The sequence below is a fragment of the Chenopodium album genome, chromosome 11, assembly GCF_948465745.1.
Source record: "Chenopodium album chromosome 11, dcCheAlbu1.1, whole genome shotgun sequence".
Lineage (NCBI taxonomy): Eukaryota > Viridiplantae > Streptophyta > Magnoliopsida > Caryophyllales > Amaranthaceae > Chenopodium > Chenopodium album.
Genome location: NC_137844.1, coordinates 8,238,281 through 8,381,397, shown reverse-complemented (window position 1 = coordinate 8,381,397; position 143,117 = coordinate 8,238,281). Strand labels below are relative to the sequence as shown.

General features: G+C 35.2%; 13 protein-coding genes and 4 pseudogenes across 18 annotated transcripts; 8 read left to right on the top strand and 9 right to left on the bottom strand.

The window, feature by feature from the left end:
* Positions 1-1,850: 1,850 nt before the first annotated feature.
* On the bottom strand, positions 1,851-3,129 carry LOC145568462 (basic endochitinase-like). The gene is made up of 2 exons (XM_081627882.1): positions 2,673-3,129; positions 1,851-2,338 (listed from the first exon to the last, which is right to left on the bottom strand). Exons 1-2 carry the CDS (start codon positions 3,106-3,108, stop codon positions 1,851-1,853), a joined length of 924 nt encoding a protein of 307 aa, XP_081484008.1. The 5' UTR covers positions 3,109-3,129.
* A 3,770-nt stretch (positions 3,130-6,899) lies between these two features.
* LOC145568460 (GPN-loop GTPase 3-like) lies at positions 6,900-10,212 on the top strand. Its single transcript, XM_081627881.1, has 2 exons — positions 6,900-7,009; positions 9,112-10,212. The coding sequence occupies exon 2, from the start codon at positions 9,133-9,135 to the stop codon at positions 9,940-9,942; it is 810 nt and encodes a 269-aa protein (XP_081484007.1). The 5' UTR covers positions 6,900-7,009; positions 9,112-9,132; the 3' UTR covers positions 9,943-10,212.
* A 348-nt stretch (positions 10,213-10,560) lies between these two features.
* Positions 10,561-17,189, bottom strand: LOC145566216 (dynamin-related protein 4C pseudogene; annotated as a pseudogene).
* On the top strand, positions 15,032-23,693 carry LOC145567329 (putative RNA methyltransferase At5g51130). 3 transcript variants are annotated; one of them, XM_081626591.1, is made up of 10 exons: positions 15,032-15,127; positions 16,358-16,444; positions 18,843-18,988; positions 19,945-20,059; positions 20,143-20,190; positions 21,298-21,562; positions 21,964-22,051; positions 22,166-22,231; positions 23,225-23,293; positions 23,422-23,693. In XM_081626591.1, exons 3-10 carry the CDS (start codon positions 18,851-18,853, stop codon positions 23,509-23,511), a joined length of 879 nt encoding a protein of 292 aa, XP_081482717.1. In that variant the 5' UTR covers positions 15,032-15,127; positions 16,358-16,444; positions 18,843-18,850; the 3' UTR covers positions 23,512-23,693. The 3 variants fall into 3 exon arrangements, with proteins under 3 accessions (XP_081482717.1, XP_081482715.1, XP_081482716.1); XM_081626589.1 differs by having other exon boundaries at positions 18,837-18,988; XM_081626590.1 differs by lacking the exon at positions 15,032-15,127 and adding an exon at positions 15,788-15,875 and having other exon boundaries at positions 18,837-18,988.
* A 101-nt stretch (positions 23,694-23,794) lies between these two features.
* Positions 23,795-24,958, bottom strand: LOC145567328 (basic endochitinase-like). Its single transcript, XM_081626588.1, has 2 exons — positions 24,504-24,958; positions 23,795-24,276 (listed from the first exon to the last, which is right to left on the bottom strand). The coding sequence occupies exons 1-2, from the start codon at positions 24,928-24,930 to the stop codon at positions 23,795-23,797; spliced, it is 909 nt and encodes a 302-aa protein (XP_081482714.1). The 5' UTR covers positions 24,931-24,958.
* Positions 24,959-27,064: 2,106 nt separating this feature from the next.
* On the bottom strand, positions 27,065-29,122 carry LOC145566215 (basic endochitinase pseudogene; annotated as a pseudogene).
* On the bottom strand, positions 28,868-34,942 carry LOC145568459 (protein NEN1-like). Its single transcript, XM_081627880.1, has 6 exons — positions 34,445-34,942; positions 34,203-34,360; positions 33,125-33,171; positions 32,429-32,492; positions 29,852-30,618; positions 28,868-29,434 (listed from the first exon to the last, which is right to left on the bottom strand). The coding sequence occupies exons 1-6, from the start codon at positions 34,716-34,718 to the stop codon at positions 29,197-29,199; spliced, it is 1,548 nt and encodes a 515-aa protein (XP_081484006.1). The 5' UTR covers positions 34,719-34,942; the 3' UTR covers positions 28,868-29,196.
* Positions 34,943-39,845: 4,903 nt separating this feature from the next.
* Positions 39,846-41,505, bottom strand: LOC145566214 (pentatricopeptide repeat-containing protein At2g20540-like; annotated as a pseudogene).
* Positions 41,506-43,419: 1,914 nt separating this feature from the next.
* Positions 43,420-44,463, top strand: LOC145568458 (18.3 kDa class I heat shock protein-like). The gene has a single exon (XM_081627879.1). It carries the CDS (start codon positions 43,512-43,514, stop codon positions 44,022-44,024), a length of 513 nt encoding a protein of 170 aa, XP_081484005.1. The 5' UTR covers positions 43,420-43,511; the 3' UTR covers positions 44,025-44,463.
* A 16,897-nt stretch (positions 44,464-61,360) lies between these two features.
* Positions 61,361-63,989, top strand: LOC145566213 (uncharacterized; annotated as a pseudogene).
* A 4,017-nt stretch (positions 63,990-68,006) lies between these two features.
* Positions 68,007-76,055, top strand: LOC145567327 (uncharacterized). Of its 2 annotated transcripts, XM_081626587.1 has the most exons (4): positions 68,037-68,058; positions 68,152-70,733; positions 71,350-73,317; positions 75,425-76,055. In XM_081626587.1, exon 2 carries the CDS (start codon positions 68,339-68,341, stop codon positions 70,379-70,381), a length of 2,043 nt encoding a protein of 680 aa, XP_081482713.1. In that variant the 5' UTR covers positions 68,037-68,058; positions 68,152-68,338; the 3' UTR covers positions 70,382-70,733; positions 71,350-73,317; positions 75,425-76,055. The 2 variants fall into 2 exon arrangements, with proteins under 2 accessions (XP_081482712.1, XP_081482713.1); XM_081626586.1 differs by having other exon boundaries at positions 68,007-70,733.
* Positions 71,444-72,631, top strand: LOC145566212 (putative pentatricopeptide repeat-containing protein At1g74400). Its single transcript, XM_081625702.1, has one exon. It carries the CDS (start codon positions 71,444-71,446, stop codon positions 72,629-72,631), a length of 1,188 nt encoding a protein of 395 aa, XP_081481828.1.
* A 766-nt stretch (positions 76,056-76,821) lies between the features above and the next one.
* LOC145567326 (NEP1-interacting protein-like 2) lies at positions 76,822-79,820 on the top strand. The gene is made up of 5 exons (XM_081626585.1): positions 76,822-77,226; positions 78,244-78,419; positions 78,868-78,951; positions 79,180-79,338; positions 79,479-79,820. Exons 1-5 carry the CDS (start codon positions 77,112-77,114, stop codon positions 79,623-79,625), a joined length of 681 nt encoding a protein of 226 aa, XP_081482711.1. The 5' UTR covers positions 76,822-77,111; the 3' UTR covers positions 79,626-79,820.
* Positions 79,821-80,084: 264 nt separating this feature from the next.
* Positions 80,085-86,086, bottom strand: LOC145567325 (ribulose-phosphate 3-epimerase, chloroplastic-like). 2 transcript variants are annotated; one of them, XM_081626582.1, is made up of 10 exons: positions 85,800-86,086; positions 84,563-84,674; positions 84,243-84,383; positions 84,050-84,163; positions 82,682-82,760; positions 82,293-82,402; positions 82,154-82,210; positions 81,322-81,391; positions 81,127-81,236; positions 80,085-80,319 (listed from the first exon to the last, which is right to left on the bottom strand). In XM_081626582.1, the coding sequence occupies exons 1-9, from the start codon at positions 85,919-85,921 to the stop codon at positions 81,187-81,189; spliced, it is 855 nt and encodes a 284-aa protein (XP_081482708.1). In that variant the 5' UTR covers positions 85,922-86,086; the 3' UTR covers positions 80,085-80,319; positions 81,127-81,186. The 2 variants fall into 2 exon arrangements, with proteins under 2 accessions (XP_081482708.1, XP_081482709.1); XM_081626583.1 differs by having other exon boundaries at positions 80,085-80,305.
* A 3,571-nt stretch (positions 86,087-89,657) lies between these two features.
* LOC145568457 (uncharacterized) lies at positions 89,658-103,935 on the top strand. The gene is made up of 11 exons (XM_081627878.1): positions 89,658-89,997; positions 94,683-95,315; positions 96,471-96,499; positions 96,743-96,812; positions 97,238-97,295; positions 99,646-99,738; positions 102,196-102,310; positions 102,385-102,432; positions 103,181-103,226; positions 103,322-103,392; positions 103,496-103,935. Exons 2-11 carry the CDS (start codon positions 94,683-94,685, stop codon positions 103,530-103,532), a joined length of 1,200 nt encoding a protein of 399 aa, XP_081484004.1. The 5' UTR covers positions 89,658-89,997; the 3' UTR covers positions 103,533-103,935.
* Positions 103,936-104,867: 932 nt separating this feature from the next.
* On the bottom strand, positions 104,868-111,281 carry LOC145568456 (uncharacterized). Of its 2 annotated transcripts, none has more exons than XM_081627877.1 (5): positions 110,912-111,281; positions 109,222-109,371; positions 109,015-109,124; positions 105,221-105,363; positions 104,868-105,135 (listed from the first exon to the last, which is right to left on the bottom strand). In XM_081627877.1, exons 2-5 carry the CDS (start codon positions 109,367-109,369, stop codon positions 105,093-105,095), a joined length of 444 nt encoding a protein of 147 aa, XP_081484003.1. In that variant the 5' UTR covers positions 109,370-109,371; positions 110,912-111,281; the 3' UTR covers positions 104,868-105,092. The 2 variants fall into 2 exon arrangements, with proteins under 2 accessions (XP_081484003.1, XP_081484002.1); XM_081627876.1 differs by having other exon boundaries at positions 110,907-111,275.
* A 2,031-nt stretch (positions 111,282-113,312) lies between these two features.
* Positions 113,313-134,451, bottom strand: LOC145567324 (uncharacterized). Its single transcript, XM_081626581.1, has 20 exons — positions 134,154-134,451; positions 133,986-134,055; positions 129,839-129,881; positions 126,408-126,485; positions 126,245-126,326; positions 126,077-126,159; positions 125,509-125,566; positions 123,589-123,699; positions 123,171-123,228; positions 122,921-123,017; positions 121,271-121,306; positions 120,822-120,958; positions 118,267-118,337; positions 118,111-118,164; positions 117,538-117,680; positions 116,386-116,526; positions 115,249-115,479; positions 115,068-115,127; positions 114,559-114,819; positions 113,313-114,011 (listed from the first exon to the last, which is right to left on the bottom strand). Exons 1-20 carry the CDS (start codon positions 134,356-134,358, stop codon positions 113,868-113,870), a joined length of 2,163 nt encoding a protein of 720 aa, XP_081482707.1. The 5' UTR covers positions 134,359-134,451; the 3' UTR covers positions 113,313-113,867.
* Between the last annotated feature and the right edge of the window lie 8,666 nt (positions 134,452-143,117).

The window sequence follows — 143,117 nt, the reverse complement described above, 5'->3', positions numbered from 1 at the left end:
CATCTACTAGTATATCTTTATTTTTATACACGTAAAAATTATAAAAACGTTATATTAATAAAATGTATAAATAGATTAATTTAAAAAGATCACTAATGAGCTACTTCGTATAACTTTGTAGTTTGTACTAATACATACGAATAACGATGATACGAATATTTATCTATGAGATATTGAGATGGTTAGATACCACGTGTTAATAATGTGTAGTACATATGATCGATTGAACTGATCAATATGACCTTGTTAATTCATTAGTGTTTTCTTTCATTATACAAATCAAAGCACTTTGTAATATCTTCATAATTTCATGAAAATATATAATGATAAACGAGTCATAATTATCAGTCTTGTTGACTAAACTTGAAACAGAACATAATATGTATTTATAAAATAAATGAGAATTTGTTTATAATATGTTGCCTAAATATGAAATGATTCGCGACTTGCCGACTTTATTTAAAACTTGTGAACGCAAAAGGTTAGCAAGTACTATCAAATTTCAAACCAAAGCCATTTAACTGCCCGAATCCAAACAACTCGATAAACAATTTATTTTTTGAAACCGAAAACCGACCCGAACCGTAATTTAGTAAACTTGAAATGGAACCGATATGAATAACGTTAAAGTGGTTAAACCATCGAAGAACCGAACCAATTATAAATTGAACCGAAAAAGAACCGAACCAGTAAAAAACCGAACCGAAAAAGATCCGAACCAGTTATAAACCGAACCAAAAAAGAACCGAACTGTTTCTAACCCGAAACCGTTTCCAACCCGAAACTGTTTGAACCGGGATAAAAACCGTTTACACCGCACCGTTAACAAACCGCAACCCGCCTGCACCGAACCGTTTACTACCCGGACTGTTTACAACCCGAACCGAATTAAAACCTCTTAAGAATAAACCGAAACCGAATCGAACCGATAACTATTTAAACCGAACCAAAACCGACCCGCGAGACAATTAAACCGATTCCAAACCGACCCGATTAACTACCGAACCGATTTCAAACCGAACCGAAACCGAACTGTCAAACCGTTTTGACAGTGCTAATAATTATGCAACTTAAAACATATGGTGTGCTTTTCTGACCCATGTATTGACTTTTTTTTTTTCACAAGACCCATGTTATTGAGTTTGAATCATTGGAATGAAGTGAAATTTTGTCCTATAGCCAGAGACCAAATTTCTTGTATTTAATAAGAGTTACGAAGTAGGAAGTACAACACCTCACGTAAATGGTAAGTTTATGTGTATCTCACATAGACAACCAATTCTATTAGTTGAAATAGTTGGCCCACTTATTAACCTCCAAAATTTTCAACTAAAATCTCAATTTGTATTTGATAGAAGGACATTTGAGATTTGAGATACATTACATCATACGATTAATACATTGTACATTCTTACAAACCAAAAAACTTCATTAGCACCTTAATTACTACAATCTAACATAAACATAAACTAATCAGGCACAGACTTCAATAGCTTCACTATTGCATAAACTAAATAAGACACTTAATTACGAGTACAACAATGTATAAGCTAATTCTAATTAGGCATGGCATTACATAACACATACTTCAACAGGTTCATTATTAACCACGTACTTAATCAAACATTTAATTACGAGTACACAAACTTAAGCAAGTTCATTATTAAGCTATTGACCATAAACTAAATAAGACACTTAATTATGAGTACAACAATGCATAAACAAATCTAATTAGGCATAGCATTACACAAGACATACTTCAACAGGTTAATTATTAACCGCGTACTTAATCAGACACCTAATTACGAGTACACAAACTTAAGCAGGTTCATTATTGACCACGTACGTAATTAGACACTATTTTTGATGCGTTGACTATACCCAGTTCTCACATCATGAGCTCTATCCCATAGCATAACTCCTCCATATTTGTCACCAAATCCCTTAACAAAAGGAAGCACTTGGTTTATAAGTGTTTGTGAAGGAACAAACCCACTTCCAGCAGCGCTCTTTGTTGCTGCAGCAGGCAACCCAACAAAGAACTTCTTAGCAGGGATATTTGAGGTCCATTTTCTCCATGAATTCTTGAACTTCTCAGGGTTACTAACATCGAACTCACAAATAGGGTTGTTGTAAAACTGAATCCAAACGTAGTCGAAAAGCCCGGTGTGTAGGGCACCGTTGAGCTTTTGGTCTGGGAAAGGGCATTGTGGTGCAGCACTTAGGTATACGTTCTTCCCTGATTGTTGCCCATGCTCGGTGAGTCTCCGTGCTAGCGCTTGGTAGTGTGGCGTACCTGACTCGATGTCGAAATCTATGCCATCTAGCACGGCATTGCCTGGTGAGAACATACAAGATCATATCAAATAGGGAAAGGAAGAAAAGAAGATGAGAATAATAGAATTTCAAAACATTGTTATAAAAACTGTTCTTTACACAACTTAATGCTAATTTTTTTTTTTTTTTTCCAATTTAATCTAGTGGAATGTGATTAGATCTAGTCTGATCTGTTACATTAAATATAAATAGAATACTTACTAAAACATAAAATTTTGTGTCAGCCAAAGTGTTACAATAATAATACTCCATATTAAAAACGCAGGGACAAAATTTTAATGCAAATTATTACAATCAGAGTAAATTACATAACACGCTTATGTAGTAGTGCATACCTAGCGGCCGAAATTTGGATTGGCCTCCAAGAAAATGATCCCACAAGTAATCGGCAACACCTCTAGCTTCCTCGGACGATGATAGAGAGTAACTCTTAGTACTAGTAGCACCACCAATGGAGAGCATGACCTTAATCCCCATACGTTGGCAATTTCGGATGCCAACGCTCACTCTTTGGCACCCACCATCTCTAGGGGTGCAGTGGCCAGCCAAGTCAATTTCGGGTTTTTGGTCATTCCCAAATTTGTGAAGAAATGCTATGTTAACATACTTATATAACGTACTTCTACATGTATCTGTTAATGTTCCCTCATTCACATTTTGGCCCCAATAAACAGCAATTCCCCTAGCATTGGCTTTTAAGGCCAAGGAAACTAAAAGAGTTGTGATTATAACTAGCAAGAAAAGAGGAGATGACCCAATTTTAACACCCATTATTTTTTGAGGTTTGGCTACTATTACGTGTTATTGAGTTATTCTAAGGCCATCAAGTGCAAGCCTTATTTATAGAGTAAGAAACTACAATTACTAGTACAACTTTAGGTCTTGATTTATTATGCTTGTTATAAAGTCCGACAACTTAGAAGTTGACTCAATAGTACTATTGTGCTAGTAGTACACTAGCAATAATAGGCAAGGACAACAACTTGATCAACTTGCAATCTTGCATCTTGCATGCATTATTTCATAGTTTAGTTTCACTTTCTAAGAAGTGTTCCCTCAATTTCAAGGTAGTTTGGTTGCATGTTTTATGTTTAGTTATAATTTTTTGACAATTGAAAATAACGCAGAGTTTCACTTTCTCAAAAGTGAGCAATATTTTTTTTTTTTTTTTTTGAATGGAAATTATATATATATATATATATATATATATATATATATATATATATATATATATATATAGAGAGAGAGAGAGAGAGAGAGAGAGAGAGAGAGAGAGAGAGAGAGAGAGAGAGAGAGAGAGGGGGGGGGGGGGCTGTTTATCGTAAGATAAAATTCCTATGCAAATTCTTTTTTTCTTTACTTTTTTTTTTAATTAAGGGAAGTTAGATACTAAGCAAATTCCCTCATTTTGTGAGAAGTAGAATTTCTCATGATTTTGACTCAAATCTTTATTTTGTAGGAATTTGTAGTTCTCGTGGATTTAGATGTCAACCAAATTTAATAACATCTTATCAGTAACGCTTGTCAATGTTTATCTGAGCTGATAGTAAAAAAAAGGCAAAATTACACTCATTGTCACCAACTTAAGAGTATGTTGCAAAAATTGACAGGAACTTGTGTCACTTGTTAAATTGACACCAACTTGTCTAAAAAAGAATAAAATTGACATTAAAAACACTAAACATTCAATAATAGTCTACATATGACATTTATATAGTATTATCTTTCCAACATATACATTGAGAACTTTTTGAAGCAAATGATTGTTGAGAAGGAATTTTATATCTGTATAAGGTTGAAAGTTACGTAAAATTAGTTGTTCAATGTCATTTATGTCAATTTTGTAATTTTTGTAGCAAATTGGTGTCAATTCAACAAGTGATATAACTTGGTGTCAATAATTGCAAAATTTCATAAAGTTGGTGTCAATTATTGTAATTTTGCCTTAAAAAAAATTACAAAAGAGCAATAATTTACACCCCAATGTTTAAGGTATAGAGTGTCGTGGGGGTTGGACAAAAGTTGAGGATGCGAGGTTTTTGGTGCTATTCTTTAAATGAGTTTCTGTCATATGGTAAGAGTTGTTATGTACATGTATGTCAATAAAGTGCTATAATAAATTGCCTTTTCCAAACTATATAATGCTTGATGGCTCTACATATAGCTTCCTCCCTTACCTTTTCCATGTAAATAGTAGAAACTTTTATAGAGACTAAGGGTCTGTTCTGATTGACTGAACTGAACTGAACTGAATTTATCAGAGCTGAACTGAACTGAATATTTTATGAAAGAAGGAAATTAAGATAAGAATTGAATTGAACTGAACTGAACTGAACTTATTGGGGCTGAACTGAACTAAACTTATTGGAGCTGAACTGAAACGAAAATAAGCTGAAGATAACGAGCCTTAAAATGCATTCTTTGAACTTTCATTGAGCTTATATTATTAGGTATATTATATCTATGCTTGCAATATTGTCAAGACACGTCTTTAAAAAAAAAACACTATGGTGAAAACAGGTAAAAAAGTAATTTTAATTTTTCAAATTAACTCGGGCATAGTTGATTTAATCATTATTTTAAATTTCAAAGGGCATTTTTTTTTTTAAAAAAAAAAATACAAGTACGTACATAAAAATTCCAATTTGCACTAGAGTTCGGACTTGTTCTCTTCAACTTATTTTAGATACTTATTACTTATTCCTTAATAAATTCAAATTAGATCACACTAGATTAGAAAGATACAGATCAGACCACTAACTTTTAATTATCATAAACTTATCGTTAATTGCATATTAAAAAAATTACATATTTGAAAAATTCATAATGAGACGAATCTAACAAGATTTATTTTGTTAATTTTCTTTATAGATTAGTATTAAAATGCAGTCGAAGTTTAGTCAAATTGTTAAATCAGATGAGATCAAACCAGATAATAAAAATTCAGATCAGACTAAATTAAAGAATAAAAAAAAATCAGATCAGATCTACTGGTTTCAGGAAAAGAGAACAAGTCCTTAAGGCCCTGTTCTTTTGAGCTTCTGGGCAGAGCAGAGCAGATTTCAAGATAGCAAAGCAGATTTCAACATTATTATTAATACTATTATTAATGTTATTATTATTATTATTATTACTATTACTATTATTAATGTTATTATTATTAATACTATTATTATTATTATTATTATTATCTCAAAAACAAAAGTCATACAATCTACAATAAATTAGTGGGAAGCCGAGATACAATGTGGGCCCCCACTCCTCTATCTACAATTAAGTCATACTATTATTAATGTTATTATTATTAATGTTGTTGTTATTACTATTACTATTACTATTACTATTACTATTACTAAGTGCATATACCATTGATTTAGGGCGTGTTCGGCACTAGCTTTTGGGTAGCTTTTAGGTAGCTTTTAGTGGTTTGACTTATTCAAACCACTACATAGAAAAAATTATGAGTGTTTGGGAATGTAGTGGTGGGGGTAGAGTTTAGTGGTTGAAGTAGCTTTTGTGAAAAGTTAACATTATTAACTTTTGTGAAAAGCTAGGTAGCTGTTGAATTTTCTTCTATTTTTTTTAGAATTTTACAGTTCACAGCTAGTTTACCAAACACTCATACTAAATTATTTATTTTCACAGCTAACAGCTAGTTGACAGCTAACAGCTTCATATACAGCTAACAGCCACCAGCACAGCTAACAGCTACCTCTACAGCTATATTTTGCCGAACACGCCCTTAGGTGGGTGAAAACATAAATATATGTATACCATATTTAACATATGTTAATAGTAGAAAGATAAAAGACAACGGTTTACTTATATTTATTTCACAAAAATTTTAAAATAAAATGATTTAATGAGTAATAATGATTTTACTTATAAATTTTTCTTAATTATATATTTTATACCTTAAATATAATAATGATATACAAAGTACTACTTGAAAATAACCTTTTTTTTTTTAATTAATTCTTAAATTGTATGGAAAGATTTGAAAAATAATTCAACTCAATGAACTAACAATCAATACCCACATACATATAATGTTTCTACACATTGTGATTCTAATATCAAATGTTTATAAAAGAAATTGTTATTAATTGTTATTTGTTTTTTTGAAAGAATTGTTATAATTATTAGAAATTATTAATTAATAATATTATTAAATATTAATTCTTAATAGTTTGAATTATTAAATATTAATAATGATAACTATTATTATTAATTATTATTATGATTAATAAATATTAATTATCATTAATATTAATAATTATTAAAATTATTTTATTAATAATTATTCAAAATAATAAATTATTATCATCAATACAATATTAATTATTATTATTGAATATTAATTATTATTATTGTTATTATTAATTATTATTTGAAAATAGAGTAGAGCAGAGCAGAGCAGTGCAGTGCAGAGTAGAGCAGATTTCTTTTGAGCAAAGTAGAACAAAGCAGATTTGATTTAAACAGAGCAGGGCTCAGCAGAGCAGCTCTAAAGAACGGGGCCTAATTCCCTCCCACACGCTTAACTCCGTTTCTGTACTTCTCAAAAACACAATAACCTCCCGTCAAAATAAAAAACACAAAAACCTACGCACGAACTCCCTGCTCTAAGACTCGTCGGAAAAAGAGCCGACGACCACCCATCCACTGCCAGGTATTCCTCCTCCCTCCCTCTCTCCTCTCTCCTCTCTCCTCTCTTCTCTCTTCTCTGTTTTCGTTTTTAGGGTTCCAAACAATTGCTGCTGCGACTTACAGTGCCGCCTTTTTCTTCCTCTTTTCCCCTTTTTGATGAATTGTGATGCTAGATTATATACCAAACCCTAACTTACATGCTTTTCATTCATTCATTTTTTCTGATTTTTAATTCTTTGAATTATACCATGTCAATTTATTGAAATTATGCTTGAAATTTAGTTTTCAATCATCTTGGGTATACCTGTATATTTCAATTTATAAAAGTTTTTATTTCATGAAAATTTGTAGTAGTATAATTCTTGAATATTTAAAGTTTGTAATATCAGTTTTTAGTTCATTAAAACATACTTACAAGTATTAAAATTCTATTTTTCATGCTTAATAATAATGCAACCTAATATTTTAAATTTCCCGATTTATTGAAGTTAGTAGTATGTAAGGTATTGAAGATGTATATGGGGGTTAAGATGCTACCTTTGAAATGAATGATTTCTGTGATGAGTTTTATATCTCAGAATCTTTAGAACCTAATTCATTTATTGAATACAAGTATATAAGACCCTAATTTTGATTCTTGATGTATAGAGGAAATACTTTCAAAGTAAAATTAACTTGAGAATCTTACTTTAAACTAATTTTAGCTTATATGGCCTCTTTGCATTTTTTGGGTAGATGCCGGAGCCCGGAGGAGGAAACTAATTCTCCATTTTCTTTTTTATTATTTATGGTTTAGCTTAGGAGTATTGGAAAGGGTAGAAAATAATTCATTGAGCTAGACTTAAGCACTTGACCCAAGGTAGCCCATGGACACCTCTTAGTAGGTTCTTTCACTAGAACTCAAGAACTATACTCGTATGTTTTTTTGAACTATAAGCATGGTTTACATTTTAGACTGTTTTACATGCTGCCCAAAGTTAATAAAAAGGGGTCTTTTCTGATATTAAAACATCTCTATTTCATGAAAACAAACTTTAATCTATGTATGTGAGTATACTATCGTGCATTGGAATGTTTTGTATTTGATTATTACAACCCAAATTTTAATAGTTTTTAGAGATGCTCAACCATTTTGCTCGTGCCTCACTTCAGGATTTCCAAGGGATATAAATTGCATACTCTATTGTGTTTTAACTCTTACAAGTGCACTTCCACAAATTTAACACAATTTTCAAAGCCCTTCATTTCAATTTAAAAATTTATCAATGAACTTACCGGTTGATATTTCATCTAAATGAAATTTAAACTGGTAACCCAGCCGCCCTAACTCATCTTAAGTCATTTAAAAAACCTTGAATCTACATTGATTTGTTTAGGTCCTTTAGGAATGTGCATATTTTAGTTATGAGGTCCTTTAGGATGCATGCCATTTATACCTATAAGAATTTGATTAAATTTTTTTTCTTGTCAGTCTATCAAGCTGCATTTTTTAATTAGTAATTATTTTCAAATTAATGTGGTAAAAGATTCATATCTTGAAGAGAGTGTTCCCCTTTTTAGGCATTCCTTTCAGGATAGGGCATGTAGCTCACAATGGAGTGTTTGATTTGCTTTCAAAAATCTCGAATTTTCTCACTCCATGTCTTATCTGGATTTTAGATATTGTCTTGCTTCTTCTGGTCAAATGTGAGCTTAGTTTAATTAGTAGCATTTGTTAGTTTTCCCCCTTCCTATTTGTGCTGTGTCAATTTAACTGCTTGTTTGAATTTCAGGCCTCAATCTTTTTGTGCATTAAGTAGTTTTGGTGGAATTTGATTGTTCCTGAAGTGGTGTCTCATCAGATATCTTCTTCATGCTTTTTGTTGTCAATTATTGGACTACATTACTTTTAACTTCCACTTTCTTTTGTTCAAGATAAAAGATCTTCCTTTCTACATTCAGCTCTATCTCCTTTATGTTAAAATCACGGATTTCCCCAATCCCCCTTATTTTAATGGAAATTGCATGTTTACTGTGTATGTCCTTTGTTTCTTATCTTACTCTTTTCCCATTCATGCTCATGATTCTATTTTTTGAAAAATTGGAATGCTATAGAGGTTTGATTAATTAGCTCATTGGTGACAGGAAAACCTTGAGAAAGTTGTGATGGGGTACGCACAGTTAGTCATTGGTCCTGCAGGAAGTGGAAAGTCAACTTACTGCTCTAGCTTGTATCGACACTGTGAAACCATGCGTCGGACAATAAATATCATAAACCTTGATCCTGCTGCTGAAAATTTTGACTATCCTGTTGCTGTGGATATCAGGGAACTTATTAATTTGGAGGATGTTATGGAAGAATTAGGGTTGGGTCCTAATGGGGGTTTGATTTACTGCATGGAGGAACTTGAAGATAATCTTGATGACTGGCTTACTGAAAAGCTAGATGATTTCTTGGATGATGATTATTTGGTATTTGATTGCCCTGGGCAAATTGAACTCTTCTCTCATGTTCCAGTTCTTAAAAACTTTGTGGAGCACTTGCAGCGAATGAGCTTCAATGTTTGTGTAGTTTATTTGCTAGACTCACAGTTTATGACAGATGTTACCAAATTTATCAGTGGCTGCTTGTCATCTCTGTCTGCAATGATCCAGCTTGAATTGCCCCACGTTAATATCATGTCAAAAATGGACCTCGTGAAGAACAAGAAAGACCTTGACGATTTCTTGAGCCCCGAGCCACAGATGTTACTGTCACAATTAAATCGTCGCATGGCGCCACAGTTTGAGAAGTTGAACAAAGCCTTGATTGATCTGGTGGATGAATACAGCATGGTGAGTTTCATCCCTCTTGACTTGAGGAAAGAGAACAGCATTCAATATGTTTTGTCGCAGATTGACATGAGCATTCAGTATGGAGAAGATGCAGATGTGAAGGTTAAAGATTTCGATATTGATGCGGATGATGATGAATAGCTGCAGCTCGCTCTGACCACCCGATTAGCACAACAAAATTAGCGTAGTTTCAAAACCTTGCCTATTGTAAACCGCCTTCCTCATCCTTTCTATTTTTTGTTTTTATGGATCTCTTGGTGAGTGCCTGAGTGGCGAGTAACGTAAAAGTCATGTTTATTGGAACTATTGAGACTTTGAACTTTTGAAGTACAAATTGTTTGTTAATGCTAATTTAGTTGCAAAACATAATACAATACTTTTATATATATGTGAAGATTCCTTCTTTTCAAAGTAGTGCTAATTGGAGTACGAAGTATAAGGTACTCGAGTTGGTGGGAAAACACACCTTGTGACTTTAAGGTCATAAGTTTGAGCCCCACTAACTTCTTTTTTTTTTTTTTTTTTTTTTTTTTTTGGGACTGGAATATGAAAACAACAAGTTTTGTGTATGACCAACTAACACACGAGTAAACCTTGACCAACCGAGTAACCTCTAATTTAGTAACCTTTATCTGACTAAGTAACCTTTTTCTGACCGAGTAATACCTTAACTAGTCTAATGCCCAAATGTTCTGCTAAGTTGCTGACAATAAGTCAATAAGCCTATGGCAGGAAGTCTTCATAAAATACAACCTAAATTCATCCTGTCACAACAATTCTGTCCATGATCTTCGAAACTACATTTTTCGACTCCTTCAGAAGTTTTATGCTCTTATTGAGCCTCTGTCTCTTTCCCGCCACAGCCGGAGACTCTTCCAGCATCCTTTCAACGCCTCCTCCATAAGGCCCCATCACTTCGTTCACAACCTCACCCTCCAATTTATTGTTCACTAAATTCTGAATACTAAATAGCAAATGGAGAGCTATGGAATCCCCCAATATGACATCATTCGCACCTTCATGTCAAATGCTTGCTCAGTTAGGTGCTTATGCTTTTTTAAATGCGCCAAATCAACCTTACCAAGTCCTTCGAATTCCATGCTGGTTCCCTTTTCACCTGTGTTCACCTGTATAGATTTGCCTTCCACAATATTATTCATAAACTTATCCTGATGTGACATCAGCCGATTCCAGACAGATAGGTATTGTGTATCACAAGTATAGTCAGCACATGTCTCCATCTGCACAATCTCCTTAACACGAACAATTAACTGATCTTTCTTTCTAGAAATCAGATTAACTGCAGCTCTTCTGCAGGAGCTCTGAAGAGTGATGGGTAATCGTCAGAATGCTGCATTATTATGGAGAGCACTGCACCTTCTACATATCCCCAAAACTTGATCATGAATTTTGTGATATTTCCTTCACTTCCCTCTGCAATAAAGTGATAAAAGCTAAGTGAGGAAGGAAATTGGGTAGTCCAATTCCCTTAGCTTCCTCAAGAACTTGAATTTCAACCGTTAGGAAAATTCCTAATGTAGTTTCATCTTTCTTTTTTGAATGCATAAGCTCTGAAAACCCGCGTAATATCTCCGCTAAACGAGCTTTGCAATGCATATTCATATCATCAGGGTACTCATCGTACTCTCCTCTAATAAGGATCTTCCTTATGGATTCCTTTTCTGATCCCATAATCTACATGAATGCTGTCATAGCCCAACGCCACTGAGGATAGATTCTGAGGCATGTTGTTCAGTTCAGCAACATTAGCATTCAACTTGGCATTAATCTGCTGCACAATGTTGGGCAAGCATTTTGAGATAATGCTAGCCTGAATGTGAACCAACCTCTGAGCCAACTCCGGGATCCCCACAATCGATTTATCAATCCTTGACAGCAAAGGGTGGGACTCAAACAGTCTTGCCTCTTCTAATCGTGCTTCCACGTATGCTTCTTGCCTAATCCTGTTCCTAACACACACATAACCTAGCCCAATTATGACACCATCATTGATTACCTTCTCTAATAAACCTTCTGGAGCTTTATCAGGCTTTGTAACAACAACAAGAGCCCTGTGCCCAGTTTTATCAACACTCTGTGACATCATAATTGACTCACAAGTTGAAAAATCCACTGCTGCAGATAGAACTTTAAAATGATACTCTCTTCAGGGGTAATATACTCCATTATAATATTCCTGATTTGTTCATATAAGATTTCTGGCTGGTCTTGGACCAGCACTCGGGTGATCCCAGGGAGATCAACGTCAAGTCAGGAACTCCTTTTTTCCTGACTACAAGTGTTATTGAAGTATTAGATATTCCTTTGGCTTTTCCTGCAAGTTCTTGAGTAGCCGAATTTATTGCTTCAGAAACATGAGCTTCATCTGTCTGCAAGACTTTACCCAAGTACTCAAGGGAGAGTTGTGGGGTGGGATCAGACTGTTGCTGAAGGCGCATGATGAGTGGGACTCTGGTGCAGATACCTTGACCTCTAGGTAGGTTGATTCCTGCCAAGGATTTTAGGACACTAGATTTTCCTGCTGATTGGTCACCTACAACGACGATTGTGGGTAGTTGGATGCCTTCCTTCATGACTTTGAGAGTTCACAGCTTGTCGACTGAGTTGAGGAGAGGGCGAATTCGATCATTGTATGAGGAGATGAGTGGTGGTGGGACTGGGATATCATGCTCATCAGCATGACTGGTATCAGTAGATACAGGGGATTTGTTGATGTCTTTGTTTTGGTGGGCTTTCTAGTTGATCTCGGCTTATATTGTTGTACCATATTTTGGAAAATTGTCGCAAGGATTGAAATATGTTTGTAGTTAGTGTTGTGGAGGAGATGATGAGGATTATAGCCAGAAATAATTGGAAGTATTAGTTTGGTATTTAAAGTGAATAAAAGTGACTTAAAAGTAATGAAACTGAATGGATGGAAGTTGAAGTGATTCATGCAAGGTTAAACCTTTTTAGTTGATCATAATAGTAATGTCAATGAACTGCCTAGTGAAGTTACTACGAGGTTTAAGGAATCAAATTACTCCCGTTAATGTATCTACCCCTGTTATATGTTGTGATTAAACCATCGTCTCAATTAATGTTATTGGTTATCAATTGAAACCTTTGGCATTTTGTGAAAACGAAAAAAGCTTCGATCATTATTTTCTCAAATTCAACTAACAAATCAGTGCCTTTGAGTTTATTTCGATTATCCTCCGCGCTAAATAAGTGATTGTCTTCACGAGGACATTGTCAGTATGGCTATGTCACGTTTAAAGGGGTCAAAAAATTGCAATCAGAACAAAAAAAAAAAGAATCAACTTGAATTTTAGACTTTTATGAACATAATAATTTAACATACGTAAGTTCACCAAATCCAATTGATACCTCCATTGCCCACGTTCAATTTTTTATCTCCTGTTTTTTTTTTTTTTAAGAAATCTCTTGTTCTCTGTTATTGGGCTGGACCGTAATCTTGTTATGAACTTTTAATGAAATGGATTGGGCCCTTACTACTTTTGAATAAAAACTTACGGAGTAAGATACTTGAAAATTATAGCTACGAAGGTTTATGAAATTATAATCATAGCAAAATGGAATATATATTTCTGAGCATGTATTTTGTTAGGATGACCTTATCATGAATACCTTAACTAGTAATCTATTTTTCATACTTGTGCACTGTAATACTGTTAAAAACTTTGTGGTGTCAACATGTAGCTAATTGTGAACAGAATGTATTGAGGTTAAGTTGCTGACAATAAGTAAGTCAATAAGTCTGTCAAAAAAAAAGTAAGTCAATAAGTCAATACAGCATGGTGAGTTTCATCCCTCTTGATTTGAGGAAGGAGAACAACATTCAATACGTGTTGTTGCAGATTGACATGAGCATCAGTATGGAGAAGATGCAGATGTGAAGGTTAAAGATTTCGATATCGATGCAGATGATTATGAATAGCTGCAGCTCTCTCTGACCATCCGATTAGCACAACAAAATTAGTATAATTTCAAAACTTGGCCTATTGTAAACCACCTTCCTCAATCCTCATCCTTTCTATTTTTTGTTCTTATGGATCTCTTGGTGAATGGTGAGTAAGAGTAACGTAAAAGTCATGTTTATTGGAACTATTGAGACTTTGAACTTTTGAAGTACATTGTTTGAAAATGCTAATTTATTTGCAAAACATAATACAATACTTTTACATACAAATTTTAAGCTACAGGCGGTGGTATCATTCTTGGTACATACACGCGGAAAGAACATGTAGCTAATTTGTAAAGAACGTATAACTATTTTGTAAAGAACATATATCTGTTTTGTAAAGAACAACTAAATGTTATTATTTTTTATTTATCTAAAGAACATCTGTAATATTAATCAAGAACATCTTGTCAAAAAAATATTAATAAAGAACATGATAATATTATGTAATAAACATTATTTATATATACCCACCATAATTTAAAGACAAATTCAAAGAACATTTCGCAATAAGCAACGAACATAATATTACAAATAAAAGTACATTACACTAAAATAAAAGAACATGAAAATATGTTTTTTCACTCTTTTTTGGTAAAAATATGTTCCTTTTACTTTATGTATGTGTTCATTACAATTTAATATGTACTATGTTCTTTTCACTATAGATGTATGTTCTTTACATTTGTATAATATGTTCTTTCCGCGAGAAAAGTATGTACAATGCATGGTACAGACTCTTGTAGGAACCACACACTGTTTGAAGATTCCTTCTTTTCAAAATAGTCTTGGAATTAGGTTAATGTATCCAGTTAATCAGTTATAAACTCCCTGTTCGACTCTTATTCAAATAAACTGTCCCATGAATGTCATCTGTAGAGTAATGCCCAGGGAGGAGTGAGGAGCAGAACAATGATCTATTTAGAATGAAGATTTCTATTAAGTAAATAATGCATAAATATTCGTTTTTTTATTTTTTTTTATTTTTTTTAAATTGCAATGTTTGAGATGTAAAGCTTGTGTATATAATTATAAAACTTCATATTGGGATGGACTTTAACAAGGTTAAAAGTTATCAAAATATCTAACTTATGCCCCCTTTATAATTTAACAAAGATATGCTAATTCTTACGAAGTAATTTAGGGTTCGTTAAGCATCGCTGTGGTTTTCTATTTTTTGATTTTTTGGATTTCAAACTCATACGATATATATCATATAATAATTTCCCTTGTGTGAAACCTTGTGTGAGTTTATAATTTCCCTCGCAGACGCTGAACTCTCAACCTCACTAGTCACTACCTTTTCTCGCCGGTAAATCGCCGCCGATCACCCACGCCCAGGTATCTCTCCCCTCTTTTCTCTCATTTCGTATTTAGGGTTCGAATTACCAAACTAAAATTACAGAAATTGCTGTTGCTGCCCCTTCTCCTCCTTTCCTTTTCGATGAATTACATAATCTATAATCAATTACAAAACCCTAATTTACTTTCTTTCTATTCTGTTTTTCTGATTCCAAGAATTTCAATTTTACTACTATATGTTTTGAATTTAGTTTTTAATATCTTATTTTTCAAATTTAATCCTCTTTTTAAAGGAGCTATATGAGTATACCTGTGTATTTCTGTTTATGCAAGGTTTGGATTGACTCATGTTATATGATTCAATGCTATTATTATGCAAGATATCAATTATTCAAGAATTAGGCAGTATAGTATTATAGAGTCTTCTGGGTTTACTAATGTGATAAGCTGACAACAGGTTACCTCCCAGAATATAATTAGTTGAGATTATTATTGAATTGATTAGAATTTTGAGCAATATGAAATGTAATACAATGTCCGTATTGCATCATATCATATACTAATATAAGTATGAGTTTATGATCTTACTTATATATAACAAGGTGGAATGGAGGTTGCTGATAATCTAATTTATTTGTGTTTGCATTGTTCCTCCTTATGGATTATACCTGTGATGACCCATTTAATAATGTCGAGCAGAAGAGGATTGCGGGGAGAGTGTAAATGAGAATGGAATGGACTGAGGACGACTTAACTTTCTTAAACTACCGTGTTTAATCATCAATTGGTATTCTATACTCAATGACTTTCTTTTAGTGTAGTGTATCACTTAGAAAGTCCTTAGAAAACATTTAGCTTTGAATTTTAACAAGTACCTTTTCGGGTTGTGCTATTTTCAAATAAGGTTTTATCGAATTTTCTACTTGAAAATATATTTTATTATTTATATTGCTCTCCTCAATCAGGACATTACATTTTTAATTTGGCTTTTGAATTTCTTCTATCTTTAGAAGTGATATTGTTCATGTATCAATGTATGTACCCAAGTTGAATTTATTGTCATTTTTTCTTAATTTTAAGAGTTTAGCGTATTGTGTGAATTAAATATTTAGCTTTGTTTAGTTTGTATGGTTTAGTAAGTTTTAATTAAGACTATGTGGTGCCACTATTTAGTTTGGCATATCACCAGTCTTTTGTCATTTTTTTTTGTTTTGTTTATGTTTATGTTTTTTTTTTTTTTTTTTTTTTTTTTTTTTTTTTTTTTTGTAGATACATTGCTCATCTGGTTTCCTTGGTTGCTGTTATTAAGCTGGATTAGAGACGAATACAGTTGGAGCTGCAATTTATCTGTTTCAGGTATACACACTATCATATTCTGGAAACTATTTTATTTTTATGGTCTCATTTTTTTTGGCCTGTGTTTATATGAGGTGGGTTTTGAATTCTATTTTAAGAATTTCCATTGGATTGAATTATAATTTCAATGCTAGAGCTGTGCTATGTGATAGATGATGATCTAGAAACAAATATAGTGGCAGAGTAGTAGGAAGAACGATAATGACATGAATTCGAATAAGCCTTGATGCTGTAATTGACCATTGTTTCACTATGAAAGAAAAAAAGAAAATCCTCTAAGGAACAGGTTATTGACATGTAATATTTAGTTCTTAGATCCAAAGTAAATGATTAAGCCCCTTGCAAAAAATTATTCTTAAGGCTGACATATGGACTCTCTTGTTTGGTATGGTAGAATATGAAGGGTGAAAGATTTGGAGAGAAAAGCAAGAGAGTTAGGTTGGTAAATTTAAGGTGCAGCTGGGGAGTTTTGCCAAATACGGAGTAGTTAAAAGTGTAATGAATCAAATTAACAAACTACAACACTTTTTGATGCCTAAACAGACGTCTCTTCTTAATATTGTCATTAGTTATTAGGTTTATTAGTGTGTATATTTCTATAATCCTTTAATCAATCAATAAAAGCCTTGATCCCATAAGTGGGGTCGATTACATGAACCAATATTGATTACTTCCCATAGTCATACACAAAAATCTTCCTCCGCCACCCCTTACGATCAAATACCTTATTCTCTTGCAATTCCATTTTTGCTCACAAATTCCTATAATATTTCTATAATCCTTCAAGTCACTAATTACTTCTTGGGGGTGATAAAGGAGCTAAGGGAACCAATTTTTGTAACAATAAAGGGGCTCTGAGACTAGGCTTGATTGCATGTGGGCAGAATTAACTAAATTACTATAAGAAGCTTTTCACAAGGCACTTTTTGTAATATTTTTAGCGTATTGGCAATTGCAATGATCATTCACTCATGAATCGTATCTTAATTTGCAAGAAGTTGCCCATTTGTATGAGATAGGTAATTTTAGAGCATGCTATTGCTTGGAGAGAAAATATAAAGATAAGATTTATGCAAAGCTAGAATAAACGAAAAGGGCCATGTTGAAGCAATTTAAAAAAGGTGGATATCACTTGATTTAACACACTTAAAATGGGGTTAAGACTTAAGAGATTGTTAGGAGTATAATTAATTGGGTGATAAGCTTTAAATAAGGGTAATAGTACAACTTAACCCAAAAAGCTTTCCAATTATAGTGTATTGCAAGTATTGTGACAAATCTATTTGGGGAAGTGTTGCAAGTATTTAAACGGAGGAAGTACGTGTATAATCTTCTTTTCAACTATTTCTTTTTCATCATGATATTTGTCTTAATCTGCTGACTTTAACAACTTTACTCCTTTTAGGTGTTCTTTGTTTTTGCATAACCCATGTCCAGATGTGTGTTGACTCAATGACGTGTACATTATTATAGAGAATCAACCATTGGCTTCGGCATTTCCTTAACACCCAGTATAAATCAGCCCAAAACAAATTAGCCCTTGGTAATGTAGCCTTAATTTCAAGCATTAAGAGTTAGACCTGTAATATAAACATAGAAACACCCAAGGGGAGCAAAATTGAGATATATACCAAATCGTACATTTGATGATTAAAAGTCGGGAGAAAGTACAACAATAACATGTATGAATTGCATATTTTAATGTGTCATCTGTGCACTACCACAAATCTAACATTATTTGTCAAAATCCTTTCTTTGAAATTCAATGATTTATCAGCAATCTTACCGGTTACTATTCTGTCCAAGTAAATTCAAATTGAAATGGTGATAAGCTTTTGGTAGGAAAATATAGTGATAAGTGATGAGTCCAACAAGCATAAAAGAAGTATCATCTGACAGTAACAGACCAATAGACCATCTATTATTGATGTAGTTTATTGAATAATTATTTGCAAAAACTAATGTATATAGTAATTATATGCTAAACCAAAATTATAAGTCTAACGGAAGCGATAAACGTTCTGTAAATTAATGTTTTTATTTTTTACTAACAAAAATTGATTTCAATATATGTTCAATTAAAAAACCAAGCAATTTTTCTTTTGTGCTAATATGAGTAATCATTTGCCATTTAAACTACATCTCTTAGCTGGATGCTCCTAACGCAATTGATTTCTGTTTCCTAAACACTTGTAGAATCATCAACTAAAAGTTTAAAACACAATGAGTTTTTATTCTAAATTTTAAAATTACTGCTACTACGTGCTAGTTTTAGGTGAGCCTGAGTACACAATACATGTCTTTTATTAATTAATTGTCATAAACCTGCGTCATAAACTCAATTTTTTTTTTATCTCTCCCTCCAAAACCCTAACTAATTTGCTTTTTGAAGCTGAAGAAAATTAAATGGCAGGTTCAATGCCTAAAACAGAGACTGAAAGACCAGTTGCTGTTAATAATGGTAATAATGGTGTTGTAAAGAACAAGAAGAAGAACAAAGAGGTTGCTCCCTTCGGAAATTACAGGAATTACTATGGCTATCGTGTAAGATCTCTTTCTGATTTTTTTTTTTTTTCTTTTCTTCTTTTTTCAAAGTTTAGGGATTTTCTAGAAATGTTTAGATGTGTAAAGATTGTAAACTTATGCCCAAATGCTATTTTAATTTTAATTTCAATTTCATTGATAATTATTAATTTAAACTCTTTTTCTGTGATAAATTTATTTCATGGTAGTTCACTGTTTCTTCCTAATGAAGTTTGTTAAATTTGGCCGATTGTAGCAACATTAGGTTAGAAAATATCTGGGATTTTGATTTATGCCACTAGAAGTTAGTTTTTGCTAATGAAACTCTAGTGATGTTTATTGTATGAAAATTTTATCTGCATGGAAATTTTACTGTGATTAATGATCAATAATTTTGTAGAAGGTACAATTTTACCTTTTATGATTAAAGTAATGCTGACTTCTCCCTGATTATGCTTCCTCGCGTCATGGTAATTGAGTAGAGTTAAATTGTATGCTTCAAATTCAAGAGTGTCGAGTAATTTCACACTGAGATTCTAGCATATTTGTATGAAGATATTGATATAGTTGTAATTGTATGGTAAATCATTGGAAGAGAGGGGGAGGGGATGAACTCCGAGCTTTCAGAAGAAACATCTTTTTTAAAAATTTTCTGAATCTTTTCACAATGTATGCTATTGAAAATGTTTGTTTCTGTTTTGTTTCCTAGTTATTACCAAAGGGATGTATTGAGTTAATTTCTAAGTAAGGCCTTTACTGATGTTTATATGTCCTAGTTTAAGGAAGTTTCATTCTTATGCCTTTATTGAGTCAGGATGTGAAATTTTAATGTTATACAACTTATGTATTTTGGGGTGGTTGTATGTACATTGTTTGGTTTTGTTTATCTTTCTTGAAAATGTCTAATTGGCTCGCTGGATTGATAGTTGAATTTCCATGTCCTGAGATCCTGCAATTAAGTTTAAGTGATAAATCAGGTTGGTCATGACGTTGAGGAGGATCCACGGTTCAAAGTACTGAAGAAGGAGTGGTTTGAAGGCAAAGATTGTCTTGACATTGGTTGCAACAGCGGATTGATAACTATTAATATTGGTAAGGATCAATGCATTTTGGCTTTCAATTTAGCATGCAAATTTTCACTTCTGATCTATTTTCAATTCAATTGTGTTTTGCAGCAAAGAAGTTTGACTGTAGGACTATTCTTGGCATTGACATTGATAATAGTATGTCTCTAAAACTCCAAACTGGCTTTAGCAAGGTAATATTTTACTCATTGATGATACATGATGTAATTTGTAATTTGGCGGTCTTCCTGTTCCTGGTGACCAAAGCTATCAATAAGTCATCAATATCTTGTGGTAATGATTTGTGCCTTGACCTTTTTGCTAGTAGCCCCTTAGTTTGGACAAACTTTTGCATGTGCCCGCAAACTTCTGCTTAGTTCGTAATTGCTTCAAATTTTTTTCTCTCTAATTGATACTTTTATTGACCTATTGACTTTTAGCACATATTGTTTGGCTGCAATGATGTCAGGTGCAATGGTTCTTTAGCAAGGGTACTTTGTGTTCTCTTCACTTGGTCACTGACTATAATGTCACCATAGCTGGGGTATCTGCGGGAGTGAATTGGCTTTGATTGAGGACAAAGCTCTTCTGTATATTGTTGTAAAATGTTATTTGGATTCTTTGCTAACCTCAAAGAGTCATAGGAGTTTCATAGCTACATCAAACCAAGCCATTTTCCTATGAAATGACAAAGAAATTGCTTTTTACAATGTTTTCTGTTGCAAATGTTGACGAACTTAGTATCTTAAGACACGATGTTTCGCTAAGCTGATCCATGTTCAATCAGCCTGACTTGTGCATTCAGCCCCTTTAAGAAGGAATTGCTTTAGGCACAATGTTTCACTAAAGTTGAGAGGCTTTTGGTGTTGTCTTTTAGAAGAGTTTTTGTTATTTTATAAGAGGTTGTAATTATCTTTTCAAATATTACTAGCTGTGTATTTTAGCTTCTTCCTTAACTTTCTATGTATATTATTGTTTAGATAGAGATTTAAATGCATCTTTGCTTTTATATATCATAAATTTTAACATGGCTTAATGATCTATATTACAATCATTTTCTGTTAAAGCATGTTTTTTTTACTTCCATTTGGGGGTTGTAGAGTTATTCTTTTTGCAGGACTCCTATTTAGTTAATTATTGTACTAGTTATCATACTCTCATTTGGAAATTGGATGGTGATGCTCTTGTAAGATTCCTACTGAGTTAACTTTTATCTGTCAATATTCTTCTTCCCTGCATTAAACTTATAATTCCTATGCTTTGTAGATCGAATCAAAGATGCTTGGTGGCGCCTTCGGAAGATGGTAAGAGAAGAGAAAACTGGAAATGGATGTGTTGGGTCCTCCAAGACAAGGGTTAAGGGTGTGAATGAATCGGAATGTGCTGAAACTTGTTCCACAAGTGCAAAGGATGATGAGACTGATATTCTCTCGTTGGACAGAAATCTTCTTGACATTGTATCTTTTCGATGTGAAAATTTTGTCCTTAGTTGGGTCTCACTTCCCCTTGAAAACTATGATACCATTCTGTGGTAAGATTTATCTCTGTATATATTCACAGTATACACTTGGATAAACCTATTATCAAGTATGACTATGAGGACTTACCTGAAATTTGGATAATTTAAGCAAAAGAATCACATATGCTTCTTCAATTTACTCGCGTCCTTTAAAAAGGATACAACTATATAGGATAATTGTGACATGCTACGATGTCCCCTTTTTTGCTCTTTTTTTTTTTTTTTTTTTGGGGGGGGGGGGGGGGGGGATGAAAATTGATGTGACTAAAATGAGATGAGTATCACAATTGCAATGAAAAGTAATTGAATCGAGGATATTGACTATATCAGCACTGAATTTTTATTCTTGCTTCCATTACCTGTTATAGTAACTTGTTTTTTCGTTGATGGATTCCCTTATGTGTAATATGCAGTTTGAGTGTGACAAAATGGGTTCATTTGAACTGGGGTGATGAAGGATTAATATCGTTATTTGCAAAGTTTTGGAGACTCCTCCATCCGGTATGTGTATTTGTTCATTGTATTTTTTGTCTTATGAAAATAAAAGCCCATTCATTTTAGGCAGCTATGCTATTCTCTCATAGATAGTGTTGAATGGATCTTTGTTATGAGCAGGGTGGCATTCTTGTCTTGGAGCCTCAGCCATGGGAATCATATTACAAGAATCGTCTTACAACTGAGGTGGTTATTTGTTTATACTTCTCATCCATTTTATAACAGTTAATGGTATTTTAAAAGTAAACTGTTCTTAAATCACGAAGGGCTAAATTCACACTTGAATCTTATAGACATGTCAATTCAACACAGGCATATTTGTTGAGAGTTATACGACACTTAGCTAATTCATATATTTGTACATCATATTTTTACTGGATATGACTCTTTAATTATGTATGTACAAAAAAATGACTTGGCATTGACAGCATACAAATTGAACAATCACTTATCCATATCAGGATTAATTTTTGTACCGGAAAAATACTATTTAGCTTATAATCCAACATGATGTCAGTGTGGCAAGGATGGAACCCAGTTTGGCGGGTGGTGGTGGGGGGAATCAGGGTAAAAATCATATCCGTCATGAGTGATGGGGTGGGGGTGGTACCTGTCCCATCACCCTTCCTCCCGCCCCAAGTCTATTCGCCCCATACCTACATCGGTGCATCCATATGTAATATTAAGAGTGTGTGTGTTTTTTTTGGTTATATATTATAGTAAGTAGTATTTGGTTTTTAGAGGTGGATTTGGGGCAGGGGTTAGGTTGGTGTGGACATCCAGGCGGGGGTGGGGTGGGGATGATTTTAGATTTGTACCTGTCAAGGTGGGGATGGGTATGGATTTTGGACCCGCGGGGATGGGGATGGGAAGACCAACTGCCAAAGTCTGCCCCGCCTGCACCATTGACATCATTCCAACACATTGTTTTTTCATAATTTTATTTAGTTTTTGGTAAATATTACGATTATCTCATGCACATATGAAACTTGTATTTTACAAAATCAACATTCAAGGGTCTATAAGAAGACCTCCTTCTAAAGTAGTGTTGAGTTCTTTCCACATGTAAATTTATGCTTAACTAGTCCCGCTTGTTTGATATTGTGCTTGGCTATGTCCTATAGCAACGTATTACGTACCATGAATACACATATTAAATTAAATGCTTTTCTGTTGCAGATCACGCAGATGAATTACAATAATATAGTATATAAACCCGATTTCTTCCAGGAGATGCTTCTTGATAAGGTCTCTAGCCATTTCTCAATCCATTGTGTAGTTGACTTTAAGTATTGCTCATTTTTTAAAGCTGCTCAGTTCCATAGCTTTCATTAATGGTCTAATTTCTGTTTTATTTTTTCATACATGGTTGACAGATTGGATTCAGAACCGTTGAACAAGCAACGACGAGTGTATCAGGTGCAACATTGGGTTTTGATAGACCTGTTTTAGTTTTTCGTAAATAAGTACTGAAGGCAAATATATCTGTTTGCAAAATTTTGAGGTTTATATGATTCATATTAATGTATCAAAAACAGTAGCTACTATAACTCAAATGTTTTATTCTTTTAACCAAGTAATCGGTGCTGCTTGAGGTACTTGGTATTTTTGCCACTGATAAATACTAGTATTATCTTATACAGTTATACTTCGTATACCTTCAATAGAAACTTCGATAGAGTACATGATGACCAAAGTAGGAAAACAGGAAACTTTTTGTATTGAATTAGCTACCTTGGTATGATAAACTTAGACACTAGCTTTGATGTGAGAACTATACCCAGTTTTCGCATCATTGGCCCTATCCCACAGCATCACTCCTCCATACTTGCCACCAGATCCCTTAACAAACGGGAGGACTCGGTTTATAAGTGTTTGTGTTTGAACAAAGCCATTGTTAGCAGCATCATTTGAAGCAGGTAACCCAACAAAGAACATCTTAGCTGGGATTTTTGAGGTCCATGTTTTCCAAGAATTCTTGAAGTTCTCAGGATTACCAACATCATATTCACAAGAAGGATTGTTGTAAAACTGTATCCAAACGTAGTCGAAAAGACCGGTATTTAGGGCGCCACTGAGCTCTTGATCAGGGAAAGGACACTGTGGTGCAGCACTTAGGTATACTTTCTTCCCTGATTGATGGCCGTGCTCGGCGAGTCTCCTTGCAAGCGGAACATAATGAGGTGTTCCCAACTCGATGTCAAAATCTATGCCATCTAATACCGCATCACCTGGTGAAAAAGAAGTTAAACATTATCTTTCAAGTTTCTTTTAGCCATCTGGACTTGTGTACTCATTTGTAGAAAAATTTAAAGTTTGATTTATATATATTTTTTTTAAAATTGTATCCATTTTGTTATTAATGAAGAAATTTGCATTTTTGGGAACAACTGAGAAACAGCATGTAGAAATTTTAGCATAAATTTTATTTTATTTTTCTTTTCAAAACCATGCATACCTAATGGCCGAGAATTGGATCGGCCTCCAAGGAAATGATCCCACAAGTAATCAGCGACGCGTCTAGCATCATCAGTTGATGAAAGCGAGTAGGTACCAGCACCACCTCCGATGGAGAGCATGACCTTAATCCCCATCTGTTGGCAGTTCCTGATGCCAGTGCTCACTTTACGACACCCGCCATTGGCAGGATCACAATGACCAGCCAAGTTAATTTGGGGTGTTTGGCCATTCCCAAATGTTGAGAGAAATGCTATGTTAACATACTTGTATAAGTCACTTCTACATGTAGCTGTTAATGTACCCTCATCCTCATTTTGACCCCAGTATATGGCAATTCCTCCTGCATTGGCTTTCAAGGGTAAGGAAATGAACAATGAGATGGTTAATGCTAGCAAGAAATAAGGTGAGCAAATTTTGATACCCATAATTTTATTTTCTTTGAACTTTAACAAGAGTTTTTGAGGTATACTAAGGCTTAAAAGTATGAGTCTGCTTTATAGGGGAAGAAAAGTTGAAAGATAGTTCAAGGCCATAGTCAAAAGTCAAGTCAATTAAACAAATATGCTTGACTTCTAAGTCAACTTTGATGACCAGTGATTAGGAAAAACAATACTCGTACTTTTAGTTGGAAACTTTCCCAACTTTAATTCTTGTGCACCTTTAAGAACTAGTACTTCCTTCGTCTCAAATTCACGTGTAGGTTTCTTCTTAACACCGAAATCCTCGTATGAAACCTTATGGCATGTTCACTTCAGTTTAATTTCAGTTTAATTTTGTTCAGTTTAGCCCCAATTAATTCAGTTTAGTTCAGCTTCTAATTTCCTTCTCTCATAAAATATTCATTTTAGCTCTATTTAGTTCAGTACAGCTCCAATCAGTTCAGTTCAGCTCCAATCAGTTCAATTCAGTAACAGTGAACAGACCCTTAGTTTAGGATATATATTTATTGGTGAGCTCTTTATTGTCACTTGTATATATAAAAAATATAGTGGAAGTATGTAAGGAATATGAAAGAACAAATAGACCTTGTTTGATAAAGAGATTTTTGAAAAGTTTTTAACTTATTGAGTATTATTAGACCATCTCCAATGGTGAGACTCAACTTTGAGTATTGAATTACAAAATGAGTTGTGAAGTCTAATTTTCCAATGGTGAGACTTTCTAAAGTATACTAATGTTATTTTCAATTTATGGTCCACCAAATCATATTATAAGTTTAAAAAAAATTAAAATTAAAACTTAAATAAATTACAAAACATATTATAATATAGATAAGGGCCCACACTTTTTGTCAAATGAGACTCAAAGTTGAGTATCTAAACTTAACAACTTTCTATTAGAGTTGTTAAGTTTAGATACTAACTTATTGGTATCATTTGCAAAAAATACTCTCTCTCTCCTAAAGAAACTCCCTCAAGTCTCACCATTGGAGATGGTTAGAGGTTTGAGTCGTTTGACTATAATAAAAAGTTAATTTGGATGTTTGGTAAATAACTAACCAAAAGAGCTTCTTGGACTCAAAAAGCTCTTTTTAAAAAAGCTCATTATAAGAGCTTATTGAAATTAGCTTATTGAATTATTAGTTTTTTTGGGTATTAAATACACTAAAACAGCTAAAAATAAACAGTTATTTGCCTAACACTTTTATACAATAAATTATTTACAACTAAATAGTCAAATCAGCTAATATAACCAGTTAATACAATCAGCTATATTAATCAGCTAATCGCTAATTAGTGCCATAGTCTTCTTTCCAACATTTCTTTTCCCACTCTAGTTCTCAATGAATTGATGTCTGACTTATATTTTGAAGTTAATCATGATTGTACAAATTTAAGACAAAGAACCTAAAAAATAGTCCACTACCTAACTTATTTTCTTGAAAGCGTGGAGACTTTGCGTACGGAGTATAACAGAATGGGCGAATGGCTGTAAATGTGTTGCTTGGTAATTTGACTTCTATTTTGATGTTGATTGTCATACTCCGTAACTCATAATGGGTGTATAACTTACTTCTAAAAAGTGAAAAATTTCAAAACTTTTAAAGTTCATTGACATATCTAATATGGAGGATTTTTAATTTTAGACTTATTATATATTGAGATAATCAAGTAGATGCCAACTAGTGTGATTGATAAAAGTTTCAGAGTTAAAGTTTAGAGGGTGGTATTCAAGACTTGAGATTGAATCTCTTCTATATCACTGTCCTTGCGGTTCTCTTTACACCCAAAGAAATTATTGGGATGATCAATATTGATATTATATGTCAATCAAAACTATTTACCTATTGACTTATTGATATATATACTCACTATTGTGTAATAAGTAAATTTCGAAAACTTAATACAGTATTGGTTTACATCATCATTTCTAATTAAATTTATAAAATTTGTCATTGTGCAGTGTAACATGAACATAACGAAAAAGACTATTATGTATTACAACATAAGCCAATTCGGCAACTTGTTCATACATTTATTTTGATAGAAATAAAACTTGCTTGGATACATTTTATTGACCATACTAAGAAAAGTTGGTATTTAGCAAGCACTAAATTAGCTAGACACTAACACTATCCTTGATGACTTTACTATAGCTGGTTCTCACATCATGAGCTCTATCCCATAGCATAACTCCCCCATATTTGTCACCAAATCCCTTAACAAAGGAAGCACTTGGTTTATAAGTGTTTGTGAAGGAACAAACCCACTTCCGGCGGCGGCTTTCGAGGCAGGCAACCCTACAAAGAACTTCATAGCTGGGATCTTTGATGTCCATGTTCTCCAAGAGTTCTTGAACTTTTCAGGATCACTAGCATCAAACTCACAAGGAGGGTTGTTGTAAAATTGTATCCAAACGTAGTCGAAAAGGCCGGTGTTTAGGGCATCATTGAGCTTTTGGTCAGGGAAAGAGCATTGTGGTGCAGCAGTTAAGTATACTTTCTTCCCTGATTGTTGGCCATGCTCGGTGAGTCTTCGTGCTAGTGCTTGGTAGTGTGGCGTTCCTAATTCGATGTCGAAATCTATGCCATCTAGTACGGCATCACCTAGTAGAAAGAAGTTGAATGTATCATGTTAGTTAAGGGAATTGGAAAAAAGGAGGAAAAACAAAGCATCCCTATATAAGAATTAGGAAAATAGAATACTTGGAAAAAAGTCCAAATGATACAAGTTGTTCATGTACGGAGTATACTATTTTGAATTGTGTTTGTCACACACTAGTCCAAAATATTAAGTTTTATAATTGTACATACAAAATAGTACCATGCTTCAGTTTCTTAATACGCCATTATAATTTTATAATTTTTAGCTAACTTTGATTGAGAAGAAAGGATACAACTAAAAAATCATTCACTTAAATAATATTTTTTTTTTGGTGGTATAATTGTCCTTTACTAAGATCATGTGACTTCTATTTTCAAACGGACACAGTAGATTTGCGGGTCTTGGTCAAATAATTAGATTGGCCTTAAACATGAAAAGAGAACCAGCTCTATGGGTTAGATTATTTTAATGTGATGATTATTAGTACTAAACTAGTAATTGTAGTTACTTGAAGCCACCCATTTCACAAGTAATCAAAAAGTGGCAAGTACCGTAAGATGTTTTAATGCAATGTAATCCATTGAAGAAAGAAAATGTGCACCCTTAACAAAAGTGTGCACTCAAACAAGAAACAACCAATTTTCTCGTACGATATACTGTCATACTACACATGGTATCTGGGGACGAACATTAAACCAGTTTATCGTCACAATTTTATCATACAAACACGAAAAATGGAACCAAGAACAAGTAGCTAGTACAAGGTGCATCACAATGCCATAGATTAGCTATTGCTTTACTCCATTAGACATCTATAAGGTATGATAAACGTGGTTTTAAGGGTTTAAAATTTAATTTAATGTTTATACATAGAGCACTAATCAAAACTTGATAGCTTTGACCAATGATTATGACTTTTTATAAGTTCAAGAAAATTAAAGGAATATAAATTGTAATTGTTAATTCAAACGCCTCTTAAAATAATTGTGTTCAAGTTTTGTTCATAAACTTAATTGAATGACTGGTATCTATCCTTTCATCCTAAGATATATTCTAACGAAAACCTCAAGTGATATGTGCCATGCTTATACTTACATTTAATGTTTGATGTAGCTCGAAATATGCTCCTTCTGATCCAAAATACTAGTCGATTTAGCTAATTGCTTGATTTTGAATTTTTGATCCATTTTGCAATAACAATGTACCATTTGTGAGCTAGGTAATATCTTTGATTTTTCAAAAATGATTTAGTTTTTTGAATCATGGAGTACTTACAGATTGACGTAAGATGCTGAACAAAAGAACAAGATATAATTATAAAAGAATTTTATTAACGGAAACTACCATTGAATAAGTCAAACGACATTTACAATAACAATTGGCCTGAATAGATTTTATGATCTAATCAGATAGGTTAAGCCATTGTTAATAATGTAAAAGTACAGAAATAATTTAGCTACGATAATTAGCAGATGGAACAAACAAATTACAGATACAATAATTTTAACACCTAACTCGTCCAAATTAATCATCAAATTCTACCTTTCTCTGCAAAGTCCACTCCGGTGGTCATCTATATACAGGTCCGAAAAAGGACGTACCCCTTGATTTTGATGGGTTAGGACAAATTTGACATGAACTGCAAAGTCAGTTAGAATGGATAACCAGCTTTTCTGCAACTAATCGGATGCCTGCAGTCTGCTGGAAATCATATTGATTCAAGGAGACAAACGCATCAACAAAAGTTCCAGCAGTGAACAAACAATCGAGTTCTGGAGGATCAAACGTACTGAAAAGAAGCTTTTGCTGAGCACCTGAAGCAGCTTCTCTTTGGAAAATTTCGGTACCATACTTTGCAATATCTTCAGTTACAACAGTAGGTATACTGCAAAAGGTGAAGACCATGCACAGATTTAAAAATCAAAAATTTCTTATTAGCAACCTACATATAGTAAAGGAAAATCCCTTCACTGGAAAATAACTGCTTTAGACCCTCTTTATACGGCATTATTATTACATTAGAGGACTGTAGAAATCTTAATATTTAACTGACCAGACACCAGTGGGTTGGGAAAAAAATGCCAGAAAAGAAATTTTGGTTTTTTTTTTTTTAAAAAAAATTACCTAAATTTACAACATTTCTCTGGAGATATTTTATGTGTTTTGACATAATGAAATTGAGTTATTCTACATCATAATTGCATAGTGACAGAGTGATATACATGAGGATTAGTAATAAAAACTACGATTCAGGAACTAGAGGTATATAATTCAGATAGAAGATTGAGGAGAGCAAACTTACTGGAGTCGTATAGTAGGGAAGTTCCAGTATCCATTCTTTCTGACTACCACGGGCCTCCAATCAGATGTGCTACCAGACTCTGCGAACAAACTCTGTGCATGATTATCACATGCTTCGAGAACTTGACATACGCTTGGAGGGGCATCTACTACAAAGCTCAACCTAGGGCGGCCTGCCTGATCTACAAACCTTGTACTAATTCCTAATCGCACTTTCAGATGGGTACAGTGAAGCTTGAGTAAAACAGTATCATGCAGTATCTGAATCCTACGACTCCCGCGATAGAATGGGACTAGAGATGCACTGATCAAAGGAATGGAAACATCCTCAGGAGTTAAATAAGCAGAACTGCTGCAGCCCTCAAATATAGTTGATAGGCGAGACATCCCTGGGGATTCAGTTATAGGTCTTTTTTCTTCTGCATCATCTTCTTGAATGGCATCATCCATTATTTCCTCAGAAAGCCTTCTCATATCAAAAGGTTCCGCTTCAGGTCTACTGGGCTCAACCACATTGAGTAGCTGCTCCCCCATGGTTTGATTTGAAGGGTTTTCAGGCATTGTATCTGGATTGGGTCTACTGGGCTCAACCACACTGAGTAGCTGCTCCCCCATGGTTTGATTTGAAGGGTTTTCAGGCATTGGATCTGGGTTGGGAGCATAGCTTATTTCCATGGGTGAAGTTCTCCCACCACTACGAGTTCTTCTTGTAGTAGAAGTCGGAGAAACCCAACTGTCTCTTGTAAGAATGTCTGGAAGACTTGACTCCTACACACACAGGAACAAAGAGTTATCCCATGAGGAGAATGCTAACAAGACATTGTTAACCTCAAATACAGTCCAAATTCCAAAATACCCCAGAGACGGTTTTTGCGAAGTAGACTACATTATAAGAAGCTAACATTTCCCTGCATTTCATGATTAATGTCCAAAAGTTTTCGAGCTTGAAGTTGAAAGGTTATCCTCTACCTGCCCTAAATTTGACTGGTATCTTCTCAATTTAAAAATAAATATCATATTGCATAAAAGGTCTTCTCCATCCCTATATATTCTTCACATTATGATATGGAACAAAATGTATAGAATTTTTGGTAGTAAAACGAGAGTAAAGTTAAAGGGTTGCGACAAAGAGAAATGGATGTGATAGTCCAACAGAGAAAGAAAAGATATACTGACATTAAATCTGGGACATCACAAACACAAAATGGGAAGACTATAAAGGACCACAAACTTATTCATATAATATTCTTCAATGATTTACCAAGAAACAATTTACTTGATGTCTCAAATCTCAATCACCATAAGGAAGAGAGTGAAAAATAGACTTCAGAGGAATAAGACATGGCATAGTAGATAATGGAAGACTCTAAAACCTTGTCAATAACTGTTAAGGCAGTTTTCCAACCGGATTAAGGACCAGGAAAATAAATAAGTTCACAGAGGTCGTGAGTTAAATTCCAGAAGACAATTCCCTTCATGACAGAGTAAATGATTCCCCACCCGGCCACCCCAACCCACTCCACATGCGTCCACACACACACACAAAAAGATTACTTTTATTGGTCCTCCTTTCCTACAGTCCTACACTACTTTATTCAATCAAGGGATAAATTAACACCCACTTCTTGACTTTAGGCTGTGTTCTCTTCACATTATTCTTATTACTTATCCTTACTAGATTTAGGCCAAAGCATACCACACCAAAAGTTCAGAGCAGACCAGAGTATAGCCGTTTCTAACCTAGTTAAAGCGATTTCAGTGAGGTACACAACATTTTTCCAGATTTTTTTTCAATTTTTATCAAGTATCACTTCGATGAGATGCCCTGAGCCTCGGGAACAGGGAAATCCATATCGCATTGTTGCACCTTGAGCTTTTATATACATTGGATTGGACCAGGCCATAACGTTTTATATTTTTTGCTTGTTAAAAAATCTTTAATTTCGCATTAATAAAACTATGAAGCTTAAATATTTGGAAGGTACAGATTAACACATACTACCTCCGTTTCTTTTTAGTTGACGCGTATTCCTTTTTAGGAAGTTTTTTTTTAGTTGACACGTTTCCTTTTGGGGTAACTTTTTTACCTTGCATTTACAAGCTACCCCACTTGCTTTTTCATTTTCTCTCACTCTCTCTCCTCTCCTTAATATATGTGCCTAAATCAAACGCGTCAACTAAATAGAAACGGAGGAAGTATATAACAAGATCCCACTTGATTGAGTTGTTTATTATATATTATCATACAAATACAGTCAAAGTTCAGTCAAGTCAGATCATCTTAGACATGGAATATTCACACCAGACCAGATTATAAAAAATTCAGATTTAAACACATACATACCAGGTGAAGAGAACATAGCATTAAGAGGACAAAGTTAATGAGAAACATCTACATACTGCTTGAAGAGCCAAAATGCCAAACCTATGGAGATATAAAGCAGAAGTTAAGAAACTAACTACCCTTCCCTAACAAAGTTGAAATTGCACACTAACAAAGTAAAGCATTAATAGTCAACTACACAGCATACTTAACAAGCTGTTATTTTAATTAATGAAACAAAATAAAATGAATTACCAAAAAGAGAACAGTAGCACAATACTTGAGGACTTCAAGATTCATGCGCACATCATCCAAGCTCCTGAAATCGTTGGAGAACACTTAAATAAATAAGAATTTTAAGCAGGAATCCTAAAAAAGACTAAAAAATTGGAGAAACACATAACTCCTTGAACACAACATTTTTCCTGGTTCACAATCACCAAAAAAAGAAAGAAAAGAGAAAACACAAAAATCAAAAACAAAAGCAGACTATAATTGTCACAAACCCATTTGTATACAAAGCCAAAGCTAATCAGTCATAGCTAGGCTTACTTTCTATATTAAATAAAGAAAAGGAAAAAAAAAAAAGAAAAATGCCAAGATTGATGAGCCCCTAAGTATAAGCCAAAACAGAAGAGATTAAAGGTGTGATGAAGAGTTATATATTATGGGTGTACAGTGAACAGCAAGAACATGTAGATCGATACTAAAACAAAAAAGAACATGAAAGAGAAGAATACAATTATTCGGATATTTATACAGCTAGTGAATCTGAACACCAATTTCCACCCTTTCAATATACTGATCCAACCATCACATAGTATGGCCAACTCCCGCCACCCCCCCCCCCCCCCCCCCCCACCCCACAACCAAAATAAAATAGAATAAGAAAAAACACTATAAGTTGCTGTGTAAACATCGGTGGGTGAAAGTGGGAAATCAGCATTTTACCTATGAGTTTGCTGACCCAGTCCAAAGTAAGTGGCAAGAGTGGCCATCTGAAAAGCAAAAATATCAAGACATTAGTTGTCAATCTCTTGCAATGTCTACCCCATTTAGGCATTAAAAATTCATAATATAATCCACAAAGTGCAAATAATCTCATTTAAAAAAACATTCCTTCTCAAGGCCAAACTTTCAATTGCAAGATTAGCAACCAATCTTAATAGACAAACGAAAAATGTTGTCTTTATTGCCACATAATTCAAACCCATTACTCTGTTGGAAGCTCTGGCTTTTACCTCTTATTTTCTACAATTCAAATTGCTTTTACTATATAGGCCAACATACTTACCAGGATAATGATATGGAGTTTAAAAAAAAAAAAAAATCAACAAGCACATCATTTTGCTATTTTTTATTCAACAAGAAATGCTTCTTTCCATCAAACAAATAACTCAAGTATGGTTTCAAGCCCATTCCAACACATTGTAGTAAACTTATAACTGTTATAAGTGTTAATGGTATACCAAAGTAGTTTTATTATTCCTACCAAAACTAAAGAGAAGAGAAAAAAAAAAAAAAAAAAAAAAAAAAAAAAAAAAAAAAAAACACCCACTTTTGTAAAATGGATGAAAATGAACCTTTTTCATCCATTTTATAAACAAACATGTGGGTTCGTTTGGCATCATTGTGGTTTTTTGTTTTTTGGTTTTTTGGATTTCAAACTCATATGATATATGCCATATAATAAAACAAAAATTAGACAAACTTATAAAATCATGATAAATTTGAAAAGTGACAGCAGAAAAGTGAAAACACCTTTTTCTTGTTTTCTGTTTTTGGTTTTTTATTTTCAAAAAAACAGAAAACTAAAAACAAAAAACAATGTCAAACAAGTTATTTTGCTAAATTCAAACTATAGTAGAAGTAGAACTAATCAACATACAAAGCAACGGAACAAAGAAAATATCTTCAGAGTCTTGAAGGATATCCCATGACCTCGAAATCAAATCTCGTCTACATCATTTATCCTTCCCGGCTCTCTCTACACCAAAAATTACAATTACTTGTCATAGTATAAAATTACCTTCATATTTCCAGCTCGACGACCAAATCTCTCAGTAAGCAAAGCCAAAGAATCAATTATCCCTTTCGGCTCCGGCGGTGACCGCCCAATTTCCGCAAAAGCTTCTCTAATTCGAGGACAATCAAACCTCAATATGTTATGCCCTGCCCAAATCCTCCCTAAAATTCACCAAAACTTCATCAATTAACCAAATCACAAGTCAAAATCATCCAAGAAATAGAGGAGAGAGAAAGAATGTGTACCATTCAGGATGTCGAAGATTTTGTCGGCGATGGCGGAGAAAGGAGGGGCGGAGGAGACGGCGGCGCGTGAAATTCCATTGCAACGCTCCGATTTGGAGGAGATAAGAGAGATATCATTAGGGCAGATAAGAGTGGAGTAGCTTTCGAGCTCAACGAGCTTTTTAGGGCAAACTAAAATAGCCCCAAATTCGAGGATTACGAAGGATTCACCTGGTTTTAATGGAATTGTTGTTTCGACATCGAAGAATGCGATTTCTGAGCGTTCTTCCGCCATTGATGAAGAGGTTCAAGGTTTTTGAGGTTTTAGGGGAAATGTTGAATTGGGGGTTTGAAGAAGAAGGCGCCAAATGATGAGAGATACTAGTAGTTGTTAAAAGAGTTGGAATTCGTTACGTTTATAGGTGGGTTGCTTCTTTGATGAGGTTTGGTGTTTATACAAGAGAAGTCTCAATTTGAGTTTTAGTAGTCTTGGTAACGAAGAATATACCTTTTGAGTTTTGAGGTGGTCGGCCATTTTGGTATTCCGTGTGCTAAAGGTGTCAATTCGGATAGTTTGGTGAAATTGGATCAGTTTGCGTCTATTTTGAATGGATTCATAGGGGACTGAGGTTATGTTCGTATGAATCAAAATATGAAATTGGTCAGTTGGTCAAGACAACTTTTATCATTTTGGGTCGAGTCGTTGTATATAATGGTGTCATTTGGATGATCGGATCGGGTTTGATAAAGTCAGGTCAATTTTAAAATTTGAGTCATGCTAAAATTATTACGTACACATGAGTCCAAATCTGAATCGAATATTTTTCAAGTCAATTTCAGGTCGAGTCGAATCGGGTGTGGTTTTGATACCTCTAGCCTAGAGCTGTCAATTCGGGTATTCAAGTCGGAATCGGATCGAGTTAAATCGGAATCAGGTTATGTCGGGTCAATCTAGCCTCACATCAGGCTTAGATTCAGGCCAGGTTAATTTTGGTTCAGGTTATTTCGGGTCGTTCACCCTTTTGAGTGTAGGTCAGGTTTGATTCGAGTCAAATACAGATCAAGTTCAATTTTAGGTTTGGGTTGTGTTGAGTTGGGTTTGGGCGAGTTAATAGATGGTACATTAGGTTTTAAGTTAGGGTTGGGTTAGATAATTATTTGGTCGGTTAATCTTAAAGTTGGATCATTCTTGGTTTTAGTTCAAGTTCAATTTGAATAATATCGATATGGTCAAGTTGAACTTATATAATTACGCCTTTTATAATTTGATCAAGCATTGTCAAGATTTTATAAAACCTATATGCAAAGTAATAGAGAATAAAATGTATACAAGATGTACAAATTGTACCAATATTTTGTTAAGGATTGAGGGTTTACATAAATGTACTAGTATATAAGTTGAACGAAAGGTATATAAAATTTTATTAAACCTTTCATAACTCAGGTCAATAATAGGTTGTGTTGTGTTATAACCGTTTTTAGGTTCTAATTGGGTCTGGTACTAGTTCGGGTTCGGATTATTGTCGGTCGGATTAAATCGGTTGACGGTTACTATCAGGTCGGGTGCAAGTTCGGGTTCGGGTCATAAAGTATTGGATCAAATCAAGTGCCGGTTAACTTCAGGTTAGATTCAAGTCAGATTACAGGTCACTAGTTTCAATGTTTCACCTATTGTTCAGACACAAGTCAGGTTCAAATCATTGCTGCTTCATGTCGGGTTATCAGATCAGGTTAATTTTTGACAGCTCTACTTTAACCGTATATGAATTTACGGAGTTTCTATTTTCGAGGGTTGTTTAGTTGATAAAGGATATAAAGAAGGAATCTCTAAGAATGGTGCTTTGCCTTTCGTATGATACTCCTTTTGCAATCATCCATCGTGGCAAGTTACCCATGGGATTACCATTTTCGTCACGATACCTTTATGACTTTATGCAATGCAACTATGCAAGTAATACGAATTAGGACTTTAGGAGTATTTATATAATCTACTCTTAAGGTTATGTGATGTCAATTCAACTTATTTAGCAAATATTCGCTAATTGCAGTAATAATTAAATCATATCATATTAGATTAGATTAAAATTGAACCATATATTTGCGTTAGTGATTTCCCCAGTAAAGTGAAATAATGAAGATTTTTTGAAAGTATACATTTATACAACAGAAATTTCGAAATTAAATCCGATCGGATTAGAAAATTCAGATTACATTTTTTTTTTCGGGATTGAAAAGCTGTACGAGCATTATGGTCCTCCTATCTTGTGAATTTTTTTAACAAATAATCATCTATTTTATTGTGGATTTATTTTTTATAACATCGTGTATAGCTTCTCTTTACGAGCAAATTTAATGATTATCCTGTTGAATTATTTAGAGAATTGTAGACTATTTTCATGTTATTTAATTAATTTACTTAGGTTAAGGTGTTATATTATTAATTAAATAAATAAATAGTTAAAGCAAATGACTATAATTAACTGTTGTCTTTGGTTTTAATCGTATGATTTGGCTATATAATGCTTTGTATCATTTGGCACAAATGGCCAAATAATACTAAGTGACGGTTGAGACCAAGTAATACCAAGTGACAGTTGTGGACTTGTGATACTAAATTATATTGCATCATTTGGCTTAAATGGAAATTAAGATTCTTGAGAATGGTTGTCATTATCCACTCATACAAGACATCACAAAGTATCTGACATTTACCAAACGGTGCTAGGAGATTATTTGCTTTGCTATATATATGTTCTAGTAACATATGATGAAAAAAGACAGTAACTTTCTTTTTTATTCTTTTGTATTGCATTCGTTTTTCTTGTATTATCATCATCATAAATTATTAAAAGTTTTGTTTACATTAGACCACAAATAAACTACACACTATTGTGGTTGTCTTCGTTGTATCTCCAAGTAAATTTTGTGATACCCGGTGTATTTAATTAGGGTCGAAATATTACTTTGGGAAAGTGATATCATTCACGCCTCGAAGGTTTTCGATTGTTGTTAATTTCCTTCATCTTTGTGACCCTTGTTTTAGTAAAATCTTCAACAATAAGTCAATGGTCGCCATCAACTTTTTTTTTATTAATATCACTCTTCCACCTCATCTATGCCCAATCACCATGTCCAATTATGCCAGCGTAGTATCTTAATTAAATATTTTTCAAAATACATATCATGACAAGTGATACATTCATATTGTTCATTTGTTTGTCCACCTTTAGCCAAAAGTCATGGTCATGACCTAGTCATTAGATTTTTCTCTTCTAAAGTATTTTTTTTTTTTCAAAACCTTTTCTTTTTCTAGAGGATGTGTCCAATCAATCAATCAATCAATCAATCAAAGCCTTAATCCCAAAAGTGGGGTCGGCTAACATGAACCAAATTTGATTATTCCGTGTAGTCATCAACATAAATCTTTCTCCTCCATCCCTTACGAGTGGGTTTCCCGCCAGTGGGTTTCCCGCTGCCAGTCCCAAGCCTGGATAAAGGAGGAGGGTTACGGTAGGCCAGTGACAGCCAGTATAAAACTTCGTCACATCCCATGACATGAGCCAAACAGATATTCTAGAGGATGTGTCCACATCAGCTAAAATCCCCATAAAAAAGGATAGATATCCTCCTTGATATTCATACTCTTAAATGGACAGCCAATGGGGATGCTCTAATGTTTTATCACTTTTGTACTATTTTCTAGATGAAACATATACAAATAGCTCAAGGAATGCTGATTAATTCGCTCTTTAACAATGTCATTTAAGAGTCTGAAATTAACTATTTACTTCTCTTTCACAAGCGAGAGAGACGTAAATGGTTGGGAAAAAGTCAGTTTCAGTGAGCTACTAGTAACAACTCATTACACCCTTTTCAAACACTCCATTACAAAGCTAAGTTGATGGCAACAAAGCTTGTCAACAATTTTTACATCAAATTTGAAGCAAGCAAAAAAATATCTCTACTTCCTGTATTTCTGAACTCGAACAGATTTGCCATTGGTTACAGCACAGATCACTTATATTATCAACAAACTATGGAAAATACGTAATATCTGTATAAGCTAAGATTCATCAACTATGCACCAAACGAATCAAGCAAAAAGTAGCCTCAAAAGATCTTTACATATAACTACATAAAGATGTCATGAACTTAGTATGTGCTTGCATTATAATATGACAGAAACATAGAGCATATATATCTATTTACACATTCAACTTTCAGGTCCACTTCCTCCAGATAGACACAGATGCAACAAGTTCAGACACTTTGAATACCAGATTTGAAGGAGATGCCTTCAGAACAGACAACTTGGTAAGGTGATAATGCCACGGTAAGCTCACTTCAGGTAGTAGAAAAGCATTTTTTCCATCCGAATTAGGCCTCCAGTGAAGTTTTAAAGGTCACTATTTCACAGATCGACAAAAGAAATGAGCTACAATGATTCCAAAGACATTATCGACTGCATATAAGGGGGCACATTCACAGGCTTCTGCCAGTTGGAAGATACGGAGTCTGTGAATGTAATAGATTCCTGGAAATTGAAATTGGGTCTGCAAATGCCTCTTCCCAATTGACCTTGAAAGATAACTTTGCGTCAAATTCTGCAAAGTAGCAAACAGCAGAAATTAAAAATTGATTATTGATTACCTATAAATAGCAACATTACCATGAACAATGACAAGGTAGACGTGCAAGGAGGATATACTACATCTATACAAATTTCTCAGCTTCTAGACAAATTGGCCATAATACAAATACTTCAATATGGAAATGTCATACACTATAGTGTGAGAAATCATAGGTTTAATCTCAATGGTTGCAACATACATTCTAGGACAGCCAGATTTGAATAAGCAATGTGTTGGCATTAAGGAATGACTATAATATCAAGAAAAGTTATTTCTTACAGGAAAGGTCCCTGTATCTCTATTGGTGCAAGATCAGTGCCATGATGAAGCTTCATTATGTAATAATAATATATTGAATATACGAAAAAAACAATTAGGAAGTTATATTGGATATATCTGATGGCTGATGCAGTTCACCTAAAAAATGATACTGAACTGATGACTGTTAAACATGCAAAATTGCCTAAATCCAAAAAACTTTGTGAAATCTACTATTCATCCAAACAAGTTAATTTTAAGGAAGACAACATCTTAAAAGCAGAAGAAATCCTTACACTGAATTTCTCGAATCAGCATTTTGTACGGGGCAGCAATAGCTGAACTCTGACTTCAGATTTATATTATCCCAATCAATCATAATCAAGTATGCCACTGATGATGCTAGACTGTTCTGCAGATTCTCACTTCTCAAATATTATAAATTTTTTACACAGGCACACAGCTACGTCACCCAATTTGATTGTCAATACAAGAAGGAATAGTACTCCTGGCCTACAGAAAAGCTCCACCATCTATAAGTAAATTAGCTCCTCACTTGTATCATGATCATTGTCATCATATCTGATTTCATTTGAGAGTCTATTTAGCATCTCATATATCGAAGTGGTATGTATATGTATAATATCACCAGCCATGAATTCATGAATTACTTCGTTTATCTGCACCCAACTCCTGCTGTTATCATTTTTTTAAGCCTGTCTCAATCATATTCTTCCATATAGCCACCTCTCCCCATCTTCTGGCCGTGGCATAATTATTTGACATTGAGACAAGATACTCCTCAATTTTCTCCAGGTCAGGTTTCATGATGAGTTTCTGAGCTGCATAGGAAGCAATGTCAGGATTCCTGTGAATCATACATCCACAAAGAAGTGTACCCCAAACTATATCATTGGCCTTCATAGGCATAGTCTCTACAAGCCTTTGTGCTTCTTCCAAGAATCCTGCTCGACTCAAAAGACCAACCAGACAACCATAATGCTCGATGTTGGGGCTAATTGCCCATTTTTCTTCCATTTCTTTGAAATATCGACACCCCTTTTCTACATATCCTCCACGGCTACAGGCCGAAAGAACCCCCAAAAATGTTCTGGCATCAGGCTTTACTTCACCTGAATTTTGCATCCATTCAAAAACCTCTAAAGCTTTCTTAGCAGATCCATGTTTACAATATCCCATGATCATGGTTGTCCATGAAACTATGGTTGTTCTACATGGCATTTCTTTAAAGATCCTACATGCATCTTCTATCACTCCACAATTAGCATACATATGAATGAGGGCATTGTGTAAACGTACACGACTGTCTCGTGTCATCCCATCAAATGCCTTGTTAACATAAGAATGAATCCATTTTCCGGTGCTTAAGTCCCCTAACTCAGCACATACCGACAAAGCTACAGTTAGTGACGCCTGATCCAATTCCAAACCTGCTCTTCTCATCTCTTGAAACAACAATAAAGCATGCCTATACCATCCATTTCGAGCACACCCCGTAAGCATTGTAGTCCAAGAAACAACATTCCTTACTGGCATCCCATTAAAGATTCTGACCGCCCCATCAAAATCCCCACACCTGATATGCCCCGAAAGCAATGAATTCCAAGTTACAGGATTTTTTTCATCAGGCATTTCCTCAAAAACCTTATAAGCATTCACAAGACCAACTTCATCTCCCAACCCCAAGTACAAATTGATCAAATTGGTCCTAACAAAACTATTCGAGTAATACCCATTTGACAAAACTCTCCCATGAATCTGTTCTCCCTCTCTGAACATCAAAGATCGCGCGCAAGCACTTACAAGATTAGAATATGTGTATTCATCAGGCACTAATCCTTCTTCATACAACATTCTACAATATAATTCCACTGATTGTTGTGGTGTTTCACTAAGTGCATAACCTCTAATCATTTGATTACAAACAGTGGTTGATGGGCTAGGCATTTCCTCGAACACCTTGCAAGCATTCCGGAAACACCCATAGGTTGTATAAAGTGAGATCAGCTTAACAATGAGGAAATTTTTATGGGAAAAACCATTGATGAGAATTTGAGTGTGGATTTGGGTTACCTGTTTTATGGAGTTACAGGTTTTAAGGAGAGAGAAAATGTGTTGTTGGTGAGCTCTTAAGTTGATTTTAATGGCGGGAATAGCAATTGCAACAAACATTTTGAATTCACAGTCAATACAGAGTAGCTCTTGGACTCTTAGGCTTTCAAACTTAGATAGTTAGATGTCTCCCTAAAGAGATGTCTCCTGAGAAACTTTCCTAAACTTCTAAAATAGAAATAGACTTGGCAATATTGACTCGTACTAATATTCCGTCATTAATCATTATTATCCAATCTAATTGTCTAAACTATGCAAAACTAGGAATCATAGACGGGTCAAAACTCGACCTAAAATTTTGTCCAAAACACGAGTCAAGTTTTATCCAAACCATATTGACATTGGGAATTCATACTTGTATATTAAAAGGAAAATGATACTCTCTCTGTTCCTTTTTGTTTGTTACAGTATAGGGGGATTTTTTTTTTTTTTTTTTTTTTTTAATATTTGGTTACAAGAAATTATGGGGGTGAAAAGGGTAATGTTATTTTAGTAATTGTAACTTAGTGATAGTAAAAGTGTGATTTGATAATACAACTAAAAATAGATTAGGCAATCTTAAAGGGATGCAAACTTTAAGAGACAATGGGAGTACTAATTACTGATTAATAAGGCAGGCAATGCTATCAAATTTAACTATTGTATTAGGGCCAATTCTCTTCAACTTATTTTCAGTTTAGTTCTTAATTTCCTTCTCTCATAAAATATTCAGTTCAGTTCAATAAATTAGAACAAGCCCTAAGAAGGAAAACACTACTAATTGTTAAACACATAAATGCATTATATACTTACCAGTAATACCTAATTTTTTATTTTTTATTTTTATTTTTTTGTTTTTAATACCTAAGATAATTAATTATGCATAAATGCATAGGGGTGAAAGTTCGATTTGTGGTTTGGATTATAGCCAAAATCGAATCCAATCCGAATTAATTCGGTTTCGGAAATCTCAATCCGAATCCAAACCAAATTAAGGTTCAATCTAATCCAAACCAAACCGAATTAATTCGGTTTTTCAAATTATAATCCAATCCAAACCGAAATTTGTTCTCTTTCTTTTGCAACATTCAAACCCGAAACCCGAACTTCACCCAGAAAATTCCTACTATCACTCAACCTTTTCTTGTTAACTACATTCTTTGTGATAGAGTAAGATATTGAGAAAGGCAAATTGAGAATTAGGGGTTTTTTTTTTAGTTTATATATGAAAGGGGAAAGTGGTTGGATGCTTTGAAAAAGAAAATTGGGCTTAAAGTAATGGGTCGAAATTTGGTTTGTAATTCGGTTTTTGGTTTTTTTAAACCCCAAACTGAATCCAATCTATAATCCATATATTCTAAAATTTTTCCAAACCGATCCAATCCGAATTAAAAAAAAAAAAAAAAAAAAAAAAAAAAAAAAAAAAAAAAAATCTTAGTTTGGTTTTCGGTTCAGTTCGGTTTTAATCCGAATTACTTTCACCCCTATAAATGCATAATATTATATTATTATATAACAAAATTTTTATTATATAGCATTTTACAAATTAAAGGTTGAGTATTTAATCCCTACTATTCCATTTGTCTACTAGAGGTAATTTGGGGAATGGTTCCCCTTGCACTCAAAGTATTTAGCTGAGCTAACTTGGGTTGATTTGTAATATACTAAGAGAAATAGGAGAACTTGTAATTGTTTTATTGTCAAATTCATCATAAAAAAACAATTACCAATTCCAATAAATTGAATTCAAAATACTACATAAAAGTAGAGAATTAACCCTTAATTTTAACCATTAAAGCAAGACCTCATTACGATCTCCAAGACGGTAGATTCTAAACAAATCACTTTAGAACTAAGAACCTTAGTTCTAAACAAATCACATTTACACACTAGTTAGTGATGAATGATGATAAGGTAGGTCCCAAGATGACTAAATAAAGGCACTAAAAGCTAAACTAACCCAGTCTCTCGATTCTTCTATACGTTCTAGTACATCACTACTATATCAAACCATGTTGCTCCTCAACATTATTATGTATTCTCATCTCTGATCTCTCACAAGCATTTCATCAAACACATAGCGAGCAATGTCACTAATCCCCAGAAACACCTCCAACAATCCAACCCCTTTCACCCCATTTTCCCAAAACTTCTGGGATCACTTCTTCTCCCATGATTTCCCTCTCCACCCCTTCACAAACTTCCCACTCTCCCCTTTTCTCTCTCCTCCTCGCACAATCCCATACTCGGAACTCGCCGTTGAAACCTCCGGCGATGTCAGAACCCGGCTGGAATGCAAGGAGATCCCTGAAGCGCACTTGATTGTAGCGGAATTGGCCGGAGTTGAGAAGCACGAGGTGGAAGTTGCGGCGGAAGATGGCGGGTTTGTTAAGATAAGCGCCGTTGATGGGAGGTTCTCGTGGCGGTTGAGGTTGCCGGAGGATGCGAAGGTTGAGTTGATGAGCTTCTCAATTGAGAATGGTGTGTTGACTGTTGTGGTTCCGAAGTTTGTAAGGGAAATGATGTGGGATTGGGAGAGAGGGGATCATGATGGAGGGCGAGATGTTAGGGTCGTTGAAATTACGGGCGAAGATGAATAAATCGGGTACAAGTCAGTTTTGTCACGTCTACGACTATTTAAAGAGTTTAGGGGAGTTACTTACATGTTAGGAGTAAATGTTTAACATGTTGAATGTTTGTACTCTCGTTATGTTGTGTGTAGTGTATAGGCTTGTATTTACAAATGTTATGTGTGTTGACCTCAGTTAAAAGGTGGATTATGTGAGTGTTATGCATAATATGGAGTACTATGTAGTATTTATGATTGTTGTGTACTTGTGTGGTACTAGTTTCAGATTTGCTAAAAGATTATGGAATAAATTTTGTGTTGTTTTCACCCAAAAAAAAAAGAAAAAAAAAAAATTGTGTTGTTTTTAGAGGTTAGCTTGTACCTTACCCAATTTTATTCTCCGGTATGAGTTAGTTCTTTTGTGCAATTGTGCGTAATAATAAAGAGTCGGGAATATATTAGGTGATCAAGGCATTAATTAGACTCTTTTATTGGTAGAGTGAAGAATGTCATGTTAAACTCTTTCCCATCCAAATTTCTCATGAAAATTTCTACCTTATATTTTAATGTAGAGTACATAATAAAGCTTCTCTAAAAAACTATGTAAATAATAAATTGTCCCTAGAAGACAAGTTTTACTAATAGTCTTGTATCGATAAAAAGCATATGAACGTGTTATTTACTCCAAAATAGTAAATGCAAACACAAAAATTTCGGTGGTGGGATAAAATATTAAGCTTAGGGCATGTTTTATTCTGCTTAATTTCAGTTCAGCTCCAATCAGTTCAGTTCAGCTCCTAATTTCCTTATCTTATAAACAATTCATTTCAATTCAGTTCAGTTCCAATCAGTTCAGTTTAGTTCAGCTCCAATCAGTTCAGTGAATCAGAACAGACCCTTAGTGAATCAATCCATGAACTGGCGTATTGATTGTAGTTAAATCAATTGCATTTAGCTTGTTAAAGCATGACTACACCAGTTTGTTAGATATAACTTGCCCAAATCTCTTATTTTCTTTATAAACTACAGACTAACACTTCTAACAAATCTTGTTTACTTTGTCTGAAATAAAAATAACTTGTGTTTCGGGTAAAACAATGGGACCTTCGGCAAGTTCCTTCTGAGGTGGCTGAAGACTGGGCTCGGTCGAAATAATGTTGGGCCGAGGATTTCCTGCACAGTAAACACACATAAACTAGCCTCGGGGGTTGTGCCGAGGAAGTCCCCTCCGATGCCGAAGTCAGTACAATGTGTAGAGAGAAAGTTATGCAAGAGAATTAATTGCTTGAGGCTTGATGTGAATGAATGTAAAATAAGACAATTGAAGGCTTTTATACCTTCGCATATGAGGAGAATTGGGCCTAAAGTCAAGTGGGCTTGCCACATTGACCGGACCTTGACTTGACATGAATTGGAGAGTTGAACCTTTTGACCTTGGGCTTATAATTGAATCATTTATGGACCGGGTCCAATTAGGCTAAATTGGACCCTAAACAACTTGCCCCCCAGACCCGATTTGGAAGTATGACGGATCGGGTTTTAATTAATAAAAAGGAGGGAAGTAAATGATTTAATTAATCCAAAAAATTTGAATTTGATCTGTAATTAGTGAAGTAACGGCAGTTTGGATGATAATGGAGGAAGTTGGAAGGATAATGGGCAGTTAATTTGGAGGGAGTGTGTTTAACAGTTACTTAATGGAGGATTAATGAGAAATTAAAGGCGCGGACTCCCAGAATTCCCTTTTCTGGCAATATACACCGCATTTCGCACTCTCTCTCCTCATTTCTTCACCAAAATCACACTCCAAACTCGCTTAAAACCCTTGATTCCGACTTGGAACTTCGTTGAATCCCCGAAATTAAGACTTTGAAACTGAAATTTGCTGCTCCCAATTTGTAGATCGGCAAATTTTGCTTCGGATTAAGGTAATTTATTCGAATAAATTCGCTTTTTCTTGAATTCCAAAGTACCTTCTTTTCTTTCGATTTTCCGCCATGGTTAGAGGTAAGACCAGACAACCTCGGCAGCCTCGGCATCCGAGGGACCGAGTTAGTAGCTGGAATGGGGAGAATCCTCAGACCACCTAGGAAGGAGGAATAATAGCGGTGCCCCTCTCTTTAGCGCCTCCCCGAGGAACAAAGGAGACGAGCGTTTCTGGACAGGGGGAACCTCCGGCCGCCGCGCCTTGGGAATTGCCCCCTGGGTCTGTTGAGTGGCTGTACGACGAAGCAAATTCGGGTCTGATGACAAATGCCCCTTATTCCTGGTGGGTATGGAATACTGAAGCCTACCACCTCGCTGAACAGATCGAGTTGTACTATGGCATTTTGGAACAGGATGGGTATTGGTGCCGAATGCCTACTGCAGCGGATAAAATCCATCGTCCACCCCTAGGATATGTGGGGGTGTACACTCGGCAATTGCAGTACGGGCTTCGGTTCCCTTTGCATCCCTTCGTTAGGGACGTGCTGATAAAGTACCGCATTTCCTTGTGTCAGTTGACACCTGTCAGCATCCGAAGGGTGATGACGTATTTATGGGTGTGCCAGTTCTACGGCCTTCAGCCGAACTTGCACTGTTTTAAAAGATTGCACAAGCTGGTGCAGAATACCCAGAGTGGGTATGGCCATCATGTCTCTGGCTGGTGGCGAATTGAGAGTCACCCACAGTATTTGACAATGTGGCCGAACGACTCTTCAGACAAGGACTGGCGAGGCCGGTGGATCTGGGTCAGGGCTCCTTCGGATCCCGAACACCCCTACTATTTTGGGCTCCTATATATCTGTCTGAACCTGATCCGAGCATGGAGGACCTCAGTCCCGAGGAGCCTGGTGCCGAGAATCACCCGAGCTACAAACAGCTGAAGCTCTTCGGGAAGAAGGAGAATCCCGGGGGGACGGATCGATTGAAGTTTGTGCCTGAGAATTGGCTGCCTGAATCTTTCTATGCCTTTCAGGAGCCATTACTCGCTACTGTCGGCCTCAGCCGAAAGTACCAAGATGGTATGATCCTCCGGCTGGGGCCGAGGGCTTTAAATTATTGCTTCTGCTTTATGCCTTCGCACTTTCAGCATCTTTTTCAATTATACTGATGTGCTTTAACATTGTTTTCCAGAGTTGTACGAGGGAAACATCAAGATCAACTACGAGCGTTTAGGGATCGACGCTGAAAAGGTCGTGCTGAACAACGCTCCTTCAATAACTGACCCTAAAGATCACCCTTTGCATATGCACTCTAACAAGCTTCAGATTGTTCTTGCTGCGGATTATCTGAAGCAGAAGCCTTGGTGGGATAAGCGGGATCCTCTCATTCGACTTACCCCTGAAGAGGAAGAGGCTGCTAGGACTGCTGCCGAAGTAGCCAGGGTGGTTGAGGCCTTTGAGAGTGGCGAAGGACCCTCTGGAACCACTAAAGCGCAAGAAGCAGAAGTCGCTGAAGACGAGGCTCTGCTAAGAACCTCGGTGAGCTCTTCAAACTTTGACTTGGCGTATTTTTTTTTTTTGCTTACCCTTTTCCTGCCCCCCCCCCCATTTTCTGCAGTTTGAAGAGGAAGGCAGAAAAAGAAGAGAAGGGAAAGCACCCGTCAACCCCGAAAACCTTTCTGAGTCTGAGACTTCGAATTCGGATATGGACGAGCAACCTCTAAGAAAGAGGAGAAGAATGGCGGTGCTGGGCCCTGATCAATTCATGGTCAGGCCGATACCGGGGCTCAGCATAAGGGAGCCCACTGAAGGCAGGATTCCGCCGAGGGCTCCTTCGCCTCCTGTGAACCCTCCCCCCAAACCCCTCCACCACCTCCAGTAACTCAAGATGTGGAGGTGAACTAGAAGACCCCTGATCCGAAGGAGGGGGTAAGGGAGGAAGCACTGAATGCAGGAAGTGCTGCTGCTGCTGAGAAGATTTCCGCTGAATGGTTCGCAGCGGATCTTCAACGAGGGCTAACGCCTTCATTCATCAGTCCGAAGAGGAGGTAGAAGTCGTTAACCTCGGGGAAGGCTAGCTGGGCTCCACTGATGAGATAAGGGATGAAGTTGAACCAACCCATGCTAATGAGGTTCCTTTGTCCTCCCTTCCTTCTTTCGAGACGTTCCAGTCGGGCGACATGGGGTTTTCAGCACCCCGCATCCCCATCCCTGACAGTGCTCGAGCAGTAATCTGGGGACAGCATCGGGAGGAGGCTGCGGCCTACTTCAGAGACTGTTCCCACTTATCTGAAGTGGAACGGGCTAGAGAGTGGTCCCTCAGGGCCACTACTGGAATTGCTGAATCAGGGCCACAGGTCCCAGATCCCGCAAGAGACAACCAGAGGCTCCTGATGCAGGTAACTTGTCTCAGTGTAGAATCTGCTTCAGTTCACTTTCTTTTTTTTAACTTCGGCTGAACTGCGTCATGGATCTGCAGGTTGTGCACAATCATACTCTGACTGTGGATATGATTGACTCTCTCCAGCACAGAGTTGATGTGGCTGAGGCAGAGGCCAAGCTGGCAAAGCTGCAAGCTGAGGAAGCAGATGAGAAGCATGCGGAGGCTGAAAAATACGAGAAGAAAGCCGCAGAAGCCCTCCGCACCTTCTGCGCTGAGATGGAGAACCATGTCATGCCCGCTATACTCGAAGGCGAGAAGCTGCTGAACGAGTATGGGGCGGTTGACATCCCCAGCTTCCGAGCCCGAATTGAGCGCAGAATAAAGGGGGAAGTCCATGCTCGGGTAGCTGGCCGAGAACAAAGGCTGCAGCAGAGGATCAACGTCTTGGAAGAAAAGGCAAGGACCGTTGACTAGGCTATGAGAAATAGAGAAGCTTAGCTCTCCGAGGCTCAAGGTCAGAAGCTTCAGGACCTGAGTGCCCAGCTGAAGGAAAAAGAGACGGAACTTTCCTACGCCAAAACTGCTGTAGAATTTGTTCGGAGTCGGCTGCAGACTCAAAATGATGAAGCTACTAGAGTTCAGCTTCAGCTAGGCGAGGTCCAGGAACAGCTGAGGGTTCAAAAGGAATCCTCCTCTAAGGTTGTCGCTGACTTAGAGCAATCCCAGAAGAACTTAGAGGAGGTTAAGAAGAAGTTAGCTGATGCTGAAGCCCTGCTGAAGGTCCGTGTCTACACCAAGGTCGAGTATGAGAAGGGCTATGAAAATGGCTACAAGGTGGCTAGGGGAGACTGGCCCTTCATGCTGAGCCCAATTTGAACTGGGAGCAGTGTGAGAATTGGGCTGAAAATGCCAATGACCCTCACATGATGTACGCGAGTCAGGCTGAACTGGACCTTGAACTTCGCCTTGATGCATAAGAGCTGGAGGAAGCCATAGAGAAGGAGGCTGAGAACAGAGAGAGAAGCTCAGACGATGGTTAAGCCTGTCTCTTCTGTAGCTGGAGCTGAAGCTACCAAGGACTCCAGCGAAGCTGAGCAGCCTAACCCTTTAGCTGAAGCCTAGGAACTCGGACAGTCGTCTTCAGAATCTAGCGGATCTACATGTACTTAACTTCTGACTTGCTGCTTCTGAAATTTTTTTCCTTTTGTTTTGCTTCAGCTTGCCTTGATGTATAAAAACTTTAATTTTTGCCTTGTACGCATTCGGCAGCTGTAATTTTCCACTTGTGGGCGACTGCCGATGTTTTATTATGTTCTGAACACTTAGTTTGATGTAGCTCGGCTTGGAAGATTCTAGCTGATGGTAATCTGCATTTGTATGCTTATTGCCCCCCCCCCCAGAAATCTGAAGGCTCTGCCTTCGGATTTCTAAGACGACTGCTTGTCCCTTTTGATTTGGGCGAAGCTTTTAATGTTTAAGGAATTTCAAATACTTCGTGCTATTATTCCTGGTTTTCTGTTTATCTGAAAGAATGGATATCTGAGACATAAGGCCAACTTAAGGCAATGTCCCAGACAATAACCCTCTGGGGTACAGGGCTCAGTTAAGGCAAAACCCCAGATTCGTCCATGGACTCATTGCCTCGGATAACAAGTCTTACCAAAGCGTTTACTTTGGCTGAAAGACTGTTTTAGGCGAGTTTGTCAGCAGTCCGAAACCTTGTGCCTTAAAGGCGGAGGCTCAAACGGTGCTGAAGAAAACCCTTAAAAAGTAGATAGAATAAAGAAAATTGAAAGAATAAAAATTTGCAAGTATTTGTAGAAATAGTGGCTCTGAGGCCTTTCATTAATAACTGAAAATGAACTTACAAAGATTGTTTTGCCTCGAAAGGCTTACACTTGATACTTCTTAAGTACATTAGCATTCCAGTGATTTCTCAGATTAGTTCCATCCAACTGGCGAAGTCGATATTTACCTGGCTGAAGCTCATCATAAATTTCATAAGGTCCCTTCCAAGAGGCTGAGAGTTTCCCATAAATTTGGCTTTTCTGAACAGCTGCAGCATTCCGAAGGACGAGGTCTCCAATTTGGAGAGGCCTCACATGAACCCTTCGGTTGTAAAACTTGCTGATTCTTTGCTTGTATGCAGCCATTCTGTCTCTGGCCAAGTCTCTGTCTTCGTCAAGGAAATCGACGAATTCCTTCATAAGTTGCTCATTCTCAGCCTAGAAGTGGTGCACTTCAGGCTTTCAGAACCGATTTCCACTGGAAGGACGGCTTCGGCACCATATACCAGCTCAAAAGGTAAGTGGCCCGTTGCCTCTTTTTTAGTTGTCTGAAGTGACCAGAGAATTCCGAGAAGTTCTTCTAACCACTTTGACTTTTGATCTTCAACCCTCTTCTTCAAAGCATTGAGGATCTGCTTATTTGCAGCTTCGGCTTAACCATTGCTTTATGGATGACACACTGTAGAGTATGCCAATTTAATGCCGAACTGATCACTATACCGCCTCAGCGGAAAGTTGTCGAATCGCCTCCCGTGATCAAAGATAAAAAGCTTCGGAATACCGAAGCGAGTGATTATATTCTGCCAGATGAATTTTATGATAGTTTGCTCCATGATGTTCGAGGCTGCTTCGGCTTCGATCCATTTGCTGAAGTAGTCAATGGCGACTATCAGCCATTTTTTCTGGTGTGGGGCATCCGAGAAAGGACCCAAGATATCCAACCCCCATTGAGCGAACGGAAGCGGATTCAAGATCAGCTGAAGATCCCAGGCTGGTTGGTGGATTCATGGTGGGCCAATAATACCCTGCCCTTAGTGATTTGTGGGCCAAACTTCTTCCCCCGATGTGGTTCCCACAGATGCCGAGATGGATTTCCCGAAGGATATAATCAGCATCTGTTGGTCCCACGCATTTTAGCAGCGGGGCTGAGAAGATTTTTTCAGCAGTTCCCCTCTGAAGACAATGAAGCTTGAGCTGGTCCGCTTCAGCTTGGAGGCCAAAATTCTGTCTTCGGAAATTTCTCCCCGAAGTTTGTAAGCTAGGATGGGATCCATCCAGCTAGATTCATGGTCGACGTTGCACACTTCTGGTGCTTCGTCAACACTTCTTTCTCGGAGCACTTCCACGTATACGGATCGGTTCAGCTCGGTTAAAGTTGAACTAGCAAGTTTGGAGAGTGCGTCGGCTTGAGCATTCTGACCCCTTGGGATCAGTTGAACTTCGAAAGTTCTCAACTTTGCAATAACCATTTTGATCTTGGCGAGATAAGCTATCATTGAGGGCTCTTTGGCCTCATATTCGCCCCTGATCTGATATGTAACAAGCTGAGAGTCTGTCTTGAGGCAGACATGTTCGACTTCCAAAGAGATGCACAGTTCTACGCCAGCAACTGTTGCCTCATACTTGGCTTCGTTGTTCGAAGCTTTGAAAGCAAATTTAGTGCATACTCAAAGGACTTACCTTCGGGAGCGGTTATCACTACCCCCGCCCCTGAACCATTTACGGTGGAGGATCCATCCGTAAAAATGATCCAGATTTTCTTTTCCTCATCTAACGTTTCCTGGTACGAGCATTCAGCCAGGAAGTCCGCTAGGGCTTGAGCCTTGATGGCTGCTCTCGACTGGTAGCTTATGCTGAACTCTGTGAGCTCGAAAGCCCACTTGGCCAGCCTACCAGATTTTTCAACTTTGCCGAGAACTTTCTCCAGCGGCTGATCAGTCAAGACCACTATTTGATGACAATCAAAATAAGGCCTCAGCTTCCGAGCGGCTACCACTACTGCGAATGCAACTTTTTCGAGTAAGGGGTAGCGAGTCTCGGCATCCGTCAGAGTGTGACTGACGAAGTAGATCGACTGCTGAACCTTTTCCTCTTCCTTCAGCAGCACCGCAATTATAGTGGCTGGACTGACTGCCACGTATAAGTACAGAGTTTCTCCCTCAGCTAGACGAGCCAGCGTCGGGAGTTGAGCCAGATGCTCTCGGAGCTGCTTGAAGGCTTCTTTTTGCTCATCTTCCCAGACGAGCTCTTTTGTTTTTGGGAGTTTAAGGGCTTTGAAGAAGGGTAACACTTTATCCGATACTCTAGAAATGAACCTAAACAGGGCTGCCATTCTTCCGGTGAGCCGCTGAACATCCCTCTTTGTTTTCGGCTCGGGAAGATCGATCGCCGCTTGCACCTTTGCGGGATTGGCATCAATCCCTCTTTTGCTGACCATGAAGCCAAGGAATTTTTCCGACTTCACGCCGAAGACACAGTTCTTCGGATTCAGCTTCATCTGGTGCTTTCTTAAGGTGGTGAAGGTTTTGGCCAGGTCCGTAACATGGTCTTTATCTTCTTTGCTCTTGACAATTGAGTCATCAACATAGACTTCCATGGGAAGATCTGATCCACCAGCCTCTGATATGTTGCCCCCGCATTTTTTCAATCCGAAGGGCATCATTTTGTAATTATACACCCTAGCGTTTGTGACGAATGCCGTCTTTGCTCAGTCGTCGGGGTGTATGAAGATCTGATGATACCCCAAGAATGCGTCCATGAAACTAAGCAGAGCATGTCCACTTGTTGAGTCGACCAACTGATCGATCCTCGGCAAAGGATAAAAGTCCTTCGGACAAGCCCTATTTAGGTCCGTGAAGTCAACGCACATTCTCCAGGTGCCATTAGCCTTCTGAACCATCACCACATTTGCCAACCATTCTGGATATTGACAGGGTTCGATGAAGCCTGCATCCAGCAACTTTTTGACTTCGGTTGCGATGTCACGGTTCTTACTTGCAGAGTAATTCCACTTCTTTTGCTTAACTGGCCGACACGTGGGGTCGACATTAAACTTGTGAGAGATGAGGTCTGGGCTTATTCCGGGCATATCAGCTACTGAGAAAGCAAACACGTCTCGGTTATTTCGAAGGAGTTTGATGCGTTCAACGCGGACGTTTGGATCGAGATCTTGTCCGATTGTGACGCATTTTTCAGGGTCTCCTTCGGTCAACTCAATGGTTTCAGTCTGCTGATCTAGCTCCATTACTCTGGGGCCAGATTCTTCATGATCGGGCCTGCTGTCAATATCAACAGGCCTCCCAGACTTCCTCTTCGGCTGGCTCTCTGAGTCTTTCGGCTCAGATGGAGAACCAGCCTTTTCGCCAAAACTCCTTGAGCTGAAACTCTTAGGCTCTTCGGCCTCTTTCCGCTGGGTTCCCTTTCTCTTTCTTTTTCCTCCTCATCCTCGTCGTCGTCATCTTCTGAACGACTGGTGGATGGCTTGAGGTAATTGCACCTTCGGGCCTCCTTTTGGCTGCCCTCAATTCTTTCGGGGTAGCCGGCGTCCGAGACGTAGATTATGATCTGATGATACGTGGAGACTACCCCTTGAATTTCGTGAATCATAGGTCTCCCCATGATCACGTTGTACACTGAAGGGGCGTCGATGACCAAAAATTCAGTCATGACGTTCCTGGCTGCTTCGTCGCGGCCGATGGTGACAGGAAGAGTGATCTTCCCATCAGGGTAAGTCGAAGACCCGTTGAATCCGGATATCGGGTAAGGTACCGGCGTGAGGTGCTTGGTCTTCAGCTTAATTTGGTTGTAGGCTTTTCAGAACAAAATATTTGCTCCGCTACCACCGTCGACGAGAGGTCGCCAGACATTGTGGTTGGCCACAGTGGTGATGATCACCTACGGATCCTCGTGGGGATACGCCACCCCCTGCAGTCGGCGGCTGTGAACATCATGTTCGGCACCGGCGACTCAGGAGGCTGAATATCAGCGTTGTTCACTTGATCAGCGAGTGTCCTAAGGTGACGCTTGCGCTCCCTCCGAGAGCATGTCCCCCCGGAAATGGCCATGATTGGAGGAAATTTCTCTTCCGAAGCTTTGTTGTTCTTCTGGGGGAAGTCAATTTGCTGCCGAGAGTCTCTCTCGGACTTCTCAGCTTCTTTTTTCTCGCGGAGGTGATCCGCGATGTATTTTTTGAGATAGCCTTTTCGGACCATATCCTCGATCTGGTCTTTCAGCTGAATGCACTCCTCGGTGTTGTGTCTCGGTGATTTGTGGAACTCGCACCATTGGTCCTTGTGCTTCTGCTGATACCACTGAGGAAGTGGTCTTGGCTTTCGGTACCTCTACTCCTCCTTCGTCACACTGTAGATCTTAGCGTGGGGGAGGGCGAGAGGGGTATAGGACTTGTATCTGCCCAGGTGAGGCGCAGATTTGTCCTTCTTCGGATCGTTGGCAGAAGATTGTTCCGAGCCTTTCGCCTTTCCTTTCGTCTTTTGGCCTTGGCCTTCGGACGATTGCTGTTTTTGTTTCCCGCCCCCGATTTGAGGATGGGTTTTTGTTTTGTTCCAGTCTTCAGCTCGGATGAACTTATCCGAAGCGTTCAGAGCTTCCTCCAAGGTCTGCGGGGTATGCATGACCATGAAGTCAAGAAACGGTCCAGTTCGAAGGTCGTGCTGTAAAGCGAAAACGGCCAGCCCCTGGTCAAGGCTTGTCACACCTGATGACTCGTTGCTGAAACGAGTCAAGTAGTCTCGGAGACTTTCGGTCTCCCCTTGCTGCAGGCCCATGAGCTCTGCAGTCGTTTTCTCTCGGCGGTTTGCCGTAGAAAACTTACTTTTAAACTTGGTAGACAAATCGTCCCACCCCGTTATCGAACCTTCCTTGGCCCCTTTGGAGATCCACGCTTGTGCGACCCCCTTGAGAGTGGTAGGAAAGTATTTGCACTAGGTCGCTTCTGACCTGGGGTTCAGATGCATGTGCCCCTCGTAAGAGGCAATGTGGTCCTTCGAATCCAAAATACCATCATATGTGATGTGTGACGGAATTTTTACCGTCGGCACATGTTCTTCCAGTATCCATCGCTCGAATGGAGAACTGGTGGGAAGCATTATGGCCTTTCCTTTATTCCTGGCCGAAGGGACCGCGCTCCGCCTTCTCAGAGAGGTAGAAGTGGTTTTTGTCCCTGGCCGGGAAGATTCAGGATGAGTCTCGGCTTGGTCAGGGAAAGAGAGGCGGTTGTGCACACTCGGCTCCCTTACGCCAAGACGGTCATAAACGCTTCGGCGGGCAGTCTCTGGCCGAGAGGCAGAACTGCTGCTTTTGTTGCTTTGGTAGGCTCGGGTGTTGGACTCCTTGAAGTAGTGCGAGTTTCTTTTTCTTTCTCGCTCGGTTCTCCAAGTGTCCTCCCATTCGCTAGCCAGCTCCTTAAAAGAAGAGGGCTTTCCCCCTTTTTGATCGATTCTTCTCCGCTGATTCCTTGTTTGCGGAGGGGATCGGTCGCGCGGGGGTGGCATGACTTGGGTTCTCACGGCATCCATGAGGACCGCGAGGGCTCTCGCTACTTCCTCTGAGTTGGGCCCCGTCAGGGGTGTCCTCAGCCGAGAACGAGAGTGAGAATGAATGCTCAGAGGCTGGCTTCGAGCAATGGATTGAGTCCTAGCATGGGACTGAGGCGGGCTCGTCCTATGCTGAGAGCGGATGGAGGGAGATGGAGACCTCTCCCGAGATGTCCCTCCCGAGCTGGCCTCTCCGGAGGAGTGCTGGCTCGGTGAGGGCGGAGGCGACGGGGATGGTGGGTCCAACGGCCTTTTCCCCGGCGTCATTTGGCCATTCTTGGCTGAAGAAGGGCCACTGTCTGATTTCTTGTTCTTACGATTCTTAGCCATTGCACTAAGATCAGAGTAGAACGATTGAGACTGGCTTAAAGATTTTTGAAAGTCTTCCCCACAGACGGCGCCAAATTATTTCGGGTAAAACAATGGGACCTTCGGTAGGGTCCTTCTGAGGTGGCTGAAGACTGGGCTCGATCTAAGTAATGTTGGGCCGAGGATTTCCTGCACAGTAAACACACGTAAACTAGCCTCGGGGGTTGTGCCGAGGAAGGCCCCTCCGATGCCGAAGTCAGTACAATGTGTAGAGAGAAAGCTATGCAAGAGAATTAATTGCTTGAGGCTTGATGTGAAGGAATGTAAAATAAGACAATTGAAGGCTTTCTGATGCTAAAATGGTATTGTGCTCTCTATCTGTTTTTGTCTTTGTCTGAAAGTTGTATGGATGCATATACTACGTATATATGCATCTGATACTATGGAGGAACATGACATAGCTTTCATGACTTGAAAATGCGTTACTTATTATAATTAATGTTTAGTATATGAATGGTTAAGTGGGATGCTTTTACAAAGTTTTTGACTTGTTGAATTGAGATCATTTTTTTTTAAGGTTGTCCACCCCTTAAAAAAATGATCTCAATTGTAAATATCTCTGCGAAATTAATTTTGTTGTGAGTCATGGTCACTAAATGGGAGCCTATTGCATGCATACAATGATTTGATATATGGACTGAGAAGTGAGAACCATTGAATGGGAGCCTATTGCATGCATACAATGTTTTGACTGGTAAGGTTTCCGCTTGTAATATGGCGAAGGTGAATACTATAAGTAAAGAATCTTACAAGAGGCAGCACTCTTATCATGCAACTTGTGTGGGACAACCTCAGCTCACCCTCTGGATATCAGACCAAGTTTGTACAGCTATGGTAAAGTCTACATTCACATTCTTCATTGTTGATTTGTTGGTTACCCAAAGTATATTAAGGATTATTTATCTTTGGCAATTGTGTATGTCAATTATTAATTTATATATTTTTTATATAAATGGATTTGGATTTGCCACCATTTCCACCACCACTAGCTGCAAATCCACCTGCAGAAGGTCAACCGGCACAAGATCTACCTACAGTGGCGGAGCCAGGAATTTTATGAGGGTAGGGCACCGTATCATCTAAAATCCTTTTATCAACGCCTTTAAATTTTTTTATTAAAAAAAAAAAGAAATCAGACACATTTGTGAAAGAATGTTCATAATTTCAAGACTTAAGATTAATTAGCAATCATATTTGTCAGACCTTTATTATTTAAAAAATACATCAAATATTACCCCTATTCAAGGCTTTAAACAACAACCTCGTATTTTTTTTAGATATTTTATAATAGTTTTAGAATCAGATAAATTTTTCGTATTAAATAAGATGATCTAAAATACTAATTATAAGAATTTATAACTAATAATTCAAGTATACTCCTACATGTAAAAAGAAATGTTAAAATTAAACTTGACTAGTTTTCAAGTTTGAAAGCATATAGGTGCTGGAAATGCCCTTTTTCAAAAGTGGTTGGTTTGCGGAGGAAAGGGAAGAATTTGATAATATATTTGGGCATTGTTGCTAGAAAAAGATATTGTAAAATAGTTAAATACTATCAGGGCTAAAAAAAGGCATTTAATGCACTTGAGGAAATCCGACAAAAGCGTAAAGAGAATTTAAGGAGGAAAAAATATAAAAAGTCCAAGTCATATACTTTTTTTCTGACAAGGAAGAGGAAGAAGGGGAGGGGATGGAAAGAAGAGGAAGCAACAACAGGTAGATGAGAAACAACAGAAGTAAGGGAGCAGCTCAAGAGAAGCAAGAAGAAAAAATGGTGGAGATTAGAAAAGGATAAGAAAAATATGAAAGGTTCATGTTAGGATATATTTATGTAAAGTACACATCTCTTGGTATATATTTGTGTATATCTTTTGGTTAGGAGTTTTAGGTTAATTAGGTTAAGTTGTACACCTATATATATTGGTGTTTAATGATAAAGTCGTTTAAGCCGTTTTCTCCTAATTGTTTTTATTGAACTTTGACATGGTATTAAGAGCAAGTTAGATCTTGGGTTGATTACAAACAATTCCACCCTAGTGGTGGGATAGAAAATCAAACCCATCAGTGGGATTTATGAACCAACCCATTAGTGGGATTTATGAACCTTTAGCCAATTTTTTTTTCGATTTGGTGTGTGATTTCTTGACGTGTTCTTGAATTCGTTGTGTGGAGGGATTTTTTTAAAATATATTTTCCCTTTCAATCGTGGTTGCGTGTCGAGGGTTAGGGTTTGCCTCTCGAATTTTTGCAGTGTGTGTGTTGTGGCTTGTTGTTGTTGGGTGGAGCCACTACGTGTGTAGTGGTGTTGGGGGATGGTTCATCCTTGTGGTGTAGCACCCCTATGGTGTGTCTGATTGTAGTTTAGCAATCAAAGTGAGGTGTCATTTATTGCTTTTGAGTGTGGTAGTGTAACACTAGGTTTTGTGTGTGGTGCGCTGTAATGTGTGATGTGGTGAGCATGTGATGTGATGTGATGTGAGGTGTGTCGGTCGCTGCAATGTGTGTGTGCGTGGTCTGTTTTGTGCGCTTGTGTAATACTTTGTATTTTTATTATATTTATATATATATATATTAATTATTTTATTTATTAAAATGATTTATTTCATTTTAAATAAATATTATTTATTTAAATAAATTGTAAGTGTGTATAAATTAAATGGATCATGAATTGAGGCAACAAAAGTATTTTTAATTGGATCAATCCTATTTAAATGAGTGGACCAACTTATTGGGAATTTAGGAGCCAAATAAGTTAGCTCAAGTGAGAATTTAAAAGGGAGTAGGAATTAGTAATGACAAAGTTGTAAATATGAATTTTATTTTTAAAAGGGGAGTATAAATACCTTGAAACCTCAAGATTTTTCCACACAAGTTTCATACTCCCTCTGTCCCAGTTTACTTACAACATTTTGACTGGATACGTTTGTCGATGCACATGTTTGACCGTTGATATCTTTTATTAAATATTTACCTAAGTTATAAAAAGTTTATATTGGAAACTATACATTAAAATAGACCCAACAACATCTTACATAATTACATTGACTTTCATATAATAGCTAAAAAAGATGGTCAAAGTAAGATGTGTGAATAGTGCAAAATGTCAAACCGTTGCGAGTAATTTGGGACGGAGGGAGTAATTGTCAGGTTTCACAAAAAGTTCAAAGGTTTTCTCTTTATTTTCTCTCTCCTTTTTCTCCTTATTTTTTTTTTCTTTTTCTTCTTCTTTTTCCCCTAAAATCCCACGCACTCTCCTCCTTCTTCCTCCTCGCGCACGGCCAGCACCACCGGTGCCACCACCACCACCACCGGCGGCAGCAGCAGCGTCGGCAGCCCAGCCGGCCGGCACCCCCGTTTCTCCTCTTTTTGGTTTGTGTATTTTAACTTCTTTTTTAATTCTATTGATTTATTGTTTTAAAAGCATGATTTTTCTTATGTATTTGTATTAATTTTGGGATTTTGATGTTGCTAATTTATTAATATAAATTTTATATTTTTATTTTAGAGCTTGTTTGGTTACCACAAATTCCTATGGGCAATGAAAATTCCAATGAATTTCAATTTTCGGGTTGTTTGGTTGCCTTGTAATTTGTAAAATGTAGGCAATGACATTTCCTTGGGAAATCATAATAGTTGTACGTACAGGAAGTTTCTCACCTTGTACCCCCTTGGTCAATTACACTTCCTACATGAATTTTTAGAATGAATTTACGATTTTAGCCCTGAAATAATGAAAATGGCGCTATTTTTTTTTTTCATTTCCCTCCTCTTTTGTTTATCTCTCCAAACTCCTTTGCTTTTCTAGTTGTGGGCTTTTGGGTGTTGTGCACTTGTGCTATTGTTTCTCATATCTCTCCATCTCTTTTCTTCCATAAGCAACTAGGGAACCAAATTACAGGTATGTAATTTTATCCTCCTCTTCCTTGATTTGTTTATCAATTTGATTTATAAGAACTAGTACATCTACATTTTCATTTTTCCTTACTTATGTAAAGGATTTGATACGAAAGCTTGTATAAATTGGTTTAACAAGGGTTGATTGTTGCTATCATTATTTCTCCTTACATGGTAAATCTTGGTCCATGTTAATTAAAATGGTTGATATGAATTATGGGGTTCTTGAATTGACAGAGAAATTATTCCAATTTGATAACCTAGGTTTTTTAATTACCCCTTTTAATTCATCTTTTAGATTAATTCTTGTAAGAGTAGAATATTTTTGAATTGGAATGGAGAGCCATAGCATGGATAGAGTAAAAGGAATTATGTTTTTTTTACAATTTTCTGTATGTTTTTGCATAATCACGAAGATATTGTTGTTTCTAGTAAAAAAAGTTTAAAAAAGTTTTATGGGTTCAAATTTTGGTTTCTGGAATCTTCTGGATCTTGCTTGTTTAATTATTTCTGGGTTCAATTTTGTTAAATTTCATAAATATTTGGATGGTTGGGGTTTAACGTTCTGATGAGCTTGTAGCATAATTAGTATAATTGATGAACTACATAAATAAAAGGGCTTAAGTTTGTTTTGGGGGTATTAATCATGAGTCCATGATTCATGATTCGACAAATACTTTGGCTCTAATTGTTTGTATTTCACTACGATTAATCACAAATTCACCATGATTTTTTATTTCTAAGAATTTTAAATAGCCAGCTTTAGATATACATGAATTTGGTGTATGCTTGAACTTGGGCCCCTCCAAGGAGTATATACATTCCTTGTTTGCGTAAAAAAATTTGTAAGGATATATATTAAGGCATAGATTTAGGAGTATAAATTTGACTTCTAGAGCATATCTTAAGAGCATAATTTGAAGATATTTGTATAAATTTGACTAATAGAGCATAACTTAAGAGTATATTTCGTTTGTGCTTATTTCATTTTTGTTAATGATTTTACATATTTCCAATCAAATGCATTTGGATTGTTCATTTGGTGGAGCTCTTTGTGTGAATGAATATAGTTTTCAACTTTCTATTTTATTTCATTGTAAATTGTGAAGTAGAATTGGTATACATTTGGTGATATAAGCTTATGAAGATGATTGTTTATAAATATTTGTCAACAATCAGCAACTCCTCTCATTATTTTTTTAATTTTGCTATACATCAGATGTACAATATGCCATTTTATCTTTGTCTTTCATATATATATTTTCTAGGTACGATTAAGTTGAGATATTTAACATAACCTTACTTTGATATATTTTTTTAAAAAAAATTATTCTTATGCAACTAAGACTAATTTTTATTTGTTACTCAGCTAGGCTCGTATGCCTTTAAGTAAACCGAAGAAGATTGCAACATGTATTGTCATATATAGGCAATTGATGATCATGTTAATGAAAATAATGGTTGATCTCGTGTATCTTCTTACTATTTTGAACGTTAAAATTCCAATGCCCGTAACCTACATATTTGATAATTCTATGGAGGAAAGGGTTTATGCTAGGATTTTAAATATTAGACCAATGATCCAAGGGAGTGATGTAGTATGTTTGGATAACCTTAGAATGGATAGAGCCTGCTTTTATAAGTTATGTGAGATACTTAAGAATGTTGGTAAATTGCATGGAAATAGGAATTCAAGTTTGGAAGAAATAGTTGCTTTATTCCTTTTTACACTTTCTCATGATACCAAAAATCGAAGAACTCAATTATACTTTAGAAGAAGTGGGGAGACAATTTCAAGGCACTTCAACTTAGTTTTACAAGCTCTTCTTAGATGTCACCATATTCTATTTAAAAAACCAGAGCCAGTGACTGAAAATTGCCAAGATGACAGGTGGAAATGGTTCAAGGTAAGTTGCAGCTTATAGTAAAAAAAATTTATTTATTTTTTTGTAACAAGTGCATACACATATATATAATCAATTAATAAGTGAAAAATTATTGTAGAATTGTTTAGGTGCTTTGGATGGAACACATATCTATGTCCGTGTTGGAGACAAAGATAAAGTTAGATTCAGAAATAGAAAAGGAGAGATTTCTACTAATGTCCTAGGTGTGTGTACACGAGATATGAAATTTGTGTATGTGTTACCTGGGTGGGAGGGTTTAGCACATGACAATAGAGTTCTTCGCGATGCACTTTCTCGAAAAAATCCATTAAGAGGCCCTCAAGATAATGAGAACATCTTATTTTTCATTAATTAGTAAATTAGATAAAAAGATCTCTTGAAGACTAGATGAATTAAAGACCTTTTATTATTATTATTATTATTTTCTTAGGTAACTACTACTTATGTGATGCTGGATGTATTAATTGTGAAGGATTTTTAACACCATTTAGGGGTCAAATATATCATTTGAGTGTTTGGAAAAGCGGTGCTCAACCACTATGTGCTGAAGAATATTTGAACATGAAGCATTCTCAAGAAAGAAATGTCATAGAAAGATGTTTTGGATTGCAGAAAATGAGGTGGGGCATTCTACGAAACACAACTTGGTATCGTCAAAAAGGTCTTATGTAGGATTATTCTGGGTTGTGCTTTGGTACATAACTTCATTCGAACTTATATGAATGTCGATCCCATTGAGAATTTGATTGAAAATTATATGCAAGAAGATTCTGGTGAAAGTATTGAGGTTATGGAGTCTAACACAGCATGGAATTCTTTTAGACATGAACTAGCAACTGAGATGTATGCTTCTTGGTTGCAATCAAGGGCTGATTAAGTAGTTGTCTTGATTTTAATAATCTATCCTTGTACAACTTGTATTACGAAAGTAACGATTATTTTTGTAAGAATACTATTCTTATTAATTGTACCATGACATGATCATACCAGAGCATGGTCGATTTTATGTACAATTTTATGAATTATATGATGTTTATTATTTTGAATGAGTTTTGCATACTTGATAACTATGAAGTTATGTATGTCATTACTTATTATATACTTAAAGATCACCAAAATTTTGTATGTCCTCTATAATATCTGTGGTGGACAGAGTATTGGTCAAGGGAGCTTCAAGCAAAGTGCTGAAAGCAACTCTACCATAAACTTGTCAAGATGGTCATTACATGAGGACCGTGCACTCGTTAATGCCCTGAATGATCTAGTCGATCTTGGTGGATGGAAAACTGACAACGGCCAATCTAAAAATGGTGCTTATGCTAAGCTTGAAGCTCTTATGAAAGAAAAACTCCCTGGTTGTGACGAAAAAGCTAAGCCTCATATTGAGTCTCGAGTTAAGCTTTTAAGGAAGCAATACGATGCTATTACTGAAATGCTTAGCCCTAGTGCAAGTGGATATGGGTGGAATTATGAGGGAAAGTTTGTCACATGCCCACAAACTGTTTGGGATGAATGGATTAAGGTAATTCCTAGAACTAATGTCCTATATTGTTTGTCTACTATCTTTAAAAAACTTGATGATTGAACATTGTTTTATTATTCTACTTGGCAGAGCCATAAAAATGCTGCACGGTTACGCAACAAACCCCTTTTCCATTTTATGATGACCTAGGAAAGATTTTTGGCAAAGACAGGGCAGTGGGAAATGAAGCTGAAAGTGTGTTTATTGTGCTTGAGGAGATGGAGCAAGAAGAGAGAGGTGAAGAAGAACAAGAAGTCCATTGTAATGAAGAGGAACCTATTCCAACTTCTGAATGTAGTCCTGCTGGACCTCCACCATCAGCAACACGATCTACTACCAAGACAAAGAGAGCAAGGACATAAACGATTGAAGTCTTAAAAGACTTTTCGACGAAGTTTGCAAAAATTAGTGATGTGATGGAAGGTGCAAGTGAACAGATTGGTCGTCTTGCTAGTTGTTTTCAACACGAGTCTAATTCCGCAGAGAGAAGAATGAAAGTGACAAGTGAAATCATGAAAATGGAGGGATTATCTCCAAATGAGGTTCTTACGGTCTCAAAGAAGATTGCTCTTAATCCTCTTGAAGTCGATTTTTTTTTTCAGCCTTCCACATGACTACAAATATGCTTATGTCCAAGGTTTGTTGATTCCTGATTAAAAGGTATTTTTGTAAATATACTATGAAGAAGAGACTAGTACCTAAAAGTTGGATTTTAAAAAATGCCAAGTTTGGATTGGTTCCAACTTGTGATTTAATTACTTCTATTTTGTTTTGAGTTGTGAACTCAAGTTTTATTTTAAAAGTTGGTTTTTATTTAGACTTTCGCTGTGTGACTTTGAAAAATAGCCTTGGCCGTTATCACGGTGGTGGTAATATTTTGGATATTTCCTTAAAAGAGTTTTATTTAGAGTAAAAAGAGTATTTTAAAATAAGGGAATTTCCGGGGTATTACAGCTTGTGTGGTGTGGCAGTGTGCAGAGTGTGTTGCTTTGTTTGTGCAATGTGTTGTTGTGTGCACTAGGGTGTTCTGTTGTGTGATGTGCGTGGGTGTGTGTCTGGTGCGCCTGTCTTGCTTGTTGTTTGGCGCTGCTTGGTGTTATGGTGCTGCTTTGTGTGAGGTGCATTGTTGCGCGCCTGGTTGCTGATGTGTGTGTGTGGTGTAGTGGTGTGAAGTGGAGTGGTGTTGCATGCAGTGCGCTGTTGTGTGAGAGTGGTGTGCTTGGTGTGTCCATTACTACCTTGTTATTTGTTGGTGTTTGCTTTGCTGCCTTGTTGTTGTTGTTGGGAGGTGTTGTGCGGTATTGTGGTTTTATGTGTTGCGTGGTGTAGAGAGATTATGTTGTGTGTGGTGTTGCTAGTGTGGCAGCTAAAGATGGGCAACGGGCCGTGCCGTGCCGCCGCGGGTCGTGTCTGGCCGTGCCGCGGTGGTGGGCATGCCGTGCCAAAATTTGGCACACCCCAGCCCACGTGCCTGGCGGGCCGGGCCGTGCCGAGCCGCGGGCCAACCCGTGTCACTTTTTATTTTTATTTTTTATTTTTATAAATATATATGTATATATATTTATATAAAAAAATTGATTTATTGTGTTATAATAATTAAATAAGTTTATATAAATTAATCGATTTATATAAACTTATTTAATTAAGTTAATATAAATAAACTTAATTAAATAAGTTTATATAAATAAACTTAATTAATTAAGTTTTATATGGGCATGGGCCGTGCCACGGGCCGTGTCGGTGTGCTGACGATCGCGCCCGTGCCGGATTTCAATTTTTTGTTCACGGCACGGCCCACGGCCCACAAGTGGGCCTGGGCCGCCATGTCGGAGTCATGCAGGGCCCGTGCCGCCCGCGTGCCGGCACGGCCCGTGCCCATCTTTAGTGGCAACAGTAGGTGTGGTATAGTGATGTGTGCAAGTGGCTGTGCAACTAGTTGTGCAGTAGCACTCAAGTGAAGTATGTATTTAAGGGGTCTTAATTTGGCCTTTTTGCGCAGTGTGGTTTGGTATATATTTGTATATGTCTTTTGATTTGGAGTTTTAGGTTAATTAACTTAAGTTGTATGCTTATATATATTGGTGTTTAATGGTAAAGTCGTTTAAGCCGTTTTCTCCTAATTGTTTTATTGAAGTTTAACAGTTCATCGGATTTGGGCAAGAATAATGGTCGGAATTCTCAGCCATAGTATAGAGTGTTCATGCTAATTTTGCCTATTTGAAACAAATTGTATTAAAAGTATTCATATATTAACAAATTACATGAAATCACATAGAGAGGATGAGTAGAGAAATGTTGGATGCGGGTATTATACAACCTTTAATGAGTCCCTTTTTCAGCCCCATACTCCTTGTGAAGAAAAAAGACGGGTCTTGGCGCTTTTGCGTTAACTATCGAGCCCTTAACCAGGAATATCCCTGATAAGTTTTCGTACCTATTGATCGACGAACTATTGGACGAATTACACGAAGCCACAATTTTCTTAAAATTGGATCTAAAGGCTGGTTACCACTAGATTCGTGTGAAGGAGTGTGACACTTATAAAACAGTCTTTCGAACACATGAGGGGCATTATGAGTTTCTCGTAATGCCATATGGACTCTCAAGTGCACTGTTATAGACTAGGAATCTCAGTGCAAATTAATTAGTCTTGAGATATGTACGTTTATAAGAAACGTCTTGAAAATCGTGAAAAATAAAATGTGGCAAAGAATAATTACTAGGGAGTAGCATCGAGCTCTCAATGATAGAGTAATAAAGTTATGCTCATTTGTGTTGAGGTATGATTTATGTGATACCAAAGTCTTAATTAATTGTCATCCGAGTAATATGAAAGTATGGATAGAATTATGGGGAGTATGGAAAGAGTTACAAGACGTTAAAGGCTTTTAGGTTATGCCTCTTTTGTAAATCACTCTTTGGATGGCCTAAGGACTGAACCATTTCTTAAGGCTGCTTCATTCTTCGAACAAATAATGATTTGTGATATGGAGGTCATTCCATAGGTGTTGCCTAGTGGGGATAACATAGAATGTGATGTTGAAAGTCCTATTAGTAGGGATTCTCCACTAATGTATGTCGGATGTAATGGTTCCTAAAGATTTGAACAATGAGTCTATTACGAAGTCGTTACCAGCAGGATAATGGTTCATCTCTTTAGATTACATCCTCTAATTTGTAGCGTCTTATGCATGGTGATGTGCTTAGTTTTGCCGAGGTCTCAATTCCTTCGATCCCTCCTTTTCGTGGTTCGATGCACCAAGGGATCCCTCTCAAAAGGTCTTATAACAGATCATGTTTTCAAAAGAGTTGATCAAGACATCGACATTTCCAGTTAGTCCTCCAAAAGGGGCAACTTCTTAGGGGTTTGTAGATAATCTTTAGGGTCCTAAAAACTAAGTTCCACCTTGTCATCAAGGCTCAAGATTTCTTCTTGCTTGAATCAGAGAGTTTATTTTTGCAGGTTGCAGGGTGGATCATTTGGGCTTCAAGCAATGTCCAACTGTGAAGTGTGCAGTGTGCAAGCATTGGTCATTTCCAGGTCTTTAATACTTAATGTAGTTGTCACGTGTGTTTTGTTGTATTGTTGTTTCTGTTATATGTTTTTTTTGTTAAAAAAAAAAAAAACCCAACTACTACCCTCACGCCAAAGTAATATAGTCAAACCTTCTTTGAACTTGCTCCCATGAAATATGTTCTCTGACATTATCATCCCAACACTCATTACTCCCTTATATATGTCTCTAAATCCAGGCGGACCATTATAATAAACGAATGGAGTAAGATCATGTTCACTTCATCTTAAAAAAGTAATAAATACTTGCACCATTTCCTTATTTAGAAATGTTTTACAATATTTAATTCATTTCTCTCACATAGTGGACCCAACATAAATAATATTTTATTAATTTCATATTCTCTCTCGTCCAATTCTTTCAACTACTTTTTCTTTTTACAATTTTTTATTCTTCCCCTTACCCCACTACCTCCATATTTTATTATTTTCTCCAAATTCTCCAACAACTCCGCGCAAAGAGAAATGGAGCAAGTATTTAAAAACAGAGGGAGTATCAGTAAAACTAATTTGAATTCAGTAAATATAAGTTCATTTCAATAAATATAAGTTCAGTTCAGTAAAAATAATTTCAGTTCAGTAAAAACCAGTAATTGTAAAGAAGAAATATGATAGAGAATCATTAAAAATCATTTCAGTTCAGCAAAAGTAATTTCAGTTCAGTAAAAGTAAGTTTAGATTAGTAAAAATAACTCCAGTTCAGAAAAAAATAAGGTGAAGCAAACGGGACCTAAGTTTAATTTAGTAAAAAGTAGAAACTTTAGAGAAGAAATATAGTATAGAATCTTGCAAAAATAATTTCAATTGGTTCAAAATTATTTTAGTTCAATAAAACTAATTTTAGTTCTTTCAAAAAAAAAAGAAAAAAAAATCATTTGAATAAAAAAAATTTAAATTAAGCAAACATAATTTCAATTCAGAAAAAAATAATCTTATAATCCATTCTTTTAGTGTTTAGAATGGGTGAAAATTAATCCCAAAATTATCTGAAAAGGAAAGGAAAACTCTAACCACTTGAGCTATTCCTTATTATCGATAATTTTATATTTCGTATTACTTTCGTATTAGATTAGTTCCTTACCTTGGGTTCTCTTGTTCGAGCAGTCCTAGTTTCTCCGGCGGCATCATCTACCATCTATTTGCAGCAACCCGGTATTTTCTCTCTCCTCCACTCATCCCTTCTTCTCTCTACTTATTCTTCCTGGTTTCGAATCTTAACCCTATTTATTCCTCTAATTTTTTCAGACTAAACATTTAATTTCCTTACTTCAAATCCCCAAATCCTCCCTTCTAAATTTTGTTGAGGTAATTTCTCACTTGCCCACCTTTTTCTTAACAATGTACATAAAAACCCAGATATTTGATTGATCAAAGCTTAGAAATTTAATGCATTAATTGGGTAATTTGAGTGTTTTTTAGTTAATTTGAGCAAATGTTGAGGGTTTATTCACCAAAGAAAACAATTTTTTGTTGTTTAAAGAGATCTTTAGCATGTTTAAGTATGAGCAATTTTTCTTCAACTACTTCATCGAATGATTATATGTCTAAGGTCATTGATAGGATACTTGGTAGTAAAACCCCTGATCAAGCACTGAGCTACTTCAATTCAGTTTCGATGTCGATTGATGTAGCAAAGAATCGCCGAGCTCATTCGGCAATTGTTCATGTTTTAAGCAAGGCTAAATGGTACTTGCAGGCAAGGTGTTTGTTAAAATGCCTCATCCAAGATCTTCTCTTGATTTGCCCACCTTCCCGTGTTTGTTCCATTGTTTTTAAGGACTTGAGTCGGGTTGGTGAGTCTAAATTTGATAAAAATGTGTTTGGAGTGTTAATGATTGCATTATCTGAAATGGGTCTTATAGATCAAGCCATTTGGGTATATTATAAGATTGAAGAATTGCCTTCAATTCAGGCTTGTAATGCACTTTTGAATGGGTTAGTTAAGGCGGGTAGGTTTGATTCGGTTTGGAGAACTTATGACAAGATGATTGAGAAAGGGATGGTTACTACTGTTGTTACGTATGGTACTTTGATTGGTGCTTGTTGTGGTGAAGGGGACATTGAGAAATCACGAGTGTTGTTTGATGAAATGGTTGGGAAAGGGTTCAGACCAACAGTTGTTATCTTTACGACTTTGATTCATGGTTTGTGTAATAAGGATAGGTTGTCAGAAGCGGAAGATTTATTTAGGGTAATGAAAGATACTGATGTAATTCCCAGTTTATACACTTACAATGTTTTGATGGATGGACACTGTAAAATAGGCAACTTGCCACATGCCATGGGACTATATAGGGAATTGCTTAGCCGTAACTTGGTGCCTAATGTTGTTACATTTGGAATTTTAGTTGATGGTTTTTGCAAAAATGGTAGAGTGGAGACTGCAAGAAGCCTCTTCCCTTGTATGATGAAGGCTGGTATTCCTCCTAATGTATTTGTATACAATAGTTTGATGGATGGGCTCTGTAAGGCTGGAAATCTCACCGAAGCTCTGGCTATGTATGGTGAGATGGAAACTTTTTGTATCCCTTCAGATGTTTTTACTTGTAGTATTCTCATAAAGGGTTTATCTGTAGTAGGTAGGGTGAAAGAAGCAGATGATCTACTTTTAAAAATGAAAGATGAAGGAATTCTTGTGAATTCTGTGACATACAACTCTCTTATTGGTGGACACTGCAAACAAGGCAACATGGAGAAAGCTCTGGAACTATGCTCACAGATGATAGAAGAAGGTATAGAACCTAATGCTATCACCTTCTCTACACTCATACATGGATACTGTCAAAAAGGGAATGTGGATGCTGCAAAGGGCATATACTCAGAGATGATAATCAAAGGAATTTTGCCTGATGTTGTGACCTATACAGATTTAATCAATGGGTTTTTCAAAAATGCTGACACAGAGGGTGCTCTTGGCATGTATAAAGAAATGCAGGAGGAAGGGCTCATCCCTAATGGTTTCACAATTAGTTGCCTCATTGATGGGTTGTGCAAAGATGGACGTCTTAATGATGCATCCAAATTTTTTTTAAAGGGTACTATTTCTGTACATTGTGAAGGCACTCAAAATCATTGTGAGAAAAGAACAAGTCCTTTTAATCATGTAGCATATACGGCTCTTATACAAGGTCTGTGTAAAGAAGGAAGAGTGCTTAGAGCTAGTAAATTTTTCTCAGATATGAGAAATCTTGGTTTAAAAGCTGATGTAATTACTTACATGATCATTATTAAGGGCCATGCCCGAGCTCTGCATGTCCAAAATTTATTGATGTTGCAGGCAGATATGTTCAAATTAGGCTTCTTGCCTGACACAATCATATACCCAATCCTACACAAGGCTTACCAAGAAATCGGGGATGTCGAATCAGCTTTGAAGTGCTTTGAGGATATACTTGGCTTAGGTGCTGCATGGTCCAAGCAGATGTTTCCCAAACAGTTGGGAGGCACTTTGTTATTTGTTAATGTTGATTCGTGAAATTGGCAATGTACAAAGAAATACTTGTATACGGAAGTCTGCCAGATTCTCGCTAGGATATATGGTGAAGTACACTTTTTTTAGGCTTCTATCAGCTGAGATTTGCACGTGTATCATGGGAGGGGAAGCCTAAAATACAAGAAGTCCTTTTGTCAATTGATGTTATTTTTGTGTCCATCTTCTACAGATCAGAATAGAAAAGGCCAACTGTTGAAGAAGATGGTGTTCCACCCTTCTTTTTGACCAGGATCTCAGATGTATAACATGTGATTAGATTCCCGACTGTCTTGGGTGAAGTTTCTTACCCTCATGTCATAAGAGACACTGAGACAGGATAACCAAAATTTACTGGGTGAGAAAATAAGTTCCTGTTGTACTCAATACTGTTTGCATTGGCTATTTTTAAGTTCAATTATACATGAATCCCCCCCCCCCAAAAAAAAAAAAAAAACGGAAACAATATTGTTTTTGCTTTGCTAATATGGTATGGTAAATACTACTTATGTTAATTGCTACCAGTAGTTTGAATATTGGTTCAATGTTTTTTTTTTTTTTTAAAAAAAAAAAACAAAAATTGTGTAGATTTCCAAAAATGAAAGAGAATAAGTTGGTGCATTGGTGAACTAGTTTAGCGTCTCTGACTTTCACTGGTGGTGCTTGCCCTGCTTGGTGCTCAAGTTTTCAATCTAAAATCTTGTGAGACTGAATGATTATACTTATTTCTGACTGTATTAGTTTTCTAGTGTTTTTTGGAAAAGTTATGGTCAAGTGTTGCAGAAGTTCCTCTAGTTACATGGAACCATGAAATTTGGCTCTTCATGATCTTGTTGAGGAGTTAATCATCGTATTGCCTTGTATCCTTGCTCTTCAATTTTATTTTTGGAATCTTATGGAGTTATGGCTAGTTTTCTAGTTGTTAATGGATAATTTATTTGATTGCTTATTGTTGTGCATTCATGTTTGAACAGGTCTTTCTTATATTGTCTGTCAAGTAAAGCTGCAAGTTCATAGCATGTGAAAGAATAGCAAGGCCAGAATTTTTGTGCAGTGAGTATGATATATATGAATAGAGTCTCATCAATCCGTAAGGTGGTAAATTCTTCATTCACAAGTAGTCAACCCAGATCTAAGCTCCAAGATTTGCTCAGACCACCTAAAGCAAATCAAACGCTTAAAAAATATCTCGAGACACATTCTGCTACAAGAGCTATAGTATTCTTCAGAGAACTTTGGAGGCAAAATCCATCTGCTGTGGACAGCTACTCATCTTTGTATGTTCTCAAGGCTTGTACTCAAGAGTCCTTAATAGTTGAGGGACGTCAATTGCATGCCACCGTCAAGAAAGTGGGCTTTGAATCTGTGATATTTCTCCAGACATGTTTGATAGAATTGTACTCAAAGATGGGGGATGTTGGTTGTTCTCATCGTATATTTGATGAAGTGTGCTGCAAAAATGCAATCTGCTGGACTTCTTTGATTACTGCGTACATCGATAACATGGCTAGTGAAGCCCTTGCAATATTCAAGCAGATGCTGATAAGCAAATTTGAGCCCGATCAAGTTACACTGACTGTTGCTCTAGCTTCATGTGCAGATCTTGGTGCATTGTCCATAGGGGAGCAGATTCATGCTTATACTTATCGTAAACATGGGCTCAAAATTGATCTCTGCCTCTATAATGCTCTCATTGATATGTATGTCAAGTGTGGACAGATAAGAGCTGCACGCAGATTATTTTGCATCTCTGGGAAAAAAGATGTATTTACATGGACTTCTATGATTGTTGGGCATGCACTACATGGGCAGTCTCTTGAGGCTCTTGGTATGTTTGCACGAATGAAACAAATTAGAAGTTCTGACAAGTGCAGCAAATCATTTGTGCTTCCCAACGATGTTACTTTCTTGGGAGTTCTTATGGCTTGTAGTCATGGTGGGATGGTAATGGAAGGTAAGCAGTATTTCAAAAGCATGATGGAAGACTATGGGCTATGGCCAAGGCTAGCTCATCTTGGCTGCATGGTAGACCTTTTTTGCAGAGCTGGGCTCTTGGAGGAGGCTTATGATTTTATATCGGGAACGCTAGTTCAGCCAAATGCACTGATGTGGAGGATTTTGCTAGGAGCATGTTGTAATCATGGTAATATTGAACTTGGTGCAAAGGTTCGGTTGCAGCTATTGAACTTGGATCCAACACATGTTGGTGATGATGTTACCTTGTCAAACATGTATGCTGGAAGGGGGCTTTGGTAAGAAAAAATGATGGTAAGAGATCGCATAGAGTGTCGCCGGATGCCTGGTTGCAGTTCAGTTGAGGTGGCAAGTGAGGTGAATGAGTTTGTTGCCGGAGACACTCACCATCCCCTGAAAGCTGAGATATATAATGTCCTTGAACACTTGATGGGAATAGTCAGAAGTTCTGATCATATTCCAGATCCATCCGACATCAGTAACTATTGAATAATACAAATCATTTATCATCAAACAATGACACTATGAAAGTATGGGAAAATGGACGAATGTTTAAACTGTTTTCATTTTGCCCTTCTTTGTGTGGATGCTGATATCTTGGCTTAAAGTGACCTCCAGGTCCTCAACAGGGCAACATTATTCTGCTTTCCTCTTGGTAACGGTACAGTGTGGCGTCACATCTTGGATATGAGTCATATGAGTCGTGGTCAAACCATTCTTGCAGTGTTACAATTTTCATTATTCTCAACCACTACTTTAAATTGTCAGAACCTTCTTCCCTGACAACTTGCTTTTTGCTTAATAATAGCTTCGACTGCCAAGTCTGCCATCATGAGCTCTCATGGCAGAACTTGAACAGTTGTTCAAGAAGGCATTAAGTTTTAAAAGGATTAATGCTGGGTGCTACACTGCTACTATGTCCTATGACCTTTCACGGCAAGATCTTGTGTGACTTCATTTAGAAAAAGGTGAAAATTTCTTACTCTCCCTGTCTTGTGAAAGTGTCTTTTTATGTTTTATTTTGATGTCCTCTTTATTTGTCTTATTCGTGTAAATGTGATGGCCTTTTCCTGATCCCATCATACTATTAACATTATTGATCAAATTCCCTCTATTAATTACTTTGTACTAGTTAATACAAATCAATCAATCAAAGCCTTAATCCCAAAAGTGGGGTCGGCTAACATGAACCAAATTTGATTATTCCGTGTAGTCATCAACATAAATCTTTCTCCTCCATCCCTTACGATCCAAAACTTCATCCTCACGTAAATCCATGCACTTCATATCCTTCCTCACTCCTTCCAACCAAGTCATCTTTGGTCTCCCTCTTCCTCGTTTAATCCCTCCATGGTCCCACTCTTCCACTCTTCGCACCGGTGCACCCTCGGGTCTCCGTCTTACATGTCCAAACCAACGCAGACGATTTTCCCTTAATTTATCTACAATGCCCGCCACACCTACTTTCTTGCGAATAACCTCATTTCTGATTCTATCTCTTAAAGTGTTTCCACACATCCACCTTAACATGCGCATTTCCGTAACCTCCATCTTTTTAATATGCTCTTTCTTAGAAGCCCAACATTCTGTACCATAGAGCAACACTGGTCTTATGGCAGTCCTGTAGAATTTTCCCTTGAAATGCTGTTTCTGTAAATTTTCCCACCTTAGCCCAACATTTTGTACTAGTTAATACAAAGGCAACTGTAAATTTTTTTACTTGAAATGCTGTTTCTGCATAAATTTTGTTTCGGTGCTGATTTCACAAGTTATAACGTCTATGGATTGCCATATTGTTTATTCAGTGGGTTCTGTGAGTGTATAGCACTGTGTTCCGTAAGATTATGTTACGGTTGTTTGTAAGGATGTTGCACTCTTAATCGTCTTAAACAGCTGCTCCTAGGAGTGTAGTGGTTAAAGCATACATAAGATAACCAGTCATAAGATAAACAGCTGCCCCTGGCATTAGCTGTCTTGGACTTCTTTCTTTTCACCCAAAAATAACTTATTGGAATTTCTTTTTGGATACTGTTTGAATTTATTGGAACTTATCTGAATTGTAGCCGTGAAATGAAGTTGGGTAGCCTGTATTTGGGCCATGCTTGGCAATTAGCATTACTTTATAAAACTTATTTGTTGTAAGGTGTAAAGAACAAAGCCTTTGAGTTGATTTTTTATTTTCCTTCAAAAATTTTATGATATTAGGAAACTTTCCCATGTCTTTCACTAAAAAAGCTTATGATGGCCGTATCGCCATAGTACAAGGTTTATACTGTAGCCATTTGTAAGGTTTATTCTTTATATTGTTTCACAATTCTAGAGTCTTACACTTATCTAATCATAGTCTGCACAAACTAAGGTGCAAAATGTAATACAAATCAAACCCGGAAAACAATATCCTTCGACTTTCTATCAGTTGTCTAATAGATGTATGTTGATTATGGAACTATTAATTAGGTAAAAAAACTCCCCCCCTCCCCATGTTCAGCTACCAACAGTTGTGCATTACAATTACTATAAGGTCTATAACACAAGGTTGCATAACCTCCATATTTTGTGCATTACTTGAAGTAGGTGGTCCTTGTGAGAGTTATGACACATAATTGGGTTTCAGCTACTTCCATTGCCCTTTTTCTACTTCCAGTTTCTGCCTTCATTCTTGCCTTTTTACCTTTACTTACCAGCTTCTGTCATAATGTGATAACAGAATTTGATATGCATGCAATTGCGAGTAGATTAAGATTCTAGGTGTACTTTACTGCTACTAGGGGGTGTTCTTTTTACTTGAATTTGTCTTATCTGAGTTTATATGAATTTATTGCATTTGTTAACTTGAACTTCTGTGGTCCTAATTATTGGAAACTTACGGAAAATTTTCCGAGGTTATTTATTTTAGGTGAAGAGAACATAGCCTATGACGTAATTGCGTTCACTATATTCCATAAATCAGAAATTTACTGAGAAAATATTGTCAGTTTCTCATTGCTCAGTAGACCAAATTTCCATCCATTACTGTACACAAAGTAGTAGCAATTTCACTATCATCCTCAATCTGTTGTGTTCCTTGTCAAATAGGTCTAGATGATGGAGATCAAAGGTCCTAGGGTGCAACAGTTCCATACAAAGGTAGAATGTGATTACTCTGGCTGTATGAAAAACAGTGCAGGATTCAGCTGGTTGAAAGGAGGGTGCCAAGAGGCGTTAATGGCCAGATCAGCAGGATTTCATGTCTGCCGATTTGGGTAGTGCATGCATCAGTCATCTTTAGTACTGGTTTTGTATTTTTATTCCATAGCCATATATTCCCCTCCCCCTCCTGTGAGACCTTTTTTCGGAGGGAGGAGAGGAGGTTTGCTGGCAGTGGTGATGGATGTTGGAGTATAAAATTAGATTCTTGCAAACTTATGCTAATTATTGAGATGATTAATTCACTATCATTTTGAATGCATTAGATTATATTAACTCTACTGGAGTTCTTTTCATTTTCCTTCTCTCTCTTCCCCCCTTCCCCAAGGTAAAAGGGAAGATCCAACCATGAGCTGCGGTCCAGGTACTAGGTCAATTTGAGTGAACTCAACTTGAAACTTAAGCTCAACTTGAGACCTTGATGAACAACTTGCTGTAAAAACCTCATGAGCATAATTTTAATATATTAGTGTTGTACATATTTTTTTTTTTTTTTTTTTGAACTCCATGTTACTGCTCAAGTTTGAGACAATTTGAATTGAAATTTAAACTGAAAAGAGAGAGCACAATAATATTAGGAGTCGAAAATCAATGACATTAAAGAGCAGCTGTGAGCCTGTGATATCATAAACAAAGTAGGCCACGATGTCCGCCGCTTATTTTGCCTTCTGAAAACGATATTGGTTTACAGGGTCCGTGCAAAATAAATGAGATTCGATTACAAGTCATTTATATTGTTGAAATCGACCCTAAGATCTCGATTAATGAAAATGATTACACAAATTATCTGTCTTGATTAATAATTACACATACTCCCTCCGTCCCCAAATGATAGTCCCTTATGGGCAAAAATCACGGGAATTAAGAAACTTAAATAAAAGTAGTAAAATTACATTGGAAATATAAATTTACATTGGGTATGTAAAATAGTAGAGAGAGAAAGTAATAAAAGTACATTGAAAAACAAAATTTACATTGAAAAGTTAAATTTGCACAAATATTGTTGCAATTGGAGAGAATTTTGATAAAAAAATTGATATTAATGGTACTTGAAAAAAGCAAATGGGACTATCAATTTGGGACTAAAAATATGCCATAAGGGACTATCATTTGGGGACGGAGGGAGTAAAATTAAAGGCGGTGATGTATACGAGATTCAATATCCAATCAAATACCCAAATACGGAATTAAGCAAGCAATTCAATCCAATTTCCTACCGAAAAGACTAAAAACTCGACTTTATTACATCATTCATCACAGTATCAACATAAATTTCGGGGTTGAATGAGTCATGTTCTGTGCGGTACCTTATTTAACAACAGCAACCTAAATTTATCAGCTTTTTAATGCTTCCTAAATTCTGTGGATCTGTAAAAAATAAACAAATAGGGCACCCCTAATTCGTACAAATGATAACTCAGTTATCATTATCTATGAATGTGGGTTCCACCATCACCCCACCTACACCTGTAGCTCTTTCCTCGTTTTTCTCTCTCTTTCAGTCTCAGATTTGAGGGTTTTTCTGGGAATTCTGAATTGGGTCCAACGACTCTTTCACTGACACCTAATCTTAAAAATGGAGGATTTTGGAGATGGGTTTTTTGAATCTACTGATGTTGGAGTTTATGAATATATTCCCAAGTTTATTGGTGGTGCTGTTACTGGTGCTCTCACTGGTGTTTTTGCTCTTGGTATTTATCTTCATTTCTCTCTTTAAAAATTATTTTTTTTCTGAAATTAAAAAAAAAAAAAAGAAAAAAAGATTCAGTCTTTTTGGGATTGTTTTGGATTGAAGTTTTGAGATTTTGATCTTTGTATGTTTTTAGCAGATCTGCTATGTTGATTGTACAAATTGATGTTCTAATGATGGGAGATGTGCTCTTTGATATCACTAAAATGATGTGTTGGTTGTGAATCTTGTGATTGTTGGAAGTCATATGTAGTTTGTAACTGTTGCATTAAGATTCAGTCAAAGATTTTGAGCTTTTATTTTATTTTTAACTGTTGCGCCTACAATGATTATGTTATTATAAAGACTGTTTATCGACAATAATTTATTGTAGTGAGCTAGTACTTGGTTTAATAACATATGGTTGGAAGGATCTTAAGTTGGGTTGATGAAATGATGATTGAACCTAAATTCGTGATTGGGACTTTGAGATATGATTTCTGTCTAAATCTAGTTGTCACATCGCTAAATTAAATTATACTTGTATTATACAATCATAATTCTTTTTGGCAGGGTGATTATTTTGCTTTGATTTCTTCCTTTCTGAGAATTTATGTTTTCCAAGGTCTACTGACCTGTTACCTACTTCTGATTTGCTGTGAAGTAACGATCTTATCGGAACATCTCTGCTGCCTTTGTAGTTGTAAATGTATGCACATGTAGCTCCCAACTTTATTACCTTGTACATTTGGGTGATTAGGCCATTTGGGTTATTGTTTGTTTTGCACTAAATTGTAATGAGTCCATGAAGTCTTCAAATTTTCATGACTTCCTGGAATACTGTGTGTACGTAGGAGTTTTAATGTTTGCTGCCCGTCTTATTTTTTGGTATTTGATTTTTATTTAACATTCTAAATATGTAACTTTCTTTTTCTTTGAGTGAGGGAATGGGCTGGAAAAAGGGTATGCGGATGAGAATATAGACGGCATGATGGCAATATGGTACCATTTTATATCTCTGATGTTTTGTATTCTGCAGCTGGTGCTTTTACAGGAGCCATTACTGGAGCTTTAGCTGGTAGAGCTTCTGATAATGGATTACTCAGAGGTGCAGGGTTGGGTGCTGTGGCAGGTGCTGTTCTTTCTGTAGAGGTTTTGGAGGCCTCTCGTGCTTATTGGTGTTCACAGCAATCTGGATCACTTAGTTCATCCATGGTTAGTATGCTGGGGCTCATCTGTTTCTTATGATATTTTGAAGACCTAACATGTATGCCTAAGATATTAAAAATATAGAAATCAGAAGCTCATACTTATATTTTATAAAGGCTACTGTATGTAAGGTTTTTCTGGACTACCATCAGGTTCTTGAAAATCATGTGTCATCTTTTGATTCCTTTTCTCAAATCTTAATTTCATAATACATTAGGTGAAATATGAATCTGGCCTATGTTTTTCACTTTATGCTGAGTTTGATTAATTCATTGATTCCGTGTGAATGCTGAAAAGACATCTTGTTTTCTAAATTGACTTCTCCTATTCCCAGTTACAAGATAAACAGAGATTTTTCTATGTTTTTATATCTATGTATAAGCTGGTGCACTTATTTTGTTGCTTTTTTTTATTTTATTTTTATTTTTTTTATTTAATTGCTCTTTGTTTTCAGGCTGATTTCATAGAGGAGCTACTCCATGGGAGATTTGTTGAGGAACAATTACCACCTGCGGTGCTTACTGGGTACTATTGGCAGGTAAATCATAGTGTTGTAAACTTATTTGATACATCAGTCTTTTTCTTGTATGTTGACAAAATTACTTAAGCTCATTCGAGATTATACCTAAGTAGCTATAGGATAAGCTAACTTTGCATCTAGCATGTACATCATCGTCCCTACTAATTAAATGTTTAAGAGATATGTTTGGCTTCAATTCGTCTTTTGTATAATTTGAAATTTATGAATTTCGTTGCAAACTTACAGGCAAGCATCGCCAACATTATATATGACGATGTTTATGATATTTATGGTGATGTTGCTGCGAGAGGGTTATCTAAGGATTCACTTAAGGAGTTGCCATGCCATGTGATATTGGATATTAACAGAGGAGCAGACAACATTTGCTGCACCATATGTTTGCAGGTCTATCTTTACTCAGTTTTACTTTAACTTTTCATGCTTTACCCCAATAATAATGAAAGATCCATCACAGTATGCATTATTCAAATACCAATTTTCCAGCAACAGAACAATGCTGATTGTAATTATAAACTTGTGCGTAGGAATTTGAAGTGGGAGATACGGCTAGGAGTTTGCCTCACTGCAGACACACGTTTCACCAAAATTGTGTGGATAAGTGGCTTGTGACACGGAGCTCCTGCCCTGTTTGTAGAAGGGATGTTAGAATTTGCTGTTCTGAATACTTCTAATGTATATATGAATTGTCAACTGTCGGATGATCGACAAACCTTTCTGCTGAGTTATGCGTAATTAGTTTTGTATATATTTAGTGAGCACTGAGTGAACCTAGAGAGCCTCCTTCCTCATCCGGAATGTAACCAAATTTTCTTCAGTATTGAGGAAGGAAGTGCTGGCAATTTGTAAGTTTTGCATTAGTTTACTTCCGGCTTGCTGTTGCTGCTAGTTCAAAATCATTTCTGCCCCTTTTATTGGTCGCCAAGTTTTCATAAATTTCTTATGAGAAAATCTGAATATATGTTCAGCCATCAAATTACAAGTGATTGGGTTGGAAACAATACTGTTCAAAATTGATACAGTTCAGATTGAATTGCTGCTTTTCCCTTTCATAGTTTCGTGTTAATTCTGTAAATAAGAAATGATTTGAAATCAAAAAACAAAAGTTGATGAACAACCGAGCATGCGAGTAATTGGGCTTAAGTTTTCATCTTATTGGTAGATACAATCCAAAATAACATTTGTACAGATGTTTATGAATTGATAATGTACCAAGAAATCTAGTATAAACGAGGCTTATGTAAAACAATACTATGTAACAGAGTTCTAATCTACAAGCACTCTTGCTGAACGTCATCTTCAAGCATTAATACCATGGTTCCAAACAGCTGCTGTATATATATCTGCTCGAGACCTAGAAATATGAAACTAATGAAAGTAATGTGAGAAGTACACTTGATTTTGATACACATTAAATTAACATCAAAACAGCTGGAGCATACGTGTGCTAATGTCTCTAAATCATATGAACCCAAGATGTTACATTTGATAACAACCCATACCGTGCCAGAATAAATGCCTTATATAGACTGTTTAATGAAACTCTCACAGCAGGACTCCATACCACAATCGGTTATGATACACATTAACATCAAAAGAATTAATAACTATGCTAATGTCCAAGTCTTATCAACTCTAGATGTTACATTTGATAACAATCCATAACATGCCAGATGCCACAATAGAAACCTTATAGACTGTTGTATATTTTTACGGAACTTATACAGGGACTCCATACCACGAATGCACATGCATCATACACAGATGGAAAGGGCAATGAGTCTTGGTAATCACTGCCCCACCGCCACCCCCCCCCCCCCCCCCCTCTTTAAAAAAAAAAAAAAAAAAAAAAAAAAAAAAAAAAAAAAAACCCTTCCTATTCTCTCTTTAAACTGGTGCAATCCCCCATTGAAATACTTTGACCAAGCTAGTTGATATCCACATTTCGCATGTCATCTTATTTTTTAAAAAAAATGTAATTGTACAGAGGCTCATTTTTTTCACACGGTTACCTTTTATTTAAAGGTGAAAAGAATGAAAAAGCAAAAGCCTTCCTTTAAAGGAAATTGGTCCATAGAACTAATTCATCAAATTATCCATCATCCAAACTGGATGTATTTGAACTAGCAAAGATCTTATGCTGGATATCTAAAATGAAATGAGAAGGGAACATACAGGAGATATTGTATTAGGAATCCAGGTCTTGATTGTCAACAAAATTTTACATTTGGAACCTCATACTGCAACAGGTTCTGGCCTTTTGCTGGTCTTAATCCCTTTTATAGCTGCACAAGATTCAATTCAAAATGTTAAGATGAAGCGATGCTAATTATAAAAATGAAAAATGTACAAGAGCGGTATATTAGATGCCTTCAGCATAATCTTTAGCTCCAAAGACCGCAGAACCAGCAACTAAAGCATTGGCTCCAGCCTCAATGACCTGCAGAATAAAGCAAAATCATTATGTTTGCCAAATCTAAGAAAATAACACCGGGATTCAATATGCAGATTGTAGTAGTGATTTTAGCAATAAAAAAAATTATACTCAAGGTCTCAAGCAAGAGAAAGTGTTACTGCAAATGAAAGAACAGAGACATGTTGGGGACTTGGGGGGCCTGCCATTGGGTTAGGTCACCTGTGACCTTACATGATGGGCCTTAGTTTGCCATGTGAAAATAAAAAAAACAAGGCGCTAAAAGTACCACTGTAGCTTTTAAAGACAGGCTCGCCTGGACTTGCACCATAATATATTCACATCTTTAACAGTTTCAAAGGTTCTTGAAATTCAATTGTTAAAAGTATAGCAATCTATCTGGCCTCTCATAGTGCCTATAATAACAATAGAAAAAAACAGCTAAAGTAGCTTCACATAACACAGTTGCAAGCATGCCAAGGCTTGTATTTAGTCAAGATGGGATGAAAATTGTAATGCATTTAATTGAAGCAAACTGTTAAAGGATCATCTCAACCAAAAGCTTAAGCTGATGGTTGAAGCCCAAGATTGGTTTATATACTCTATCACAAACAACCAACAACAGAAAATTTGGGTTTAGTTGTCTAAATTTCAGTTTGACAAGGAGCCAATTGAAATGTGCACTGCCCTCTTTTACTTGGCTCCTTAGATGACTTTTTCAATAGGTTTGCATTTATCTACAAACTTTTTAAGAAAATTAAACAAAATAAAATAGATAAATAAAATTACCTTGTATGCATTTGCTGGAGTAACTCCGCCATCAACCTCAATCCACGGGTTCACCCCCTGCCAATTATATGGGGATTTATGACAATTTTTTGACATCAAGCTATTTTTTTAAAGGAAAATGAAGAAACTTCACAAATACCTTCTCTACACACATTCTTCTTAGATCTGAGATTTTCTTCACTTGGCTCTCAATGAAGCTTTGTCCACCAAAACCAGGGTTTACGGACATTATTAAGACCAGATCAACCACTGTTATTAAGAATCATCTTGTAAGTTGTATTGCATAAAGAAAAATCCAAGTACATCCATCTAGTGTCCTGCTGAGGAAACTAAAATAAATTTGCAATCACATTTCAGGACACTGGACAGTTTCCAGGAAAATAAGAACAAGACAGCAAGAAGCTATACATACTCTCCCTGCCTTGTGATATCTCATTGATATAAGTATATAACACACCACTAAAAAGTCAATTCGTAAAGAATCAAGCTTGGACTTCAGTCCATTCCACCAACAGAATACTGACTTACCATCAAGCACGTATTCAATTGTACTTAGCGGGGTTGCAGGGTTTAAAACAACACCAGCTTTAGCGCCCAAACTCTTGATCTGAAGCGTATAAATTTAATTTAGAAACTGAAAGATTGGCTTTAAGGTATGTATTAAGAAAGATAATTGACAAAGAATATAATTTATTACAAGATTGACAATGTAATCTGGAAAATTCTAATTTGAGCACATTCACTCCTAGAATTATGCTCATTGGTGCTGGACCTGCAGATGCAATTGGGGGGGGGGGGGGGGGGGGGAATTGAGTGATAGTGATATACGAGCGAGATAGCCAAGGAAGTATTGTGTAGTGGTTGGAGACAACAGGACGAATAAACTTAGTTTCCCAATAATTTGCCTTGGTGTCACACAAGTTTTCTGTCTTATCCTAATTTTGGTGCAAATTTCTGAGAGCACATCTTGTCCATGGGGTTCATATAAGTAGCTAATACATCCAGTCAAGTATCAAAATTTAACTTCAGAGTTCTATAATCAACTGGATGATTAATTTATTAAAAACCTTCAGTAATTAATTCTGGCAAGCGTAAGATTGTCACAATTAACAGCTGCTTGGCACATTGTAAATTTTAGTCAGATTTTACAGAAGCTAAATCTCAGACCTTCTTCTAAGCCAAGTTCTTGAGAAAGGCTTTCCAAAAAACAAGTAACCCAAATTCCACAATGTCTTAGCTCCAAATCCCTTGAAGGAGAATACTAGAGGATAATACCATTATATAGGAATTTTTTTAAACAGAATTATGAAATCTCAACTGACTGAGGTCAGTGCCTTGATCAATACCCAATACATCTTTTAACCCTCCCAATTCTCAATTCTTCATTGAAGCATTCTTGCATGATTTGTACTTGCTCTTCCTCGTTGAGATTCCATCTAGCAAAACTTACCAGGTGGCTTAAGTGTAGGATTGTTTATTTTTGTTTGTACAGAATAAAACGTAAATTACCACCGATCAGCTTTTCCTTTTTTGGTACAAGCGGCCAAGTGCAACCCAATTGCAATCACATTCAAGGATCATTCTTCATCCAAGAAGAGAAATTAAGGTGCATTCTTCTTGTAGAAACCACATGTTTAAAGCCAGATAAAGCCACACCAACAAATGGGTTATTTTTAATGGGCATGGGAAGAGTGGACAAGTTCACATGGAATAGTGACACTTTAATCTGGGGTTACTCAAACCATCTTATTAAATAAAGATATCTTTAAGTTTTTGCATCTAGTAAGTGCCAAATAAAATTAATATAATAACATTATTTAGAAAATAAATTAATAAATAAAATGAAGAAGCATAAGCCTAGAAAGAAGATGCTTATCCAATATTCCAATAACTTACTTGATTTACTGTCCGATGTAAATGAATGGTGGATGACTGCTCACAGTGAACACTCACTATATCAGCACCAGCTTTGATGAAGTCTGGGACTCGCTGCTCTGGTTCTACAATCATCTACAAACAAATCAACTCCAAGTAAGCATAGTACCCAAAATGAATCATGAAAATGTGGTATGTCTGGAAGAGAAATTACCAGATGCACATCAAGTGGGAGATCTGTCACTGGCCGCAAAGCATCGACCACCAGAGGTCCAATAGTGATATTTGGAACAAAGCGACCATCCATTACATCAACATGGATCCAATCACAACCAGCCAATTCAACTGCTTTTACCTAGAAGTATTATAAGCAAGAAGTCAAGAACACATAACATCGGATACAATTGGCATTCCATAAATAACACTTAGGGAAGGTTCGTAAGAGAATACAATTGGCTAGAATGATAATAGGCAATCAAGCTATAAAGGCTATCTAAGTGCTTCTAGGTAATAAAAAAAGATAGAAATAAGTACCTGCTCACCCAGCTTTGAGAAGTTAGCTGAAAGAATTGATGGAGAAACAATGATGTCAGATTTAGAGAACTTGTCAACTCGAGATGCCTTCACAACAGTTTGAACTTTTCTCCTGTCACAACAAACATGGAAATTAAAAAGATTATAAATGGAATCTGTGTTTCACTATCACAATAATATACTTCACATGCCAAGCTTATACGCCTAATAGGACTATAGTAGTCTGGAGTCTGGACTACTTGAATATTCTAGGACAAACATATCCTCAAAGAAGCCAATACTATTTGTGAAAATAAAATTAAATTGTTGATCATGCACAGGAATATCATAGTTGTGCTTAGTTACACTTGGCAGTTTGTTTATTGTAGCGAAACAATGCAATTTTCTTTGCTTTTTCTTTCAATATGATAGAACTTTGAGGTGATTGAAATCTGCCCTTACACATAAAGAATTTATACAAATTTTACTTCTAACTCTGCATATATCAGGCTAGATAATAGTGCTTTGTTACTTCTATAGATCATCAATAGACACAAAGCAGCATATTAGTCATCAATTTCATCATCAATTCCATTACACCACCAATTTAATCATATATATACAAGGTCCTTTGAGAAGCAAGTCGGCACCAAGTCCTAGGAATTTGCCAAGAACTTAACAAAAGGATCTCCTAAGTTTTAGAAAAAATTCACCTTTGATCTCATTGAACTAACATTCAGTTAATCATACATGCAACATTGCACATTCCCCTTCTTGTTAGACCAAATTATGCAATTACCAGAGCAAATGGTTTTCATCCCCCAAATCCATCAAATCAAGATAACAATCTCCCAGTAAATATTTCCATTAAAAAAAAATTTAAAAAAATTCCCAAGCTCTTGACAAAACCTTTTTTAAGTGTCAATGCTCACACGATCAATTTCAAGTAAATGCAATAAATTCATTTGCTAACTAAACATTGATCTCGGAATTCATGACAAAATCATGCATCGATTAGTGTTATTAACACTTACTTAATGCTTAACGTTTCTTGTATCATAAGCAAACTTTTGAACTAGTCAATACTCAATAGCTACAACGTAAAAATTGGAGCATTTCAAACACCCATCAAACAAAATGGAGATAAATGCAGAATAATGCGCTCCATTTCAAATAAGTTCCTAATTTCTTGAAAAACCCATCAAAATAATAGTTCAAAAGAAAAAAACCCAGATGAAAGAAATCATAAAAATCATACCTAGTGAAGGTAATAGAATTGGGGTTAGAAGAAGAAGGTTGAATCTTGCGGATTTTAATACCCCCACAAAACCCATTGATCTGAGATTGAAGAGTTGATTGGCACAAAGAAGCAGTACTCATTCTGCAATTAATTCTTGGGGCTTTCTTGCTCTTTTCTTGTTCTTCTTAGTTTGAGCAAACAAAGGAGGGAAAATCAATGTAGCAGAGAAATTTGAGGAGAGATAATTGTTGGATTTTTGAGAGAAAGCTTTAAAGAGGGAGTGGCTTATCTAATCTGTAAAATTGAAATGGTTGGTTCTGTATTGCTGATGGGGTGATTGGGAGGGAAGAGGCCCACTCTTGGGGGTTGTTGAAAGGCATTGTTGGTTGATTTTATGTGCAAGACTTGTGGTGTTCATACGCCATCAAAAGGGAAACTTGGGGTGAAGTGGAGCTTGATCAAAGGATCTGTCGGGCTAGATACGGATTGAAAGTCGGGTTTGATTTTGGTCGGGTTTGAAAAGGATTTTTGAATTGTGATCAGGTAGGAGGGTTTAAAACTTTAATTTAGGAAAAGTGGGCTCAAATATTGATTTTGTGTCCTTGACAAATCATAAACACTTAAAATAGTGCGGTTTCTTCTAACACTTATTAAGGTGTGCCCTAACAAAAACGATATCTTGGTTTAATAAAAGTTAGAATAGCTTGTGGTAGCTAACAAAGGAATAACTTTGAATTAAAGTTATAATCGAGTTTCTTTTAAAAAAAAAATAAAAAGGTATAATCAAGTTGAAGTCAAAATAGTTCAAGATTTGTTTTGCTCCTCTTTTCTCCGTCACTTGATTTTTTTTAATATCAAATACTCCTTTCGTATTTTACGATTTGATTTTCGCCTTTGTCAATACAAGATTTTAATTAAGAACTAAATTTAACCCATCAACTTATGAATAGTGTCTAGATTCATGCAATTTAACATAAAAAAGAAAAAAAACAAATATTTTTTTTTAATACATAAGAATTATATTAATCATGGGCAAAAGCCTTGGCAATACAATTCGGATATAAACCTCACATTCTCACAATCAAACCAAAACAAAATGTACACATACCAAACGAACCAAGTATGGGATGCCATATGGTCTTTTGGAAGAGTAGAGAAGCTCATCACTTATGCCTCTAGGGTTAATTTTAGGTTTCAGACTAGAAGTTATTAGCATATTTAACTTTAACAAGTAATACATGTTTGATTCCAATTTAGAGATAAATTGAATCGAAGTAATAACTATTTCAAGCTTGTACAAATCCTATTCCCACGGTATTATGTTCCTCGCCTTCGATGAGTTAAGACCATCCCAGCTAGAGACAACTTACTTCACTTCTACATAAAATCTATAACAATCCATTTAGGCTAAGTTCTTAGTTTCTTACACCATTACCTAACTTCTTTTTAAATAGTGGGTAACTTCTTACTTTAACTATTTTTTCCAAAATAATTTTAAAATATCTATTCAACTTCCTATCCAAATAATAATAATAATAATAATAATAATAAACCTATCTAATTCCCAACGCTGACCCTTACCCAATGTAACTCACGGTTGCACATTGCCAAATTTCATTGGGCCGTCAAGTTCAAAAAATGAATATGATCATTAATTGCAGTTAATTATATGCATACTCAGTGTGGCTTAGTGGTTTGGTTTTAAAAGGTATTTGACAAAAGTTGACGGCCCTTTCAATTCCAATTCCCACTAGATTGATTTGATTTATCAACTTATATTCCTTATTTTCAACCACATTCAATCTTCGTAAATAAGTAACACTAAATAATGTTTTGTATCTACTAGAAATGTCATTTGGGTACTTAAGTTATACGAGTATTTATTCTTTTAATTTAATCCTCTGTAAAAGTGTTACTACCTCCATTTTATATTGGCCTTGTTTGACAATTGGCTGTTGGCTGCTGGCTGTTCCTCTTGGCTTGTTTGACCAGCTGTATGTATTGGCTTTTTATGTTGGCTGTTTGACTATTGGCTGTTAAAAAATATGTTTGGTAAAATTGGTTATTGATTGTTGGCTGTTTAGCGCTAAAATTACCTTTAAGGGCATTGATATGTTTTATTATCTTTCTAACAACAATAATGATTTTTTTTTTTAAACTTTTACTACCAAGTAGTATCACCGCTACTCCCTATTTTTTTTTATAAATAATAAATTCTTTTTTATTTTTTATTTTTTTTTGTTTGTTTTGTAAATAGGATTATTATTTACTACTACTACTAACACTTTTCACTGTTACTTCGTATTTTTTTTCATAATAATTTTTTTTTATTTTGTTGATTATTATTATTATTATTATTATCATTATCATTATTATTATTATTATTATCACATGTAAAACACTGCTTATAAAATTTCAATAATACAATCCAAAATAAATAATAGAACATAGGTACGGAGTAGTAACTTAGAAAAAATAAATCATAAGAATGCATATTAATAATCTAATATTGTCTTCTGACTCGCTTGGCTCGTCTAGTTTCCATCAAGCTAGTAGCAATGTTGTCACGAACAATTGTCATCTCCCTAGTTGATGATTCTTGAACACATTGAGGGACATTAGTTTCATTGGACCAAGTTATTCGATTTACATTCACCAATTCTTGGATTTCTCCATCATTTATCCTCTCCCCTATGTGATTACTTTTGCTTTTCTTTGGGGCCATCTAAACAAGTTAGTAAAAACATTATTACATGGCTATTTCAGCTCATATACTACATAGCATAATGAAAAACCAAAATTGTGATACGAAAGATGTAAATAACAACTACATATAACAAGATAATTAAGTATAGAATAGCAAGTTTTAAAACTCAAACTCTTAAAATTATACTCACAAGGACAGGGCATATGAAAAATGTAAATTGCAAATTCATTCCTAAAAGATATAAATTGCAAATTCAATGTTCTAATACATGTTAGCAACTACTGTACAAATTAATTTTGTATAACTAAATTTTGGGTGAAAAGGGTGATAGTAGTAAATCTAAGCAGCAAACACTAATAAAGACGTCATTTTGCTTCCTCTTCATTATGCTCATGCATTAAGCTAGTTGGGATCTCACTTTTTGATGAGATTTTTTTTTTTATTTTTCAATTTTTTTTTTATAAAAAACAAATCAGAACCCATACATTTACAAATTGAGATCTCAACAAATTTGTTTTAACTAACCAATAAGGCTTCTTATTAAATTCTTCCCCAATTAAAAGATAATTAAAGAGCTTCATGGTAAATTATTCTACCTCAAATTCAAATTAAATGAGCATTTTCTACAGAACTAAAAAACTTAATAACCACAAAAATAAAAATAAAAATAAAAGCAAGTAACCAAGTAATGTAGTCATGCAGATGCCGGAGCTTGATTATGAATTTATACTCCGCCGCTCCCGACGCTCTAGTGAAAGTGATACCTTCACCCAAACTTCTCCCAAATTCTCTCTGTAGTATAGTAGCAGTATAGTGGGTAATTTGGTTTTTGGAGAGAGAAAGGTAATTGAGATGAAAATGATAATAGGTGTCATGAGGGATAAAAATGTAATTGTTATCATTTAAGCCAAAAGCCAACCCAAAAAAGCTACTCTCACTAGCTTTTGGCTTTTGGCGGAAAAGCTGGCTTTTTAGCCAACCAAAAAGCCAATTAACCAAACACAAATTTTGGCTGTTTGACCACTTCCAAAAGCCAAAAGCTATACAAAAAGCCATCAAAAAGCTACTTACCAAACAACCCCATTATCTGCAACGATTTGACATAAAGTAGAGAGAAAAAATGTCTAATCGTTACAGATAATATGAAACGGAGGTAGTAACAAGTTCATAAAGGATTAGTAGTTACCTAATTAACAATTTTGTTTTCATCACCCATTTAGATGAAAACAAAATTTAATGAAAATAGATATTAACCGTCGATATTACTCAGATCTAACGGTTGACATCATATGTGTAAATAATCTTCCTCCTAAATTTTCATTTTCTTTTTTTTTTTAAACTTCGGAGCTTTTCGCTTTTACGCTGCACCCCTCTTTCTCTCTTTCCTCCATTGAAGCATACTCTGAGTTTTCCATTGAAGCGACTTCTGAGCTTTCTTTCCTCCTTGAAGCATACTCTGAGCTCTCCATTGAAGCGGATTCTGAACTTTCTCTCCTCCATTGAAAAAGGGTAAATTTATTTATTTATTTATTTTGTATCATGGAATATTAATTTCACAATCTGGGTTTAGTTTCTCACTATCGCTAGTTCAATTTTCAGTATAATTGATTAGGGTTATTGTTGAACTATTGTTTATAATTACTCAATTTATAAAATACTATAGCAAGCGAATTTGTTGCAAGAATTTTGGTTTGTGCAATTTACGTTGATATTTTTAAAGTAGAAGAATTTAATGTGATTTTTCGAGCCTAATGTGATAATTGAGCCAAGTTTTGTTGCTAATTTGTTGCATTTTTCGAGCGTAATCGAGTCCGTGAGCCAAGCCTTTTTGAGGCTATTGGAGACCGAGCTGAGCTTGGGTTTTGAGTTGAGCTTATAATTACTCGAGCTCGAGGTCGGATTGACCTGCTTTAATCTTATTGAGCTCGAGCCGTTAACACCCCTAATGAGTCCCTCTAAGAAGTTAAACAATTAACTAGGCCTCAATGTCATTGAACCACATCAACCATTCAGTCTAAGAGCCTATTCTCTTCGGCTTATTTTCAGTTTAGTTTAGCTCATCTTTAATCAGTTCAATTCCTAATTTCCTTCTCTCATAAACAATTCATTTCAGTTCACCTCAACTCAACTCAGCTCCAATCAATTTACTTCATTCAGCTCAGCTTAGTTCAATAAATCAGAACAGGCCCTAATATAGTAATTTTGCAGGCTTTTGTTTATAATCCTTTTATGTTAGGATGAAATACTATGGAAATGGGACTTTTCTCCCGGTCACCCTTTTGCCGCAGGGACAGGTCTGTTTGGCAGAGGCAATGTGTCTACTAATTGGACATTTTGTTTATAAGATTAAGAGTGAGAGTTTCGAATTTATTTCATTGTTAGTGTGATGAGTTATGACTCAACATATTGGGTGTAGTGAGTTTTAATATACTCCATAGTTGACTAGATCTAATCATCTAAATGTATTGAGTTTCGACTGTGTGGGTGTTGTTAATTTGGCTCTATCAGTGTATATAGCCTATTTAGGTGTAGTGGGCTTTGGTGGTAATTGAATCTAAGTAACCCAGTTGTTTATTTTATTAACAACCTTTGAATCTCAATCCTCAAATGAGAAAGACTAACTCAAACTCACTTGAATCAGAACCTCTCACAAGCAAGCAAAAGCTTAACTTACAAAATTGTCAATGAACATCTTCCTTGAACATACAATCCTAGCTTTATACGAAGTATTTATTACTGACATTACTTTGCTTCCCACTCTAACAGGGAGAAGGAAACAAATGGCCACTAATATCTCCTAAAGAATAAAGGAAAAATTTACATGAATAATCCAAAATATGAGAGATCTTCTCATACTAATCCCAACTATGAGTTATTATTGTATAATCTAAACTTTAATGTAGGTCTTCTTTTATTACTCCATTTACTTGTTTAACCTACTACCTTCGTTAACAGTTATTTGCAATATTTACCAAAAATAGGTGCTAACTATTATTTGCAACAAAACTATTTTTTTCTTAATATAGTAACTATTTTATGATAAAATGACCAAAATACCCTCATATAAAAATTATTAACACATAACACTACACATAATTACAAATTATTATAACTCTAATCTAACTCAATTATCTAAACTTTTATCCCAAAAAAATCTGATTCATCCCTAATTTCATCTCCCCACCATCTCTCTCCTCCATCTTCATCTTCTTCCTTCTTCATTTCTCATCCCTCATTTCTACTTATTTCGTGAGTGGGTTCAGTAAATCTGGTTTGTGTGTGGGTTTCGTTTGATCTGGTAGGTGGTTATTTCGTGGGTGTTGGTGGTTCGTGGGTGTTGGTGGTTCGTGTGTGGGTATTAGTGGGTTGTGTGTGGGTGTTGGTGGTTCGTGGGTGTTGGTGGCTTTTGTGGGTGGTTCGTGGCTTACTGTTTCGTGGGTTTAGGTGGTTCGCAGGTGGCTGTGTCGTGGGTGGGTTTGGTTTTTGGGTTTTAGATCCGGTGGTTTTTGGGTGGTTTTCGTGGTTCTTAGGTGGATTTCGGTGGTTTATGGGTGGTTTCGGCGATTTATGGGTGGCGTGGGTGGTGGTTCATGGGTTTTGGGTGGCATGGGTGGTGGTGGTTTGGACGGTTTTGGTTTGATTGCAATTGTTTTTTTTTTTTTAATAAATTTGATTAATAATTGATTACATGTCTATAACTTTTATAATCATGTTTAAGAAGTTTTGCCTAAGAGTCCGCGCAGCCCCCATTTGTTGCAAATAACTATTAACGGAGGTAATATTATAACAGGTTATTTAATTTTTTTTAATATAATTTTACTTAATTTTATTTTTATTTTTTTTTTTTGAAAAAATTTGCTAGTTACTCTTAATGCTTTTGCTCTTGCTGTATATCAATATTTTCATTTTCTATTTTTTGTGATGTACTACTTTTAAACATTTTTTTTTCTTGTCAAAAAAAAAAAAAAAAAAACTATTTTTGTTTTGTTTTTTTTACGCAACTTTTTTTTTGTTTATGAAAAACATATTGGTTAGCATATAATGAAATTAAGTTGATTAAGAAAAAATCAATCATGATTTTAATTGACAATCAAAATCATTATGGCACAAAGTTGTTAAAAAAAGTACGAAGTATCTTGTTTCAAAAATATTACATTCACTAGCATCATAAAAACCAACGTAACATGCCAAAAACTTGATCATTTACTTCCGATACATGATTGTCAAAAAAATAAATAAAAATAAAATTCCAATTAATCAATTGCTTCCAGTTTGTAGAACATTGCCACCATCATCAAATAGCACCCCCATGCCTCTTGGGATCTAATACATAAAAAAAAAAAAAGCAAAGGATTAGTTAAAAATAATAACCTTTGATAAACCTTTAATAAACCTTACCTTAACATGATTAATAAAATTAGATGGAATAAGAGTAGTACCTGATGAGTAGTCCTATTAGCTCTACCGCCATTTCTTTCGCCTCTGCCGCCAGCCCAATCCTTCTGCTCCCGCCACCATCAACACTACCACTCTTCCCACCTCCTCAATTTTCTCAATTTTTTATTCCCCACCACAACTTTTAGCAAACTCCTCTAGCCAAAACCAACATAATTGATCAGAGTCAAGTTCAAAGGTCCTGCATTCACCCCCAAAATATTGCAATACCCTATTATCCTTCTTGAATGAACCACCACACCACATTTTCAAAGTCACCACAATGTCCATGTTCTACTCAATTGTCAAACCAAAGTAAACAAAAAAATAAAGCTCAAATATATGGAAATTTAAGTAATTAACGAATCAAAGTAACTCGTAATCAACCAATACAAACCCCTGCAAATTAAAAATTAAGATAAAATCAACCTTAAGCAACTTACAACTCAGTTTCAACAAATAACTAAAAAAAAAAAGAAAAAATTGAAATTCGCAAACTAACCTTTAAAAAGCATAATTGTAGACCATGAAATCGAAAATTTGTTCTTCGTTGTGCGTGAAGAATGAACAAAAATTTGTCAAATGGAAGAACTTTTTCTTTTTTTTTTTTTTTTTTTTTTGGGGTTATTTACATTGTAGGGTGGGGTGGTGGGGCAGGTATAGGTTATTAATTTTTTTAGTTTTTGTTTTTAATTTTCTATTTTTATTTTTTATTTTATATATATATATATATATAAAGTAAATCATTTTTGGAGGGAGTTGAGCACTACATCTTCTATTTACTTGCATAACCTGTCATTAGTCATATTAGAGTAATAAAAGAAGATCTACTCTAAAGTTTAGATTATACTATAATAACTCATAGTTGGGATTAATATGGGAAGACCTCCTATAGTTTGGATTATTCATGTGAAATTAACCAAGAATAAATTACTAAACTAAATTAGTTCAATGACTTGGAACCCATTTTAAGGCCCAATATAAGTAAGCAAAATTTTTATCTAGTTTTTAACACACAGACTGTTATTGTGAAACCAAAAAAATTATGATTGTTTTTCTTCAAACTAGGAAAAATGAAGAATAAGGGTAGGGGACATGTGATGCTAATGGTTAGAGTTTTCAAATACTATATGGAGTATAAGTTAACCTGTCACAGGTAAAATTCCCACTTTTCGTGTGAGTGTGTGATGTAAAACATGCAACTCCCATAAAGCATTAAAAGGATCAGTTGCATACTAAGTACTAACATAGCATTAGCCACTATGTTAGAGAAAAATAGGATTTGGTTTACATCAGGTGGATTGAATTTTGAATTCAATTTATTCATAGTGTAGTGAGCTATGCTTCTTTTGTTAAAATGTAAACAGTAATTGTTAATAAAACTTAAAAACTGTGAGTCGCTGAATACTGGAACATAAGAGCCGAGGATATTAATTGTAATTCAAATTGATATTGAATTATTTTGTTCGACTTTGTACCTTGTTATTGGTCTACTGTGATTGGATTGCTGTAAGCTTCTCAGTTGTAGGCACACCATCAATTTTTCATCCTCTGAATTTTACAATAGTCACCTGAATTAGCTACTGATTGTAGTCATGTGGCCATCAGTTATTTGTGTTATACACCAATTTGCAGTGTTTAACATATAAAAAAAAAACCTAAGGAAAATGTATTGTTTTCTTATGATGCTTTCAAGATTCAAGTAACACTGTGGATGTTCTCTTTAAAAAAAACCTAAGGAAAATTTTTATGGTGTGTAGATGAGTCCTTCAGTTGTTCGAAAATCTCCAGTAAGGCATCGTTCATCCAGGCAATCGGTCTCCCCAGAGAGGGATCATGGTGAACCTCGCAGAAGAAGAAGATCCCCTGCCTTGAGCTCTCCTCGTAGTAGGAGCCCATCTCGTAGAGAAAGATCCCCAGCTCGTCACAGGAGCTCTCATAGGGACAGGGGTGGTTCTCCAGTGAAGGAGAGGCATTCAGGCCGCATTAAGTCACCCAAACCAGTGAAATCAAGCTCTCCTGGGCCTAGATCTCCATCACCTAGGACTAAACGTTTAAGGAGATCTGATGCTGAAAGGGATGCTGGAAAATCTTTAGAGAGGGAACGTGAGAAAAATCTTGGTAAGGGAAATGATAAGTCTAAGCATGAGAGGAATCATAAGGAAAGGGATTCTGAGAAGGAAGTTCCGAAGGATAGAAGAGAGCGGAAATCTGATAAAGATAGAGAAAGGGAAAGAGATAGCGAAAGAGGCAGAGTAAGAGATGGTGCAGATGGTGGATCTTCTAGATCAAGACACCAGCAATCTGAGTCACCATCAGATCATCACCGTCATCGCAGCCGGCACTATTCACGCTCACCTCCACCGGCTTCTCATTCCAGAGCTCGTGATGAGGTGTCTGGTGATATCCAAACCCTGGCTTTGTTCTAGACTTAGGCTCTGTTTTTTTGATGAAAAAAAAATGTTTGTTTTGTAAAGGGTGGAAGATATTATTTCTAAAGGTGGAAAATAGTTTTCCTAAGGATAAATAACAATTTCCTTTTAAAAGGAAGGAAGGCATGTCACGTTTTCCTCCCTACTCCTTACATCCCTTTCCTCTCATCCATCTTCTCCCTTTCACTCCCATTTTCCTTTTCCTCTATAATTTTCCTTGTGGGAAGTAAAGCAAAATTATTTTTACAATTGTGTTTTGCCTTGAAAATTGTTTTCTATGGAAAAATCGTTTTTACGGAAAATGTATATTATCAAAACAAACAGAACCCTAATGCTTGATCATAATTCCTACTTATTTTGTGTTATTTATTATTCACAATCTGTGTAACCTCATATCCTATACTTTCATATGAGATGTCTTTTTGCCTACTCATATTCTGATAGGTTTGGATAGTTGGTGATTCGGGTAAAATTATTGCGTTGTTTAATTTTGGTGTGTATAGAACTATAGATAATAATAGTTGATCTAAAATTGTTGAATTTCGAAAATCCTGTGTTTGAGAAATAATTCTCAAATTGAAATAAATTTTTGTTGTTTCAGTGATGTGCATGTGTCAATGTATCTTTATAATCTCACCTCCTTTTCCCATACCAGTACCATTCAAGATTGTCTCTTTAATGTATCCTTTATAGTAGAACTGAACATTAAATCTGAAGATTACTTCTTATGCTCCTAGAAATGATTAACATATTGGACCAACTCTATGATTCAAACCACTACTTAAGATTCAAGGGCTGCATAAAAGAATTCATTTTGAGAATTAGATTATGTGAGAACTGCTGAATAAGTAAAAGAACACATTTTATAAAGACTACTGAGGTTCTACTATAGATAATGAGTTATGTCTAACTGAAGACGTAACAATGAAAGATTTGTAAAGCTGGTGATTCTTATTCATTAATTTGATTGAAAATACAGTCATTTTTCTTGCCCATTTAGTTCCAATTTTACTGATAGGGTTGCTTATCTAATAGTTTTTCTTTAATTGTGGGAGTTGTTTTATCCGGAATTTGATGCTTTATTTATGTCTAAATTTCTTTTGGTTTCTGTTTCAGGATGAAGAATATAGAGGAGCTGAACACCGGTGAGTATTTCAAAGAAAGATTTCTTTGCTGAAGGTCTTTCCAGTTATTCTTCATCTGAGTTCTGATGTAGATAAAAATTATTTGTTCTTTTTTCCTTTGATGGTATAAATTTATTCATCACCTTGTTGTTGTTAGTTTCTCCGGAGATCTTTGATTTTTTGATGTATTTGCTTATTCTTTTGGTTTTTTTTTTTTATTTTTTTATTTTTTTTTTATTTTTTTTTTTTTTATGGCATGACTAGAGATGATGATGACACTGATGCACTTGCAAAAATGGAAGCTGCTGAACAGGCATTGACAACAAAGGAAAAGGTATACTTAGCTCAGACCTTGATATGTATTACTGTGTCGTTTTAACTGTTCCACCTTCCTATTTGAAGTGTTTTGTTCCACTTATCTGTTTGGTAAACGTTTTTCTATGACCCTTTATCTTATTTTTTGGTTTCCAAACTGTTGTACCTTTCTCCTTCTTTGAGGCCAATCACCACATGGATTAATTGTAATCACTATCCTTGTTTCTCATCACCCTTGAATCTTGTGCCAAAAGCAAATTGAACAACTAAAAATTAAAAAAATGGAGGTAGTATATGCTCTATACTCTTGATGGATTATATTCTCTTAAAACTGGTGCTTTTTCTTATTTGGAACTAGTGTATTGCCATATGTTAGTATTTTGTTGTATGATTGATTGCTTAGTTTTGCTGATTCAGTTTATTATTTTTTTTTGTTATATGCAGCAAAAACCTTCATTTGAGCTATCAGGAAAGCTTGCTGAAGAAACCAATCGAGTAAAAGGTAGCTGTCAACCCCTTAATTTGATGCTTCTTTTCCTCTGGAATTTTGGTAACTCATTACTTGAGGGATTCTTGAAATTCTGGCACTGAATAGACGACAATCGTTAAGCTATGTAGATAGTAAACAGCCATCAGTGACTTAGGCGTTCTGTTTATTTACTGATAGGCAGACATCAATTCAATGGTATAATGATATAGAAGAATGGAAACAAAAACAAGATAATTAGATTGGAAGGAAGTTAATTCTTATCTGAATTAACACTTATCAGGATCCCTGTATTTGACCAACAACACGGGCTGTAGAGTCTTCAATTTATTTGTGGCTTAGAATTCCTAAGCTCCTTTCTTGATAATTTGTACTATCTACGACTAAGATTAAAGGAAAATGGAAGAAAGCTTATAAATAGTAGATTGGTGGAGAATGAAGTGGGAGTTCAACTCAGAAATATGTGACTGCGAGTGAAGATTTAAACAGTAGCTGCCTAGCTGGTAGGTTACCTTTTGTTTTCCTTCTTCCAGGGGGATGAGGAGTTAGAGGTGCTGTTGAGTTATGTTAGTAGGGGACAAGAGTGCTGTTTGAGATGTCGTGGTGGCAACTGCTAAGTGGAAGCTAGTTGCCGAACTATGGCTTTTTGGTCTTCTCTGTCCCAACTCCTGTCTCAATCATCTTTCATTGAAGATAAAATTTTGAGTCAAATTATCTGAATATTAACATAACTTGTTTGTGTGTTTATTGGAAGCTTTGATTGGTGAGAGAGATGTTTATAGCCTAATCCACCATTAACCATCCAACAGCTATACATTGTGATCTTTGTGGTTGTTTACTTTGATTTTAAGTTTTTAACTACGTATGATTTAATCACCTTCAAGTGGATCAAAAATATTCTTTCCACACACAATCTATAATCGATAAATACCATTGTGATGAAATTTTCAGGGGGGAGGGTAGGAGATTAGAAGGTGTCCTTTTCCAAATAGAACTTTGGGGTTAACAATTTGTTTTTTATACAATTAAAACTTAGCAGTTGCTAAGGGAGCTTTTAGTGGGGGTCGGGGGTTCATTAAAATTTATTTCATTTCACTTGATTAAGCAAACTCCAAGAGAAGGTAAAGAAAAGAAATATTTCTTGTATATATTTATTTGTTCTATCAATACTTATGAAAGAAGATATATCAGTTGAAAACCAAGACAGCTCCCCTTCTCTTTAAAAAAGATCTAAAAAGGATAAGAACAGCCAAGATCACAAGACGACCTAAATGATAAAATTCACTCATTCCAAGATTTAGAAAAATAAAAGGAGAACAGCTGCAAGCATATAGTATAATTACTAATCAGTCTGGTCAAGATCGTGTATTTTTGTACCAGGGTCCCTGTTTCCCTGACTATGCCATCATAAAGATTCACATTAGGCTATTGTTGAAGAAAGAGTCAAGCATTTTGGCTGTGTTCTGCAACAGCTAGCTGCTTGATGACTTGCGGGAAGGTTTGGAGAATAAATAGATGACTAGCATATAACAGAGGAAAAAGGGGCACCCAGGAGGAAACAAAAGAAGGGGTGGGGGGGGGGGGGGGGGGGGAGGGCACATAGTGGATGAGTACTCTTGTAGTAAATTGAAGAAAAGGTTGTGTTATTCATGAAGGTGGACTTTTATGTTGAATTTTGATGTGTTTGCATATATGTTACTCCATGCCTCCATAATGTATAGCAGTTGCCTTACAGAACCAAAATACTTGTTGCAGAGTTTATATCAGAACAGCCCATTCATTCAACGTGCTAGCTCTATCCACTAGTTACAGAACCATTTAGAAGTAGTTTTGACTGTTAAATGGTCAGTTTATCCACTGATTGGAGATTGGAATCATTGGATAGATTCAATTGATAAGGGAATGAATCTTGTCTCATGATTCCTCCAACAAACACTTTTTTGTGATCAGTTTTCTATCACGCTCCTGACTTACTATGAGGGGCAGTGGACCAATACCCAAATAATTCATGCATGAGGAAAATCTGGATTTTGATGGCTTATGAAGAGGAAATTAAATGCTGCTGAGAGTTCTGACTCTAAGAATCAGAGCTATTCAGTATTCACGTCCAGTTATCAATTGGACACTTTGGAAGAGTGGAAGATTTGCATCTGCATGACAATTCAATGAAATGTATAGGGAACCTGTATTGTAAAACTGTGAGTAGAAATGTTTTCAATTTTATCCTTGGGAGAACTGCATTGATATGCTTTCCAGATTGAATCCGGACAATCTTGGGCAATTCTTCTTTTTATGAGAACTTATGCACATCTGGGTACCTATTGCCAAAATTATTTTTTTCTTATGTGATTTTTTACTGTTGCAGGTATTACTTTGCTTTTCACTGAACCTCCTGATGCGCGGAAACCTAACGTAAGATGGCGTTTGTATGTTTTCAAGGGTGGTGAAGTGTTAAATGGTAGGTTGGAAAGAGCTGTTTATCTTTATCTGTATTTGATATTGGGTAATGTGGTTTTATAATACCCTTTCTTTGTATTGCAATGCAAGCTATCTTCTAAACTTTCTTATTTTGCTTCTTAATATATATTTCAGAGCCTTAATCCTATGAGTATGCTTCACGAACTAGGTTTGATCTAGAGTATTTGAACTAAAAGTAACAACTTTAAAACACACAAATCCTGATGTAGAAACCTATTCAGGAATTTATTCTTGAGTTCCCAGTTAAGTTCTCTGTTGAGATGTTTAACATTTATATGATCTTTGTTATATCAGAATAAAAGAATACACTTGATCTAATCATCCTATGTTATTTAACAACTTCATTTCACCAGTATACGTTTTGTGTAGATGACATTCTTAAAAGAGCATGAATCCTGGACAGTTAATTTGGACCAAAAATATGCCATTTGGCCAAGTTTTACTCCAATGCACGTACTGTCCAACATTAGTAGCCAATTAAGAATGTCATTGTCAATGTCCATACTTTGTGGCCAAGTTTGACTCCTATGCACGTGCTGTTCAACATTAGTAGCCAATTAAGAATGTAGTAGTCAATTAAGAATGTCATAGTCAATGTGACAATATGCCATTAAAAATGGTGTCCTGAGACTTGGGTGGATGACTTGCTAATCTGGATGAGCGTAGTTGTTAACTTGGAAATTGGAATTGATAGAATTTGCATTCTTGTGATGTACGAGAATACCGTTGATGTAACAAATGATAAGATATTTGTAGGCATCATATGGATTGAGGCTTGTTGGAACTCTGTGGTAGTGCTTTGCTAGCCTTTTAGGTAGTCACACTTGATGCTTCAATGTTAAGTAATGATTTCATCCATTAAAATGGTTTTTCTCTTTATGTTACCATTCACAATTGTCCTGATGGAATTTTGCTGATGTGCTCCTTTTAGTCCTTTATTGCGTCTTAGGGAAGGTCCAGCTGATGTATAGTGTTATTACAGTGTGTGTGGACCACTTGTTGTTGAAGCTGTTGTCAGCACGTTAGGATAGACAATTGATCTAGTAGTGTGCTGTGTCTGCTTTAAACTGATTACAAGAGGGGTTGATGACATAATTTGGCTAGACGGTTAGACCACATGACCATTTAGGTTAAGATGCCCAACCATCACGGATCATGTATGTGCTTAGTAGCCAGCAAATGAATCTTCTTTCGTGTGATTCTATTTATTTGCTCACCAAATATGTAAGCAGCTTTTATTGAAAGTGGGACTATCAATCACATTTGATGTGATTCAGTTTATTAAACAAAGAAGTATCTTCTTATTCCCTGATTTCTGCTACTAAGGATGTCTAAGCTATGCTAATTCATAGGAAAACTATCTATAGTGGCTAGTCTATTCTGGATGTTCTCTTTAGTGGTTGGATGCAGTCTGCATAGCCAGTGTCAAAGTCAGATGGATCCATGTAAGGTAATTCAGTGCTTCTTTTCCCACATTAAAGGCTACACACAACACAATCCCTGTGTTCTACCCATGATAGCTTTCAGGATCATTTCACCCTAGTTTCACTACTAGAGGCACTAAAAGAATTCCTCCCTAAGGACGACAGTGCCCATCATTACTGAAGCCGAAATTTTTTTGCTGGCTACTACCCCACCTTGAGGACAAAATGGGAGTTTGGGGGCCCTTTAATGCAATGAACTGATGTAAAGTGGTGGAGCATATTAGGTAGTGCAATATGATTCTAGTAGTAGTGCCTTAAGGAGGAATACAAGAGAGTTAGTTGGAGGAGTAATACTATAAATAAGAGAATAATAGGAAGGGATTAGCATGTTGAATATTGTTTCTGTTTGGCACCTTTGGGTTAGCTTATTGAAGCTGAACTGGGATAGAATCCACCTTTCGAAATTGGAATTATCATTCACATGCTGTTACATCTGCCATTGATGAAGCTTAAGCTATGCTTATTCATGGCATAATGATCCCATTTTAAGTGTAACTTTCCTATAGGAGGGAGTTAGCTTCCCTACTTTCTCATCCCTACCTTATCTTTTGGTTATCTTAATATCTCTTGTTAGTCCATTACAGAGTGAAATATTCTAGTTTTATGGAGTATTGAGGAAGAAACATGCTTGGCAAGTGACATGATGCATATGCATGTCTGTGAGGGTGGCTGCGTAGCCTATAAAGTTTGAGCTGTTGAAAAGAACAACTTAAGGTAAACTTTGTTGCGAGGAAGAAGACTTTGATTGAGGCCGAAAAGGGACTTGATGACAGAAAGATGGAAAATTCTTGTTAGGATCTGCTAGCTTCTTTCTTCCCTTTCAATTTTACGCTATGAAGTTACTTTTGAAAGCTCTTCATCATGCTCTCAATTTAAGCATATATTCCTATGCTAATTATGTGCTTCACTCCTTTGATGTGGGTCCTGATGTAATTGCATCTCATTTTTAACAGAGCCACTTTACGTACATCGTCAGAGTTGTTACCTATTTGGAAGAGAAAGAAGAATAGCTGATATACCTACAGATCATCCGTCTTGTAGCAAACAACATGCAGTCCTTCAATATCGGTAGGTTTGTTAACATTTTTTCTCCTCAACTAATCATTTGGTAAGCTACTATAATAAATTGTACTTTTGGTCAGGCAAGTTGAAAAGGAGCAACCTGATGGCATGGTGTCAAAGCAAGTAAGGTAAGCATATGGTCAATACTATCAGGAGATTTTACTTTTTTGTTAAAAAAAAAAGAAAAAGAAAAAAAGACCACTTTCCTACTATTCAGTCATAGCAACTTATTTTGAAAAAGTAAAAACTATTGCTAATGTTACCCATGATTTATTTCCCTTCTACTAGTACTTAATTTCTAGTCTTTTTTTTTTATTATTTCATTTGCTTTGCTCATGAGAAAGGCCTATGGAAAGGAGCAGCCTTTGTTTTAGTAATTTAATATCTGATTTTTTTTTATTTTTATTTTTTTTTTTTTTTAAAAAAAAAAAAAAAAACTTTATTAAATTAAGCTGCAAAATATCTTATTTTCAAAAATATAACTGCATGATACTTGAAGAACTTGAATTAATTTGCTCTATTGTTCAGATGTAGGATGAAATGAATTTACCCTATTAATTTTGAAACATTGGAACAAGCTAATTTTGGTCTTATCAGCAGAGTAAATAACAATACATCAGCTGATCAGCAGAGTATATAACTATAATCCATTATTTTTTTCTTGTATTTCCCATTGGTGAATTTCAAAAAGTTCTTTCTATTAGGAGTCTTTCAACTAATAGCACATTTTTTGTACAGATTTAAACCTATTTTATTCTTTAATTCCAATTATTAATGTATAAAATGCACAATTATTTAAGGTTTTCCACTATTAGAAAGTGTATCAAATGCACATTTATATATGACTTCCTCTATCTTAAACTTGTTATTTAACAGGCCATACTTGATGGACCTTGGAAGCACCAATAAGACCTTCATTAATGTAAGCTATCCTAAAAATTTTAAACCCTTCATCACCTGTGATATTTGATTATGTTTGCTAAGTGGCTTGACTAAATTTGCTGCATTTAATTACAGGAGAATCCTATTGAAGCTCAACGTTATTATGAGCTTTTTGAGAAGGATACCATAAAATTTGGCAATAGCAGGTAAGTTATAGCACGGTTTTCAGTGCAATCACTTCCAGTTCCTAGTTCCCATTCCCATTTGAAAAATGTTTGTTTCATGACTATCTACTATGGGTTTCTGCAGCCGAGAATATGTACTGCTACATGAGAACTCAAATTAGTTATTCTGCTTCAGCTCCCAGTTGGCTGTTGATCAACCAAGAAAATGTACACGAATATATCCTGGGTTTCTCTTCTTGCGAATATTTCATGCCCTGTTCTCGGTTCATTTTGCCCATCTTTCTGTGGACTGGGTTTCTGTTGAATTTCAAAACTGGAAGGGCCTATTCTGTAAGAGAACATTCTCGGAGTTAGATTATCAACTATTGGATGAGTGAGTCCCCGTATATAATTATGGAGTTTTTTTGGCCTTCTTCAGTATTACTTCATATGCTTATGTACTGCTACGATTTATTTGGTTACAGTGTAGTGGATATGCTATGATGCAGTATGGTGCTTGTTACAAACACTCCAGTGATGCTTTTCATTTTATTTTCTATTGGAACTAATCACTGGTCTTCGAAACCTCCTTGTCACTTGTCAGTAAGAGTTTGTTCTGAAGATCTTGAATAAATTTTAGGAGCAATTTTTCTATAAATTTCTTTTTGCAGAAGTATTGCATGACCTATTTACAATTTGAGTGAGACTAAATTAAAACTTCGATCAGTAAATTGATGTCTTTATTTATTCATCACTTATCGTAAACTAGAGCCTATGATTTCAATATTTCCATATCATAATTTCCTTACAATAGAACTAAGCTTGGGTAGCTTGAGGCATGTGGGCAATTCATTTATGGCATCGATTACAGTCTTGAACTCTTTGACAAGGGATTGTAGTAGGAAAATTTAATTTGATGAACCACAATTGGCAAGTTTTTTGGCCAACTAATGTCTCGTCAACTGATTTATCTATTTATTTTTGCGATTAAACGAATAGAAGCTACCGAAGGGGCAATAATGTCTTTGTATATGGTATTGGGAAAAAAAAAAACATATCAATAAAACTCAATATCAAGGTTATCTCATTTTTTACATAAGGTTTCAGGACGAGTTAGGGCTTATTACAAAAAACAAAAAAGTCTGACTTAGATTTCAAATCACGTTCAGTTTGAATTTGTTTCAAGCCATATATTATAGGTCAAGTAAATTTAAATGAAGGTTGCCTAACCAAATACATCAGTAATTCATTCTGGTAAATCAATCTTGTTACAGGTGTAGTTTAGACTGATTCTTGACTGTTGACACTGTTTTCTGTACGATCTCTGGTTGATGTACGGGATATTTGAGTATGTCTTAATGTGATCTTAGACGTGATGCTTGATTGTTGATATGTAGTCTGTAGAATTTCTGGTTGATATGTGGGATATTCAAGTATGTAACAATGTGATCTTAAACAGACCCTCCCTATAAATCCATCTTTCGTCCAACATTAATCCTTTATTGATTACAAACCAGTGAACATAAAACGGAAAATCAGAATATGTAACCACATGAAGAATAACAAGAAATCACGTCACAAGCCAATATGTATGTTATATATCACAACTTGTTCAAGCAAATATCCAGTTTAAACTTCCATGGTCTACCATAGGGCATCTGTTGGATAGTTATATCAAAAGATAGTTATTTCCAGCAGAATAATCATCATTTTAGATGAAAAAATGATGCTGGCAAGTTCCATTAGCCCCTTCGACCTTCACACAATACAATGTGGTAACCATGCCTGAATCATAAAAAATATGGATAATTTCAGAGGGTGAAGTAGCAAAAGGCAAACAAAAACTAATAATAAGTTTCAGATGATTTACGTAGATTTGAATGCTGGACTGGTGGCTCCTATAGCAGTGCTAAAAGCAACCTCCTGAAATGGGCCAGCCATCTTTCCTCGGGGGAACCATCCAAGGTCCCCGCCCCGTTTGGCAGAAGGACATTCCGAGTATTGAGTAGCTAACTGTAAATAAAAAGGCAACAATGAAGTCTTAGGATTGCAGCACAAATACATTACAAGACATCGATGCACATTTTGTCAAATTTAATACGATACAAATCTAATTAATTAGTATCAAGAGGATGTACCATATTTAGTTCTGCACAATGGGCATCATTTAAGGCCAAGCTTTTAAAGATAGCTTCTAGTTCTTAAAAGTAATACTTCCAAACAAAAAAAAAAAAAAAAAAACAAAAAAACAAAAAAAAAAAAACAAAAAAAACAAAAAGTAAAAAAGAAAAAAAGGCATTTGCAAGAAACCCATCAACTTTGGTTGGCAATGCAAAGGTGTTCTCTAAACTTCTAGGAATCCAGAGGTTTTATCTTTGCTTAGAATTTGAGGAAAACAGGTAACAACACAATACCAGAAAAACTGCCAAGAACCTGTATACCAATGGTGAGGCACCTATGCACATCACTATTATGGTTCACGTTTCCCACGACAAAACTTGTTAATGGTTGATTAACAAAGTAAAGGGTTTGTGATTAAGGGTAGGAGAGAGTAAGGGGGGAAATTAATCAACCACCACCACCACCAACTGCCATAGCCTCTCTCTGGCACCACCCACTAGCAGCAACATCCACCACCCACATCCACCCACTCTCTGAAACAACCACCACCACCACCATGACACCTATCCCGAAACCACCCTCTCACCACCACCATGACCCGAAACCCCACTAGCAACACCGCAACTATCCATAACCCAATCACCCAAAACTCACCCCATCCTAATCGCACCAACACCGCACCGTAACCCAATCACCACAACCAAGATCTAAAACCCCTCCATAACCAACCAAAACCAACTCGCCCAACTCACAACCACCACAAACCCAAATAAATTTTTAGGGTTTTAATTTTGTGGAGAATCGGCGGCTATAACAAGGGGAAAAGGAGCCGGCGGCGACTTTGACAAGGGAAAAGGAGACCGGTGACTCGATCGACAGTGGTTGTGAAAGAAAAAGAGAAGAAAGTGAAACAATAACAAGGTTCGTGGTGGCTGGTTTCTGGGAATTTTGGGCGGTGGTACTCAGGTGGATTCGTGTTGGGGGTGGCCGACTGGGTGGGGGATTTCGGGCTGGGTCGTGGCTATGACAGGAGTGACAAAAATTGTGGTGGTGGTGGTGACAGCGGCTAAGAGGGAGGTGGGAGAAAACTTGGTGATGATGGTGGTGGATGTAGTTGTGAGAAAGGAGAGAGATTGGGATTAGAGTTTAAATCATGAATGAATTAATGTAGGCTAATATGTTAATAACATATAATCTTATTCATTTAAGGTGGGCTATTGAGGATAGATTGGTCATTTCACTAAAAAAAATTACCACAAAAGGAAATTTTTACTTTGTTGCACATAATGTGTAACTTCCGTTTTTGGAAAATGTTGCAAATAATACGTAACGGAGGAAGTATATAACATTATTGTACTTTTATGACATCACATATTATCAAGTCACGTCATATTATGACACACATCACTATAAATATGACATCATTATACTTATATGATATCATTAAATTCATATGACATCATTATAGTCAAGTCATATCACTTCATTATACTTTTATGACATTATTATAATCAAGCCACATCACATCATTATACTTACATGACATCATTATATTTTATGAATTTCAAAATAGAAACAAAACTCATTCTTGGTACTTTATAGACATCTTTATAGGCGTCTTATGGTTTCAAACCACCTTATATGATCCCAGGACTCACCCCACACATTCAGTTCATTATTTGAAAAAATATAAAAAGTTTGACTCGAAATCGTGTATATAGCCTTCAATTTCAGACAATTTTTCACTTTTTCGGACCCGGAAAAATAATTTGTTGAGATGCTTTCCATGGACCCCTAATACACCCCAAGAGTCCATTTGGGTGGGTAAAACCATCTAATATGCCTTTAATCATGCAAGCATCACTTTTTCCCCAAAAATATATCTAAACTCTTCAAGCCATATGTTGTGATCATTTCAAAGCAAATGCCACTACATATGTCAGTATAAATTGAGTTTCACCACCTCACCTGGCTAGAAATCTTTATATAAAAATCTACACTGCCACATTTTAAAGCGTAATCTTTCAAAAAACTCTATCATATGATTTCTTCTTTCTCCCATTATATGACAAATTGCATCTTGCCTCCTAGTACATGTTCAAATGACAATTTGTCGGTAATGTTTGATTATTTTTCAAAAGTTTAAATTTCGAGACAAAAAAGAGACATCAATAATCAAATTCAAGAAAACGGTTTACTGCCAAGCACTAATCACTACTTGCACTTCAATGAGAAATCTAAACTTTTTACCAAGTTTAACTATGAAGTCCAAAATGTCAACAAATCACAACAATTTGATAGAGCCATTATAAATCCATTATAAGTCCACAGGTCACATACAATTTCATAGACTGAGATATACACATTTTGAATTTTAAATTACTTCCCTCCACCTCCCCTGTTAGTGGAGCTCCCTCAGCTTTTGGTTTATAGTGGCTCTTTTTTTTTTCTTTTACTTTTTTGGCGCATGGGGCACTCGGGTAGTGGCTTTAAACTTCACATTTGTACAGTACTCAAACATAAAGTAAATATTTGACTAGCAGAAAGGGGCTCGTAAAAATTCAAACCTTATTTCCAAAGGATGCAGTTGGCTACATGAACCAATAATCTATCACACCATCTCACATGTTCATCTACAAAGATCCATTTCCTCCATACGCTTCTATGAGTTAAACAGTGCTACCACTTGAAAACCACTTTCATATCAGTTTTAGCTCACTCTATTAGCTTTAATCTAAATTATTTTAGGTCTATCTCGACTTCTTTTGAACTCTCCATTATCACAACGCTCAACCTTTATACACCCACAGGTCGACGTCTCGAATGCTCAAATGAATGTAGTCGATTCATCGTTATTTTATCATCAGTATCCTTGACTCTAAATTTCCTATATTTCTGTTCCTAATCCAATACCTCAAGATTTTCCCACGCATTCATCTCAATATACTCATCTATGCTACAATCAACTTCTAACGCTCCTTATATGCCACCCGTAAAATGTAGTTTGTAGAATTTTCCTTATTACCTTAGAGGCATGCTACAATCGCTCAAAACCAAGTCATTGCTCTTCATTCAACCAGACTTAATTCCATGACTTACATTATGATATATATATAGGTATTGTTTGCTTTGTTGACAAATTGGCAGATTCTTTAGTGTATCAATTGTTTTTCAATCTTCTAATGTGTTTTGTCATTACTCTTAAGACATCAATCATAAAATTCTGATGTTATAACTTTAGTTTGGTTAAAAAGTTGTATTGCAAGGGAACTAGAATTTCGCATGTGAATCAGGGGCAAGAGAAAAAAAAAGTGTTTGCAATCCCAATATAGTTCCTCTTGCAACTCATTTGAGATTACAACCTCTTTCAGCTCCCCCTCCTTTTATATAGCTAGAACTGGCAGCAAATAGTCTCGCTATCATACTACAGCACAAGTTTCTATTGACCACCACTACTAATGGCATCATGAAAACCACATCAAGCTCGTGCATTACTTTAAAACTGGCAAAACCTTAAATCTTTAATAGTTTATTGGAATATACCTTTCCAAACTCAGCTGGTGGAACCTTATCCCCAGTATCAAGCCAACCCTCTTGCAATTTTTGGTATACCTCATTAATTTTCCCTTGCTTCTCACATAATATATGCCTAGCTGAAAAAGGTAAACCACAACACGAGTTCAGCAATAGTGAAAGTGATATTATGCACAAGGTGAAGATAAAAGGAAAGAGTAGGGGGATGCAGCCAACCTTTGACAAAATTGCAAGTTCCAAGCTTGTCTCCCTTACCACCTTTTGAACCACCCTTATCCTTTGAAGCACCCTCATCACTGCCACCAGCTGCCTGTTTTCCCTTACCTTTTCCCGCAGGCTCCTTTTTCTTTGCGTCCTTTCCCATAACTGACATGATGGCAAAAACAGCAAATGCATTAGATTGATGAAGGAGTCGCGAATATCTTTAATACATTCAATATAAATAAACATCACTTCTGCTAATTAATTACCACCAGTCCAGTAGTCTGCCAATATCTATAGAGATATTTAAAATAATTTGCGAATTAATGGCAGAAAGAAATCCTTCTTCCTTCCCGTATCGCGTCCTAGACAGGCCGCTCGAACGAAGAAAGTGAAAAGTAATTTTGTCCAAAGAGTTAAAGACAATCACTTAATTAATATAAACCACAAGGTAAAGAGAACTGCTAAGTATGACCATGTTGTGATCCTTTTTGAAAATGGTGGCTAAGTTCAATCTCAGTAACCACGACAACCCCCCTACTAAATCAGATGTTGTCCTTCCAAAGACCACAGTATTACCCATTGTGTCGTCAGCTAAAAGCAGAAAAGACCAAGTAGAGAGGGTGACACTGATGACACCAGAAGGTGTAATTCTTATAACACTAGAGTTCACACACAACAACCTGCATTCACTTAACATTTTTTTCATGATTCTTCATTCTTTCATGTCCCATCATCATACCATACAAGATAAGTATCTTCCAAAGTTAGCACACATACTCAAGTTAACTTATCTCCCGGTATATAAGAAGCTAGCTTGGAAGACTGCTCCTTTTACACTAATTAGCAAAATATTATTCTCCAAGAAGCACAAAAAGTAGCAATCATGTTATAACACTGAAAAACAGTGCAATAAAAAAGGGTCTTATCTACAAGGCGTCGCTACACTTTTCCAAATTCAATTTCAAATCAATAACACCAAAACAACCCCCCACCCCCCTCAACACAACACAACAAATTGTAGGGCACTTATCCAATACCCAAGTGTACACCTTCCTACTAAAACGGAGAAAACGTGAGAGGGTATAAAATTACACTCAGGTGTAGGATGGAAATTGGGCGCAAACAGGATCACACGAAACTCAGTTTCTACAAATAAATACATATAACTTATTATCATTGCACTTATTAAAAAAAAAAAAAAAAAAAAAAAAAAAAAAAAAAAAATACTCGTACCCTTCAATATTACGAAAGGTGGTATATTTTCTTAATAAGAAGTATCATTTTTCTAACATCAAAAGCCCATTAAACTGCGACTCTGCAAGTGTTAGCACCATTGCTACCATCTAAGCAATCAGAATTATCACAAATTACGGGTACACCATCAACAACTAAGTATCCCCAAAAATCTCAGAATCAACCAGATATTGATTAATTGGGTAAGCAAAAATCAATTGAAGCAATCAAGATAATTGTTTGATTTACAAGTTATTAATGCAGATTAATGCCAAAGCGAATAATATAATGATTTATTTTTGTCAAAACCACCAAATAAGAATATAAACAAGTTAAGACAACAATAATATACAAACCCAATTAAAAAAAAAAAAAAAAATGAACCCAAAAAGAATCATCCATGATAATCAACATCTAAGGATATCCAAATGAAAAAAAGTGACAAAGGGGAAGAAAGGTCAAACCTTACAAGAACAATGAAGAGGTTGAAAGAGAAGAAGAGGAAGAGAGCAGCTTCTTGTTCAGAGTTTTGTGTGCTTTTGGTCGCGCTTTGCAGAGTTTTCAGGGGATGAGAGGGTTTTAGCTTTCAACTGACGAAGGAATATTTTGCGGGGTGATAAAATGATAATGTAGGTTGAAAAGTAAATAAGACTAAACTAATCATCAAAACTTCTTAGAGTGAACAAGAACTCAAGTATTTAGAGCTTCATTTCAGGTTTTAGGAGATTGTGAAATCGATTCTCATTCCGTTTTTGTGGCTTTCTAAATATAACAGAAAAAGGGAGTTTTATGGCGCTTGTGATTTCTAGGGAGTTTCAAGGGGAGGAAGAGAAGTTTTGGGATGGTGATTTGGGGGGAGGGGTTGACGACACGATGGGGGAAAGGGCAATGAGCTGGCAAAAAAGGGGGGTTGGCCGGAGTGAGGGATGGTTGGCTAGTGGGGGAGGGGTGGTCATAAAAAAAATTAATTCATTAGGTTTCATTTAATCACAAAGTTTCATATGTAGCTAATCACACCGGGTGATCTGAGTTACCCACTCAGTGTCTTGGTGTATATCACTCAGCCATATAAAAAATAGAAATTGATTTATACACCTGAGGGTACGGTGCACCCAAGAGTACTTTTTGCTCATTTCGATAATTATTGCTCATTTTATCATCAAATGAACAAACAAATACTCTTGGGTGCACCGTACACCTGGACGTATATAATAATCTCTCCACAAAAAAATGCGGTGTTATTTAATAATTGAAAATTTTTCACTTTTGCTTCCAGCAAAACACACGTATTTCACTTTTGCTACCGAGGAAAATTTTAATTTCATTTTGGTACCATACAAAAACAAGTTTGTTAAAAATTGGTACCACTTAACAATTTCACTTAATATTTTCGTTAGTGAGATCCACCCATCCTCACTGTCACATTCCGACCACCACTCCCTCCTTAGCCACCATAACTGCCTCCCTATCAGCCACCAAAAAATAAAATAAAATAAAATTAAAAAAAAACCCAGCCACCCTTAAAAAGCCCAACCCCTCCCGTTAGCCACCTTCCCCCCTGTCGGCGGTCGGCGACCCCATCCCACTCCCTTTCTCCGATCAACGCAGCCCAGCCCCTTCCCTTTTCCCTGTCTTGCTGCACTGACCCGGAAACCACCTCCCACTCCATTCACCCTACCGGAATCGGGCCCCCTCCCCATTCCCACCACTGGAATCGACCCGCCCTCCCCTTCCCCTACCTTTTTCGGGCACCCTAACCCTAAACCACCACACCGAAACCACCCTAAACCAACCCGTTTAGGGTGGTTTCGTTGTGGTGGTTGGGGTCGGGGTAGCAAGAATAGGAAAAGGGAGAGGGAATGAGGCCAATAAGCTGCGTAGGTGGGGGAAAGGGAGTGTGGTGGGATCGGCGTCGGCCGCAGGCAGAGGGGAGGGTGGCTACGGGAGGGGCTGGGATTTTTAGCGGGTGGCTGGCTTTTTTTTTTTAAAATTTTTTTTAATAAACGAAACGGAACCCTAACGGATTCCGTTAAGTGGTAGCAATATTTAACAAACTTGTTTTGTATGGTAATTAAAATTTTCTCCGATAGCAAAAGTGAAATACGTGTGTTTTGCTGGTAGCAAAAGTGAAAATTTCCTTAATAATTTAATTAGGATTTATTTAAAATAACCACAATTAAAGTTTTGATTAGGAGTTAATTAAATTGTTTACAATAATATCCAAAAATAAATGTTATCTAGTCATCTAGGTTGTAGGTAAATTATCATATCATATAACTATATATAATATAAAGCTAAACTTTTAGCCAGGTCACGAGGCAGCGACACTTGACGTGCCAACTTTTCGCCAAATGTCGTGCCATGTTGGATAGATTTAAATAGACTTCATAAGATAAAAGAGTTAGTTTAAAATTCGATTTAAATAGAATTTTAGGATAAAATTGTTAGTTTAGAGTTTTATTTTTGATAAAATACCAATATTTCAAATGTACAAATTGAATTATAATTTTATTCAAAAAAATTATTAGATTATAATTCTCAAAAATTATCATATAAATTTTTTTTTCTTTGTATCATAATATTTTTTGGAACGAAAGAAGTAGTTCAAAGCGTAAAACATCCATTTATAATATATACTAATCAGTTAAAATAATATATATACTTCACAATCTGATAGTAATTTATTACTATGTAGGCCTGTCAATTAGGGTCGGATCATGAGTTATCTCGAATTAAAAATTTATTTTAAAATTCAATAAACAACCAAGGCATCGCACGGGTCACAAAACTAATATTGTATATAATGGGTATCCACAATGTTTGTACAAAGTATTATTTAAAGTAACGAAAGGTAGGCTTTTTTTTTAGGCTTTTTTTTTTTTTTTTTTTTTTTTTTTTTTTTTTTTTTTTTTTTGTGAGCCTGATTAAAATTTGTATTATTTTTCACAATTTTTTCAAAAAAAAAATAAAAAATAACAGCAGCCCCAATCCAATCAATCTACCATCCACCTCGAAGTTGGAATTATTTTAAAGTAATTGAAAATTAGGATTATTTAAAGTAAATCGCCCAAAGTTAGGATTATTAAAATCAATATTTTCTTAAAAAAAATTATTGTGTGCTATATTGTTAGATTTGTTACAATTTTATATTACTTTTTATAAATTTTTTTATTAACATAAAACTAGAGATATAAATGGATTTTACTCCGTACATTGGAAACCGCACAAAACACGGTTAGAAAGATTAAAAAATAGAAAGAATACAAAATTCCAACTAGTAGACGGATGATATACATATAGAGATCACCTCATGCAACTCATTACTTAATTCATTTACACCAATTTGTGACAATCAGTATTCATGGCCCAGATGCATTCTATCTAAGTAGAGAAATTAAATTCTCCTGGCAACCAATAAATTGGTGCTAATTATTGTGATTCTCTTCAGAGTCTGAATCTGAAAATTCCATTTGATAAGCATCTTTCGGTTCCACATCAGTTATTGACGGAGGAATTTCTCCGGTTACACTGTTCCTTCTCCGATTTCTCCACTCTTTAGGGATCCTTTTCTGTCAAAAAGAGTGGAAGATTATTATTATAAATAGAACCATAAATTCATAGCACCATGAGCAGACTAGTCCAAATGCTCATCACATCAGCTCTTCACAACCATAAAGTGTAGAAAATAAAACACACTACACAATGGCATAGTGTAGTGCAATGCTTCAATTCAGACCAGTATGCTAAACAGAAGTAGGTAGTTGGATTTAAAGCATTGAGATGAATAGATTGTCTGCTAAATGCAACATAATAGGCTAGCTAATAGCACCCTTGTTCTCCAATAAGTATCAAAGAATGAAATGGAACTTTGAGGCAAGGGAAGAACATTTCAGACATGATTAATAAGGAAAACAAATATTCACATAAGTTAATAATACTTTTGAATTAGGCACTAGTTTTTTTTTTTAGTCAGGGTGATGCTGAATGTCTTTATGACTAACTATTCTGTACCTTGTCAAAGATTCAAAAACAGAGATCATATCTGCTGGCTGCTGCAATCTAAGATTCCTAAGCATTATGAATATAACTAGGGTAGCATCCCAAAAGACCTCTCACCTTGGTATGGGTTTGTTGCCACTGACTAGAGTCACTTGAAGGAGTTGGCTGACTGCGATGGAGCCATATTCCACCAAATGACAATAATGCTCCAAGAAGTAACAATGGACCAATCCTTGGATCACCAGAAAGATCATGACACCAAGCTACGACTCTCCAAAGTTTATGTATCATTCCGTTTCTAGTGGAAAGAAATTTTTCACCACTACCGAACCAAAGGGGGTCAGAGTTCTCAGGAACAAGCTCAGGTGTGTTTGTTCTCTGACAATTAAGATATGACATTCAATCAGCAAAACAAAAATGGAAAAAAAATATAAAAAATTACAAAGCAAGACATCGTCAGAGCATTGAGCCTGTCACATATAGATAATAAATAACACCATGACTGAGAGAACAAAATTTCTAAACATGTCAACATGCATAGAATCATGTAAATATGCATTTATGTGAGCTACACAAATGTCCAAATGCACCAAACAACTCTTACAAAGAACAAAAACTTTACTTACATAGAAAGGAAGTTTTGCTGAGTCGCCATCTTTGATATTCTTCGAAATCCATTCAATAATCTGCAGTTAGATAAAACCATTGTTTAGAAGAAAAAGGATGGAAATTAATGGCTCTAATGCCTAGTAAAGATGGGACAAATAAAACTGCTAAAACTAAAACTTAAGAACCAGACAAATCAACCTGTAAAGGTTCAGCGGATCCATTGTATCGTGCTACCAGTTGAGATACAGGATCTACATCATCTTTAAGACTGTCCAGTAAACTTGAGGGGGATCTTTTATCTTTAGGATCTTCAACAGAATCATTTCTCATGTAACGAACCATAACCACCTGCGGTGCATCTTCAATGCCTCTTCTTGGACCACAACATTCCAAGCTAAGCTCACCACCAATGTAGAACATGCACAAGTTCTAAGATCAAGAAATCACAGTAAGCAAAATTATAATTTTTTTTAAAAAAAAATTATAAAGTGACATCAAATATTGTGAAAATAATACAAAAGGACACAGTAAGCAATAGCATAGCCATACTATTATTTTAATTTCATGCAGTGAAGATATATTCTATTATCATGCATAGGCACCTGCATATACAAGAAGGCCAAAGGCTTATTATGATTGAAACTGATGAGTGACGGCAACATTGTCAAATCAGACTTGAGTGCGACGGAAAGTAGACATTCGAAGCTATTGGTACATGTGCCCGTTTTGACTGATGCACTTTATTTTAATCAGAGGGAGTTTTCCCTTAATGGTTAAAGCTTGAATTTTAAGCTTCCTTTACACTCTTCTTTTTGCAGGATTATATCAATTAGACTGTTACAAGTGGTAGGGAAAAGTGATTGCTCTACGGCAAGCACTACACATAACTGAATGTCTAACTGACAGCAAGGGCTTGTTGCAAAAAAGATATAATTTCAAACTAATTTTTCAAATGACCACTATAATATCATCCTATACAAATATAACCACCATAAATGGTGCATAGAGCTTCCATAATCATGATATATCGGTCAGATCTAGTGGGTGTACAACTAAACCCCGTCACTATCAAATGAAGGTGATACATAGTAAAATGTACCAAATACCGATCAAAGCCCCCCCTCACCCCCCTCCCCACAAAATAAAATCATAGCATACAATAATAGTGGAACCTTGATTGTGGCACTAATAATATATGCAGTACCATTCCCAAAACCTAATCACAAAAGACTAAGGGAGGTTAATAGGTTATCATACAACTGGACTTATATACGATAAGTTGGTAGCTGCAAAAAAAAATCAGTGGAGAGGCGAAGGGACACTATTCACACTAACCTTTTGTACCTCTCCATCCATCCAAGTTAAAGTTAATCGCTTGTCTTTAAGTGCAATGGCTGCATGTGCTGCCAACTCATTGGAATGGGGTGCATCCTGATAGCTCTTATCCGATAAAGTTTGTTGGGCCCTGCGCAGAACCTAAAGCCTCAAGATAATTTAATAGTCAAAGTCACAAAAAAGCAATCAGCTTTATCAATTGAGATAGTGCACAAATATAAGTCATGAAACATCGGTTACAGGAGAGTCATGGAGAAGTCTATTATAGAATTGTATTGGACAAATTCACATTTCACAATTATATAGTAGATATACAACTCAAATCAAACAAATTGTAGGATTCCAATAAGATTGAAAAACACATTTCAAAATACTGTGGTCTGTGGATTTAATATTAGGACACCACAGATTCTATTAAGACAACAAAAGTCTTGCTAGCAGCATTCAGATAACAGTAATTCTATATGCTTAAACCATGCTTCTCTTTCAAAATCTATGCTTTTGTTAATTTTCTCTGTTATCTTTCGGTATCAGAAAATATACCAGTCTCCCTGCAAAAATTCAAAAGACTATTAAACTAGTAAGACCCTCTTAATTCCAATCTTGAATATTTTCTTCAAATCGAAATTCCAAGTGACAGAATAAGAGAAGCCATTCTGCACCAAGAAATTGATTAGGCCTATACAGATTTGAAACAAGAATTTATGTAACCGTTTTAAGCCCAAGCCTCCTTGCATAACAAGCCCCCCACTCCCCCAGCCTCCCCTCTCCCCACACCCCCCCACCCCCCCCCCCCCAAAAAAAAAAAAAAAAAAAAAAAAAAAAAAAAAAAAAAAAAAAAAACAAACATTACCATGGAGTTCATCGTTTCACCATCATTTCATTTATCACACCATATTTGCTCAAAAATATATTTGATTATGATGGATATTTTTTCCAAAACAAATTTAGTAACATGGCTACTTAAAGTTTCTTTCATTTGGTCAAAATTGTTGCAGATAGCACGAATTTCATTTTACGTTACAATATATAGTTTAACAAAGTTTGAAGCTTCTTTAGAGATATGCACATTGATTAGAGATTAACAACATTCGTTAATTACATCCTTTCATTTTACAGGAAACTGTATTTATTGCAAAGTGGATAACTCACCTCACGCATTTCATTCATTTCTGGGCCTGGCCTTCCAATAGCGACGACGCAATACCAAATCGTAGTACTTGTCCCAGCTCGGGAATAGCCACGTGAATCGCAACCTAACTCCACTGATGTCATGGTCCTCAATTGTGGAAGTTCTAGAAACAGAAAATATTTAGCGTCAGGATACCTCATATTACAGCACCTAGAAGGATATTCTTTCAACTTTTCAAGTATACAAAATTCACAGCATATATCACAAATGAAGCGGTGTAATTTTTTATCGGAAAGATTTTGCAGATATATTGCATGATTGGCAAACAGACTCTGATTACAAGTAAATCAACAAATGAACTATTGAATATATAGATTCTATATGTAGTTCAATCATGACCTTAGAAAGATTGGAATGAAGACATAAAAGGGGAAAACAACAATGTAGACACCTCCTCCAACAAGTGTACAACTATGTTTAAACAGCTTATTACTTATGGACAAGCCACTCATAAACATTATAATAACTACATACACCACCCCCAAAACCTAAAAGTATGAAAAAGGAAAATAAACCCTGAACAGGAGCATTACCGTGCAGTTTATTATCTTCCATAACATCCACAAACCATGAACTGTTTACAGCCCCTGCATGATGAGAAGATTGAAGAGAAATGATGATAAAAGAAGCTGTTTGAAAACTAATATTCAAATAACACATATGAGACAACTATAGAAATTGGTATATACCATAAAACACCAAAGGTTTAGTGCCTGGATCTCTCAAAAAGACAGTGGCAGGAGCTGATTCCACATCATATCTGTAACCACCCATAACAATGAAAAAAAAATTGCCTATAGAAAAATACTAGATTAAGATTTTAAAAAAACAAAACAAAAACTGAAACACGGTACACAAATTCTCTAAAAAGGTAGGTGTACGTTAATTTATTGCAAGACGGGTTAAAGTTATCTTAATAGTATTTAAAGTTACCATTTATACTACAAAAGTTATTATTTTTCTAATAATAAATTTATCTTACAAAAAATTATAATGTACTAGATTAATCATATTAACTTTAATAGTATGTAATCATGAATCTATAAGAAATTACACATTAAAATAAAACACAAACCAACGACAAATTAAAAGTTACTCTTGAAGGGGTTAAAGTTACCATAAAAATAGTATTAAGTTACCCTCAAACTAACCGTCTTACAATAAACTTAGCGTACACCCACCTTACACAAGACTTATTGAACACAGTATAGCTGCAGCATCAGATCAGTACCATTTTATAGAGAATAAATGAGATTTTTATTTAAATGCAATATATCATCACATGTCAGCCCATTAGCAGATATGTGGCTAATGAAAGAAGAGACAATTCTTCAGAAAAATTATAGCTCATAACAACACATAAGACATTAAACAAGCCACTTCTATGTTTGATTTGATTAAACTTCAACCTTATATGTACTCTAATCTATAAGGATTAAAATATATCAAATGGGATCTTATTAGATTTGTATTAATGCGTATTTTCCAAATATGTACTTAACATAATTTTTTTAATTTGGAATAAAAGATATTTAGAGATAAACATCGTATATAAAATGATAAAGTATGTTCAAAACTAATTTTTTCTGATATAATATGAACTTTTTGTTTGTGATATGTTCTGAAATAAATAATACGGGGTATAAGTAGTAATGTCTTGAAATAAGGTGAACTTAACATAACCTTAATCAGTATATGACAGTTAGTTATACACCTATACACTATGTTACTCGGACTCGGGTACCCATGTCCGACACGGGTACGTGTCCAAGTGTCCGACTCGGCTATTTTGTGAAAAAATTCTATGATTTTCAACTAAAATGAAGTGTCCATGTGTCATACCCATGTCCGAGGGTCGAGGGTCCGACACGGGTACTTGAGGTAAAATGAAGAGTCCGAGTAACATAGCCTATACAGTTATAAAATGTTAAGATTACAATTTTTCCCAATGTTTCTAAAAGTTTGGCTCACATATTGTAACTCTTGTTTCAAAAAATGTTTGAAAAAAAGTGAATAAGGATTTTCTAGATTTTGCCAAAATGGAAGTCAAACAGTGTATCGGGAAAAGTGACTGGAAAATGTTTGCAAGAGTTAACTATAAGGTTATTTTATACTACGTAGATTGGTAAAACAACAACTGGGAAAAGTTAATTAAATGTTAAACCCACTTAGAAACAGTAATAGAGAAGATGGTAAATCTTTCACGCAAATGTAATTTGCTAAAATTCCAGTAAGTTATTTATTGACACAATGACATACATTTCACATTGTTCATATCAAGTCCTCATACTTTAGATAATAGTTTTATAATTTGTGCAGTATTAGTTTTCCCCCTTCTTACTTAATATCTTTAAAAACCTCTTTCTGTGGTTTAATCTCACACGCCAACTTTATGCTAAATCTACATAAGCTTGAAAATTAAAAGGTTTACGAAGCCTTAATATCTTGACAGTGATAATTATCTAAGTCATCAACTTAACTAGAACTCCCTCAAATCCATTTTGTTTCCCCCATTCTCCTTCTATCACTTTTTTAAGAGTTGTCTTGCGTGTGTGGGTAGTTTTGTCCCTAGGATGTGCGGAAAAATATAAAGCAGAGAGATTGTGAAGACATTGTTACCAATTGAAGAAATGAGGCAGCTTTATCTTTCCTAGACAAACCATGAAATAATATGGGGCATTGTTTTAGGGATAAATAAAAAAAGGAAAATGTAGCGATCTTTTAAAGGATGTAGAGACTATAACTTTTCTAAAGTAGTATTTCAATTAGTCAATAAACTTGTCGTTAATCAACACAAACACTGAATCCCTGCCTCTAATTTGAACCTTGAGATCCCATATCTGCATGTTGAAACTACAGGGATCAAAATGACCATTATGTCAGTATTCTTGAGTCTTGACATGGAATAACTGTCAAATTACAAAACATCACGGCACACTAGCAGTCATGACTAAGGGAATTTTAGATTTCAAGCCATTGACCAAAGCCTTGTATAACAACAAATTAACAAGCATAAGGTTAAAAAAAAGTCAAAAAACTGCTAGACAGTCGACATCTAGTCTCAATCCCCAAAGCATTTTTTCAACAAATGGGCAATTAAACTAGTTCCACACTAACCACAAATCCAGTGCTCGGTGCTGACCACAGAAGTAAAAATATACTCCATAGCAAACTCTGCAAAGTAGAGGCTTCTATCATATAAACAATTAGCCTAAAATTGGTACAAAGAGAGAAGAGCACATACATAGATGACCAATAGGAAAATTCCTCTTCTCTCCAAAGAACACATGCAAAGGAAGCATAATCCTGATAATTCCTGGCAGTTTGACGCATGAATGGTGTTGCACGCATCCCTGTGTCGGAGAAGAACATGACTTTTACCTTTGAACCAAAAACAATAGACAAAATAAGTCCATATTAAGCTATCAATCATATTCATATTTAACAACTATAATTACCCAAAGGTCAGAGCACAAAGTACAAGGATAAGTATCCAGTAATCTACAAGGATCAGCAAGAAGCACGAGGCGCATATAGAAAATATTTTAGCATACAATAAGCAAGTCATGGAAACAGCCTCCATAATGGGAGGCCTTACCTACAACCTCAGGAAAGCATGCTCACATAAGAATTATATTATGATTTAAGATGAGTTTATAATCAAATAAATAAAGAAAAAGGAAAAGAGCATACCTTATTATAACTACTCTTAGCCAGAAATCTTGGTCCCTAAAAACAGGAGAAACAAATGGTAATAACACAACTGTTAACGTACATAATAAAAGTTACTTGAAAAAATACTAACACTTACAGGTACAAATATAATCAATAAAAAAACATAATAAAACAACCTCATTTTTTATAAAAACATAAAATACAGGGTGCACAAGCTTAATACCAATCTGATCTCCAAAAGGTTGACACAAAATAGGGAGATTGGGTGCAAATGATTTTCAAAGCCAAAAACTGGCTCGTTTAACTTTCTAGACTTATCATGAAGGCAAAGATGCAAAAGTTCAATCCCTTTACCCATACCCATTGGTGAGATCCTCTTCCGGGACATTGGAGTAATGTTGATAATGATATACAATAGTATTTCTGCTTTTGAATGTTTTTTACAACTTCCATTGTTGTCCATTTCAGAAAGTGGTTAACGCTTTTATTATATTTCATTTTTTGTTAAAAAAAAACGCCAGTTATTACCTTACCCTTCTAGCCCCACAAAATTTACACCTGTGCACTCACTCTCTCTTACTTTATCCACCTTTATCTTACACCCATCCACTTTTTCCACATACTCTTAATCTACCTTTTTCTTCACCCATTTACCACATCAACACTCTCTCCAATTGCCTTAATTTGCGAGCAAACAGTAAATGTTAAGAAATTTCATAAATGCATGCAGTAATGTGTTTGGATATGAACTTTTGAGCTCTAAACACCTTTCAGATTAAGTTGTACAGAAATTTGTTTTGAAAACTCAAGGATGAAGCTTCTGAAAACAAATTAGAAGTATTTTTCAGAATTGGATATATTTAAATGGAAATTAAGAAGGGAATCTAAAGAGGGGGGGGGGGGGGGGGGGGGGGTTCCTTTCAAGAATCTGAAGTGTTTGGATTCCTATAATCTCTTTTCGAACGATTCCTTATGGCGATTCATGTTAGCCGACTCCACATCATCTTTGGACTAAGGCTTGGTTGTGGTCGTTGTTGTTGTATTAAGTGAGGCACCAACAAAAACACAATACAAGAAATAATGATTGATGCCTCCTTGGACTCGAGGCACTATAAAAAGCACAGGGGTAAATAAATAAATAAATATATAAAATTGTTCTTCGGTCACTCAATGAAAAAGCCTATATGCAAATTAACGTCTTTTAATGCACCATTATCTTTCTTTTTTTTTTTAAAGGTACACAAATCATACTGTACTAAAAGATCCATATCACATGGGCGGAAGATGGAAGTGAACACGAATCATACTGTACTAACCAGAAAATCAGAGATCCATATCACATGGGTGGAAGATCGAAGGGTACACCACCTTTAACCCCCTATTTCCTTTCCAAATTGAACCTGTATCACATGGGCGGAAATGGAAGGATATGCCACACCTTTCCACTCACTAACTCTCATGTTTAATTTTTTAAAGGCACTGTAGATGCATATCAGATATCACATCCTTTTTATTTAATCAGTGAACTCTTGGCTGATGGACAATGATAGGTATTTAGTATCAAGTTGGAAATCTTTTTAAACTAGTTAAAAAATATGAAAACAAATAAATAAACTAACACGAGTAGCAGTCAAATAGTCTAATTACAATGAAAGAAGATCAACATACCAATGTGTCCTTTGTGTAATAAGGAATGCGAGGTAACTTCAGTATCATTACTGCAAACCAATCTGTAACTGCATCAACAGAGAGATCTCCTTCATACCTACACAAACATTAAGCTCATGATACAATGGCAAAATATTACAAATGCTAGGCCTATTACTCCAAGTCTTCAGCAGAAAATTTAACAGCACTTGAATATTGAAGCTTCATAACAACAGAGCACTCCTTTTATTAGACATGACTCAGAGCTTACCTAATAAGACAGTTGGAACTTTTACACCCTTGAGGAAACGCAATCAGAGAAGGAAGACCTGTAAACATAATAGGTAAGAGCCTAAAAGAGAAACATGGATACAGCTTGGGACTTCAAAGTATGACTAACAAGCAACATGTGAAGACAATGGAACTCTAACTCTATAATTCTGATAGAACCCAACAAAATAGCAAAAAGAAACTAAATATTAGACTGAGACTTGATAACTAGTACAATGGATAAGTGGCCCCACCATAGTGGAGTAGAAGCTGCAAACATTTTGGTACCTTCTCCATGACATGAGTCAGCTTGATGTTAACTTGCCATGTATCTATTGCATAGAAATTAAGAGCATACCCAATACAGCTAATTTCGAAGACAAACCATGAATCTATGAGAATATGAGATTATAGTTTACCATTTCGGAAGAAAAGTTTTCCTGTTGTTTTCTTCTCTGCAAGTTGAGAGGCAAGTTTGATATCCCCAAGCTCCACTACACCAGTATCAGCAATCTCACCCAGCAAAGTAGCTGCTCATAATGTATTATGGAGTCAAAAATTAATACAACTGCTTTGAAGTATAAATTAATTGACAAATGTTATGCAGACATACTGCATCAATATCAAACAATCAGACAACAGTTTCAAACACATCAGACAAGAAGCCTGTGGACAAAATACTGCACAATTAGCCAAAAAGTAGATGTGAACCCAAATTTGAATGCCAGGAATTTTGCTATTTGTACGGCCATCTTACTAAAGGCAGAGTTCCTCAACAACAAACTTTGCAAACATGGAAAACAAAATTTAGAAAGTTTTTGTATTTACCAGCATTCAAATTAACATCAAGATGCCAAATTTGCCAAGCCAAAAAGATATGTCCATAAAATAAAATTTAGAAAGTTTTTGTATTTTTTTTTTCATGTGCATGAGTGATGTGTCAAATACTCAAATGCATGATGCACACCAATAAAAAATAAAAAATAAAAATTGAAGGAGCTCCCACTTTAACAAGATTAATCTTCTGTTGCGTCTTGCAAGTGATCAAAGGAGCCGAAAACAATGGTTTGTCTTTCTCGAATAATTATTCTCCTACTTACATCTCCTCTGTCTTCTATTTTATATATTTTAGAGTATCCTTATTCCACTCTCACATTAGTATGATTGCATATCATAATATGATCAGCTTCTTCCCCTCGAATTAGAGCTTCAAAACACCAATTAAGGCCTGAAACTGTGAATAGCACGGCCAAATGATTGCAAATATGACAAGAATCATTATTAGAATTTTTGCAAAACACATCCTTAAACTACAAAACTCTCAATCCAATGCTTAGAAAACATAGGATTTCCAAACAAGTCCGCAATATGGGTGCTTATCCTAAATTGTAGTAATTACATTAAGACCTTCCCAATCCACATTGAGATTGGGACAACAAACGTCAAACATATCAGTCAAAGAGAGAGAGAGAGAGAGAGAGAGAGAGAGAGAGAGAGAGAGAGAACAACAGCCTGAGAGAATTTAGTACAAAATCCTGTTGAGTGATAACTTAATTTGTAAGCCAAAGTGAGTAAAATAGTTTTTCTAGGTCAAACTTACTAAACAAGAAACCTGATTCAATAATATAAGGCCAAATTCTCTTCACCTTACTTTCAAATTTTCAAGAAAGTACTACTTATTCTTGTTAAAAACAAACCACCTCAAACCTCAGACAGTGAGAGCAGACCAGACTTTTTCCATCTAGTTATTACAAATAATTTTGAAGTGAGTATAAGATAACTGGCAAATACACATTTATAAGATTCTAACAAGACCCCGCGTGATAATGTGTTCTTAGAACTTAACATCAAATAACTTTGGAGTGAGTATTAGATAATTGGCAACTACACATTAATAGATTCTAAAAAGACTCCACGTGATAATGCATTCTTAGAGCTTAACATCAATTATATGATAGGCCAGAACTAAACCTAATTCAGAATAGAACATTTTCTTCTAGGTGAAAAGAAAAAAAAAAAAAAAGAAAAATAGATGCACATTTACAGGCTAGAGGTTTTTTTTTTTTTTTTTTTTAAAAAAAAAAAAAAAAAAAAAAGCAGTATATAGCAACAGAGTAGGTCAAAGATCTAAACATATTTTGTATAGAAATAACGACAGTAAATAAAAAATTATACTGCCTAAAGAAAACCCTTTTTTCTTCTCTTCTGTAGGCACAGATGGTGAGCAATATTAGAAAATTGAAGTTACTCAATCATTTACATCAAAAATTGATTAATCTTACAAGTCAGCATCAAAGAGGAAAGTGAACATTTTCTAATGTATCAAATGGAAAGTGTACCAATTTTCTTCCATTTGCTTGAAAATTGTTTGCATAAATTGCTCCCACTTGAATATACCTGAACATAAACTAATATTCTGTCAGTAAAATTATGGAATTACACCAGTGCTCAACTTTTCTTACACCGTATAACAGATAATGGATAATAGAGCAGATAGAGTCATCATTGACAATATTTCAGCTTTGTGCTACAAAATTATAATGGATTAATTCAGAATGACCCAATAAGCTTCCTCTGCTTTCTAATTGCTGTGAAGTTATTGACAGTCAATGTAGAAGCAAGGTTAGCATGAATCTAATTTCCATACAAGTAGGTAGGATTTAAGAAACGACATTTAGGCACTCGACTACTTGAGTATTATTTACAATTACAATATTTGTCAAGAATTTATATGCAAATTTATCAGAGTGCATACATGACATATATGATAATATTCCCCTTGAATGAGTGAGGAGTCAGGATAATCAGATGGAGGCTAAAAGAAAGTAGGGCAAGTAAATATTTAGTTCCCATCAGTATAAATACAAGAGATAAGGCACGCCAGGCTACCAGCATATAGGCAATCACCTGAATTAACCAAGGCCTCTGACCCCCTACAATCGACAGGATATCTCCAGAAGTAATGGTTTCAAATTCAATATCATCAGAGTCTGAATAACATAATCATTGGAGTCAGTATTCTAGATTCACTATATGGCACGTACAACAGGAAGTCAAAGGACAGACATAACTAACCTGTGGAACCAACAAGTAAAGGAAGGTTCACTGAGGAGTACACCTTATTAGAATTCAGCTGCAAATTGTTTTCCAGAACATGCTACAGCCAGAGATAGTTTTAGTGTAAGAAGAAAAGCAATGAATAATCCAAAGGATATGTATACATATACAGGATACCTACTTGATGCTCATCAATGCCAAATAGGTCATAGTCTCTCTTCCATAATGGATCAGTCAGCAACTCATAAGCATAACGAATCTGCAAGAAAAGAATGCATACAGAAAGAGAAAAGCATCATAACAATCCAGTTGCTCGGGTTTTGTTTTACAGAACAAAGACATAGATTTAAGCATGAATTCACACATTTCGATCAATAAAAAACCTTCTCCGGATGACAATCGTAGACAGCAGATCTTAAAAACTTATTGTCCCACTAAATAGGTTGTTGATTTCTCTTCTACTTTACAGAGTTCCAGGACCTTAGAGCACTGCCATTCATGAGAGGGGGAAAAACTCCTCATTCTCTCTACCCACTATTTCACTCCTCCCACCCAATTCCCTCATGGTCTTTTTGGTGATTGTTTTTCCTTTCCACTCATGGGCAAAAATTTTAAAACAATAAATTCCTCACTATTGTCTCTCCTACTTTTCACTATAGTACTATACCCACCATATATTCTCACTACTACCGTTTAACCTTAATCTATGTATTAATTTCAAAATAAATAATAAAAATTTCAATATCAGCACTAATAATACTACCTCCATTTCATAATGATCTTCCCATTTACATATCTCGATGCAAACCTTTGACCGTAAATATCTTTAATCTGAACTAGTAAAAATTATAAAAATAAGATATTCATAATGTATTTACCAAGAGAAATCAAACTAGACCTCATATGACTATATTTGTTCTTATGTATATAGAGAAATTTAAAAGATTTCCTCTCATATTTAATAGTCAAGAGATTCCAAATGGGAAAATCATTGTGATACGGAGGGAGTATAAATAATTGTAAAATAAGTTACTACCTTTGTCTCACATTAGTTGCAACTTTTGGGTATTATTTGTGAGACATAAAAAATTCCAAAGTTGCAACTAATATGTAATGGAGGCAGCATTTACTATTTTACTACTAATAATTACAATAGTAATAATAATTTGGTGCGGAGTAGTAGATAACGGAGAAAAGGAAATATGTAGATAATAAGTGATTTTCGAAAGTATGTCAACATATAGCATAATGAGTGTCTATTTATAGAGGAAAAAAAATTATGACCGATGATAATTTTTTAATTTTTAAAACAAAATTTAAGTAACTCAAATTAGCCATGTAAAATTTGAAAGTCTCGCAGCTAAAAATTCATGGGCCATGAGACACTGACGCGGCAATTATAAATCAATCAATCCCGTAAGTGGGGTCGGCTACATGAACCAAATCTGATTATTCCGACCAAAATCTTCCTCCTCAATCCCCTACAATCCAATGCTTCATCCTCATGCAAATCCATATATTTCATATCCTTCTTAAGTCCTTCCAACCAAGTATTTTCGATCTCCCTCTCACTGACGCTCCCAATTAGCATGCTTTAATTGTTTTTTATTCTTTTTTGCTTTTTTCTCAACCTTGGCCCCTCCTTTGCACTGTAGCAAAGGAAATCTCCATTTACTCATGAGGAGAACGAAAATTGACCAAGAGTATACGAGTGTTTTTTATTAATCACTTATTTCTCCTCATGGGCAAAAAACTGCCCACGAGTGAAAGTGCTCTTAGGAAGCCAATTACGATTAACCATGTAAAATTGTAATCCTATTAACAGCAAAAAGAAGGAGCCAAACAGCATAAGTTGATCATAAGTTGAAATGTTACCTTTTAAATTGTCTCTATTAACACTTTCCTCCCCCCCCCCCCCCCCTCTCCATAGAATAAATAAATAAATTACACAAAGCCTTACATAAATGAAATTAGTCCAGCCGCATGAACTAGTATCTCTTATGACCATCCACAAAGATTCTATCGCTCCATTCACTTCTATCTAGTTGTACATGCTCTTCAAAAACCTCTTTATTAAATCATTTCTAATAGCCTCAATCCAAATCATCTTTAAACTCCCTCGACTTCATTTGAAATCCCTACTATCCCAACCTCCAACTTCCTCACAGGCACATCATCTGGTGGAAGTCTCACATGCTCATACTGATCTAGCTAATTTTCCAAATATCCAAATTCCAACTTTTATCCCTAAAGGTATTTTTCTAAAGGTATTTCACAAAGGTTTTCTTAAACATCCATCTTTACCACACCCATCTTAATATGTTCCCCGTTTAATGCCCAACATCCTACCTATGTAATAATGCAAATCTGATTGTCGATTGATATAAACTTTCTTTTAACCTTTAACACATGCTACAATCGCACTAAATGTGCCACTGCTATCTCCATTTGAACCACCTATATTTGAATTTAAGAGCTACTCCTAAGTCTATACCTCTAATTATCTGTCTCATATACTTAAAACCTTCACTAATGGACAGCTCCTTACCATATGATGTCACAACATCCTTACTCCGCCTCCTCCCAATACTAAAATGGCACTTCATGTAGTCACTTTTACTTTGGATTTCGGATTCTAACATACATCTCCATCGCTCAAACTTAGCATTAGCCTAATTATGTCCAACAAAACAAAATCATACGCAAATAACAAACACCACGGTATCTCATCTTGGATTAACTGTGTTACTCCATCCAAACACTGTTGCAAAGAGGAAAGGGCTTATAGCATATCCTTCATACTCCTCTACAAGTCTTAACATTGGTTCTTACATCAAAATCCACATCCTTAACTAGTTCAAAGTACTTACGAAGAGATGCCTTGGAATTACAATAGTAAATTAATTACTTTCTATTACGTTTCTCATTTACTGTAAGATGCATACATCCAACCCCTTTACCCGCATAAGGAGTGAGCCTCTCTAGAAGCATCAAGCTAATGTAAATGTGACAGTTCCCAAAGACATTTTACCAAGATCTTGGGATTTTACAGTCTTCAATGGGTTTTCAAATTTTGATCTAGGAAAAGGGCATTTCAAATGATCGAATCATGAGCCATTACTTTCTCTTGAAAGGTGACAACTATATTTGTACATCGCACCATAGGTGACTATTATTTATGAAGGATGTGGAAGTAATTAAATTGATTTATCATAGCACTATAGCAAGCCGTAATATAAAACTCTCTTCCAATACTTTCATCCTTGCAAATTAGAAACTCCTGCCACAGTTATCCTATTAGGTGAATTGGCATAATTTCTCATATCCTTCCAGTTTCCACCTTCCACTTTTACCAGTTTATCCCTATTCTCATAGTTCTCCATCCAAGAAGAAATATCAGCACCAACCAAGGTGCCTTAGCAATCTAGATTTTAATATGGGTAAATTAAAATGAAGAAACCAATTAGAAACAGGTATCATGAATTTGAATTTGACTTAGAAAAAGTTAACTGAGGACAGAGGGAGAATATAGCATAACACTTCCGGAAGCACTAATTAACCATTAACATAAAGCAAGGCAAGTGAAGTGAAGTGAAGTGAAGACATGATAACCTTGATAAAATCATTAGTTGTGGGGGGTTTGGCACCTGATTTCCTGAAAATTACCAAAATGATCAAATAAAATTAACACTTGAATAGGCTGAATTCCTAAAATTACTAAAAAATTATACTCCTTCCGCCCACACTATTATGTGCAACAAATAAATATTTTATATCTCACAAATAATACCCCTTTGTTGCACATAATAGTGGCGGAGGAAGTAAATAAAATTATAAATATAACATTTTATATACCACAACAATTGCAAGGGCCAGGTCAAAGGTAAAGAAAGTTTCTATAAACCTTCAAAATCTGATATGTGGAAGTTACAGAAAAAGAATTAGTGAATACCTCAAAATCCACCAAGAATACGTCAATAGGGATCTAAATAATCAAACCATAATTTTTTTATTTGCCTCTCTTTAGGACAACAAATCATGTTACATTGCCATAAAAATTTACGTCTTCTTATAACATTTTATACATCTAAATCTATTACACTTTATAATATCCGATGGGTTGTAGACATGTCCAAAACTGGACTGGAACTGGTTGGACCGGGAAACTGGAATCTTCCATTTCAGTAGACCGGGACCAGACTGACTTTCCTTACATACAACCCACTTAGAAGGTTTTTATCCTACTTTTCTTGCGTGTGTCCCAATAACCACGCTATCTACAACTATCCTAATTGTGTATCTAGAATAGCAGCAATTATATAACAGGAACAGAAGCAATATCCTCGTAGATTATATTAATATAATACTCCCTCCATTCCTTTGGGATCTTCTGTTCTTCCATTCTTCCATTTTGGTACATTCCTATGAATTCTACCCTCTTTTGCATAAAGTAATTTTTTTGGCAAATTATTGCTACCAAATGGGTCGACTAACACCACTTGGATACTCTCCAACCACATAAAACACTAGCTCTCCTTCCCATGTGGGTCCAATACAACCCACTCTTCCCCTTTACCTCTGTTTGTATAGCTACAATAAAGGGAAAGAGCTCAAGGGAACAGAAAATATACTACTTTACAAAGTACATAGAAGTAATTAGCAAGCCTTCTAATTTGAAGAGGAGTGAACAGTGAAGTGAGTAATAGTGAAAGGATGATTTCATCTAAACAACCTCAATTTTGGCACTTTAACAAAAAAAAAATATTCCCTCCAATACTTTTAGTTCTTCCCACTTTGACTTTTTTTGTCTTGCAAAAAGGTTTCAAATGAAAAGAACAAAAAGAATCGGAGTAAATAGTGTTTTTCATACTACTTGCACCCCCGAAAAATTGATTCACTTCAATACATATGGTCAAAATAAAATAAAGTTGATTGTTCTTTTGTTCAATTCTTCTCAATGTTAATTTTCAAAATAAAATAATGCATAATTTTCACATATACATATTTTACGATATTAATTAATGGTCAAATATGTGCATTGGAGCCAGTAAAAAAAACCCAAGTGCCTTGAACTTTTGGGAATGAAGGAAAATTTTTCATATTTATTTAAAAAACAAGCTTTACATTTTACTAACTTCGTACTTTTACGTTCTACTTGCTTATTATAGATATGCAATTTAAGAAATATTGAAGAATGTGAATGGGCGTAAGATAAAAATAGGAGAGAGAATGTAAAACAATGAGTTTGTGCAAAAAAATTGGTGAAATAAAGTAAGAGAGAATATGAAAAGGTGTAATTATTGTGGGGTACAAAAGGTAAGATGGTAAAAGGGGTATGCTAAAAAATAAAATAAAGCAAAGTTTATAGAAAAAAAAAAGGAACGGCAATGGAAAGTGAGTATAATAATTAAAAAAAATAAAAAAAAACTTTTAAAAAGAGAACAAAAAGATTCTATCACTACCATTACATTAAAATAAATGGAATAAGACTTTGAAGTGACTTACATTTTGTCAATTGAAAGCAAAATGGTAATAGAGATAAGTGACTTAACTTAGAGGTTTATTAATACAATATTTATATATGGAGATCAATTAAGGATGAAATCAGGTCAATTCTATAACGTAAAGATAATACTTTAATAAAGTAATATTCATAAAATGTAATGAAGTGGAGTAAGTAGTTGTGAAAGGACAAATTCTTCAAAACAACCTAATTTTGCACTTTTATTTAAATAAATGTAATTATCATAATTTTAAAATACGACTTGGATGGTTGGAGTTAAGAAAGATATAAAGGAGTTACTGAATAGAAAGAAAGGATCATATTTAGCGAGTACAAGAGATAAAATCTTGGTTCATGAAGCCGACCACATCTTTGGAATTAAGGTTTTGATTGTTGTTGTTACCATAGTTTTATAAACATGCTTAAGCAAAATTTTTTATATCAGTACCGTTAAATTAAAAAGAATAAACAAATAATTATATTATGAAGTGACTAACTTTTTGTCAATAAACAATAATTTGTTATAAAAGATAAAAGACTACCCTTGGAAGTTGATTTATCATGATATCAAATATTGAAATTAATTGAGGGTGAAATAAGGTCATTTTTTACTTAAAGATAGTAATTTACAAAAGTTATAAAAGAAAGTTGTTTATACAAAAATAATACTTCATGCACTCCATGTTACTTCCAACATAGCACTTTGGCACATATTTTAAGGAAGAGATTTGAAGGTGTAAACAAGTATATTAATCAAAAGCATAAGCGATGGAAATTATATGTTAAAATCCTCAAATCTCTTCATTAAAATGTGTGTTAAAGTGCTACGTTGCAAGTAATGGAACAAAAGTCCAAAGCAATTATAGACTATAATTATACATTTCTCCCTAAAATGTCTTCCAGAAATTTCCTACTCATGTCTCTCTTGATAACTTGATGTCACTCCTCATCTCACTAGCATTTCGCAATCAATTGTTGCTTTATTATTAGATTCCAAATAATCAAAAAATTTAGTCAAGATTAGCCCCAAGCTTAAAGCACCCTGATCTTTGACTTGTAACTGCCACAACAACCATTGGTTGGGGTGCAACGCGTGTGATTATTTAGCTGACAACAGGGAATCTTTAATACTTTTATAATTATTTTTTTAGTTTAACTTTTTTCTTTTCATTAACCCTAAATTCTCTATATTTCATTTTCATAATTTTTTTAATTTTAAGTAATTAGTTCCTTTTATCAATAAAATTCTAGCTCTAAATTTTTTTATGCATACACCCAAAGAAAGCTTACAGCCTTACATTATATGTACTCCTCCATTTTATAATAAGTGGAACATGTCTTAATGGCATGCATTTTAAAAATGTGACTAAAAAATATAAACAAACAAATTAGCTAATGTAATTTGAACACCAATACGAGAAACGAATTAGCTAATATAATTTGAACATGTTTTAATGGCATGCATTTTTAAAATGTGATTAGAAAATATAAACAAACAAATTAGCTAATATAATTTGAACACCGGTATTTAAGTAATCTAGCTAATTTGTCAGATTACCTTATCTAATCTCTTTCTCAAAATGTGTGTCACAAGGACATGGTTCATATTTTCAAGAATTTGAATGCAATGATAGTTTCATGTTTAAATATTAATCAATTAATAGATTTATTTTTGTTGATACAATTGAATGATACCATATTATTTGCAGCATTTGCCAAAAAATGGATGCTTCATACTCGTATTATTTCCAACAAATGTTTTCATTCCTATTAAAGTTATCATTTCTCTCTATCTCTCTCCCCATCATATGCATCCCTATTTTTCTCTCCATTTAACACTCACGGATTTTTTTTACCTCTCTCTCACACCCACATAATCTAAGATTTCATATTGTTCATCAAATAACACGCAATCTAATATGCATTTTTAATAGGTCCTTAGCATATGATGACGGTGCATTCTTCATAGCCAACAATTCCAACCATTATGACAAGGGTGCAATCTTCAAAGCTACCATTGCATGTTTGAACTAGTGAACTACAAAAATAGTAATATTCCACTAATATCACAAAAGCTTTGTACTTTAAACTCGAAGCAAAGTATAAACATAGATTATTCGAAAGAGATGAACTTGAAAAAAAAAACCTAATCAATGCAATTAACAATCAAATTAAACACAAGTAAAGTTTCTAAATTCATAAGTAACAATGTAACATAAATCATAATTGTATTGCGTATAAATCGAGATAATTTACCAGTTGGAAGCTAAATTATCATAAGCCTCTTTCACTTCTTCAATCGAACTAACTCTACTGATTCCAAGAACTACAAAAATTCAAATTAAAAACCAAAAAATCAACAAAAATTATAATAAAATTCAACAATTCGACGCAATTCAAACGAAGGAGAGAGAAATTGAGTACCTTCGTAATGAGAAGGAGGGAAAGCGGTAGGAAGAAAGAAGATTTGAAAGACGAAGAAGAGAATGAAAAGCGTCGCGGGAATCCAATAAGCTTTAATTAGCGACGAAATTGGGGGTTCGGAGGGTTTTTTCGGCGCTTTTTCTGTTGTTGAAGATGAATTAGTGGGGGGACTTTTCTGGGAAGAAGTAGGGTTAGAATCCGCCATTGTTGAAGCTCGGAGTTGCGAAGTGGAAGTTGAGAGTTCACTGGAATCTCTGTTTCTGGTGACAGTGATACAGGATTCGTTGCTTCAATTTGGGGTTTTTATTTCCAATAAAAAAAAATACGAGTAGTAAGGAAATAATTATCATGAATTATAATTTAATCATTTGAATGGACTATAGTTTTTTAAATAGCCCAATATAAGCCCAAAAGTGTTCATGTCCAATATGGATATTATTAGACTTGTACTTGTTACATTTTTATTTTTTAAGAAATTGGACTTTGTTACTAAGTTCATGGAAATAAATAGTTTACTTGTATTTAACTTTCGATAGTGTAAGGTCCTGTTCTCATCAGATTATTTTCAGTTCAGCTTTAATAAGTTCAGTTCACTTCAGTTCTTAATTTCTTTCTCTCATAAAATATTCATTTCACTTCAATTCAGTTCAGCTCTAATAAGTTCAGATCAGTTCAGTTCAGCTCATTTCAGTCAATGAGAACAGGCCCTAAGTGTGTAACAAATTAAAAATCGATACCAACAAAGTATTGTCTCACTTGGACACTTTGTAAGGTTCCCATTTCAAATTTTAGAGGTATGGAATTCGAATCTTATCAAGTGAGAGTATTTAGTATGAATTCCCTTACCCTCCTCCTCTACTCTCAACAGTCTCAAGTGCATGGCCTGCAAATATTGGACCAAAAAAATCATAAGGATATAAGTTTGATCATCATCCTCCGTACCAATTAAAAATAAAGTGTATAACAATCAATTGCTTGGATTTCCATCCAAGCTCAATTTTTATTGTTTTATTTTGTCAAGCTAAGCATGACCTATTGATATGGCCTAGAGAAAAGCAGAGCATAACTTCAGTCTCCACTAGAAACAATTAGAGAAAGGAGATTCTCATACCATTCCCTTAATTAGTCTCCCAAATTGTCAAGCTCGCTAACTCGGATTGGGTTGAGCTATAAAGGGTTCCGAACCTTTCACCTTTCGATATGATAAGACCTTTCATCTAACATACAAAAAATGAAATAAAATTGCTAACAAAAGAGAAATATAGAAAAATCGAAAGTAAGATTAGACATAATTTGTTTATTCAAACAAACACTAATGTGTGAATTTTATCTACTAATTTGTACAGAATAATAAGTATTTTTATATCTCTGAGTAATCATAAATAAAATTAAATTATATTTCGTACTTTGTTCAAACAGACACTAATTATTTTTTGTTTGAACTTCAATACTTTATATTATATACAAAGTATATACTTTGTTTGTTCAAACAAACACTAATTAATATATTTGTATTTTTGTTCGAACTTTGTCCATTAATGTATTTCTCTAAGGTACATATAATTCCTATGTTGATAATAAAGATTATTTCCATTTGTAAATTTCTAAATTAATTTTTGTAAGAATATGTTATATAGACTACGTAATAACTAATAAGAATGCATTTTTCTCATATAAAGAAGAGTTAGAAAATGCAAATTTACATAAACATATATATCCAGCGGACAAAATCAACAAATACATCTCTTAAATTAGCTTCATTTTCTTTTGTGTATAAAGACACAAAAGGCAATGTAATACACAAAATTTGATCTTGGCTCTCACGTACAATCCCTAATACTTCAAACAACTAATTTACGTTTCCATTTTCCCTTTGCTTCATTTGGATAAACAAAGAAGTTCCTTAATTATCTTAACTTAGCTTACATATAACAACAACAAAGGGTTAAAGTTTTGTATTCCACATAAGATTAAAGCAGCCCTATCTAATTTAATTGATTGAGAAGGTCCACATTTAGCAGCCTAAGAAATAATGGATATACATTATCAAACTTTAATATAATGACTCAAAATAGACCTATAGTTTTTTTTTTATATATAATTATGTGTGATATTCATTGTATTGTATAATATTAATATTCTTATAAATTAAACCTCTAATCTTGTAACTGGTCCCAAATAATTTGGGAGTGACACTTGCCCTATCCTTTTCCGGGTATATGTAGCTACAGGTTTATGCATAGCCCTAATGGAATATTAATCTTTTTATTGATTGTGATTGCCAATTTTTACTGATTTGTTGACTTCTTTTAGTAAGTGGGTTTGGCTCTTATCGTTATATAGTGAAACAATTTGTTATTAATAACATCATTATCAACCAAAAATGTACAATTAGTAAAATATAATCCTAGTTAACTCTATGAACATATATCTAGCCAACTTTTTATGTACAACCAGTTATATCTTCAACATGGATAGTACGATTAAGATTATTTATTTGTTTAATTATGTGCTTCCATCTTGTGATGAACTGATGAGCATCCATAGGTCAAATAATGATCTTAACCTTGCATGATACAGTCGATTGTACATTATTGAAGATATATATTTAGCTCAAATAGTTTTGCATTGAAAAATATATGAGTGTACTGTAATGATCCATGTAAGATGTAACCCTTTTTCTTTTTGATGATTTTGATATTAATTTTGTCCATATTTGTAATGATATTAAATCAATCGAATCAATAGATTAAGCCATTGATTTGATTACACGTAATTTTAGTTTAGTGACCTTTGTTTTCCAATTTTGATTTGAAATAATATAATTTGACCAACTAAGTTAAAGTACATATATTATTAGTATACATCAATTTCATCTAGAAATAATGTGAAGTATTAGTTTCTAGGTCTGGTTATTTCCATGTACACTTGTACATTGAGCTATTATATGCGTTCTTTGCTCAACTATATGAAACTCTTTTTAAAATTTAATGATTATGACGTTAATTTTGTTTATATTGAAAAAGAAGATCAATCATATCCCATTGATTTGATCGCACCTATTAAGCTTAACTTAGCTTAGTCACAAATTTTTAATTGCATCTTCAATTTTGAAACAATTTCCACCAACTCACCGCTTATCTGAATGTGACATTATAAATTTTTTAGTAAAAAGAAAAACATGTATGTATGAATGTGAGTTAAAGATAGTCCTCTTTTATATCACAAATCCTGCAAATCTGCAATAATAGATTTAGACTGATAATATAAGAAGAGCTATTGTATATGGAGTATATAATTTTCTATAATACCTTATGTAGAATAATTAAATACCTTATCCAAATACCTTATACGTACGGAATAACACTATTAATGGGACAAAAATACACGTGTCACTCCAAAAATTAGTAATTGGTCTGGTGGAGTAAAACACTAAACTTAGGGTAATGCTATATATAGTCCTATTTATTATTTTATTTTTTTTCTAATTTATTGGTATTAATTTAAGAATGCATGACAAAATTACGCGTCAAATCAGTGTAATTAAGTTATAATTTCTTTTCTTTTTTTTTTCCTTTTTTTAGCGTAACACTTTGACCCAAATTAGGATGGCGCTATTGTCAGTTTGTCACGAAATGCACATCTGGGACCAACAACTGACCTCACAGATCAATACTCTCAGCCAAACACGCTTAACTGAGAAATATTTTAGCATATATGATGAGCTTGAGTTCTAAAATAAAGATGCATCTTGTTGGTATGAGTAGTATATTAAACTCCTTTAAAAAAAATTCTGAGGAGTATTACATTTACCTTCTTACATAAAACCCTAAAGGCTATGTGTAGCATTTTTCATGTAAATAAAAGAAAAAATAATCCAAAAATAATTATTGTTGTCAATTATCCATTATATCATTATAATTTGCTAACAAAAAAAAAAAAAAAAAAAAAAAAAAAAAAAAAAAAAAAAAACTCTTTCAAGCTCTTTAATAAAAATAAATAAAATAAAAATAAAAAATAACACCCAAGCTACGCGCAGTTCACATACTAGCTACTCGTAGTAATTTGTATTTAATCCGTACGATAACGCTAGATTAAAGAATTCAACTTATTGAATTACGGAGAAGTTTACTTTCTTAGCAACACGCACACTACTTTTATACTAAACGTCACATCTTTGATCTTATATTATACAAATATCAACTTGTATTTTATTTTTAAATTTTTTTTAACAAATAAGTATTTACCAATAGGATTTTTAGGAGGTGGTTTATTCAAAATAATATGTCGCTACACATCGCATGACGGCGGGATATGAGAGCACTATTCGTACTCTCTTCTCTTTAGTCAATTATCAACAATAATAGTGTATTCTTAAGGCATTGATTTTTGTCATAAAATACTAGATTGACTCTAAGTTACAATACGAATTATGAGGAAAAGATTGTGTGAATGAGGTAAGAGTGATTAAGGTTTAAGATATAGATGTCCATAGATCAGATAAGTTAAAAATTTAAGTCTAGATTAACAAAACATGCGTGTATTCAATTAATTTCATTAAGAACGTCATATTTCAAGATATTCATAATTCTAATGATATTGCGTACCATAGTTGGTAATATAAACGGTTAATGTACTATTTTTTAGATCAAATTACATTTGCAGCAATGCCATCATCTATTTACAGCTAATGATGAGTAATGTTAGATTTTGACTAATGTCATGGTCATTATTAGGCTAAATATCATAAGGCCAGGAGTACTACCTAAGTAATTAAAGGATAAAAAAGAGATAAATAATTTCATTAAGAACATCATATATACCAGAAATTAATTCATAGATTTTGTGGATGTTATGTAGCATAGATGATAAACTTAAAACAGTTGATTCATAATTTTTGAGATCAAATCACTATTGTAGATATGTAGCAACACTATCACCTATTTACAATTAATCATGAGTCATGTCAAATTTTGACTAAAAGTCACCATGGCCATTTTTGGACTAAATTTTCTACCTAAGTATAGAATGAAAATGAGCCAATAATTTGGGTAGAGCTAGCCTAAAAGCAAAAATTAAATGACCCTAACGTATGTTTTGTTAGAAAATTCTACCCTAAATCTTAAAAATGACCCCACAACCAAGATGTGTAATTTCCTCATAATAGCCCAATATCTAATTGTGAGATCTTGGTATTGATTAACTATTTAAGGTTCATTTTGCTTGCTTTGTTTACGCATATACAATTAAAAATAAGTTTAGATGATGTTAAATATTAAATGAAATGGGTTCAAAACATATAACTATATAAGTTCAAATAAATTCTAATAAAAGTATATGGAGTCGATAATTAATATACAAAGTATAAAACTATTACATATAATAGGTGGTACAACCCACCTTTTCTCAACCAATAAAAAAGAAGAAAACATGTATTAAAAATTAATTTCCAAAACCCCTCATTTTTCCCCATTCATAAGAAGGTTTGTAACTTTGTACCTCTAACTGGTACAATTGTTTTAAGAAGTACTATTATATAAGTTCAATTTAATTAACATATAGTCTGGTAAGTTTAATAAAGCTTAGTTGAATGCTCAAATTAGTGAAATCAAGATCAACAAAATCAGACGAATGTAAGTGTTAACGTCCTTATCGCAAGACCCTAAAGAAAAGGAGGATCAATTAGCAAATGAAATGTGCAAGTGTGACAATTGACAAATGATAATTGATAGCGCATAACTAACCATTGTTAAATCATTATCGTAAATTACAGCAGCAGAGCGTGTGTTGAAGTCACAATCATTCCACATTGGCAACTACTCAGCTAAAATCAAATTAGTACTTAAATAGAAAACAAAATAAAATACAAATATATATTTTAAAAAAAAAAGTCTTCTAGAGCACGTGGGTCAGCAAATACAAGACGGCCCAACGTCGCATTCGTTAGGCCCACTAGCCAAAGCCAAAAAAATGATGACACTAATAAAACTCTGAAAACAGCAAAGTCCTCATAAACCAATAATAACCGTTATAAAGACCTAACATTATTATGTCAAACACTCTCTTCTCATTGGTCTCACCCTACTTTTATGACCTCATCTTTTGTAACTAAATCATCTAATTATGCTCTTCTTTTGGTTGTTTTTGCACCTTTCAACTTGGGCCATATTTGTTGTCCCATGCTACTTGTCAAGCATGTATTCGCGATTTTGTTCTTTACTGTAATATGTTTGGCTGACTCTACCTCTATGTAATATTACCAATATCTTTTAATTTATTCGTATGTGATATCTATATATTGAGTATGTATTTAAAATGAGGAATGTTGAGATGTTTCATCATGTTTTTGATGTGTAATAATCGTATTGTGACATTATCATCGGAAAAAATTAGGAGTTGTAGAGGTGTAAAAATTGAAGAGTTTTATCACAATCATTAAAGGTCAATGATGGTTTTATTAATAGATTAGTTACTAATAAAGGGATTTACTCATTTGAGTCTTATATGGGAGAATTTTATTATATTTTTACTTTACTTGGATTTCATCTCATAACTATTTGAGAGATATATTTCAAATTAAGTTAGGGGTAGGGTTTATCACTTAGTTAGTTGTCTCTAAGTTTAAGGTCATACATGTAATATATGTCAAATTAGGCTTAAGGTTCGACCCACGAAAGTTGCAGTCTACTGTACTCTTTATCTTATAGTAATTATTTTATTATTTCATTATGTTTGGGCCTAGTCCATGTCCTAATTCCAGTGACCTAAAATAATGAAACTACCCCTTCATGATCCAACCCATTATTAATCATTACAAAGTACGAATTTGCCCCTAATCTGCCCAACTAAGTACAGCTTAGCCACTTGAAAGTACAACTGTATATAGCTCTCCAATCATTAATGATGGTAACTTTTTCTAATTCTCTCTTATTCTCTCTCTAGAAAGTACTCTTTCTCTACTTTATCTCTCTTAAAGTGCAATTCGCTAATTTAAGCATCGAATGGGCTTTTCCAGTCACACCCCCGGGGCAGCTAGCCTTCTCTTTCTTGCAAGCCGAGCCCTCAGACATCAAGGCGGAGTTCTCGGACATACCTTTGCAAGGCGGAGCCCTCTGTATTTTGGACAATTAGACATAGACTCTAGGACATCTTGATGTACCCGAAATACCCTAACACGCTTACCAGAATTTTGTTTCTAGAAACACATCCCTTTGATGAAAGGATATTCAAATTGTCTATATAAAAATTTCCTCGGATAATTATTAAGAAAAAGACATCGATCCTCTTGATGAAATTTTTCTTATAGACCCACATAAACCTAATACTTAATCATGCCTTAATATGGTCCATACTAAGCCAAGCAAATTAATTTCTAAACCACTTGTATGGGAATATAAAGGTGTGTGTTGGGGTGGGTTTGTGGGAGTTAGAGCAAATTTAAGCTTATACCATGCCATAAAGTTAAAATATCTTCTAAAACTAGATGATAGAAGAAATAGATATTAGATTATTTATAGAAACTATACCCATTCTCACAAAATTTGACCTAACAATTGCAATATTTGACGCTTTTGCATAATCACTTGAAATACCCAAATTAAGATAAGTAGTTGCAAAATTGTCACTAATAAATATAGCTTTAAATTGCAAATGTGCAATGTCAACGAGTCTGGTTTCAATATAGTTTTGCTTGGGCGTACAATATACCTTATAATATATGTACAAAACGAAGTAGAGGATGAAAAGATCCCTATATACAAGTATAATAGCTAAGGTTAAATGACGATGATTTTTCCTAATAAATTGCCAAGGACAGAAGAAATTCAAAGTCCCTATATAAAATAGAATTGTATTGTATTTTCATCAAATTTATTTAGAATTGGGTTAGGGTTTAGTTTTAGCTATATCACTTAGTCCTATGTGGTATGTCTCTATTTTTAGGATCGTAGGGATAAGCGGAGGATATAGTGACCATAGTGTTTTTGAGTTTTATTTATATCATGTTCATCTTACAATTTCCGTCTTCAAGACAAGTATATATCTAGTACAAACTACAAATAAAGGACTTTAAAGCTATCTGTCCTAATTTTAATCTCTGAATTAATAAGAAAAGGGCATTAATTATAGTCTTAATGGAAACTGGCTTAAACAATCCCACATAAACCTAATATCTAATCATGTCTTAATAAGGTCCTCGCCCTTCACCACAAAAAAAAAAAAAAAAAAAAAAAAAAAAAAAAAAGGTCCTCGCTAAGCTAAATTAAGTTTTAATATCACTTTGTATTATGAGAGTGAAGGATAGCTCAATTAGTTAAAGTTATGTTTTTTTTTTTTTTTTTTTTTTCTCATTATAATTGTTGTATTTGAAGAGAATTACAAAATCACAAGTTCTAAATTCGTGTATGATTTAGAGTTATTAGTTGGGGCCTATTTTAAGAGTTAAATAAAGGTTTTTAAGGCTTAATCCGTACTCTCCACATCAATTCACCCACATAACTCTCCACTGTGTGGTCATTAAAATCTAAAGCCTTTTATACATTAATCAAAAAGTATATATTCTTAATGTTTTTATACATCATACACGTACATATATACGATGTATGGACGTAAATTTAATCAAATTAATTATACGCGTTATTGACGCATGCATTAATAATGTTAATTAGTATGTATGATTAAACTCTCTCTCTCCTTTTCAGTTCATCAAATCCATTCATACGTTATACTATCGTACAGATTATTAAAACATTTTATTTTTCGGCACAAAACATTAGATCTCACGTGATAAGAAAGAAGAGTATGAAAGAGAGCCCAAAACGGTTAGCAACTTGCAAAACCGTTATATTTTGACATACCCCGTAATTATTGGTGTCACTTGAATAAAAAATGAAAAAAAATAAACCAACAAAAAAGGGAAAAAAGGTAAAAGAAGCTAACAAATATACAATCGTACAATTACGCGTT

Bases quoted from the DNA above. Each gene is read 5' to 3' on its own strand.
- LOC145568462 (XM_081627882.1), bottom strand. From the start codon at position 3,108: ATGGGTGTTAAAATTGGGTCATCTCCTCTTTTCTTGCTAGTTATAATC. The intron at 2,339-2,672 runs GTATGCACTACT...TGTTCTCACCAG, and splicing joins ATCCAAATTTCGGCCGCTAG to GCAATGCCGTGCTAGATGGC.
- LOC145567327 (XM_081626586.1), top strand. From the start codon at position 68,339: ATGTTGAGGGTTTATTCACCAAAGAAAACAATTTTTTGTTGTTTAAAG.
- LOC145568458 (XM_081627879.1), top strand. From the start codon at position 43,512: ATGTCACTAATCCCCAGAAACACCTCCAACAATCCAACCCCTTTCACC.
- LOC145567324 (XM_081626581.1), bottom strand. From the start codon at position 134,358: ATGGCGGATTCTAACCCTACTTCTTCCCAGAAAAGTCCCCCCACTAAT. The intron at 120,959-121,270 runs GTATGCTCTTTT...TTTGGTTCAAAG, and splicing joins CTAAGAGTAGTTATAATAAG to GTAAAAGTCATGTTCTTCTC. The intron at 118,165-118,266 runs GTATATACCAAT...CTCATCATGCAG, and splicing joins TAAACCTTTGGTGTTTTATG to GGGCTGTAAACAGTTCATGG.
- LOC145567329 (XM_081626591.1), top strand. From the start codon at position 18,851: ATGGCAGGTTCAATGCCTAAAACAGAGACTGAAAGACCAGTTGCTGTT. The intron at 21,563-21,963 runs GTAAGATTTATC...TGTAATATGCAG, and splicing joins AACTATGATACCATTCTGTG to TTTGAGTGTGACAAAATGGG. The intron at 23,294-23,421 runs GTCTCTAGCCAT...CATGGTTGACAG, and splicing joins AGGAGATGCTTCTTGATAAG to ATTGGATTCAGAACCGTTGA.
- LOC145566212 (XM_081625702.1), top strand. From the start codon at position 71,444: ATGAATAGAGTCTCATCAATCCGTAAGGTGGTAAATTCTTCATTCACA.
- LOC145568456 (XM_081627877.1), bottom strand. From the start codon at position 109,369: ATGGGAAAGGACGCAAAGAAAAAGGAGCCTGCGGGAAAAGGTAAGGGA. The intron at 109,125-109,221 runs GTTGGCTGCATC...TACCTTTTTCAG, and splicing joins AACTTGCAATTTTGTCAAAG to CTAGGCATATATTATGTGAG. The intron at 105,136-105,220 runs GTAAATCATCTG...TTTATGATTCAG, and splicing joins AGTCCAGCATTCAAATCTAC to GCATGGTTACCACATTGTAT.
- LOC145568460 (XM_081627881.1), top strand. From the start codon at position 9,133: ATGGGGTACGCACAGTTAGTCATTGGTCCTGCAGGAAGTGGAAAGTCA.
- LOC145568457 (XM_081627878.1), top strand. From the start codon at position 94,683: ATGAGTCCTTCAGTTGTTCGAAAATCTCCAGTAAGGCATCGTTCATCC. The intron at 96,500-96,742 runs GTGAGTATTTCA...TGGCATGACTAG, and splicing joins TATAGAGGAGCTGAACACCG to AGATGATGATGACACTGATG. The intron at 102,311-102,384 runs GTAGGTTTGTTA...ACTTTTGGTCAG, and splicing joins CATGCAGTCCTTCAATATCG to GCAAGTTGAAAAGGAGCAAC.
- LOC145567325 (XM_081626582.1), bottom strand. From the start codon at position 85,921: ATGAGTACTGCTTCTTTGTGCCAATCAACTCTTCAATCTCAGATCAAT. The intron at 81,392-82,153 runs GTAATTTTATTT...TTTATTCTGCAG, and splicing joins CTCCAGCAAATGCATACAAG to GTCATTGAGGCTGGAGCCAA. The intron at 81,237-81,321 runs GCATCTAATATA...AATCTTGTGCAG, and splicing joins AGCTAAAGATTATGCTGAAG to CTATAAAAGGGATTAAGACC.
- LOC145567328 (XM_081626588.1), bottom strand. From the start codon at position 24,930: ATGGGTATCAAAATTTGCTCACCTTATTTCTTGCTAGCATTAACCATC. The intron at 24,277-24,503 runs GTATGCATGGTT...CTTTTTCACCAG, and splicing joins ATCCAATTCTCGGCCATTAG to GTGATGCGGTATTAGATGGC.
- LOC145568459 (XM_081627880.1), bottom strand. From the start codon at position 34,718: ATGGCGGAAGAACGCTCAGAAATCGCATTCTTCGATGTCGAAACAACA. The intron at 33,172-34,202 runs GTAATTTTATAC...TTTGCTTTTCAG, and splicing joins GTCGAGCTGGAAATATGAAG to ATGGCCACTCTTGCCACTTA. The intron at 32,493-33,124 runs GTAAAATGCTGA...CAACGATTTCAG, and splicing joins CTGGGTCAGCAAACTCATAG to GAGCTTGGATGATGTGCGCA.
- LOC145567326 (XM_081626585.1), top strand. From the start codon at position 77,112: ATGGAGGATTTTGGAGATGGGTTTTTTGAATCTACTGATGTTGGAGTT. The intron at 78,420-78,867 runs GTTAGTATGCTG...CTTTGTTTTCAG, and splicing joins GATCACTTAGTTCATCCATG to GCTGATTTCATAGAGGAGCT. The intron at 78,952-79,179 runs GTAAATCATAGT...GCAAACTTACAG, and splicing joins TTACTGGGTACTATTGGCAG to GCAAGCATCGCCAACATTAT.